Below are 144179 nucleotides of genomic sequence, written 5' to 3'. Positions count from 1 at the left end.
CAAATAGGGGCATTTGCCTAGTATGGCTTCTCAGGAACCCACAAATCCTAAGAAAAGATACATTTAGGTACCTCTCTGACCCTCAACCACATCAGGCCAGAACTCAGTGTGGTCACCTCATGGTTCTACCAGCATTGCATTTCTATTTTAGCCACAGGTTGTAAAATAATCACTAGGAGTCAAACAAGTGCATCTATATAATGATGACTCACCTTCTAGCCATAAGGTCTAGGAGAGATTGAGCACCTCTTGTCTGGCTGTGACCTTTGCAGACCTACAGAATTGGTACTGTCAGAGGGTGGAGCCCCACAGTTTGCCTTGTGTGGACTGCCCTTTGGTGGGCTGCTTGAAAAGCTCATGTCATCTGCATTACAGGGAACTACATTTCCCAGGTTCCCTTACCAACTGGCTTTCAAGTGGGTTTGGCCAATGGGTGGTACTGGTGGAAGACTGGAGGGCAGGATGAACCAGAGTATTTCTCCTCCTTTTTGCTTCCAGTGAGGCTTCCAGCACTGTCTGCTTTAGTTTGCTTGCTTGTTTATGCAGTTTCAGGTCCTGTTGGTCAAGCCCATCCCCTGGGTTCCCAGCTCCTGTGGAGCAGCCCCTGCCACAGTTCTAACTCTCAACCAATGGCTTCAGATTCTGGCTCTGGTAATATGACATCCTCCTTGGGTCCCTACAGCCCTAGGGGTGGTGGTGGCTTTCTGCTCTTGCTAATATCTGGGTTGCCTCACCATCCTTCATTTGGCTTTTTAGCTCTTTCATTACCTATGTAAACAATTCCCTATATTAAGTTGGTTCTGTTTAAAATGCCTTGGGTGGGCTCTCTTTTCCTGATGAGCTTCTCACGGCTACACCTCCTTCAGTCAGTGATATTTTACCTTCACGTTGGACCTAAGTCTCTCATGTGAGGTTTGTCATCTCCCAGGCCATCCACTGGGAAACTGAGCAATAGTTCCTTCAGCCCTCAGGTTTCCCTGAACATATCCTGGGCTCACTTACCTCTGTGGGCTTTTGAACCTACGAGGGAGACAGGGCGCTTGTCATTTCTTAGTGACCTACTTTATATAAATGCTAGTCAAGCTTCCTCAGGTTGTCTTTGGCTTCCCACCCATTGGTTAAACTAATTTCTTTTAGAGTCCAAAACTACTCTTAGTTCATCATCTATTCTCCTCTTTTCTTTGGCTTATGTTATAAACTCTATGTTATCCCCCTAGACTTTGCTGTTGGGAGACAAGCCTCTAAATAAAACAAATAAACACAAACACAAAAACAAGCTAGAGAGCATCGAGGACCCCACAGATCCATTAAAGTGACTGGCAGCTACATCCAGCTTATAGAGGCAGTAGTGGTGCAGGGCTGTCAGCAATGTCCAGTGATAGGGGTGTGGGTCACCTACTGTTATTGGTTGTGGCAGTGGTGTCTTCACCAACCAGGTTCTGTATCATGATTTTGAAGATGATCCCTGAATGTGTAGCTTCTGAGCTAGGTGCCAACTTTCCTAGAGATTTTTGTGAGCTACCCAATATCATTTTTTCCCATAAATCATTAAAAATTAGTTTCTGATGCTTATAACTAAATAATACGTATAGAAATTGGAACCATGCACAGTGTTTTCTGATCCACAAAATCATACCTTCAGGTGTGCCCAGGTGCACTCTAATCTGATATGCTCTCAAAATGGGTCCACAATATCTGAGTTCCATGTAAATATTCACAAAAAGGGCTTATAATACTTAGGTGATCAATAGGATCAGCCATTTGAATGCCAGTAGCTCTTTATCCTCAGCTGTGCCAATGGTGCTCAGTAGGCTCACAAGTTAAGTGACCATGGTGGCAGGAACTGACATACTAGCTCAATTATGTGGACTTCTCTTCACCAAGGCTTTCCCAGCATCACCAACTTGCCAGCTCTAGTGCCCAACCCTAACCTTCCCAACTGATAGCACTCCAAGGAGACCAGTCATTCACACGATGGCAGGTTCATAGCATTTAATTCCTTCCTTTGTGGAGGGAGAAGCAGTATGTCCTTACTAAAATAGACATGATTTAGATTTACTTCTCTTCCCTCAGTGCTTCTGCCAAAGCCATCATCTATAGGTATTCTGAATGTCTTTTTTCACTATCACAGTATCCCACTCAATGTTGCTTCTCAACAAGAAGCTCACACTTTAGGAGAGGAAGACAATGTGCTGATGCCCATGGAAATTCATGGTCTTATTGTAAACTGTGTCCTAGAAGCAGCTGGCTTTAAAAAACAATGAAATGACTGAAGTAAGAATCAGTTATGGTGCCAACTGAAACTCAGCATCTTGAAAGGTTGGAGTGCCATCTTAGAGGTGAGAGTTGTGTCTACCTGTGTTTGATATATAGTGCAGGCCCTTGCAGAAAACGTGGATCCAGGGACCAAGGTGAGAAATGGGAATGCCACTTCTCACAATTACATTTCATATTATACCTATGACTTTGGGTAATGCTTGTATAGGAGCTTTAGTATTGTACTTGGAGAAGAAATGCTTCCACCAGAGGAAACAACAGAGACTGCTACCCTGCCACTCCAGGCTCCTTTTACCACCAGGTAGGGAAAATATAGGCTATAGTTGATCCTGGTTATCAAAGGTTCTGATATGTAGTGTAGTCAGAGAAGAATATGAATAAAATCCAGAGGAACCTCCTAGGTCTTCCCTGCCCAGTCATAAATTAAGGGAAGGCTATAGCAATTGTTTATAACCGGGAACCCCTGAAAGCTCAGATCCCTCTGGAATAAAGTTTTGGGTCACTCCACACTAGGAACACTGGCCATCTGAAGAGGAAGTAAAGGGAACATAGGATGAGTAGTGGAGGTGGAAATAATAAATATTCACTGTGGCCTTCTTACCAGGGAAGTCATGGTTTGAGAGTGGACATGAAAAGAGCAGGAAATATCTGCACTTGCAAGAACATAAAGGAAACCCTCCAAAGGTTGTCTTTTGCAACCAGAATGAAATCCAAAGTTTGTTCTGATTTACAAAAGCCTATGTGAGTTGGCTGCTACCTACCTCTCCCACTCCATTTCATTCCACTCATCCCATTGCCCATCATGTTAAAGCTTATAGGTGAAGCTCATTCTAGCCTCCAGGATTTGTATTAGGTGTTTCCCTAACCTGGAATGCTTTTCCCCTAGATATTCACATGGCTTAACCCCTCACTTCATTTGGACCTCTGCTCAAACACCCTTACCAGTGAAACTTTCCCTGTCTACCTTATGTAAACAGTACTACCCTACTCCGCATTCTCTCTTTCCCTCACCTTAAACATGCTTTAGCTCCCATTATAGAACTAGTAACTATATTGCATAGTAAATATTAGACATATATGTGTTTATCATCTGTCCCTCTCCAATGGAATATAATCTCCATGAGGACAGAGACTTTTTTTGTTTATTATTGTACCCATAGAACCTAGAGTAGTGGAACTCCTCAAATATTTGTTGAATAAGTGTTTTAATTATTCATGTAATGACAAAGATAAGATTTATTAACAGGAAATGGAAAGCCTTAGAAATCAGATGAGATATTTGAACCTCTCAAAGTTCAGACAGCATAATAAGGCATAAAATAGAAGATGTTTTAGAGAGTTTTTGAAATTGCTCAGGGACTTTTGCTATCTTCCAAATTCTTTAGCTGTTCAGAATTGTGCCAATCTCTTATTCCTGAGAATGCTTTTATGTTGATCCCTATTCTTGAGTAACTACCCCCAAATCTCCCTCTGAGTACCCTCGTTTCCTTTTCTAGCAAACTACTGACTTCTATTTTTAAAAAACCTTTTCTTCTCCAAGTGGTATATCTTGATTATTCAGCAGTTGCTTCATAAAGATGGTGGGAAAGGGCCTTATATCATTGTTATGGCCCGGCATCCTGACTAATGTGCCATTTGCTTCTGTGTATAAGTTTTGGAAGATATTCTGAAGCTCTTGCTAGATACTTTCATTATCAGAAAGTACGCGCTGCTACTCAGATGGCTGGCTGTAGTGAAATAGATGTAGTATTGAGTTAGCTCTTTACTGTCCATCAAGGCAGTGAAAGTGGGTTTCTTTTTCCACTTGTTCTGTCCAAAGCATCTGCTACTTCCAGATTTGTCCAGAAACTCCTGCTGCTTTTCCAGGTCTCACTGGTTTTCCCTTTGAGCTCATTTCACATACAGAGTTTCTACCTGACATTTAAGCCCTTAATAATATACTGTTAAACATTCTATTCCAGTGGAGTTTCCAGCTCTTTTCTGCCTCCACATAGTTATTAGCCCACACATTCCAGGCATCGACATATCTCTCCTGTCAGTGATCATCAGTATTGGAGAGTTTCACATGCCCCATTACATTCTATATAAAAACCTCTGCCTATTTCAGTATTTTGACTTACCTTACTCAACCAGCTTGTAACTTCTGTGATCCTTGATTATATCTCATGTTTCTATAGTATTCCCCAAAATAGTAGCTTAACATCTGGGATAGTGTTGGGCACATAATAAGCATAGTTTTCAACAAAAAGAAATTGATTGATAGATTTTTTTTTTTTTTAGAGTTTGTTGATAGATTTACTCCTCCTCTAGTAATGTTCTAAGTATACCCAGGAAGGCCAGATACAACACAAAAACCATAGGTTTAAAGCATTAGTTTGCTGGTGAAACAATGAGGATCAGAGGGTTCAAGAATCTGCAAAGGGTGGCACTGTCGAAGAGAGTGCTGATTGTAGGTAGTTAATTTTACCCTCAAGGACATTTTCATATTCCTGGCTGTGATTGATACATTTTTGACTGATGTCTAACTAAGGGTTTCACTGAAATTTATGTGAGTCATTATGTGTCTATATTTGAATATCTTTACCTCTATTCCAAACCTTTAGTAAAGCTATACTAGTTCTAATCTGTTCTTTGATTGATCCCATGACTATGCAATGTGGATGAGGGCCTTACAGCTTCACAGAAAATCCACTTTTGATTCTGCAACATCAACTCCATTTCAAATATGGCCAAGAGCAGTCACCCTCTCCCCTTCAGGCCTCTTCTAGCCCAACCTCTGGGGAAGGGGAAGTGCCACCAGAGACTGAGTTCAATAATGTGGGCAATCAATCAATCAATCAATCATATCTATGTAACGAAGTTCCAATAAAAACTCTGGACACGGAGGCTGAGTTTCCCAAGTTGGCAATACTCTGTTTGTATTGTCACACATTGATGCTTGGAGGATAATGTGTCCTGAGGACAACAGATGCTTTGCATTTGGAAGCCTCCTAAACTCTGCCCTTCGTGAATTTTTCTTTTGTTGGTTCTAATCCCTTCCCTATAATAAAGCATGACTGTATATATAATAGCTTTCAGTGAGTTCTGTGAATCTTACTAGTGAATGATCAAACTTGGGGTGGTTTTGGGAATCCCCCAAACTAGCAGCTAGTGTCAGAAGTAAGGGCAGTCTGGGAGACTGTGCCCTGAGACTGCAGTTTGGCTAACTCTGGTAATGACAACCCTCATCCCTCCTCTTTCTCCGAGCTTGAAACATGACTGGAATAATAATTTTACATTATTGTAGTTTGGGAGAGATAGGGCTGTACTTTGCTTGTGTTCTGATTTATTTTTCTGCCTACTCTGCTGGCTTCATTTCTACAGCCTTTTCCAGATTCTGGTTCCTCTCTTCATAACGTCCCTCACCTTTTACTCAGACTTGCCCAACTCCAGGGCTTCAGGGAGGTAAGATAGATAAGAAGAGCTGCCTCTCAGCTGGTGCAGCCCACATTAAGGTTCTCTAAAGGTCTCTGGCCTCCTGGGACCCAGCAATGATCCTTGGCCCCTGTTTTTTAAACTTCAAACTTCCCTTGCTCCCCATAATATATGGACTTAATGCCACCACGGCAAGTCATTATGTGCCTGGGGATGCTGCCTTTCCTTTGCATTAAAAACTTTTTCTACCCATTCTCAGCACTTCCTGAAGTTTCTTAGCCAGGTGTTTCATAAACCTGAGTAATCATGAGGATCTCTTGGGGCTCTTGTTAAATGTTCATGTTCTCCACATGTCTCATGGAGATTTTTATTGTAGGTCTGGACTTTGGCTCAGATGTTTGTGTTCTTTTAATATAAATGCTAGGTACCCCAATCATTCTTAGGGCCACCAACCATATCCATGAGCTTGGACTTCTGCTTCATATCTACTTCTAACTTTCAATTACCATCCTAAGTATTTTTCTTGTCCCTACTGATGTTAGGAAACAAACCTGAATCTGTCTATATGCCCTCTGTTCTGGAGGAGTCATGCTCTAGCCCTGGTCCTAGGGCTGGCATTTCTCCAACCTTGCATTTACAGTCTTGCAACCTGGCATTTCTTGGCCTTGTTATGGCTGGCTCTCCTCTCTGGCACTAGCATCTTTCCTGTGCCCTATCCCAGCATCTGTAGTCTTGCCACACATAGATGGATGGATATCTAATATGATGACCAACTCCACAAACAACTTCATTAATTCAATAAACATTTACTGACTTGAGTTATGTCCCAGGCACTGTGCTAGGTCCTGGCGCGATGAAAAAAGGAAAATACTCATAGTTTAAGTGGTGTGACAGACACATAAGGAAACAGCCATAGTATCGTGTGATAAATGCTTTAGCAGAAGCATGTACAAAGTGCTATGGAAACTTATACAGGGGAGTAATTAATTCCTCCTGGGAAGGGTCAGGGAAAGTCACAGAGAAGAGTTTACATTTGGAAGGTGACTGAAAGTTCTCTCAGAGGTCAGGCGGAGCGGAGGGCATTCCAGGCAGAGAGCAAAGCCTATTCAAAGCCAAGGAGAGTGAGAGTGCTCAGTGTACTCAGACAACTTGGACGGGTAGTCTGATGGACCAAGAGAAATGTTTTTTCCAAGTGTGGTTCTCAGGTATCTGCACTGTAATTCCCCTAGGAGCCTATTGAAAATGCACATTTCAAGGCCCCCTACCTTGTACTTAACTGATTTAGAATCTGAAGGGTGGGGGCCTAAGCAATCTTTATTCTTCACCCCCCCCTCCAGATGATTCTTAAACCAATTAAAGCAGTGATTCTCTACATCAGTACACTATAATCACCAGGGGGACTTTAAAAAAATACTGATGCCTCAGTCTCACCCTCAGAGATTCTCATTTAATGGGTCTGGGGTGTGGCCTGGACATCTGAATTTTTAAAGTTCCCTGGTGATTCTAATGTGGAGAACTACTTCACCCAACTTGAGAACCACAGAAACAGAGTGTCAGAAAGTGAAGCAGACACATGGAGAATGGCTACAAGTTATGACGAAGATGTAAGAAATTCATGAAGGGCTTTCCATGCCAGTTTGGGGAGTTTGGTTTTGATTTTGTAGGAGGTGGAGAGAGATTGGGAGAGGTGGCTCATACAAGCTCACACTTCTGGTTAGCTCTTATGAAATAGTGTTTTTAGGAAATGAGAGCCAATCTGGTTTGTACATCCTTTGTGTTCGGGAAGGGATGCTCTCCTGGGAACTTGTCCCCATGAAGTGTCTCAGCTGTGCCCTCAGGAGAACTGTTCTTTCCTGATACTCGGGCACTGAGTATTCCTGTTACTTTTTAAAAAATTAGTTAATTAATTTATTTTGGCTGCTTTGGGTCTTCATTGCTGCACGCGGGCTTTTCTCTAGTTGCGGTGAGCGGGAGCTACTCTTCGTTGCGGTGCACAGGCTTCTCATTGCAGTGGCCTCTCCTGCTGTGGAGCACGGGCTCTAGGCATCCGGGCTTCAGTAGCTGTGGCACGTGGGCTTCAGTAGTTGTGGCTCACGAGCTCTAGAGTGCAGGCTCAGCAGTTGTGGCACACAGGCTTAGTTGCTCTGCGGCACATGGGATCTTCCCCGACCAGGGCTCGAACCCATGTCCCCTGCATTGGCAGGAGGTTTCTTAACCACTGCACCACCAGGGAAGCCCTTTTTTGTTTTTTTCTTTTTTAAAGGTTGCTCTTCTTCATTCAGAGAAGTTGACAACTGCTTCCAGCACAGGGGAACGGGTGGGCAGGGAAGGTGGGAAGGGTCTGGGCAGGGCTGTGAGTCCTCAGAACCCCTGTTACTTTCTTCAGAGATGCATTGAGCCCCTATCCTGTGCCCATGGTTGAAAAATCCCCATCTGTACCCTAGGTGAATTCTGAGCCATGCCAAGTTCAAGGAGGCAAGACTGCAAGAGTGCAGGAAGATTGGTAGTAGAGGTTACACATTCACATAGTTTCCATTAGGCTCAGAGGTTAGAGGTATAAACCTCAACCAAGTCCCTAAGTTTCCTGAATGGAAAGAAAAGTGTTGTATGGGTTATGGTGACTTTGGAGTGCAGAGAAGTTTTGGAATGGATCACAATGGGATAGAAGAGGGAGAGGTGGGAGGGGAGGGAGAAAGTCTAGGAAAACAGCCAGTCATCACCCCAGGCTGAGGTTTGGGGACTTAGTGAGCCAATTTGATCAAGATAGAATCAGAAATTTTGTGAGTACCGGTATGAAGAAAAAGGAAAGGAGGTCAGAAGTCCAGTGCAAGAGCCACCTGAAGGCCCTTTGTAGCAAATGGTCATGCAGACCCTCAATGAAAGTCTCCCCCTCTTATAGTCCTCTCAATTTCCTCTCATTTCCCTCTTGTATTTTCTTCACCCTTTTCCCTCTTGTTTAACCCTCTGCCTCTTCACTACCAACAGTCCTCCTAGGGACAACCAGCAAACCCCACAAAACTCCAAAGTTTTTTTCATCAGCCCATGAGTCACAGCTCTTTTTCTCAGAGCTGAGAAAAATGTGCACAGTTCTTTGGTCCAATCCCTTCAATTTGTAAATGAAGAAACAGAGGCTCAGAGAGGTGGAGTGACTGCCCAGAGAGGCAAAGATCACATAGCTAGTCAGTGGTACGATTACGACAGACCCATGTCCCTGGCTTACTCTCTGAGCCTGTGTCTACTTTACTAAGCTGCTGTCACAATGGTGAATTCTTGTGTTTTGCATGCTTTGAGTGGTGCACATTCATCATGTTTGGTTCCTACAGCCACTTTGTAAGAAGGCTAGAGCAATTACTTCCTCATGTTTGCTAAATCAACTGAAGGAGAATAGAACTTTGCTTAAAGATACAAGCTTCACCAGAAAGGAAGTAGAAGTTTATAAAATAGGGAAGTTCAGGTTCACAGGATGTTAAGCCATATGACCAGAATTTTCATATAATAGACTCCAGAATTATAGCTTACCATTATGATGATTTAGAGTCCCAGAACCACTACTCTGGGACAAGGAGAGACTTTGATAGTTCTGTGGTTGAGTGCAGGAAAGGACATTATATGGTTACATTACTTTGGCACTTTGACCTTTGTCTTGCTTCCTTTTTAAGTCTTCTGACTTTTTCTGCTGGTGCTGTCACGCTAGGTTGTGGGAAATGAGCTCACTGCTTCCCTCACAGAGCAACACAATGCCACCTTTAGCTGTGGCTTTATGGAACCTGAGAGCCCAATGTGGTGTCTGACTCAGTGCCTGGCACATAGCAGGCACTCAAGGGATATTTGTTGACCTGAGTTGAGATGAAGTCAGCAGAGCTGTGCTGAATTACTATCAGGGAAACCTTAGGCAAGTCATTTCCATTTTCTAAGCTCATTCTTTTCTCCTACAAAATTACAGACAAGAACCAGACAGCTCTGATGTTCCTTTCCACTCAGAGATATATTTTGGCATCTCTTTTTCCAAAAATCCCAGAAATCTGGACCTAGGATTGACTCTGAAGGTCAGTTAGCCCAACCCACAGCTTGTTCAAGGCAGAGCCAGACTATTCAAAGAAGTAGAGATTTGGCAGCTTTCTGGTTTGTGTAATAATGAAAGTGAGCCAAGAAGAATAATTCAGATTAAAAATCATTTGAGGGCCAGAATTATTCTCTTTTGCTCAATATCCATCAAGTTAATGAGAAATAGTTAAGTCTCTGCTTTGGTTTTCTTCTTTGTTTTCTACTAATGTATAACTTACACACAGCAAAATGCACATATCTTTTTTTTAAAACATCTTTATTGGAGTATAATTGCTTTACAATGTTCCATTAATTTCTGCTGTACAACAAAATGAATCAGCTATACATATACCTAAGTACCCATATCCCCTCCCTCTTGCACCTCCCTCCCACCCTCCCTATCCCACCACTCTAGGTGGTCACAAAGCACTGATCTGATCTCCCTGAAAATGTGGATATCTTAACTGTACAGTTTAATGAATTTTTTCATTTGTAGCCATCCATGCAATTACCTCCCACATCAAGACATAGAACATTTCAACACCCAGAGAAGGTCCCTCATGGCCTCTTCTAGTCACTATCCTCTCCCAAGGAATAGAGATTTAATTTCTACCACCATAGGTTGGTTTTGCCTAGTTTTGAGCTAGATGTGATTGGAATCACACAGTATATAGCTTATTATGTCTGACTGTTTCACTTAACATTATATCTGAGATTTACCCATGTTGTTTCATATGTCAGTAGATGGTTTTTCTTAATTGCTATCTGTGAATTATATGAATATATCACACTGTATGACTACAACAACTTAAGAATTCACCAGGATCAAGATGGAGGAATAGAAGGATGTGTGCTCACTCCCTCTTGCGAGAGCACTGGAATCACAGCTAACTGCTGAACAATCATTGACAGGAAGACACTGGAACTCACCAAAAAAGATACCCAAGTCCAAAGACAAAGGAGAAGCCACAATGAGACAGTAGGAGGGGCACAATCACAGTAAAATCAAATCCCATAACTGCTGGGTGGGTGAATCACAGACTGGAGAACACTTATACAACAGAAGTCCACCCACTGGAGAGAAGGTTCTGAGCCCCACGTCAGGCTTCCCAACCTGGGGGTCTGGCAATGGGAGGAGGAATTCCTAGAGAATCAGACTTTGAAGGCTAGCAGGATTTGATTGCAGGACTTCAACAGGGCTGGGGGAAACAGAGACTCCACTCTTGGAGGGCACAAACAAAGTAGTGTATGCATTGGGACCCAGGGGAAGGAGCAGCGACCCCATAGGAGACTGAACCAGACCTACCTATTAGTGTTGGAGGGCCTCCTGCAGAGGTGGGGGTGGCTGTGGCTCACCGTGAGGACAGGAACACTGGCAACAAAAGTTCTGGGAAGTATTCCTTGGTGTGAGCCCTCCCAGAGTCCTCCATTAGCCCCACCAAAGAGCCAGGTAGGCTCCAGTGTTGGGTTGCCTCAGGCCAAACAACCAACAGGGAGGGAACCCAGCCCCACCCATCAGCAGACAAGCAGATTAAAGTTTTACTGAGCTCTACCCACCAGAGCAACAGCCAGCTCTACCCACCACCAGTCCCTCCCATCAGGAAACTTGCACAAGCCTCTTAGATAGCCTGATCGACCAGAGGGCAAACGGCAGAAGCAAGAAGAACTACAATCCTGCAGCCTGTGGAACAAAAACCACATTCACAGAGAGATAGACAAGATGAAAAGACAGAGAACTATGCACCAGATGACAGAACAAGATAAAACCCCAGAAAAACAACTAAATGAAGTGGAGATAGGAAACCTTCCAGAAAAAGAATTCAGAATAATGATAGTGAAGATGATCCAGGACCTCAGAAAAAGAATGGAGGCAAAGATTGAGAAGATGCAAGAAATGTTTAAGAAAGACTTAGAAGAATTAAAGAACAAACACGTAGAAGAATTAAAGAACAAACAAACAGAGATGAACAACACAATAACTGAAATGAAAAATACACTAGAAGGAATCAATAGCAGAATAACAGAGGCAGAAGAACAGATAAGTGATCTGGAAGACAGAATGGTGGAATTCACTGCCACAGAGCAGAACAAAGAGAAAAGAATGAAAAGGAATGAAGACAGTATAAGAGACCTTTGGGACAACATTAAATGCAGCAACATTCTCATTATAGGGGTTCCAGAAGGAGAAGACAGAGAGAAAGGACCCGAAAAAATATTTGAAGAGGTTATAGTCGAAAAATTCCCTAACATGGGAAAGGAAATAGCCACCCAAGTCCAGGAAACAAAGAGAGTCCCAGGCAGGATAAACCCAAGGAGAAACATGCCATGACACATAGTAATCAAACTGACAAAAATTAAAGGCAAAGAAAAATTTTTGCAAGCAACAAGGGAAAAAACAACAAATAATATACAAGGGAACTCCCATAAGGTTAACAGCTGATTTCTCAGCAGAAACTCTACAAGCCAGAAGGGAGTAGCATGATATATTTAAAGTGATGAAGGGAAGAACCTACAACCAAGATTACTCTACCCAGCAAGGATCTCATTCAGATTCGATGGAGAAATCAAAAGCTTTACAGACAAGCAAAAGCTAAGAGAATTCAGCATCACCAAACCAGCTCTACAACAAGTGCTAAAGGAACTTCTCTAAGTGGGAAACACAAGAGAAGAAAAGGACCTACAAAAACAAACCCATAACAATTAAGAAAATGGTAATAGGAACACACATATCAATAATTACCTTAAACGTGAATGGATTAAATGCTCCAAGCAAAAGACACAGGCTTGCTGAATGGATGCGAAAACAAGACCCATATATATGCTGTCTACAAGAGATCCACTTCAGACCTAGGAACACATACAGCCTGAAAGTGAGGGTATGGAAAAAGATATTCCATGCAAATGGAAATCAAAAGGAAGCTGGAGTAGCAATACTCATATCAGATAAAACAGACTTTAAAATAAAGAATGTTACAAGAGAAAAGGAAGGACACTACATAAAGATCAAGGGATCAATCCAAGAAGAAGATATAACAATTATAAATATATACGCACCCAACATAGGAGCACCTCAATACATAAAGCAACTGCTAACAGCTATAAAAGAGGAAATCAACAGTAACACAATAATAGTGGGAGACTTTAACACCTCACTTACACCAATGGACAGATCATCCAGACAGAAAATTAATATGGAAACACAAGCTGTAAATGACACAATAGACCACATAGATTTCATTGATATTTATAGGACATTCCATCCAAAAACAGCAGATTACACTTTCTTCTCATGTGCGTATGGAACATTCTCCAGGATAGATCACATCTTGGGTCACAAATCAAACTTCAGTAAAGTTAAGAAAACTAAAATTATATCAAGCATCTTTTCTGACCACAACACTATGAGATTAGAAATGAATTACAGAGAAAAAAACGTAAAAAACACAAACACATGGAGGCTAAACAATACGTTACTAAATAACTGAGATAACAAGAGATCACTGAAGAAATCAAAGAGGAAATCAAAAATTATCTAGAGACAAATTACAATGAAAACACGATGATCCAAAACCTATGGGATGCAGCAAAAGCAGTTCTAAGAGGGAAGTTTATATCAATAGAAGCCTACCTCAAGAAACAAGAAAAATCTCAAATAAACAATCTAACCTTACACCTAAAGGAACTAGAGAAAGAAGAACAAACAAAACCCAAAGTTAGTAGAAGTAGAGAAGTCATAAAGATCAGTTCAGAAATAAATGAAATAGAAACAAAAAAAATAGCAAAGATCAATAAACTAAAAGCTGGTCTTTGAGAAGATAAACAAAATTGATAAACCACTAGCCAGCCTCATCAAGAAAAAGAGGGAGAGGACTCAAATCAATAAAATTAGAAACGAAAAAGGAGAAGTTGCAACAGACAACGCAGAAATACAAAGCATCCTAAGAGACTACTATAAGCAACTCTATGCCAATAAAATGGACAACCTGGAAGAAATGAACAAATTCTTAGAAAGGTATAACCCTCCAAGACTGAACCAGGAAGAAATAGAAAATTTGAACAGACTAATCACAAGTAATGAAATGGAAACTGTGATTAAAAATCTTCCAACAAACAAAAGTCCAGGACCAGATGGCTTCACAGGTGAATTCTATGAAACATTTAGGGAAGAGCTAACACCCATCCTTCTCAAACTCTTCCCAAAAATTGCAGAGGAAGGAACACTCCCAAACTCATTCTATGAGGCCACCATCACCCTGATACCAAAACCAGACAAAGATACTACAAAAAAAGAAAATTACCAATATCACTGATGAATATAGATGTAGAAATCCTCAACAAAATAGTAGCAAACAGAATCCAACAACACATTAAAGGATCATACACCATGATCAAGTGGGATTTATCCCAGGGATGCAAGGATTCTTCAATATATGCAAATCAATCAATGTGATACCCCATATTAAACTGTAGAAAAAACCCATATGATCATCTCAATAGATGCAGAAAAAGCTTTTGACAAAATTCAACACCATTTATGATAAAAATTCTCCAGAAAGTGGGCATAGAGGGAACCTACCTCAACATAATAAAGCCCATATATGACAAACCCACAGCAAACATCATTGTCAATGGTGAAAAACTGAAAGCATCTCCTCAAAGATCAGGAAGAAGACAAGGATGTCCACTCTCACCACTGTAATTCAACATAGTTTTGGAAGTCCTAGCCACAGCAATTAGAGAAGAAAAAGAAATAAGAAGAGTACAGGGGCTTCCCTGGTGGCGCAGTGGTTGAGAGTCCGCCTGCCGGTGCAGGGGACACGGGATCGTGCCCCGGTTCAGGAAGATCCCACATGCCACGCAGCGGCTAGGCCCGTGAGCCATGGCTGCTGAGGCTGTGCATCCGGAGCCTGTGCTCCGCAACGGGAGTGGCCACAACAGTGAGAGGCCCGCGCACCGCAAAAAAAAAAAAAAAAAGAAGAAGAATACAAACTGGAAAAGAAGAAATAAAGCTGTCACTGTTTGCAAATAACATGATACTATACATAGAGAATCCTAAAGATGCCACCAGAAAACTACTAGAGCTAATTAATGAATTTGGTAAAGTTGCAGGTTACAAAATTAATGCACAGAAATCTCTTGCATTCCTATACACTAATGATGAAAAATTTGAAAGAGAAATTAAGGAAACATGCCCATTTACCACTGCAACAAAAAGAATAAAAAACATAGGAATAAACTTACCTAGGGAGACAAAAGACCTGTATGCAGAAAAGTATAAGACACTGTTGAAAGAAATTAAAGATGATACAAACAGATGGAGAGATATACCGTGTTCTTGGATTGAAAGAATCAATATTGTATAAATGGCTGTACTACCCAAAGCAATCTACAGGTTCAATGCAATCTCTATCAAATTACCAATGGCATTTTTTTACAGAACTAGAACAAAAAATCTTAAAATTTTTATAGAGACACAAAAGACCCAGAATAGCCAAAGCAGTCTTGAGGGAAAAAAACGGAGCTGGAGGAATCAAACTCCCTGACTTGAGACTATACTACAAAGCTACAGTAACCAAGACAGTATGGTACTGGCACAAAAACAGAAAGATAGATCAATGAAATAGGATAGAAAGCCCAGAGATAAAGCCACGCACCTATAGTCAACTAATCTGTGACAAAGGAGGCAAGGATATACAATGGAGAAAAGACAGTCTCTTCAATAAGTGGTGCTGGGAAAACTGGACAGCTACATGTAAAAGAATGAAATTAGAACACTCCCTAACACCATACACAAAAATAAACTCAAACTGGATTAGAGACCTAAATGTAAGACCGGACACTATACAACTCTTACAGGAAAACATAGGAAGAACACTGTTTGACATAAATCACAGCAAGATCTTTTTTGATCCACCTCCTGGAGTAATGGAAATAAACACAAAAATAAACAAATGGGTCCTAATGAAACTTCAAAGCTTTTGCACAGCAAAGGAAACCATAAACAAGATGAAAAGACAACCTTCAGAATGGGAGAAAATATTTGCAAACGAATCAATGGACAAAAGGTTAATCTCCAAAATATATAAACAGTTCTTGCAGCTCAATATTAAAAAAAAATCAACCCAATCCAAAAATGGGCAGAAGACTTAAATAGACATTTCTCCAAAGAAGACATACAGATGGCCAAGAAGCACATGAAAAACTGCTCAACATCACTTATTATTAGAGAAAATCAAATCAAAACTACAATGAAGTGTCACCTCACACCGGTTAGAATGGGCATCATCTGAAAATCTACAAACAACGAATGCTGGAGAGGTGTGGAGAAAAGGGAACCCTCTTGCACTGTTGGTGGGAATGTAAATTGATATAGCCACTATGGAGAACAGTATGGTGGTTCCCTAAAAAACTAAAAATAGAATTACCATATGACCCAGCAATCCCACTAATGGGCATACACCCATAGAAAACCATAATTCAGAAAGAGTCATGTACCACAGTGTTCATTGCATCACTATTTACAAACACCAGGTCATGGAAGCAACCTAAATGCCCATCAACAGACGAATGGATAAAGAAGTTGTGGTACATATATCCAATGGAATATTACTCAGCCATAAAAAGGAATGAAATTGGGTTATTTGTAGAGACGTGGATCGATCTAGAGACTGTCATACAGAGTGAAGGAAGTCAGAAAGAGAAAAACAAATATTATATATTAGCACGTATATGTGGAACCTAGAAAAATGGTACAGATGAACTGGTTTCCAGGGCAGAAATATAGACACACATGTAGAGAACAGATGTTTGGACACCATGGGGCAGGGGTGGGGGTGGTGGGATGAATTGGGAGATTGGGATTGACATGTATACACTAATATGTATAAAATGATAACTAATAAGAGCCTGCTGTATAAAAAAATAAATAAAATTTAAAAAAAAAGAATTCACCAACACAGAATATTAGCTACAGCCCAGGAGAAAAAGTGAGAAGACTTTGGTTCTAATCTTATTTTTTGCCACTAAGTAACTATGTGAAAACTTCACTCTGGGACAGTCTTCCTTGTTTGTGGATGAAGAAGTTGGACTAAAGCAATTTTTCTAACTGTAAAGTTCAACAAATAGTGTGCTAATCACAGACTCAATAAGCAATTGGAAGAGAGTAACAATCTTATATGTGACAAAGAACTCATATCAGGAATGTATAAGGGACTCCTATAAATCATTAAGCAAAAAAGATATACACTCAATTAAGAACAGGAAATATGCTTTGTGTGTGTGTGTGTGTGTGTGTGTGTTACCGTTGTTACAATGGAGAAGATATTTGTTTAGTGGGAAATCTTGGGGTGCTATGACTACGTAAAAAATATATTTAGACACTCAACATTTGGTCATCTACATTTTGCAGAGGGTGAGTTTTCAAAAAAAGTATCTTTTTGTATTGTTTTCTATAAAGGAGTCACCATGTTTAATTTTACGAATGCATGAAATGCACATAAAGGCTTCATGAACTGTAAAGCTTTCTGGAAATGAAAGGCATTATTATTATTCCAGATACAATATGAATGCAGCTGACATCAACCCCATTCCTCCCAGTTGCAGGTGTAACGACCAACACGGGTATTTTCCTTTGTTCCTTTGCCATGGCCATGGGAGAATGTCTGAACCCAACACACAAATAACAGCTGCGATTTTAATTGAGACTTTTGAGTGGATAAGCAAGGTGTACACTGAATGCATAGCAACAGATAGATTTTCACTTGGGCAGCCACATTATTATTTCCTCAGACTTTGAAAAGGGAAAGTTTTAACAGACCTCTTGGAAGTGACCCTTGTTTTTCCCCCCAACCTGTTCACAGTTACTGTCACGGAATGCGTCATCTCTCTCCCACGCACACAGTGGGAAAACAACTTTGCCATCCAGAGCAAAGACAGTGTTTTGCTGTGTCAGGGATACAAGAGTCTGCATATGGTTCATTGTCCTTTTCCCAATTAGGCTCCCTCCCTAAGCACTGGAGTTTCCTGCCCAGAGAGCCTGCCGGGGATCCTTATCATTTCAGCAGAAATAAGTCAGCATGAGAGGCCACGGCAAACCAGAATTTTGTCAGAATGCTTGTGGTCTTTGCCTTGCCCTTTTTTAAGATTTTGCAACTCTGGTCTTGCCTTAGCAGGGTGAGAAACTGTCCCAACAACATAATCAACCTAGATTGGTCAACCAAAGGGAATTTGCTTGTTCATTCACATTTGATGCCTGTATCTTCTTGGACCAGGATATCCCCTTGGCTCTGCCACTTGACTTGGGTAACCAACTATTGGTATTCCCTTTCCAGTATTATGCATAAATGTATTTCAGACTTTCAGACTAATATTTCCTCTATGATAGACTTAGCAGCTCTGTAGTAACACACACACACACACACACACACACACACACACACACACACACGAACACCCCTAATCTAAACTAAAAATAGAACTCCCATATGACCCAGCAATCCCACTACTGGGCATATACCCTGAGAAAACCATAATTCAAAAAGAGTCATGTACCACAATGTTCATTGTAGCTCTATTAACAATAGCCAGGACATGGAAGCCACCTAAGTGTCCATCGACAGATGAATGGATAAAGAAGATGTGCACATACATACAATGGAGTATTACTCAGCCATAAAAAGAAATGAAATTGAGTTATCTGTAGTGAGGTGGATGGACTCAGAGTCTGTCCTACAGAGTGAAGTAATTCAGAAAGAGAAAAACAAATACTGTATGCTAACACATATATATGGAATCTAAAAAAAGAACAAAAAGGTTCTGAAGAACCTAGGGGCAGTACAGGAATAAAGATGCAGACGTAGAGAATGGACTTGAGGACATGGAGTGGGGGAAGGGTAAGCTGGGACAAAGTGAGAGAGTGACACGGACATATATACACTACCAAATGTAAAATAGCTAGCTAGTGGGAAGCAGCCACGTAGCACAGGGATCAGCTCCGTGCTTTGTGACCACCTAGAGGGGTGGGATAGGGAGGGTGGGAGGGAGATGCAAGAGGGAGGAGATATGGGGATATATGTCTATGTATGGCTGATTTACTTTGTTATAAAGCAGAAACTAACACACCACTGTAGAGCAATTATACTCCAATAAAGATGTTAATAAAATAAAATAAAATAAAGTAAAATACAATAGTTGTAGAGTGAAAAGGGTTTCAGAGTCCCGAAAACCTGGGTTTGATTCCTGGATTTATCACTATACCTGGATGATAAGCCTCAGCTGCCTTATCTGTGAAATGGGGATAAAAATACCTTCCTTGCTCCCAGGATTCTTGTGAAGTCAAAAGAGGCAATGCATGGACACCTTCCCAGAGAGGTCTTGTCCATAATAATTGCCTCATAAACAGTGGGTGAAATGATTGTTATGTAGTTGGTGCAGCTGAGACATTCACCGAGTGCAGAGAGGTGGCCAGCCCAAGTTTTGCAGTAAATTAATGACAGACTCAGGACAAAAACTAAGGCCCAGAGCTCTTTTCCACTCTGGAGCAAAGGGAGCCATGTCCAAGAATTGCTTCTGCAGGTTTGGGGAGGAGACAAAACAAAACAAAAGAACAAAATGAAATGAAATACAACACTTGTATGAGGTGAACTCTTAAGCTTTGGTGATTTCTATTTTTTTTAATAAATTTATTTATTTTTATTTATTTATTTTTTGCTCCACTGGGTCTTCGTTCTGCGCACAGGCTCTCTCTAGTTGCAGCGAGTGGGAGCCACTCTTCGTTGTGGTGCGCGGGCTTCTCATTGCAGTGGCTTCTCTTGTTGCAGAGCACAGGCTCTAGTTGCATGGGTTCAGTAGTTGTGGCTCGCGGGCTCTAGAGTGCAGGCTCAGTAGTTGTGGCACACAGGCTTAGTTGCTCTGCGGCATGTGGGATCTTCCTGGACCAGGGCTCGAACCCATGTCCCCTGCATGGGCAGTCAGATTCTTAACCACTGCACTGCCAGGGAAGTCCCAAGCTTTGGTGATTTCTTAAACTTAGTGGCCTGTAGTTGACTGGCTTGAAAGAGAGGTTTTTGGTTTTGTTTTTGAAATACTAATCTCTCTTTATGTTTCAGCATTTCTTCCCTGTTCAGCCAGAGGCACCTGTATTGATTTGAGAAGAGTTAGGATTGTTAGATCAGGAAAGCAAAAAGGAAGGAACCAATAAAATAGGTTCTTGCAGCCCACAATAGAATCATGGATTCCAATGCCAGAACTTTTGATTTGGAAGAGCCAGGTTTTGAGAGAGGAGAGGGCTCTTGAGAATCCAAAAGGAAGGTTCTTAAGGAAGCAGGCTACAGAATCTATGACATGAAATTAGGTGACAAAGAGAATAGGGAGGGCTTCCCTGGTGGCTCAGTGGTTAAGAATCCGCCTGCCAATGCAGGGGACACGGGTTCGAGCCCTGGTCCAGGAAGATCCCATATGCCGCGGAGCAACTAAGCCTGTGAGCCACAACTACTGAGCCTGTGCTCTAGAGCCCATGAGCCACAACTGCTGAAGCCCGTGTGCCACAACTACTGAAGCCCGTGCGCCTAGAGCCCATGCTCCACAACAAGAGAAGCCACCACAATGAGAAGCCTGTGCACCACAACAAAGAGTAGCCCCCACTCGTGGCAACTAGAGAAAGCCAGCATGCAGCAACGAAGACCCAATGCAGCCAAAAATAAATAAATAAAATTAATAAATTAAAAAAAAAGAGAATAGGGAAAGAACCAGGTTACTGAGCCCCCTTTCTGGGCTAGCAGGTGGTGGTCATCTCATTAGAAGAGGGAGAGGTGAAGTAGGAGGCTGAGGGTTGGGATGAGCAGGCCAGGCCTGAGGGGACCAGGTGAAAGGGAGCTGATGAACATAGAGGGATGGGGTGCCCTGCAGACTATGCACTGCTATTTAGGGGAGGGCCATGTTGGCTGTTTCTTTCAGCCTTTTCTTTTGAGGACCTTCTGTAAACAGCTGCCTGCATGTTATCCATGGATTGTCATCACAAGTGATACCCCACAATGTCCCAAGATTTTGCTAAACTCCATATGAGCTACCTATTTGGATATTTCTCTTTTTAATGGCCAAGGACACTAGTAAATGCCATTAAAAAAAAGGCACAGTCCCCAGAAGATGGATGGAAAAGTAGAGGGAAAGACCCTAGCACTCATACCGAACCATTTTTGTTACTTAGGTTTAATTTCAATTTTGAGGAATTAATAGAGCATAGTTATTAGGATTGTGGACTCGAGTCAGGCTGCCTGCTTTATATCCTGGTTCTATCCCTTGATTAGCTGGGAAACTGAAGAAGTTTATGAAACTCTTGGCTTTCTCATTTGCCAGAGGGCATAATCACAGTATCTGCCACATAGGTTTTCAGTGAGTAAATGAATTAACACACATGGAAGACTTGGTTAGAACAATGCCCGATACATAGTAGAGTTCAATAATTGTCACTTATGGTTGTTCTTACTGTCCATGTTTAGCTTAGCGTGTGTGTGTTATAGAGCTGAGAAACTCTGACAGTTTTTTACGATAACCAAGAGAGAAGTTACATCTTCACTCTCTCAGCTTTCTGGGGTTGTTCACTTGATTTTTCTATTCATTCACTTGAATATGCTTTCCAAGAAATATTTATTGAGCCCCTTCTATATGCCCATCAGGCACTATGCAACGTACTGGGGATAAAATGACATATCAAACAGACATATCCCCGTCCTCCTGTAGTTTGCCACCCCAGCTGTTCTCTTTCAATAACCCCTTTCCCTTCAACTGATCTGGGGGCCAGGGCCAATCTCCTGAGTGCATTTCCTAGTGCTGGCAATCTGGGGTCCTGCAACAGGCCATAAAATGCATGGTATATGGGTTTAATAATGTCAGGGGAAATTTTCAGTTAATCCCTTAGACTGTGGGTACACTCAGATTCAAAGACCAGACCAAAACGGCACGAAGAGAAACAGAGAACTGGTAATTATCTGGTGAATTTGGGTCATGTGGAAAGCCAAACCAAATTACTCTAGCCAAGGAAAAATGACTTTTTTCTCTTTGCATGGATGAGTGGTTTTGGTAAGATTTTACTGGGGTCTCCCTTCCCCTTTTTGCTTTATTCCATCAGGTAGTTCCTAGAAACCAACACATTGTGAGAAAGCTACAAAGACAAGGATTTTGAGGGAAATGACCACCATCCATTCATGGGAAATAATTTGGGGAGCCCTGGTTTGTTTTTTTAAAAGAAGATGTTGGGGGTATGAGTTTATTAATTAATTTATTTATTTTTGCTGTGTTGGGTCTTTGTTTCTGTGCGAGGGCTTTCCCTAGTTGTGGCAAGCAGGGGCCACTCTTCATCGCGGTGCACGGGCCTCTCACTATCACGGCCTCTCTTGTTGCGGAGCACAGGCTCCAGACGCGCAGGCTCAGTAATTGTGGCTCATGGGCCTAGTTGCTCTGCGGCATGTGGGATCCTCCCAGACCAGGGCTCAAACCCATGTCGCCTGCATTAGCAGGCAGATTCTCAACCACTGCGCCACCAGGGAAGCCCTAGGGAGCCCTGGTTTTATTTCTAGTACACATGTGGAATATAGAAGCAGGGTTCTCGGTCGTACTGAGTTCTAAGTTGGCAGTACTATCATAAATCCAATCAACTCTTAGGTGCTCTAATTTTGAACTAAATCTGACAGCTTCTCTTAATTTTTGAAACAAATGTTTTGAGTTAGATGCTGTCTTATATCTGTATTAGTTCCAAATTATATTGTATTATGAATTTGTATTTCTAAGGCAAAAACAAATAAAGAGTACATGTTTTAATTTTTACGTTTTAAGTCATTTCTTATCCTTTTAAGAGAAGATATCAATGTAATCCCCATCCGGGAAATGGTAATGGAAATTGCCTACTTCAATGTGTAATCTATAAAATCTCATTAAGTAGTGTAAAGAGAATTTGTCACTTTGTCACCTAACTGACCTCTTACAACGCTGAGACCCACAGTGAAGTGATACCCTCCCAACTCGGATGAAATGCCCACATATTTTACTGCATTCTTACCAAGAAAAGCCTTCAGCCAAAATTTTAGCTAGTCCAAGTCAATTTTTAAGCAAAGTGCATAACCAGAAATTGGCACAAACATTTGTGTATCATCCTCTCCATATTCAAAAGCTGTCTGAGACTCATTTGATTAAGCATAAAAATAACTCTGTGAATGTCATTAGAAAGGCTGATGAACATTCCATGTCTGGTCCCTTGAATTTGTATTCTGGAGACATATTATTAAGTCACCGCTAAATAGTTTCTCTTGTAAGAACCTGATCATGCTCTCTAGAGTCTGAAGGAATCATTTTCATATTGAGTTTAGAAGGTTTAATTTTTCTATTTCCATTCAACAGAAAGGAAACAGCTGGTAAATTAAGGAAGGCCGGTACAGTTTATTTGGCTGTGTAGCCTCTACTGGCTTCTTTGGTTAATAGAGTATCTTTATTCCAACCAGGGTCCCCTCCCTGCCAAATCCCCACATTAAACTGACTTGTGATTAGAAAAGAATAAATGACATTTTATTTCATATGTGGCTCCTTCCAAGCTTCGATACTCCTCTTTAAGTTTTCCTCTTACACAACTTTTCCTTGGCCTGGCATTTCTTCTCCCTGGCAGCTCTTCAAAACAGAATGTGCAAAGTTCTTGTCCAGTCTTGTAGACTACTACGAAATGCAACATCGCCTCACCCCCACCTTGGGTTCAATTGTTATCCAGTCATTTATTCCTTCCACAAACATTAATTCTTACACACAATATGGCCTTGTGTACTTTACACTCAAGCAGTCATCTCTGAGGATAATTTATTGGTTCAGAAATGGAAATTCCATTTCACTTCCTCAGATTTATTTCTGAGTAGTTACGTGGTGGCGGGTTCTTCTTTCCAAAGTGAGGAAACACCAAAATACACCTTGCATATGGGAGAGTGTGTTCCAAATGTGGGCTGAGGTGGACTGAAAAGGTACCTCATAAGGAACTTGTTAAAAAGGAGATTTTAGGGTCCTAATTTCCAGAAGTTCTGAACCAGTTTAGGTAGAGCTCTGAGAATTCTCATGTGTAGCTGGCTTTGGCCACACTACTGTGAAGACTAGAGCGATAGCAGTGGTTATGGAGCAAGAGGACACATTGAAGAAGGACGGTCCTGGAAGGCAGAATGGGAGGGCTTGACAGCTACAGGTGGCAAAAGGAATGAAGGAGAGAGCAGAGTCAAAGATAACACCTTTATGTATATTGTTCTCAGTTCTTTTATAAAAACAAAAAGAATACTGCTCATTTAAGTGATGGGGAAGCTTCCAGAACCGTTTTTTTTTAATTTTTGGCTGCATTGGGTCTTCGTTGTCGAGTGCGGGCTTTCTCTAGTTGCGGTGAGCGGGGGCTGCTCTTTGTTGCGGTGCATGGGCTTCTCATTGCGGTGGCTTCTCTTGTTGCGGAGCACGGGCTCTAGGCGTGTGGGCTTCAGTAGTTGTGGCCCGCGGGCTCAGTAGTTGTGGCTCATGGGCTTAGTTGCTCTGCGGCATGTGGGATCTTTCTGCACCAGGGCTTGAACCCATGTCCCCTGCATTGGCAGGCTGATTCTTAACCACTGCGCCACCAGGGAAGTCCCCAGAGCTGCTTTAATGAAGCAACACTAGACAATATTCCCCAAATAATTCTTTGATCTTAAAAAAATACCAGATAGAATGCACACTTTTTGACTGACTGTAAGGAGTTTACTGGTGGTTGAAAGAAAGTAAAATATAATGCTGTATTTAACAAAGACCTTGACCTTTTTCTCTAGTACATGCAACCTATAGCCACAGAGACAAGCGGTCATACTGGCATCGCTATGTATTTATAACCCTCAACCTCAAATAGACATTCTCTGCTAATACATTTCTCTACTGTGTGTCCTTCTATCCACTGGAACAAATAGATATGCCCCAATTACCAACCACAACGAATATATTTTATACCTTTTATTACCCTCTCAAACTTCCACCTACTCTGTCCCTCTCTCCGCATCCCACGCTGCCCTCAGTTTTAATGATGACCTTGAATCCTACTTCATGGGGTATGTAAACATCCTCAAATAGGCACACCCTCCTTTTTTTTTTTTTTTTTGCTACCAAGTTTACAAACCTACCTGCAGCTGCACTTCTATTTTTCTTTTTCCCTCCATTTTTGGGCAAGTACCCTTTCTCTAGTCAAAAACCTTTTTTTTTTTTCCTGTTGGGGTCTGGATCTTCTCATCTTCTCAGGGACTTTGTTCTTCAAGTTTTCCCTTTTCTCTCTTTTTCATTTTCTTTTTTAATAAATAAACAAATAAATTTATTTATTTGTTTATTTATTTATGGCTGCTTTGGGTCTTTGTTGCTGTGGGCGGGCTTTCTCTAGTTGCGGCGAGCAGGGGCTACTCTTTGTTGCGGTGCGCAGGCTTCTCATCGCAGTGGCTTCTCTTGTTGTGGAGCACGAGCTCAGGCACACCGGCTTCAGTAGTTGTGGCACGTGGGCTCAGTGGTTGTGGCTTGCAGGCTCTAGAGCGCAGGCTCAGTAGTTGTGGCACACGGGCTTAGTTGCTCCGCGGCATGTGGGATCTTCCGGGACCAGGGCTCAAACCCATGTCCCCTGCGTTGGCAGGCAGATTCTTAACCACTGAGCCACCGGGGAAGTCCCCTTCTCTGTTTCATTTTTAATCTTTACCTTTTTACTGGGTCATTTCTATTAGCATACATACCTTCTCCAGTATATTTCATTAAAAATAATTCTTGGGCCCACATTCCCCTGTGTCTTTGACATTTTCTTGGTCAAAAGTTTTCTATACCTTTTTCTTCATTTCCTCACTCTTATTCATTCTTTACTTCAGTCTCAGTGTGGTGTCTGCTCTCTCTAATCAGCCAAAACTACTCAAGAAAAACCACTAATATATGCTATGCCACAAAAGTAATTTTACTAAACATTTTATCACCTTTCAATATAGTAAAACATCTCCTTTTAACACTTTGTCATTCTGATTCAGTGGCACCACAGTGTTCTTGCCTTTGTGACTGCAGTATCTCAGAATCCCCTTCTTTTACCCAAACTCTGAGTAATAGAGTCCTTTCAGGTTTAGACCTGGGCCCTCCACTCTTTTCTTTCCACACTCTCCCCTTACATGATATCATCCATTTCCTTGCTCTAAATTATCTTCCTTTTTCCCTCTCTCCCTTCTTCCATCACTTCTTCCTATCTATCTATTATCTATCTATCTATCTGTCTATCTACCGAGTTATCAATCATCTATCTTTAGCTATTGCTATGGTCTAAATGTTTGTGTCTGCCCAAAATTCATATGATGAAATCTTAATGCCCAATGTGATGGTATTGGGAGGTGGGGACTTTAGTAGGTGCTTAGGTCATGAAGCCCTCATGGATGGGATTAGTGCTCTTATAAAAGGGACTCCACAGAACTCCCTACTCCCTTCTGCCACATGAGGACACAATGAGAAGTGTGCAACCTAGAAGAGATCCCTCACCTGACCTTGCTGGCACTCTGATCTCAGACTTCCAGCCTCCATAACCATGAGAAACAAATTTCTGTTGTTTTGGAAGCCACTCAGTCTATGGTATTTTCTTATAGCAGCTCAAATGAACTCGGATATCTATCTGTCTATCTATATGTCTATCTATCTATCATCTATCAATCATTTCCATAGAAAATGTATTGTTTTGCTATTGCATACATGACATTATTACACATACCATTCTAAATCTTGCTTTTTTTGTTTAACATTATAAATCTGATCATATAGTTCATAGAGATCTACCCCATTATTAACTGTTTCATAGTGTTCATTACCATGAATACATTCACTGTTATGTAACTGTTCCCCCTACTGTGGACACTGATGTTATTTACAGGTTTCTGCTCTAACAGACAATACTGCAATGAATATCCTTGTTCCTTCTTTCATGTACATATGTGTGAGCACTTTTCTAGGGCAGAAGCAAAATTGATGGATCACAGGATACAGGCATTTAAAATTTTAATTATTATTTCCCACTTGCCCTCCAATGAGTCAGGGTATACATCCATAAGCAGGATATGAGAATACCTGTTTTCCCACAGACTAGTCAATACTTGGTATTACCAAATTTAAAATTTTGCCAATATTATGAGTAAAAATTCTGTTTCTGCTTAATTTTTTATTTTTCTGATTATAAATGGAATTGAGCACTTTTTTCAAATGACTGTCAGCCATTCATATGTTAATTTCCACGAGTTCTCTGTTCATATCTTTGCCCATTTTTCTATTGGGTTATTTGTATTTTTATATTGAATTGTAAGAATTATATATAAAGCTATTTAACCTTTCTAAGCTCAGTTTACTCAGTAGAAAATTATGATTACCTAATAGAATTGTTTTGAGGATTAATTGGGATAAGATATTTAACACCCTTCATGCAGTGCCTGGCACATAGAAATCCCTCAAGAAATGGTTACTGCTGCTATTGATTATATTTTTATTACCCTGACTTAAAATACTTGGCCCATAAGTCAATCATACTAAATTTTCCTTAGGCTCCAACTCAAGTGTTCATTCATTTATTCATGCATTACATGAATCTTTACTGAGAGCCTTTATGTATCATAGACCATGGTAGGTGCTGGGGATGCATCAGTGAGGCTGATAGACAGTAAGCAAACCAATGCAAAAGTACATGTATAACATTGATTCAGTGGGAAGTGCTTTGAGGCAGGGTAAGGGGATCAAAAGGCTAGGACAGGGTATGCTATTTTAGGTAGGTTGGCCAGGGATGGCCTTTCTTTCTTTTTAGCAGAAACCTGTATGAAGCAAGGGAAATCCATGAGAAGGGCTGGGGGAAGAGCCTTCCAGACAGAAAACAACAAGTGCAGAGGTAATGATGTGGGAATATACTTTTGCCTTTGAGGAACAGTGAGAGTCCAGAGAGACTGGAGCAGAGTGAGTGGACTTAACAGGAGTAGGTCTATGAGGGGCTAGAGACAAGTTCATATCTGACATGGAAGGCCATGGGCAGGACTTTGGATATTATTCTGAGTGTGATGAAAAACCACAGAAGGGAGGATTGTGAGCAGGGAGGGCCTTGATCTGATTTTCAGTCAAATGAACAACTCTGGTCTCTATGTTAAGAATAGACTAAAGAAGATGAAAGGGCAGTATATTAGGGCTGCAATAGCAAATTGCCACAAATTAGGTGGCTTAAAACAACAGAAATTTTATTCTTCCACAGTTCTGGAGGCCAGAAGTCCCAAATCAGTGTACTGACAGGGCCATGCTCCCTCTCATGGTTCTAGGGAAGAATCTTTCCTTGTTTCTTCTAGCTTTGGTGGCTCCTGGCATTTCTTAGTTTGTGGCACCATAACTCCAGTCTCTGCCTCCATCTTCACATGGCCTTTTCTAATCTGTGTCTCTGTGTCCAAATTGCCCTCTCCTTTCTCTTAGAAAGACATCAGTCATTGGATTTAGGGCGCACCCTAGATCCAGAATGATTTCATTGTGGATCCTTAACTAATCGCATCTGCAAAGACTATTTCTAAATAGAGTACCAACATTCATAGCTACTGGTGGTGGGTGGGTTAGGAATCAAACATATATTTTTAAGGGACACAATTCAATCCACTACAGCAGTAAGGAACCAAATTAGAATTTTTAAGTGAGCAATGACAGGGCTTATGATGAGGATACATGTATGCAGATAGTGGGAAGGCAAACTTGGGATATATTTTTAATAGAGAGTTAATGGGGTTTGCTGATGGATTTGATTGGAATGTGGAGAAAGACATCAAGAATGACTCAGGTTTTTTACTTGAGCCCCTGGGTGAATAGTGATATCATTTACTGATTTGGATAGAATAGCAAGTCTTGGGGGACAGGATTATGAAGACTTTTCCCATTCACTCTGATAATATAGCATAGAAGTTAAGAGTAAGGCCTCTGGGGTCAGATAGACCTGGGCTGACTACTGGTGTTGTGCCTTTGGGGCATGTTACTTAATATCGCTGGACCTTGGGATTCCTATCTGCAAAATGGGTATATTAATAATATCTTCCTCATAAGGTTGCTGGGATGATTAAATGTGATTATATATGTGAGATACTTAAGAGTAAGTGGCAAACAGGCAGCACCCCCTCTGTAAATCTTATCTATTCATTTCATTATTTTGAAAAGATTCCACAAGGCTACCCAATATTCCTTCAATTGTACCATTCTTTGATTCTGGTATTGTTGTGTTGGATTAGGAAGACTGATATAGCAGTAGCATTCAGATTAGACTGGAATGGGGAGATATGAAAGCAGAGATCTTACTAAATTGTTCTTTGAGAGATGTCAAGGACAGTGGTATGAGAACAGAAGGGAGGAAGGAAATAGAGATCATGCTACAGAGGAAACTCTACAAGACTTGGCAAATGATGAACACTGAAAAAAAGATAAAGATGTCTGATTTCGTAACTCTGGAAAGTTGGAACAGAATCATTGACAAAGGTAGGAAAGCCAAAATATAGAGTAGCCTTGGGAAGAGAAAAGACACCTTCAGTTTGAATTGAAGTAATAGCAGTCCTAGAAGTTGGGCATCAAGTAGAATCATGCCTGGTATACAGTAAGTGCTCAAAACTTCTGGGTCAGCACTGTCTGATAGAAATATAATGAGAGCCACAAATGTAAGCCATGTGTAATTTAAAATTTTTCTAGCAGTCACATTTAAAAAAGTAAAGAGAAAGAGATGAAACTAATTTTAATTATATATTTTACTTAATGCCAAAATATTATCATGCCAACATGTGGTCAATATAAAAATATCAATTATGTTATATTCTTTTTCTTCATGCTAAGTCTTTGAAATCCAGTACATATTTTACACCTACAGCATATCCCAATTTTGACCAGCTGTCCAGTGGCTGCTGTATTGGACAGTACAATTCTAGGTGGAGGTGATTGTTAGGTGGTGGATTATAATGACTGAATTTCAGAAGAGAGGGATCAGTTTGGCATCATCTTCATGGAGGAGAAAACCAGATGAAAGGATGGAATTTGTAAGAGAGAGAATGCTAGAGGAAGAGCGAACCCAAGGCAGAATGGGGTAATAATTCATTTTATAAGGGTTTGACTTCCCCATTGGACTGCCTGGCCCCAGAAAAGAGATGAATTAATAATAGTGATTCAATTCATGTTTTTTTATGTTGCCCTTTTGTTTCCTCTACTATTTGCAAGTACCTTGTTTATGTATTTGTCTACTGTCCATCTCCCTCTTACTACAATGTAAGTCTGTTTCATTCATTATTATGTTCCCAGAATAGTATCGCTCACACATTAGGGCTCAAAAATACCCGTGGGATAAAAGCCAAGTCTCTGCCTTCAGAGAATTTACAATATGATTGATAAAGTGTTACATAGAGCAAAAAATAAAGTAGTGATAGATTATTAGAGAATCAGATTCCTAGTATTGCTAATGTGGGGTCCAGGAGTTCAAAAGAGGAATATTCAAAGGGTTTGAAGTAGCCTAGAAAAACAGAATTGAAATATGGGCTGTGTCTTAAATGGTGGCTAGTCTTTGGTCATCTAGAAAAAAAGAGCTTTTGCAAAGGTGGGGATGAATATGAACAGTTTAGTTGTAATAGACTCTGGGAAAATGTAAGATATCAAGTTGGAACAGTAGCCACTGAAGTTTTTGAGAAGATGTGCAAAGCAGAATTTTAAGAATGGTATACAAAATGGATCGGAGAGGCGAAAGTTGGTAGGCAGTTATCATAATATCCAGAAGGTGATGAGGTTTGGACTGTGGTGATGCTTTTGGGGATAGGCAGGAGGAGAGATATGAGAGATGTCTGAGTAAAGTCCTCAATGAATTTTGGTTTTGGACTAAATGTGCATTGGATTGTCAAACGTGTTGCTAAGGACAACTCCAAGGTTCTGAACTTGGTTGACTGAGTGATGGTGCCATAAACTGAAAGTTCCAAATGGTAAATTCCTTTCAGGGGTGGGGGCTGAGAGAGGAAAATGGTTGAAGTCAAAATGATGGAAGATATCCAAGTGGAAATTTCCAGTAAGCCTTCAGATGACTAAGGGATTCAGAGAATGTAGGCTCTTTCCAAATCGTCTGTTCTTTTTGCCTATATAGAAAGTGTTTACTTTATGTGTTTCCCTGTGGCTCTGTTGATTACATTCTTATGTGTGGTTTGAAGCTCCTCTGGCTTCAAACCTGTATTTGTTTTGGGCATGGTTGGAGTAGAGTGCTAATGAGCCCAGGGTCATGGGTTTGATCCCCAGAAGGGCCAGTTAGTTTCATGGAGAGGAAAATTGTGTTCCGTGGTTCACAGACTTCACCCTTAATCCTGTCTGCTTGTCTCTAAACTATGTAGCGTTGGTCCCAAGGGGGCCTGGCGAGAAAGTGCGAGTGGTTGTGTGCAATCCATTAAAACTACTGGAAGAATGGCTTCAAGTGGGTTTTTCTGGCTTGTTTCTTCAAGAAGTTTGTCTTCCTTCCCCCCTCAGTTCATGGGACAGAGATCACATTTTCAGAGATAATATCCTGACCAAATGCACATGGGACTGTCCTGTTGATGGCCACCTACATCTGTTTCCCACATTCATTTACTTCTTAGGTAAAAAGCAGTGTGCTGATCCAGGAGTATGTGGTTCTTCGGTGCAAGAGTCTACGTACAAGTTTTGGAGTATTATTTGTTTGACTTTTAGAATTGGCTTATTAATATTGTACACATAAACCCTGGAGAGGATGAACATGCCCCAAAGACTCTAAGCAAACCTTTCACTGACTGATTTTCCTTATCTCATCCGGCTGCTTTTAGCTTGAGGCATACTCTTTCTGGGAAATACAAGTCTACGTTCAGAATTCTTGTGATGGTCACGCAAGGATACAGCATAGAATGTGCTGTGTTTAAAAGAGTGATGGTCTCCATAGAACAGCACTTGGACAAACCCACAGAAGCCACCTTCCACACAAGCGTAGAATTGCCAGCATTTGCTGGGATAGCATCTGAAGAGTGTTTCTGTGGATACTGCGTTTTCAAAAATCAGTCCTAGAGGTTCTCAAATTGCTCTTCCAGTGACCGATACACCCCTGGGTCCTGCAGGAGCAAGCCCAAAGAGAATTTGGAATAATGTAATGCACACATTGAAAGATTAAAAATAAATCCTCACAGCTTAAGAAGGACTTGAAAATAGGTTCACTTTTCTTTCAGGGACATGTTTGCCTCATCAGGGATATTTCTATTATTTGACATTATGGAAAATTTAAAAGGCTGAGGAGTAAGAGACCAGACCATCAAATATCATTTAATAGCAATTGCTAAGAATAACAGTGATGACTTAGAAGAAAATGGTGTGGAACAAATATGACTAAGAGTAAAAGGCGGAATAACTGAAGTTATGTGCTGAGGAAGCCAGTAAAACTGGTTGAAAAATTATTGGTGTTCAGGTTGTGCATAATGACAAGCAACTGACTTATTTGCATTGTTTCCTTGAATTTATTAGAATAATTATTTCATTAGTATATAGGGAGGGCCTGAAAATATCATATAAACAGTTAGAAATCATTATATGGAAAATTTGTAGCTCTGCTGGCTGGGCTGGGCTGAGGTGAAGAAAGAGGAACGATTATAGTGACATAGCAAGAAAATGCTGGACTTGAACTTTTATGTTTGCTTTTGTGGTATAAGGATTTTTAAGGCTCAAACAGTACTTTCCCCCTGATTTTGCTAAGTCAGAGTCATATTAAGGGAAGAGGCGGTCACTTGCTCAGAAAAGTTGGGGCCATGAATCAGAGTGTATGTAGAAAAGAGAAAAGAGTGTACATAGAAAAGAGTGTGACAAAGCCAATGGGGAGAATTTGGCCTTGGATATCTTAGATCCTTAATGAGTACTCTCATTCCTAATAATAACAATAGAAGTAGTGACAACAAAAGTATCATAAACAAGAGCTGAGAAGCAGACCAGTGCTGGACTGTGCCCGTGTTTTCATCTAGCCACAGAGAAACTAAAAAGATGAAAGGGATAAATTAAGACAATGTGATGAGTTTTTCATAAAGCTTAATTTATTAAATTTAAGAAACTGCCCTTTATTCTGAGATTATATCCATGCCATGTTATTAAAATGAATTCCCTTTTAATGACATGATGTTATGATAGGTTTTTTTAAATGTCCTTATTTTAGCCCAATAAAGATTTTGCCACCCTATCTCAATTTCTTGAAAATTCTACTTTTATTTTTAGAAATTTTACAATTTTGAGAAATCTAGAAATTTAGGAACTATTACATGATAATGTTTAATCCTCAAATACCAATATGAGGTAGATATTATTGTTGTTGTGGTTGTTGTTATTGTCATTAATATCATTTTACAAAAGAGGAAGCTGTGCCTCACAGAAGTTGTTTTAATTTGTCTAAAGAACACAGCCAGAAGTCTCAGAGCCACAACACACACCAACATCTGCTTGATTTCAGCACTCATGCTTCTTACCACTATGTCATTCCTGTGGGTAATAGTTAAGGTCCAGAGAGGGCAGCAGAAACTATTCTAGGTATTTTAAACAGAGGGGATTTAGTACAGGTGATGGAAGAGATGAGTAGCCAAATAAGAGATGGGAGTCAACCCAGAGATTAACAACATCAGGAAGTCACTACCATCCCTAGAACTTGAGAGACACAGAGAGGAAGTAGTGTTCCCATCTGAGAAGAACCATCTGGATGGATCTAGGTCCATGGGGTGAACAGGGTGCCGCTTCAAGTTGGGGGGGCAGGAACAGCAATTACTGCTGAAGATGCTGCTTGAAGCAGAGAGAAAAGGCAGGAATACCCTGGCTTCTACTTTCTTCCTGCCCTCCATTTTTGTTAGTGTCTCCTACAGCCAAGCCTACCTGGAAATCAGAAAAAAAAGGGGGGGAGGTGGCTGGAAAATGTAGAATGTTGGGAAATGGATATGAGAGCAAACAGATAAACATCCAGTGCATTCTAGCATAAATGTGTATTAAATTATTTCACTGTATCTTTTACTACTGCAGTGAGGGCTAGAGATACCAGAAGAGACTTTTCAATATTAACTGTCTAAGAGAATTTACTTGGCTATAGGAGGGGAATGGAAATGTTTCCATTCCCAAAGCCCTTTGAAGAAGAGAGAGACAGAAAAAATAGGGAGAGAATATTGGTCTTGGAGTAATCCTATCTTTGAATACTTTAGGTTCTAGAATGGTGGCTGAATTAGAAGATCTGGGCCAAATAAGGTGGAGAGTACAACACTAGTATCATTTCTGCCTCTATTACTGCTGTCTCCTTCTCTCTCTAGGGGAGCACTTTCTCCATCTCTGTCTGTCTCTCTATCACATCTTTTAGACATTTGGGGTTGGGAAAGAGAGTTCCCTGTTTGTGGGGTGAACTGATGGATTCAACCACAGCACTTATATAGAGAAGTTGCCATGAATAGAGACTATGAACCCCCCAAATTTCCATTTGGAGAGACTCTCCCATTGTTCCCTCTGGAGTAGGTTGGAGGCTAAGGTGGAGCCACTGATTTCAATAAACAAAGTATAGTTAGGAAGTTATGGGACAGTTACTTAATCTTTAACTTTCCTGGTAGTAACCATTAAAATGAGAAACCTCCCTTCTAGGCCACATTTCCAACCTTGCTTGAAATCCAAGGTCAAATTTTACTTTTGATGTACTGATGGTATTGTCTCAAATCCAATTTACATCTGTTTCTGTTTTTAGTGATTGCTTTATTCTTTTCAAAATCATCTCATCCCATCACAGGGTGAAGGAAAGAACATTTAGAAACCAGATGTTGTATTAACCGTAACCATTATCCTTTATTGGATCCCAAAGAGGTTTAATCTCTATCCATAAACAGGTGAGGAAGATACAAGCTTTCGGCTCAGCTTTACACTTTAAATGCCTCACTGGGAAGAGGGCAAAGGCTCTGCCATCCATCTGGCATTATTACTCAGGCAGGATCATAATTGTTGTGTTCAGCCCTATCAGACCCAAAGCTCCCCTTTTTATAGCAAACATTTTATGATATACCCTTTAATATCCCAAAGTGAAATTCATAGATAATACACAATTTCAACAAAAATCAAAATGATGCCTGAACTGTAATATAAAGTATAATGAAAACAGTTCATAGTAAAATAACATGCCTTACAAGATAGAAATGCTAAGGCCCAACTCTATTGGAAAGCATAGGGAAGTGGTCAGATAATTTACACCTATGTGGAGAATTATGAATGTGACAGCTACTGATACAGGTGGCGAGTAGACAGATTCAAATAGTACAATTAGCATTGCTATAAGTGATGTTTTTTCTAGAACAGTGGACAATGCTTGGTAAAGTTCCAAATGAAGTAAAGTACCACCTTTATACTGTGGTATATATACCGACTACAGTGGTAGTCAGTACTACCACTGACTGACAGTGGTAGCATTCCTGGAAAATTCAGCTTATGTAAAAATCATTCAAAAATGCTTTGAGTTTATAAACAAATTGGAGTTATATTCTAGGCTTAGGTAATTATAAATAGGTTTATCATCTACATGAAGTGTCTGGAGCTCTAACCTCTGCCCAAGAAATACCTTATAACGCCCCACCGCTCAGTCATTGTGATTGACAACTGCAAATGTCCCTGCATGTTTCCAAAATGCCATCTAGGGTTAGAACTGTACCCATTGGGAATCCCTAGAGTGGGATAACTAAGGCATTTTTGAGGGACAGGGATGTAGGAACATGGACTCTGTGAGTCCATATTTTTGTCCGTGGAAGCCTTGCTTCAACCACATTCCTTGAGACCACAGTGACTTTGACAAACTGTCAGGAGAACAATAGGTGTAGTGTTGCCAGAGCTCTTGGCAAGATTCTTTATGATCAACTTCTAGTTTTACTTGTGCAGAAATGGTTTACTTCTGGACTGTATAAGGGCTCAAGACATACCCTTTCTCACTGAGATTGATTTACCATTGGGTATTACATATATGATACGAAGGACTATCACGAAACGACATTGCGATGTGAACAGTAGAGGAATGGCAGTAGGTAAGGTTAAAAGCCCAGTTAGATATATTGATTATTGAGCAGAAATTCTAATTTATCTTAATAATACCATATTCAAAAACACTTTATCACTCAAAGTTAGCTATATTTCTGCCTCTAGCATGTACAACCAAATTTGAACAAGAAGGTGACTGTCAGTACCTGGAATTGTCCCTGTGTCTGGATTGAGGCATGAATGGTGAAGTAGTGAAAACACAGGTTTGATGTCTTCAAACCCAGATTCAAGGCTACCCTGCCTGGCTGTGACCTTCAGTACATTAAATAATGTCTTTGAGCCTCCATTTCTTCATCTGTATAATAGGGCTCATAGCAGTGCCTGACACATAGGGTTTTCGTAAGGACTAATGAGATAACATAGGTGAACCATTTGGTATAGTGACTGACCCATGGTAAGTTCTCAGCAAATATTAACCATTGTTGGGGTGGTGGTAATTATCACTCACACAGATCTTACAGGAAGGAAAAATACCATTTTCAAAAACAGGCTGTAATTTGGCCTAGATGATCTTAAAGGAAGACAGAATTCCTTAGGGACAGAATTGCTCTTCTGTTTAGGAAAAACAACTTTTGGGCATATGCAATGATAAAAGGTGAGCGGGCCTGCCCCCATCCCCACTACGGGCAAAGCTGTGATGGAGGAAGTAGCAGAATTTTCTTGCGAGTTCTTTCTAAGGGAGAGGATGAAGGGTTGGATAGGAAGTAATTCCTGGGAGAGTTTGTAGAAGAGAGGAAGGGAATCTTACTAAGATGAAAGTGATGATTGAGATCTTTCTGCCCTCTCACTTCAACATCCACAAAACCTTTAGTGAAAAGGCTGTCCCCAGGCTAGCCATGCGCATGCGCACGCGCGAGCACGCCCTGCTGTTAGAAGCTTTTGGCCCCTGGAGGTCCGATGCAGAACACAAACAGAACGAGGAAGTTAGTCCTCTTGTTGGGCCTAGGGAGAACCATGGAGACTTTGAGTGAGTGAAGTTGGGCGTGATGGTGAGTCCCACGTGGGAAAATGATACAGGAAACTTTAGTAATATTATTAGTTCCTTAAAATCAAGTACAAAGCTCATGAGCCTTTTTTACATTTAGGTAGCTTTCCAAATAACTCATGGACGGTTTAAGAAAAGGGAAACAGAATGAGATGCTTTCAAACAACAAGAGGGAAATCACTAATCTTTCCACTTTGTGCTTCCACAAATGCTACTGTGAGTTTGATATTCACAGTATCTATTCAGTAAAGAATTAGAAAGATTTACTGAAACAGAAATTCAGTGTTGAGAGATCTCATTCTTATAACATTTCCCGATATTGGGAGTGTATTAAATGCTACTTGTATATTATGTACCCTACGTGATAAAAAACCTTTTCCCAAATGCTTTGTCATGGATTATAACTCACTGTTGGGTTATGGTACGTGGGGATGGGTTACTTAAACCTGCTTTATTGTTAATGCATCTACTGTACAATTCATACATCTCTTACATAGTTTGTCCAAGTTCTTTGAAGCATTTATTTTTAAATATAATCTGTAAATTCTATAAGATATCTCCATTCTGGTGTATGATTAGTTTTATTTTCTGGGTAAGTTTTCTTGTTTATTTGTTGCAATGACCTTAATTAATTAAAATGCTACATGACAATAGAATTCTTAAGGAATGACACATTACACCAACATTGTCCAAAAGAACTAATTAATCAAACATGATTAATTTTAATGTAATTACTAAAGAAAGATATATCATTTTATTATGACGCTCTAGCCATACATTTTCAAAATATGCTTATTAAACAGTAAATGTCAGATAATGATTCAGTTAGTTACATTTTTAGAAGTCGTTAGGATTGATATTCCTCTGCCATAAATGAATTGAATAATAATTTCAAATACAATCAGAGTTAATTTAATAAAAAATATGCTTTTGAACTAAGACAGATAAAATCAATGACCAATGATTATTTTCTGGTTTCAAAGTAGCAGGGAAGATTAATTCAGTGTCTGTAAGTCTATTTATCACACTTGGCCTAAATGTGATAAAAACAACTGAAGCAAAACACATGATGTAATCCCAGTTTTCACACTTCATTAGCTCTCTCAGCAAAAAAGAGATCTGACATAGTATTTGGGGCCTTTGTATAAACTGAATACAAGCTACATGATGTTTGAAAGTTTTTGATATTTGAATAGACATTTTAATAATACACAGACACAGATAAGAGATGTGAGTAGGTAGCTTGAGGTTTCAGAGTCCCTCCTGCAGTGTGTTTAGCAGCAGGTACAAGATAAATATCCAAACAAAATCAGATTAAGGGATTAACAGTAGTGACTTTGCTGTGGGTGGGTGAGTGGGGCCAGTGGGTGGTTTGGAAGGGATTTTCGAGTTCTTTTTTCATTTTTCCTACTTTTACATCAGTGCATTTTGGGCAAAAGAAAATGAGTAATGTTTAATTTTTAGATACAGTAGGGCTGGACAATTAAAAAAGGAATATTCTAAGGATTGTGAAGGTCATTTCGAAGGTGACAGGTGATTCAGCAGGGGTTAAATAGGAGAAACTATCTCTATCTTAACTTACATTTCAATTGGGCAGTAACATTTGAACTTTTGTGTTCTCTTTTTAAGTTGTTTTTTCTTGAAAGACCTTATCAATGACAGCTGAAGAATGGGGGGAAACGGTGACCGTGTTTAAGATCAATGTGGCATCATAAATTAAGAAGGAACATGTGAAATGTATGCTTTAAAAGAGGCCCCTTTAATTCTAGGGTTTCAGCTTGGTCAGCCCTCTACAAAATTTTGAGGCAGATACTAAATGAATAAGGACTAAGAGGAAAAAAGACAGTTTCAAGAACTCCCTGGGCCTCTGTCTCATCTGTGAGAGGTTTCCTACAAAAGGTGTTGTTCCAGATAGGATTTGGTTATTTAAATTTGTATCTTTATCCTGTACCATACGCACTTAAAGCTCAGACAGTCTTCTCATCTCCTTTTTTTTTTTTTAAATAGAAATCACACAAAAAAGATATCTATGTATCAGTTTCTAATACCTAACAGGAAAGTCTTTTAGAATATTAACATAGCAATAAGCAAATATGTACTATAGGATTAAACACTAGCATCGAAAACAAACAAACAAACCAAAAACAAAGAATCAACAAAATTTTCCTCTTGTTTTTGCCCCTTCAGATTCTGGACTTTATGAGCATTGCAGGAGAGGGGCATAAAGAATCGCGCTTATTTTATTTTAAAATTTCAAAATAAATGATGCCATAATGATGCATAAATCAGATTTATCTTTTGAAAACATTGACGGGAAAGCCCAGGTGATTTGAATGGGAATGCTCTTTCTTATGAAGAGAACCAAATAGGATCTGTCTCTAATAAATTAGTACAATCTTTTAAGATTAAAAATAGCAAAAACGTTTTAAATAGTCTGATTATAGCTTCAACAAGTCAAACATACATTTCTATCTAGCCTATAGTTTTAAAGAGTCTATGTGGGTTTAACTTATCATCCCTCATTCCAATATAAAAAAAGAAGAAAAAAAACAAGTCATTTTTGAACATTAAGATATTCATAAAGACTGTATAAAGTAAAAAACAAAACAAAAACAAAAAAATCTTCACAGATTGTTAGCCATCTCTTTCAACGGTTTCTCATAAATTCTTCTCTTTCCTTATCAGTAGATAACCCCCATCTCAGAAGGAAATACTTGCCAACACTTCCCAATGAGATCAGTGATTGCTTTTTATGAGAGCTACTGCTCTTTGAGATGTTTAGGTGAAGGGAGAATATCTTCTATAAACCAGTAAACTCCAAAGAATTACTCAAGGGGGATGTGGCAGAAGCTATTTTTAGAAGGTGAATCTATGCATTTTTCTTTTTGTTTTTATTTTCGCCACTTGCTGAATATCTGTTTTAGAGCAGAGAGTGCGCGCACACACATGCACACACACGTGCACACATGTGCACACACAATCAATGAGTAACTTAATCATCTTTTCAGTTCTGCCATTTGCCTATAAGGTCTTTTTTTTTTCTTTCCCATTTATACTCCATGCTCTTGAATCAAGGTGTTCATATTGGATAATATATTGCTAATTTTATTGAGTTTGTGAGCCAACAAAATAATGGAGCCTTCTAACTTAAAAAAATTTCCATCTTCTGCCCTTGCACCCCCAAACTCACAATTTGGTGAACAGTACACTACTTGTGAGTGATATAAAGTTGAAAGGTGGTGGTGACTAGACCTAATGCTATTTTCTTAAGCCATCTATCTAAAGAATTGTTTTTTTCATACTTTAAAAAAATATGTCTATGCTTTCTTTTTTTTTCTTTTTTTCTTTTTTTTTTTAGTCAAGTACTTTCTTAAAGAAACAATAGCACCACATTGGCATAGCTGGCCAAACAATAAATGGGAAAGCAAAATGTGCTACATCTTCCATTTTAAGCATTCTCCCAAGTACATAAACTAATAACAGAAACCCTGAAGTCATAGTGCATGAGATGGTTTCATCTACACAAACACTGACATTCCAAGGAGGGGAAGGATTCTCAAGGGAGGCCAGGCTTTTTTTTTTTTTTTTTTTTTTTTTAAAGATTTTTCAAGGAAGTGATTTCTTCTCAGTATTCCATTGGACTCTTAGGATGAGTGTGTGTGTGCACGTGTCTCTGTGTGTGTGTGTGTGTGTGTGTGTGTGTGTGTAGGGTGGGTATTGGGAGAGTTTTTCTTTATCTCTAGAAGAGTGGATTCTGATGGAAAGATGCTTTAACTTTTTCAGTGGAGCTTCCTCATCTTAAGATGTTCGAATAATACAATTATACTATTTGGGGAAGTGGGAATGGAAATTTGACCTAGGTATTCAGTGTTGTCAATTAAACTGGAAATCAACCCATAAATTAAAAGCTCATTCTTACCAGTATTTATAGCTCTTTCATAAACGTCTTGATATTGCCTCATCTCAAAATTCTAAAGCAAAGCTTATAAAGTTTTGAGCTGTAAGATTTTATGTGCTTCCTTCTGTCAGTACCAGGTCATTCTGCTGTAGTATATAGTGATCAGCTGACTTCTGGAGTTGACAGCAATTTGTCTTCTAGTTTTAAATCATTTGAAAATAAGATAGTGGGTTAGTATAATTAGTTAATTTTTAATTAGCTAACTTATGATACAGTTGGAGAGGACTATGTATTAGAAAAAGTTAAGAAGGGTAATATGACTTCGCATATTTAAGCTTTCCTCACTGGGGTATTTTTTGCTGTGAACAGAATTATTAAGTGAATCAAATAAGTCATAGACACTCTTAGAATTACTGTATTCAACTATGTCTGGAAACTTACAGGTCTGCAGAAGGTTGCATGTAAAGTGTTGTTCGTAGTTAGTAATTTTAAAAGGTACACACTAGGAATAAGAAATAAAAGTCAGAGTGCCATTTTGGGAAAATGGGTCCAGCATCTCATTCCATAGAACCCATATGTCTAGAAGACAGATAAAGGGCAAAATTACCTATGGTTTCTTTTACATCTGTCCACAGTGATCAGAACATAGCTCTGCATGCCAAGGGTGCTAAATTCAAATAACACTGTGGACTAAGGTTAAAATACTAGTTGGCTGACCAGAGGTGTCCATTAAATAGGCCTTCTTTTTGCATATGTTCGGAGATCCAGGAAATCTTGTTTTTTTCTGGCCTCTGAACCTTGAGGTGAACCAGTGGGATGTAGACTAAAGATGTTATTTTTGTTTTGCATGTACACTCTCCAAGAATAAAAGGGATATAGTTTTCATGAAATAATCAAGCCTGGTTGCTTTTCACCAAAAAGTTCTAAGGCAGATAAAAAGATCTGAATGATGGATGATTCATTGTTTTAATAAGAAAATCTTGATATGTAGACAGGAAATATTTTCTAGGTCAGCATGGACCTGTCCTCATCATTCGATTTCCTTGACACCAGTTTTCAATTGAATGGATAAGACACATCCACAGAGGACTAGAGGCCACTCTTCTAAGCAGACATGAGGGAAAATTTCTAGCTGTGAAGGAAATGTTTGTCTTTCAACTAGCAACTCTAATCAAGCATTAACCAAAAATATATGTATATATCAGTATCTCCAAGGATAAGAACAAAATTCATTAAAGAAAGTAAATTTGTAACATTTTATTAGTTATTATTTCAATATTTGAAATCTTGGGACTTTTTTAGATTACTTGAAAAACGGAAAGAACTGTTTTTCAAAATGAATAGAGTATCATTTATAATATTAAAAGAAGTATTATTAGGTTATTAGTAACTTCCTGGCAGAGTCAGTAAGTGCTAGCAAATGGAATAATCATCCTTTCGCTGGTAGAAATCTTTGTTTCTCTCCTTTTTTCTTTTCCTCTCTTTTCACTTTGTATTCATAAATCCAAATGCAGAATTCAAAATCAAATTGCAGATCAAATGTTTCTAGGTTATTTTGAAAAGTGTTTTAAAAGAGATTGAGCTGTTAGCTTTTAACAAGTAGTTAGTTGGATAGTTAGTTGGATAGCTTCACTGACAAGAACTGGCATGTCAGGAGCATTCAGCTTATCAGTTTTCTAGCTATGCTGTGAATGAGTTGTTCATAGAATTCCTTGCATCCCAGCAACTCAAGGGCTCTGATCTTGACGCCCTCATAGCAACTCAGGATAAAAATCTGGAGCTTTATCTTTTTAATCCTCATACCACCCCTGTGAGGTAGGTAGATGACATATTGCCCCCATTTTGCAGATGAGGAAACTGAGGCACAGAGAGGTGAAGTGACTTGCCCAAGGTCACAGAGTGGTGAGTCCGTGACAGAGTCGGCAGATGTTTGTTTCTTCAGCGAGAATAAGAAACCAGGACTTAAAATTCCTAGCCTTCTGCTTCTTCTACTCCTCTCTGGACTCGCCAATCAGATTTGCATCAGTGGACTTTGTGTCTTATTTCTTTTGGAAGGCATAATTGGGGAACTTTTCTTTCCCAAATGGTTAAATTTTGAGTACCCTTCCCCTCTGTGTCACCTTTGGCTCCAGGCTTCCTCTTTTATTTTGCTTTCACCTTTTACCGTTTTGGCCAGACTCTTTCATATAACAAACTACAAAATAGCACCATTGTACTAAAAAACAGAGTTTTACATACTGTTTGATACATCCTGTATTATTGACATGCTAAATTTACATAGTGCTTTATATGGAAAAAATAAAAAGAGAGAAGTACTGATTAGGTCGCACACTAACTCATCATTTGAAGGAACCATTCAGAGTTTGAGACTTTCTATGCTTAAAACATATGCCTAAAATGATTGGCCTCAAAGTTGCAACTACTTGCAATTTTTTTAGCAAGATGTGGAAATAATAAAGCTTTGTGTCTAAAATAAATGCATCCAACTTATATTTGGTACAAATGCCACAGATGGAATCTTGTGGGTTAAAAATTGGTGTGCTATTTGACTGCTTGCTGCTGCTATTGAGGAGGCCAAATTTGGCAAATAAAAAGGTGATGAAGGGGGGAGGGGGATAGACGAACAAGATTACCAGACACTGTAAAACAAACAGCCTGTGTTGCGTAGAAAGAAGTGCAAATAAAAAAATTAATAAACCACTTAGATAAGGCTGCTGAATGAATGTCTCTAGCAGCCAAGATTCAGAGACAAATGTAGTGCAACTGGATCTATATAACACCCATGCATTTGTGGCTCTTGAGAGGCAGGGACTAAGATCTATATATATATTTTCTCTATAGAACATTATTGATAAAGGATCAACAGCAATCTACCAACTCCAGGACCATTTTTGCAAGGTGCAAAGCTTTTAACAATCACTCCTAAAGACATTGTTGGAATGTTTACTTGCGTATTTCATTGGGGGGGAATGCCCATCTTTTGAAATGTTATCAAACTTATTTTTTTGGTAGGTCTTCTGGTGTTTAACAGGTAACTCGTGCAGAGCAAAGGATCCTGCCAGTGGCATGTCATTCTTCACTCTTCAGGAAGGTCTTCCTACATTCTGTAGTTCTTGTTTCCTGCACTCCCTCTACTTGTGTTCTTCAAATGTACTTCCTAAAAATAAGGGAGAAAAAGTGACATTACTTTGACGAAGTTTTTTGTATCCTACCTATCTATTTCTAACATTGGGTCTCAACCTTTCATATCTATGCCTCACCACTCAATTTAACAGACAGCTTGGGCCAAGTTTTTCTGAGAAAGACATATAAGTAGATGGGCCTGTAGTTTTTAGTTTAGCCAAACCTCACTCAGGCTTCTATTCATCCTTGATGGCATGGGAACCACAGATTGCTTTATAATTACACAAAAACTGTGTTTTTATTCATCAGCTACTATCACAGATTCCTTGACAGGAAGGAGATCCTTTAAAATTCAGTCTTCTGGACTGTAACATCTTCTCCTAGTGAGGAAAAAGACCACATTTTGGGACCATCCTCTGTTGTTTTATTTCATTTTGTTCTGTTTTAGTTTTTGTAAAAAGGAGCTATTTCTTTTTCATTTTCTCTTTATCTCCTTTGGAGAGAGGCAGAGCTTTAGAAGTAGAAGATTGGGAATTTTTGTAGTTGATTTAGAATCTATAAAATCACAGACATTCTAAGCTGTGCTCAAATCCAGCTCTTCCGTTTTCTAGCTATGTGAACTTGTGCAAGTGACAATCTCTTGTGTCTCAATTTCATCCATAAACTAGGATAATAATAGTTTCTACATTGTAGGATTAAGGATTAAATAATTAGAACATAAAAGCACTTATAATAGGCCTGGCACATGGTAAGCACTATGTAAGTATTACCAATTGTTATTTACTCTTATTATTTCATCTTTACTGGAAGGTAACCATTCTTGGATTAAAAATTCTGGATTCCTTGCTTTGGTGCTACCATTCACCTATCAACAAGCAATTCTGTTATCCAAGGAATATTGAGTTTTGCTTAGAAGCCCTATGATAGTAGGGACTTGTCTCTGTTCACTGTTACAGCCCCATGTCTAGAGCAGTGCCCAGAACATTTCAGGGGCTCAATAAATAGCTATAGAATGAATTGAATGAATGAATGAATATAATGGACCCTCTGATAATGTGAAGACTCAAGTCATTATACTTCTTCTGTAATTATTATTTTATCCTTGAATATACTTAAATAGCAACATTAATTTAGACAAATAAGATGTAAAATAAAATCTGGGAGGAGATAACATTTGCATGCATAAACATCAGGTGCTGCTTCTCTTGATTTCACTTCTAGTCAGGAGGTCCTTAGAGAAGGATGTAATAGATAATTATTGGTACAGAGTGAGGTTCAAGGATTCAGTGTCCTTTTTCCTGGGAACATTTTCCATCAAGACCCAAACCAAGAATTCTCACCATGGTGACTGGAATCTCCAAATTCTTCCTTCTGGCTAAGGAAATGATCAATCACCCAATCATTGTTAGAAGTTTAGAGATCATTGTAAGGGACCTTGGAGATCACTTAGCCCTGAGAACTGGAGAGGGTAAGAAGGTGGGGCAGTATCAACTACCAGTCCCTGGAAGTTGTACCTATTGACTAAGACCCATAGGGATTTGATAATTTTTCTTACACATGTTTTTCAGCTCTACCTGGAACATTAGAGTTATCACCAAGACCTTTATAAAAGCAAGTTAGCACTTTGTAAGTTGATGGTCAAAATATCTTGTACCTACTGAATAGAAGGAAGATCATTGTGTAAAAATGTTTATTAAGATATCTAGCTCAGTGGCCACTGAAAAAAAACTTTGTGGGGATAAATTGGGCATTTGTATAGGATAGCTTGAAATGCTATCATTTAAAATCCTGCCACTTTTCCCCCAAATATCGTACAACTTCTACAAAGTTCACTTAACGCGCATTTGTTGCTCTGCTGTTAAGCTAACAGTAAAGTATCTGCTGTTAAGCCAACAGTAAAGTTTGTATTCCTTCCTAATCTTACCTTTTAATCTGCTTCCTTAAAGGAGTTCTCCAGAAAATGGAAAAAAGACATATGGGGCTACAGAGTAGAGACACTATTGTCCCAAACTCCTTGAAACATTCCTGTTCAGTTCTCAGTAGACCCTGCTGATTGCATATGGCTCATCAAAACCCCACAATCGCTATTATTAAGGACACTATCAGTCTATCAAACTAGTAACCAAATTAACCAACAGGTCTAAAAATACCCTAACTTGGGTTTTACCTCTTTTTCTGTTTAAGAGGCATGCCAGCTTAGAAAAAGAAGATTTTTAAGAATCTGGATAAAGTCCCAACTAGGAAAATGCTCCAGAATGAGATGGTAACAAGTAAAAAGAAAGCACATGAGGTATTTAATCTTCAGTCTTCCTCTCAAGCCAAATTAATCTCAGATTTTCAGAAGAAAAAAATCATGTATCTTCTATGCTTCCCTCTTCAAATTCATGAGGGTTGTAGCAAAAAGGATTGGAGTTAGCTTGGCCAACCATATAGATCTTATTCTTTTCCCCAACAGAGAGATTCTTTTTCCCCAAAGCAGAAGTTTAAAGTGCAAAGTCTGAGTGGAGGGATCTTCTGGCCTATTTCTTCTGGGTCTGTGTCGGCATCGCAGCAAAGTCACGGGCAGAAACTCACTTGATAAAGCTGACACTGCTCCAAGCAGCATGGTTCCCATGCACACAGGCGTACGGTGGAGGCCATTCAAAACCAGCTGGGATGTCGTCTAGTTTGCATTTGGCTCTCTTCCCGGGCTCTCACATGTGACTTCTTTGTTGCAGACAATGACAGTGACAAAACAAAAGCACTCAGGGATTTAGTCTCAATTGCATCTGTTGCTTTGCTCATTGTCTTAATTTAATGACGCGGGCCACCTGACAATGGGTGGCAAGTGGAGGCATGTTAGAAGCAGCCGTCGGAGCTGGCATCCACCTTCAATGCACTTCTTGAAGGGGTTATGAAACTGTCCCACATTCAGCCAAGCAAAAACGTTTCACTTCAACAGCTTGTCCAAGACAAACAAACCAGCTGAAACTGTTTCTAGTATGTAACTAGACAGATTTTTGAAAGGAAAACAGTAGTGAGTAAATACTGTTTCCTATTGACACCAGGGAAGGTAAGATTATTTACAAAAAAAATGCTGGTCCTTTAGCTCACTGGGGTTGGTTGAGGAAATTTACCCTCTGAAGGAAGGGTTAACCAACTCACGAGGAAATAGGTTTGATAGGGGTTAATTTGTGATATACTTTATTACACAGTTTGTACCGTACACAGGTATTTAGGAAGCTGGAAAATGCCCTGCAGGGGTCATTCATATTCCCCTGTTATCTCTTAGCACATCCCAGCTCTTGGTTTTTTCCAAAGGAAAGCTATCCACAAACTTTTGGATTAAGATTGCTGAGAGCTAATGACAATGGCAATACTAGTAATCCTGATTAAAATTTGCACACACTTTACAGTTTACACAGTAGTCTCAGTGAACCCTCCCAACAACCTTGTGAGATGATGTTGTTTGCATCTGTCTCATTCACAATCTGAGGCTCCCTAAGATTTAGTGACTTGCTTGAGGTCACATAGGAACAAATCGAGAGACCTAGAACTAATAGTAAAATAATTTATTATTTTAATAAAAGAATAACAATTCTATCACTTGAACATTTGTATGTTCTGGACACTGTATTATAAGGTGCTAATTGTATACATTCTCTTATTTAATTTTCATAGTTCTCTTGGAGATGGGTACTAGTGCCTTGCCCATTTTACCTTTATGGAATATGAAGCTTATAAAAGCTAAACAACTTTCCTAATTTCTTACAGTGAAGATATGACCACGGCTGGAATTTGTATCAGTCCCTTCTGATTCTGGAGCTCACCAGTTAGCCACTCTGCCATACTGCCTCTCTAAGAGTTAAGACAATATCTGGTGCCTCAAAATCCAAATCTCTTTCCAGTAACAATAACTGATAATGTCACGAGCTGCCCATGATCCCGAATGGTGGTAGATGCTGGTTTGGAGGCTAAGGCAAGACTCTAGGTGGGTGGCCTCCCTTATCACAGTGTGAGCTGAGTCCTGTTTTTATGGTTAGTGATAGAGGTCTAGTAGCACAGCATTCATTTAACAAAAGCTAACCCTGTGGATGTTATAAGCCCTTATTTTCTCCCTGCCTATCTTTATGAGATTTTGCCCAAGAGACAGAATCTAAAAGAAGGATGATAATAGGCCCTTTACATTTTAGGGAGGGAGCAGTGATGTTTTCAATAGACTCTGTTTCCATCTCCACCCACTGCAAACAAGTTAAGTATTGTATGACATAAACTCTAAGAAAAGACTGGCACCCTATAAAAAATGCTAGGCAAATACCGTCCATCATGGAATGTTAGCAGCCTATTGTACAGCATAAAGTTCTAACTGAGCATTGACCTTCTCCTTAACAGGGCAAAATGGAAAAAAGAAAGAGCAGTGGATGATTGAAGAGATGGCCCAGATGTCAGCTCTTTACCTGTTGAAAAGGATGTGCTCTAGATATTTTTCTGGCTTGGCCTGGAGACACATGAAATTGTAGAGGATGATTTAGATGTCTCAACATCAACTTTGATGTCTTGTTATTTTGGGGGATTACAAGTTCAAATTCCAGGAGAGTGAGGTCAGTCTTTCATCTCTGGGAGCCAAGCAGAGTGAGTGTCATGCAATCAACTCAGTGCTTTGGGATGTGACTTTTAAAACCAAAGGACAAAGTGCACTTTTCAAGAGATGTATGCTCCTGGTGGAGTAACTGCCTCTTTAACAAAGTGAGAGATGTATAGTCTGGGCACAGTGTTGGTCTGCTCAGCCTCTTATTTACTTACTTTTTCTGGAAAGACCCCATCCTATCTTTTATGTGGTTATAGTGGGAATGCACATTTTTTTCCAATATGATTGTCTCCTCTGGCCATAGTGGATGGGTCTGGCACGCCCCTCCCATATCTCAATAAGAGTATGGTGGGGAAACCAAGGCAGACCCAATTTCTGGGAAACACAAGATTCTTTTACTGGCCAGCTTTGGCTCAAGGGCTCCTCAGTGGCTTTGCTGAACTTTGCTTAGACTGTTCAGCAGTCTAGGATGCTTCCACCCAACTGTCTCTCTTCCTCTGCTTCATTGGGGTCAGACTTGCATTGCATTCTGATGGCTTGTTCAGGCTTCCCTGATCCTCTCCTATTGCTTTTCACACAGGCATTTCCCCTAATGAAATCCTTGCTCCTTTAACCCAGTCTCATTTATGTTTCTCGGAGGTCCTGGGCTTACATACCTAGCTTGGATGCCAGCTCCCAGCACAGAATTGTGTGACCTTTGACAATCACTACATTCTTCTCTCCTTCTGTTTCCTGTTTTGTAAAATGAAAGGGTGGGGTAAGAGCACCCACCTCCTAATGTTATGATTGCATGTGATCACCCTTACACATTTACCTGGCAGAGTTGTATGCAAGAGAGCCTACTGTTTCAAGGGCCCTTGGTTTAGATCTATTTTGTGAGCTTGATGGCAACACCAGTCTGTTCTGACTTCTGTGCTGTCAGAATACACTCTGGGTCTACCTTTGCTAGAGCATTGATGTGCTGTGGGATAAATTATGTAAGTGTTCACTCCCCCACTAAAAAGTAAACTCCTTGAGGTCAGGTAGCATTGTTCCTGCACCTCTGTCTCCTCCCTGGATGCATGTTGCTTTGAGCAAAGTGGCAAACCAGGAAATGCTTGTTAAATTGATTTAAATTTCCCACAAGAGTGGTGGAATAGAGTTCAGGTCATAGCAAGCCGTGTATGGCTTCCTACTTCCTGCTGTGCACAGAGCCCCCTCCGGTCTCAGAACTTACAACTGGTGGGCTGCAGTACAGTAAATATCAGTGAAGAAATGCAGAAGAGAGAGCACAATGCATGATTAACACGGTAGAGTCTGTCTTGAGTTTGGATTCTGGTCTGACCACTTGTTAGGGCAAGATCTTGGCAAGACATTTAGCTGCCCTTAGCCCAAGTTTTCTAATCTGTGCAACGCGGGTAATTATAGCATTTACCCTACAGGCTAACACTGAAGATTAAATGAGGTGATTCGTGATAGTGCTTACCACAGAGCATATGCCTAATAAATAACAGCTCTTATTATTGCCTTTTAAAAAATAGTTACTGTTGTCAAAGCACACCCCATGCTTGGGTGCTGCCCTTTCTCTGGCTGGTGAAAGAGTAGTTATTTACTGGGTGCCCAGGGCTCCCTTGAGTGCTGGGATAGCAGATGTATAGCTCTTTTTTCTAGTGACTGGTACATCCCTAGGAATCCCCAGGTTTAGGGACTGTATTTATCCCATAATTATTCACAGATTATCCTGTCTTGGCAACTTTCTTACTTTTCAAAGGACACCACCTGACTCTGTTTCAAGTATTTCTGTCTATGATGTAAGAAATCACTACCAAAATGGTTTAAAAGCCTGAAAAAGAAAAAAAGAAAAAAAAAAAAAAAGGGAGGGACTTCCCTGGTGGTGCAGTGGTTAAGAATCTGCCTGCCAATGCAGGGGACATGGGTTTGAGCCCTGGTCCGGGAAGATCCCACATGCCGCAGAGAAACTAAGCCCATGCACCACAACTACCAAGCCTGCACTCTAGAACCCGCGAACTACAACTACTGAGCCCACGTGCCACAACTACAGAAGCCCACACACCTAGTGCCCATGCTCCGCAACAAGAGAAGCCACCGCAATGAGAAGCCCGCACACCGCAACGAAGAGTAGCTCCCTATCACCACAACTAGAGAAAGCCTGCCCGCAGCAACAAAGACCCAATGCAGCCAAAAAAAAAGAAAAAAAAAATTAAACCAAAAAAAAAAAGGAAAGGGAAAAAAAATCTGAAGGGTATTTTCCCTTGCTGGCAATAGTTATTTATGTTGCCTTTAATAGTCTTGAAGGATGTTGTAAAATACTTCAGGGCTGCTTAGACTGTTGATTATATGGGCAGCCTGTTTAGTTAGCTGTTTGTGTTTGTTTTACATTTTTAAATTAAGAAAAAAAACTTTAAGCACAGTATCTTTCCCAGGGGGAGTTGATTTTGGAATTGCTGAAAGGTTCAAATGTTGTGGTATTTAAAAAAGTGGAACACCATATTCTAGCAATTTCACTGATATGTACTAAAGATTCAGCACATTTTTACCTAAAAACTGGATTTGATTATTCTTTTTCTCTTAAGCCTCCAAAATGGCATTGTTTCATCTGACATACAACATATGCTGGAGTACTTAAACTCATGTATGTGGTAATTTATATTATAATATTCTGGGGAGATGGAAGGCTCAGGGTTGTTACCTTTTAGTGTCATTTCAACGCAATAGTGATGAGTTCAGAGGATTAGTAGGAAAGGGTGTTGCCCTCTTCCACTCATTCTTTGTGTGTGTGACAAATCTGGGCAGAACATTCAAATACTGTGTTCTGAATTTTCCTCCTCACTGAATTGAGAGAAATTTTGCAAGTTTGGAAGGCTCTTCTGAACTTTTAGGATGAACAAAATAACACAATGACAAGTTAAAGTGATTTGCATCTGTTTGAGGTTGATGGGAGCCTTCAGCATATAAGAGTAAACATGCATGATGCCAGCCAGTGCTTTTCCAAGACAGAAAATGGCGCAAGAAAAATTCATGCGTGTATACAGTTTTAAAAAAATCAGAATCATTGCATTGTGCCAAAAGTACTTTTACTTCCATACAAGCGTTTTTTGAAGAAGGAAACAAATATCATTATTGACAGAGACAAACCAGAGCCATCCAATCGTGGCCTTGGTCAACCAATACTGACAAAATAATGCTATATATTTATTGGTTCCTTTATACTTTCCATTTTTTCTAGTCCTCCAATGCCTCATGAATGATTCAAGCTTGCCACACTCATACCATGACATAAATACCACATGTTCCCAAGTCTGCAATCGTCAACTGATTAGGAATCTTTACCCAACCCTCAACCTGCCATGGTCTTACTTGTAATCATTTAGAATTTTTGTCTTTCCATAATTGTTACCTACAGCTGTGAAAATAGCACATCATATTTTCATGGATGGCGGAGCTGGTTGGTCTTTGATTACATGACCTCTTGGAGCTGTCCAGACAGAAAGCTCCACGTGAATGTTTATATATTTTACACAGAATTTTGGCACGTGAATCCCAGCATGCACGCACACACACACACACACGCATGCACAGAGAAAAAGCAAAGAAGAGAAAATAATCTCCTTCCCTTCAAAACTATTTGCTGTAGTTAACTACAGATTGTAAATTACCACCAAGGGTATTTAGAATTAAAATTAGTTGGATGGACTTTTAGCATTCTTATTTCTATCAAACCTCTGCTTTTTCAAAAGTTTTAGTTTTCTGACCAATGGGTCTTAAAACTGTAACAACATTAGTGAATAAAATATAGATGGAAATTTTGGAAAATGTTTTCTAGCTCTTGTTACTTATCTAGCAATGGCCCATTGAGCTACGACTGAGTTCCTAGTGCGGTGAGAAGTTTCTGCTCTCTAGAAGTACCAGACATGGACTCATAGACCCTTTGTCCCACATCTCTCATAATTTCCCTGCTCTTCTCAATTTCCATTTCTCTCTACTTGAGTTTAAATGTGAGTATATATTTCTAAACCATCTCTTGTGGTTGCTAGATAAAAATGAGGTAGCACTAAGGCTGTTAAAGGAGTCCCATTAAAGAAAGAGTCCCAAATAGATGGGTATCAGGGAAAGGTACTCAGATTTCAGTTAGGCCTCTGAGGATGGAGAAGCTGATTTTGACCTTGCAGGTCTGGAAGTTTAGTGGCCACTGAAGAACCTTGGCTAACCGTGCCTGTTCCTTCTTTAAAAGTGAACTTATCTTGCCTAGGTCAATATATATTGTCACTGATTTTCAAAGGATTCAGTAGCTGGGCTTTTAATCACTGAGGAATTCTATAGTGGATATTTCAAACCTCATAAACGGCCTTCTGCTTCCTCTAAAATGATTTACCTTTTCCTTGCTACCAAAGGCTTCCACTTTAACTCCAGACTATAACTCCAGACTATCAACTTTGCCCTTGGATTATAAGTCAGCTCGCTGTTTTCTAGTAAATATTGCCAAAAGCCCTATTCCCTTCACATAGGCAAGCAAAGACAATAGACCTCATCCTCCCCCATGGATGCAAGTGGACTTGAGAAATTGCAAAGTTTATTACTTAAGAAAACATTGTTTCCTGTTGGTGATCAGTGGGAGGGAGACAGGAGATGGAGGAGAGAGTAGGGGAGGGGCTCTTCGGGAGCTCATTTCTTTTCCACGCTTGCATCCTAACAGCACGCACATTACAAGCTATATGAGGTTTTGTTTGTTTTCAAGAGATGTTTGAAAAAAGATCAAATGTTTGTGAGAGGCACCGGATCGGCAGCCCTAGAAACTGAAATGTCCCGGAAGCTGTGTGAGCCCGGAAATATCCCAAATTTTTATTTATTTTGGCAATTTTACTTTAAACTAGTAAGAGCTGGAGTTCATGCTACAATTAAATTTTCCTCAGGCACCATGAAATGAAAACACATATTACATTTGATTTTAACTGGTTGAGAAAAATGGTGGTTTTCTGAAAGTTCCTTCCATGACCTCAAAATAAAAGTTAACGGTTCTTCACGTGGTACAGCCAGCTTCCACTGAAGTTGGAATAATTCATAGAACTGGGGTTCTCTGGGTTGGAAGGATTCTTAGGTCATCAAGTTCTCTTTTCCTATCATATGCTCGAAACACATTACCATGTCACTAGAAAGTGTTGGTAAGCTTGAGCTTGAAGTTTTTGTTAACAGGAGCCTCGCTCCTACTTGAGGAGACCTATTTCTTTTTCAGATGGCTCTAATTTTAAGAACTAAGTAAAATAATATCAACTAAAAATTTAATAGTGCTTACTATGTGCCAGGCACCATTTTAAACACTATAATATATATTTGTACGCACACACACACACACACACAATCTCAATAAATCCTCACAACTCTATGAGGTAGATTCAATTATTACTCCCATTTGGCAGATGAGGAAACTGAGGCACAGGTAAATTACATGATTTTCCCAAGGCCATCCAGCTATTGAGTGAAATAGCCAGAATTTGAACCCAGGCAGTCTGATTCTAGATTCTGTACTCTTAACCACTATGTTTTATTGTCTCTCCAATCTTTATAATTCTCCTTCCTGCCTTGTACAGAGGTTTGCACATCATAGGTACTAAATAAAAATATTTTCAACAATTTAAGGATCATGATTCCTTACATATTCCTGTTAGTTTTACACACAATCATCAATTTGCCCTAAAAGAAACATTTGAAACAGTGGACTTTTAAATGGTGATTAATACTCTGCCCACTTCAAGAAAGCATTGAGGGGATGAATAGGAACATAACATTCACTATAAAGTACTCAACCAGTTGCCACCTTTAGCAGTAGGTTCTTGAATGATTTCAATTTTGGCTAGAGTAGGAAATTCCAAATATGCAAGACTTGTGCAAACACAATTCCTCTGCCTTCCCTTTTTTACGCTGCACTTGCCTCACTGTCTTATGCAAGGGCAAAAAGAATTATTTCATCTCAGCAGTGCTACTTACTTTTATGGTCTATGTCTCTAATACTATTCCCCTCCCTATATCACTCACTTGTCCATCCATCCTTTCATCCATCATTATATGCCATGTATCACTAGGTGCTTAGTACTGATTCTAGAAGAGGTAAGATGGAAAGACAACAATAGATTCTTCCTGTTTACTTAATTCATATTATTGAGAAATCACATGTAGGCATTCAATATGACTGCTTTAGAGTTGATAAAACCCACTGCAAAAAGAAGTGGGTTTTAACTAAGAGTCTGGTAGTTAAGCATTCTTTAACTAGAAAGTTCTATTCCTTTTTTTTCTTTTAAAGTCTTTGCCTTACATTTTCTTGAATGAAGTTCATCATTGGGTATAACTATAGTTTATCCAAAGCCCTGTGTTATAACTGACATTGATTCAGTCATCAAGGAAAAAGGGAAGGGATAATCTTCTAAGAAATCTTTCCATAGGACATGAACTGTTAATTCTTCTACCAAACCATGGTCCCTTGAAAAGCCATCGCTGTTTGTGGGGTTACTCTTAGGTGGTAGAAACAGTAGGTATTGGCTTATGCCTGAGGCTGGTTCCAAAGCATGTATGTATCAGCAGGAGAACTGGGCATCTCCTGAATAAGGTGGCTGGCCAGATGGGCTCAGGCAGCAGCCTGGCTTTTGTCTGTTCTAATAAGCCAGGACCTACTTTGCAACTGTAACAGCAGTGTCTTGGCTCCTATGTGGTGCTTTGACATGCTTGTGATCAGACCTTTTCCTCCTTCCTGGCTTGAGCCTTGGGCATATCCATATATTATATATCCTGGGTTTTCAGTGACCCATGGAGTAAGGATGATCCTGAAGTAGAAAGCATGGCTGGGGCATGAAGGACAGGTAGAATGAATGCTCCTTTATACTATGACATCTTCAAAGTAGGCTACTTCGGTGAAATGCTTCACTTCTTGATTGTCATCCTCTTACCCCAAGTGTCATCGTTTGCTTGGCTGAGCACTTCTCTCTTGCACCCTCACTCACCTCTTATAATTCACAATTTGAATGATCTTGAGGCTTTTTGCTTTATTATCTATGAAGGCCCTAACCCTACTGTTTAAATCAAGGAAGGTGAAGGAGAAAATCTCTTAAGACTCAAATTCTGTGATTCTACTTGACTTTTCTTTACCCTCAGGAAAATCTACTGCTCTTACTCTCTTTCACCCCCTTCCTTCTGATGGAAAATATTAAATTAGTGGCAGACTTCATGTGGCCATTTCTGCCCTATCTTTTCTTTTTGGAATTCTTTCTTAGTCCCTGTTGATTGTGTGCTGTTCTCTGTTGGCCAGAGGAGGGTGGCTTAGAACCCAAACCCGTCTTTACCCATTTCTGGATCTCAGCATCCTTATCTTCAAAATGAAGGGATTGCAGCAAATGATTTGCAGCTCTAACGTAACATGGCCCTAGTATTTCCATGGAGCAGAAACTCACAGGACTTCAGGTCTAAAAATCTAGATGTGTGTGTGTGTGTGTGTGTGTGTGTGTGTGTGTGTGTGCATGCATGACAGAAGAGAGAGAGAGAGAGGGAGAGGGAGGGAGGGAGGGAGAGAATTTTATAGGTGATGGAATCACAAGGCAGTAGTCAAACATCATAAGTCTTTGGTTTGGGGCTGAATTGTGTCCCCCACCAAATTCATATGTTGGAGTCCTAACCCCTAGTACCTCAGAATGTGATTGTATTTGGAGATAGGGTCTTTACACAGATATTTAAGTGAAAATAAGGTCATTATGATGGGTCCTACTCCAGTATAACTGGTGTCCTTATGAGAAGAGGAAATCTGGGTACAGAGATTTGTATAGAGGGAAGATGATGTGCAAACACAGGGGAAAGAAGGCCAATTCCAAACCAAGGAAAGAGACTTGAAACAGATCTTTCCCTCCCAGGTCCCTGGAGGAAATGACCCTGCCAACACCTTGATCTTAGACTTCCAGCCTCCAGAAATGTGTGAAAATGTCTGTGGCACTTTTATTATGGCAGCCCTATCACACTAATACATCTTTTATGTCTGATTCCAAAGTGCACACAAAAAAGTTCAGTGACCTCCTCTCATAGGTAAGCTCTCAGGCCTCATGGGCCTTTAGGCAAATACTGGGTGCCCTTTGGCCCCAGCTTGACTAAGAAATGCAGCCTCCAGTGACACTGTAGGAAAGGCAATCTGGGAACTTTTATGACACAATTCAGTCTTGCTGAGAATTTGGGGCTAATATTTAACTCTGGATATATATTGACATGGAAATTCTTGTAAAATTCACACAAAAAAATTTAAAATGCATATAAAAGCCTTGATTTTTATTTTAATTATTTTACTTGTTTTTTTGGCGGGGAGGGGAATTGTTTTCTTTGCCTCTTGCATAATTTTTGTTCTTTTTTCATTCTTGCCACTGTCTTTCTTTGGACTTTCTTGGGCATGACATTTTCCTTTTCCATTTCTCCACGTTTATTAGCTTCTCCACATTTCTCCGTTTCTCCTCCTTCTGTCACATGATTTCTCTAGCTCCAGCGGGCCTACTTTTCTTCATTTCCTCTACAGCATCTCCCACTTTTTTCTCGCTGTCTGCTTCTCTCTCATCCTCCTTGCCTCTGTCTTAGTCCTGCTCTCCTCCGTTTTCCTTTCTGGCCTGTGTTCAGTTTCTAGCTCCAGTCTCCCTCCTCTGCTCTTTCTTCTTGCCTTTCATCTGCTTGCTGACTTGCTTCCGTCCCCTCCTTCTGTTCCCCTCCTGGATGTTTCTTTGGCCCACCTTTCCTTCTCCTCTGAGACTTCGTTTTCTTGTTGGTGGATGGGGGCTGATACTGTAAACATCACAAAAATAATTGCATTGAGAACAGGTGGTTCCCTTGGTGTCCCGGGAGACAGAGCCTTTGAGTCAGCCCAGGATGCCTGGGCTCCATAGATGCAGAAGACATCATTGGTGCTGGAGAGGTGTCTGGACCTCAGTCACTAGACCTGATATTCCAGAACTTTGGGACTCATCTCTGACACCACCCACCCCCTCCCCAACTAGAAATTGAGAGGCACTGTGTCACCTGGAAAGAGAAAGAATTAACCTGCCTTCACCCCCTCAAGCACACCTTCCAGCCACATTCACCTAAAAGTTATTTCTGTGGTGCTTGCTCCCTGACTCATCCTCTGGCTACTGTGTTCTCTGTGAACCAGGTTGTGCCTAGTCCCTTTCCATCACTCAAGGTGGCTCCCTGGGGTCATATCTCTGCTAAGCCCCCTGTTCCAGCCTCAGCTGCAAATTAGGACCAGGAAGCAGCAAAAGTGTTATTATGTACTTCTTGGCCTCTCATCTTGTGCCTTCTGCACGATGCTAGTTTTGACTCCAAAGATTAAAACCTCAAGTTGTTGTTTTCTTTTTTTGTCAAGAGTCCCCAAGGAGACCTGAGAGATTTTTACTTTCCTTATTCATCCTTCCTCATTTTCTTCACCTTCTCTTTAGTTCTCATCCTTTCTACTTAATCACTAAAATGTAGTCACATATTCATTTGTTCACTTGTTCATTCACTCATTCAACAAAAATGTATTAAGTTATCAATGTGCATCAGATGATTTACGTACTTTTGGTGGCATAGATAGTACCTCTAAGGCTTGTTTAAAGTCTAGCTCTTAGTAAGAGACACCTGCAGATTTTGATCATTAGAAATTTTTTGGTGTTCTTAGAGCCAAACAGAAGTTTTTATTTGTTTTTATATTCTTTCTATTTTGTTTTTATTTTCTTTTATGTTTGCCACTGGATGTGAATTTCTATTAGTTCCCATTTTAGAGTGTTTTTTTTTTTCTTTGCACCTTTGCAGAATACCAGGACTTGAAAGGTCACATACTTTATTCATGCAGTTATGACAGAAGTTAACACTTGTCCACCAGTTACTTTGTGCAGGCATGTGAAAAGCATTGCATGCACACAAACGACCTGATGAGGTAGATAGTACCGTTATCCCAACTTTACTGATGAAACTAGGGCTTGAGAGGTTACATTATTTCGCCAAGGGCTCTCCGCTGGTGATTGGCGAACCTAGGATGTCAGTTTTGTCCGATACCAAAGCCCAAGTTTAATCATTCTTCTCCACCGTCTTCTGGTGATCAGATGGTCCAGAGCAGTGGAAGGGAGAGTTTACAAAGTGGAGTGATGTAAGGGATGGACCTCTCAGGTGAGAAGGGAGCTTTTTTGACCTGTGAGCCAGGAGACTACAGGACCTAGTTACTGTTTGGCTCACCCACATGGACAGGATACAGATCTCACAGGGGTGGCCAACCCCCATCCCCCCCCCAGGTTGGCTTACCTTCTGAGCCTTGGGCATGTCGGTGTGGCGCTGGGCACGTACAGAGCGGGCTGACTTGGCAGGCTTGAGAGGCGCGCAGTACATCTCCAGCCTCCTCAGATCACAGCTCCGGAAGCAGCATTCATCCACGATTCCTGTCTGAGGCGCCCTCCGACTGCTCGAGCCATACCCCGTGGGCTTGTCTGTTCCAATCAAACGCAGAGAGGCCGGGCTTTAGAGTGGGATAATAGGTTATCTTCACAGTCCCCCCCAGCCCCTGAAGACTCTCCTCTCCCCACACCTCGTCAACCCACACTTCTGTGAGTCAACCTCTTCTTGAAGCTCCTCCAACAATTCCTGACCCCCTAGATCTTTCTGGACTCCAGAATGTCTCCTGGAGTTGGTGCCACACTCGCTGGCAATACCTCACTCATTGTGCATTTATTTGTGTTAATTCTCCTCAAGTTCTTAGACACCTGTAGTCAAGGATCTTGTCTAGACCCAATCCTCACCTTTCCTTATATGTTGACTTTATTGGGAGGCTGCTAGGAATATTAATTAAAAGAGCATGTTTTATGTTTTCTTAATCTTGTTAGCAAATCTGTATGGTTTTTGTTTGCAGGATGGCTCAGATGTTTGCTCTTTGGCTTAACTGCTTCTGTTATAACATCAGACTGAGAATTAAAGAGGTTTTAAGTCTGGAAAGTTCTCCTCACTTAACTGATGTGGAAACCGAGACTTGGAAACCGAAACTCAGAGTTGGAAATGACTTACTCAGGGTCATTCATGCAGTAAGTGGTGGAGCCAGGATTCAAACTCAGGTCTACTCCTGGCTAAGCCCAAGTGCCTCATAGAGCCTGGGAGACCTGTTGTATGACTCTGGACAAGTCATTTAAGCTTCCTTGGCCTCAGTTTACCCATTTGTAAAGTGGGGTTAATAAGATTTTCCTTGTACTGATTGCTTGAGGATTATATGACATACTGTATGAAAAGTACTTAGCGTATCACCTGACACCTAGTAGGTCCTAAATAAATGTTGGTTTGTTTCCTCAGAACATCGCTTTCCAGGATCATATAGGGTCTGTGAAGAGACAGGCTCTCTATTGACTGCATCCAGAAGCTTTGGAACTTGGAACTGATGACAATACCAATGTGATAGGGCTCCTTCTCCTATCACCCTAGAGAGACCAGAACCATCATTTCTGTTTTCTTATAGAATAACCACTAGACTGAGACAGAATGAACTAAATGTCCATTTTTCATTCTGATTGCCCAGAGGGAACACCAGGAATCAAATTTCTTTTGATATTTTCAAATCAATTAGGCCTCTTTACTTGGCAAGTAGGTTTTAGTGTGATTCTATTTTGTTTTGTTTTGATTTGGACACACTTTTCTTGGCTCTAGAAGTAAAAAGGAGGCAAAACAAGTTTACATGGAACTTAAAATGTACTTGAATTCTTTGTAAACTTTTGGTCATAGTAGAACTTTTGTTACACCAAATCTTGCTTATATACCCATATATAAAACAGACAAAAGTGAAACTGCTGGGGCTTGGGCAAGGGCAGGGGACTGGATCTTGGCTTTCTCTGTCTCCCTTACCTCCCTTGGGAGGTGGAGGGCCTGAGTCTTCTCCACTGATGTCCAAGCTTCATGGAAGAAAATTTGTGAACTATTGAGCCAGAAGGATCCAATTAATCAATGTGACATATGTTCAATTTAAATTCCTGACACAGAAGACAGCATTATATGTTAAATAAAAAGTCTTACGTTCACATAATAATGATACTGTACTTTAGGATGAAGTTTTGAAAGTCAAAATCTCCATGTATATTTTGAACTCTCTAGTTGGGGGAGATCAGACCCATGGTCATGGCCTGCTACCAAACTAGTTTGGCTGCCTTGTGGCTCGAGGGGCCAGCTGTTCATGGCATCCTCTAAGAATCCAAATGTTTTCCTGATGCTTGGCACAGGAACCTGGGGATGCTTCCTCCCTGTAAGGCAGGTTTATTGTCATTCTTAGGGCAGCTAGGGGTAGAAACTTAGCAAGGGTTCAATTGTGGTCTCTTTGGGTGGGGTGTGCTGCTTTCATTCAGGGCGAACCCTGTGGGTTCCTCATGGTTGAGGGATTTGGAAGGGACCAGGCAGCTGGTCCCAGTTGGAGCCTCAGTGGTGTTTTCACTTGCCATTGGAGGATCAACCAGTGCAGAAGACTCTCTGCTTCTGCTCGCCAGCTGGGCCCTGGCAAGCCAGGACTTATCTGGTCCCTTGGGCAATGTAAACAATATTTTTTGTTTTTTTTGTTTTTATAATCTTTTCCTGGAACTATAAATTAGAATAAAGACACAAATAGGCTTACATGGTTCTTTGTAATCCACAAAGGACTTCTGCATACTTTTTGCTAAGTGGCTATTTCAAGAGGCTGAAGGGGTCAGCCAGTGGAGAGTGGCTGATACACTTTGGTTTTCTCTTGGGGTGGGGAGAGAGGGGAAGGTGACTCAGCCTACTTTGAGGTAAGCGTCCCTGTCATCCACCGCAGGTAATGATTGCTCTTTGCCAAAACGATACATTTCTTAATGGGACATGATTGTGATTCATTTGTTGAATTTGGAATAGTAATTTGATGTTTGGAGGTAATGTGGCAGGAGTGGTTCCAGAAACCTTCACACTCGGCTAACTTAGAAACAACTAATTTCATCCTTATGGGTTGAAGATGGAGAGGGATAGGCTCTGTGATTCCAGGACCTATTTAGCACCTCTGTTTCAAGCATGTCTAAAGTAATCTTCCTTCTGAGACTCCATAGGTTCTGGAGCTTCTTGCTTGCCACTGGAGAAAGACACTAACCTTCATCTCAGAACAGCATCAAACATTGTATGTATACATATTCCCTTCTTGGTGACTGTCAACAGCCACGAAACTCACCACAGGACTATTTCCTCTTGAGAGATAGAAAGTAATCATCAGCACAGCAAACAATAATAGCACACACCAGGCATCTGCTTTGTCACCTCTTAGATGAGCTCAGAGTTTGCCATGGTTCAGTCTATAAAATAGCTGTGCTTTTTTAGTCCATAGATCAATGACTTTAGGAACAGAGAAATTTAAGACTCTTCCACAATGCTCTAAAAAGAAAGTTTACCTTATGTCTATATCTGTTTTTTTAATGTTGTCAAAATATTACAGACTTGGATTTTGCCAAAAATGTAACTACCAGTTATTTCTAGCCACCACAATCCTAGAAAGATGTTTTTCTTTGTCTATTCATGATGTCTACAATGGACTGATTGTACTTCATTGAAAATATATGAACATAACAAGTATTTACCTTGCCTTTTAAAGTTTAATTGATCCTTTGAAGTGTCTTATAGACTTGACTTCTGGTTCTACATAAAGATATTTAACAACAAAAAAAAATCATTTCTCACCAATTGAGAGGCCAGAGTTGAAGGTCAAAGTTTTTCCCTTTATCTTCAAATGCCTCATATTTCTTATTTTTCCAGAACCAAAATAAAGATATTTGTTACTATGGGCTAAAACTAGGAGCATGATGCAATGTGGTTTACCAGGAAAACAGTAAAATAATTTGCTACAGTATCAATTTTGAGAAAAATAGGGATTTTTAATGACCTCAGAATTGCAGCTATTGTCATTATGAGTAATTTTTAAATGAGATGGAGTGAACTGTTCCATCCTTGCCTTTGAAAACTCCTCATTAAGCACTAGGTAATTATGCTCCAGTGGGCAGAATCAGAGTTGGTAGGTGAAAAAGAAACAAATGTTGGATTAATATAAGAAAAAATTTCTAACAATTTGAACTTAAGAGTGTTAAAAATGGGACTGACTTCTTTTAAATGTAATGAACTTCCCATTGCTGGAAGCAGTTAAGTAAAGGCTATATGAACACCTGTCAGAGATCCTAAGAGCATATTCCTGTATTGAACACAGTGTCTGACTGCTATGGTCCTTTCTATTCTAAATATTCTGCAATAAGTAAAGAAATGGAGGAGAAAACTCACCTAGGCCAACCAAATATTCACTATGGTTGGAAACCACTTTTACACTGTCTTCAAGAAAGAAAACCAAATATTTTCTAACCTAGAAGGTTAAAATTTGTTTTCTGTTTATCACTTGAGTTCCCCAAGATTCTCAAAACATTTTTTTGTACTCAATTCTATGACAAAAACAGGTGACTGGGATAGTCCTTTCTACAACTAGGTATAGTCCCAGTCCCAGAGTTCTGTCATACCAATTATGAAGTGTCCATATACTCACTCAACTGTTAGGGTGAACAGGCATGTGTAGAATTTCACAGAATTTTCCTTGCTGACAAAGTCTTGACATTGGAAATTTATATATTTGTTTTTCAGTAGGTTTGCTCCAGAGCATGCAAACCAAAGATTGCTTAGCAGACAAGTTGGCTGCCACCTAACCTAGGACTTGAGTTCTCTATGAGCAGACATAAAGTGTCATCACAGCATCTTGAAAGTTGTATGGCTGTATCTTGAAAGTTGGCCAACAGACAGAATTCCAATGATTAAACAGCTGGCTTCTATAATAGTAGCACTTCCCTTTAAATAATGCATGGTCAGTGGAGTAATTCAATAATCTTCAGGGCAAACTTGCTAGTTATAAGGGTTTGGGGCAGAATTTTGGCATCATCAAAACCATGCCAATTAGCTGAGTCTCACATTTTGTCATGGATGCAAGCAACTTGCTTCCCACCATCTCTGAAGGAGAAGGCATAATAATGAGATTTAACTGGGGTCATCACTTCTAGAGCAAAGAGCTCTGGTCATTCATCATTGGTAAATATGTACTACCTTTATTGGTGCTACATAAGCTTGAGTTTCTTTATAGATTTCTGGGAATACAGTCGGGACATTGTACTCAACTTTAATTTCCTTTGAAACTTCCCCTCTTGCTTATTGAGAAAGCTTTCCTTTAATTATTTTCACTCTGTTGTTGGAAGTAGGAGACATTGACTTGAAGAATCAGTATTTAAATAATAAAAAATGCAAACATTTTCCAAATAGGGAAATATCCAGTTCTGAAGATACACACTTGTTACTGTTTGCGTTCCAAGGACTAAAAGTTCTCTAGAAATTGCTAACGGGGGAGGTTCTAAAGTTGATCGTGTTTTGAAAGCAGGGAAAAAGAAGTAAGACAGTTCTAGTTGTATTTCCAGGGCTATTTCTAGAAAATTCACAATTATGTGTCTGGTTGAAAACGCAAATGGATTATCAACTAATAAAAAACGAAGTTGCATTTAACTTTGATTAACTTAAGATTGATCACAGAATCAAATACCATAGTTAATATCTGTAGAAGCCAGTTAGGTTTCCTACACCAACTATCTATCCATAACTTCCAGACCTATTGACAATTTAAAATAACTCAGAATGATTAGTTTCTTAGGCATCAGTGCTCCATGTACCACCTTATCTAATAAAAATTCATTCAGTTGACATAATTTTGCATGGGATACTAGTAGGAAAGTTGGGTAAAATGTGAGTAATCTTAAATTTGTGTCCATTTTAGTGAGAATCACTTCTCACTTTCCTTTTTTATGGCTTTATGTGGAAAACTGGACTCCTTTCATGAGTTCCTAATATAAGGAAAATTGTGATAGGACCATTACCTAGACCCCAAATGTAATACATTGAATGGTTGATATTTCCTGAATTCATAGGATTTGCATTAACTTAAAGCCTTTTGATGAATCGATATTTTACCTTTAAAAAATTCTATGGAAATCAACTTGAATTAAAACAAATATTGAGATATATGTGTTCATGTGCTTAGTAAAGATATGGAAAGATGCCTTCACTACTGTAAGACCATCCACATCACTATGCATTTAGAATAACGAGAGTATGTACACACACATACTCGAACACATATCGGGGAATGAAGTGCTTGACTGTCAGTATCAAAACTATTGTCAAAACATTTTAAAAATAGGATTGTTTGTGAAGAAATTTTTCAAAAATATATACCTATTGCCTGCCTTATATGTTGCTAGTGGACTCTACACATTTCTGCTTTTCTGCAGAAGATCTTTCCAAGTAGGACTGGCCTTTGGCATTTATAAAAGTGAACACAGAAAATGTCCTCTCTTCTGTGAATGGCATGTCATAAACTTTTCTTGAAAACCTATCAAATTCAGTCATCAGTTTCACTTCAGCCTGTGTTAATTTTTAATTTCCAGTGTCTGCTGGTCCCACTACTTCTCAGTTGAACAAGGTCATCTTTTCTAGGAATCGCGGCTCTGTTTGACCTGCCACCACCCCCATCACTCGGCAACTCTTTCTCAGCTTCTAAATCCCCATCACCCAAAGACCAAAGTCTTCCTGTTACCCAATCAAGTCAATGTTTGTGTATCTCTGGGCCTAAAAGGAATGAAGCAGCGCTCTGTGGGGCTGCCCCTTTCTTCAAATCTGCCTTTTTTTTTTGGAAGCCCCAACTCAAGGGCAGGTGTGAAACTAGTGCTATTCAGTCTGCCTCTGTCCCAAAGGCCAGGGAGCTAAAGCGCAAGGCTTATGAGCAAGAAAACTAGAGATTCAGAGGAGAAACATTACCGTTTTAGGGCTCTTTGGAGAAATGGGCCGACAGAGTGGGAAGCAACGTGATGTATTACTTTAGCCTGATACAATGCCCTGGAGGGCGAGCGTCTTGCCAGGTCAGCACAATTTACTAGTTTAGGTTTGATTCCAGGCCTTGGAGGAGATAGATGTAGCCAACAAAATTACACTTTGGCAAGAGAAATGCTTTGCTGGACAGAAATGTTGTCCTGAGGGAATGGTTTGGTTTATCAACGTCTAAGGTAAAAGATAATCAAATGCCAGGAGGTCATTTTTATGTCTGAATTATTTCAGTTGAGCCTGCTATATAAGTTAGCTACCATTTTCCAGTTATATAGTTTCGATTAGTTAGAACATACTGCAGGGTTTGAGTATGTTCTGCCTGTGACATCTGTCATACCAGTGAAGGAGGCAATGTGTGGAGTGGCTAAAAGCACACGTTTTGGAGTCAGACAGGTCTGGATTCTGCCACTTATTCACTAATCACCTTGGGCAAGGCACCAACTCTTCTAAGACTCAGATCCTCTTATGTAAAATGGACATGAGAGTATCTCCCAAGACTGTTGTGAAGGTTAAGTGAGAATGTATGTAAAGTGTTTTGCACAATGTCTGGTATGCAATAAACTCTAAATAAATCTTAACTCTTATAATTGTTATGGAGTTAGTTGGCTGGCAAGGCTGGCTGGGCAGGTCTCCTCCTCTTCCTCTCTTCCTCTTAAAAATGCATCCTTTCCAAAGTTTGGTTGAAAAGATGGCCTTTCTAGATAAAGGAGGACTGTTCTCTATGAAAATGAACGAATATGTGTTCCTTTGAAAGAATATCCAAACTTTATGTTGTATAGACTGTCCTAAATAATTTTAATCTGGAATAGGAACTCTATGAGAACAGATCCTCCAATCAAGTCACACAGTGATATGGGCTTATCTTGAACTCTTGTTACGTTTGATTTCTCCCAAATAATCCACTGGCTAAAATAATTGGCTTTTCGGCATTAGTATCTATTCACTTATTTCAAAACAATGCTGCAAGGCATGGGAGGGGTGTGGGCAAAATACATGGTCAGAGTGGTTCCCCAATCACTTTCCACCAGCATATGTATTTCTCTCCTCTTTCTTTTCTCTTCTTCCTCCATATCTTCTGGTCTCCTGTTATTGACAGCTATTGACATTATTTTTGCTCACTGATGCACTTTAGGGCAAAAGCTCATATTATGCAGAGTTCATGGTAGGCTAAAAATTAGAGTTTAGTTCCCTCTCTGGAATGACTGAAATCTAAGGCTCCCTTTCCTGCCAACCATGCTTTGGAAATAAACAGCCACCAAGTATACAATGTCACCAGGCCCACTAATCACTACTCCATCTTGGACCCACACCTGAATGAGATGAAGACAGACAAAACAAGAGAGAATAAGAAGGGATGTTGAGGAATCGCACATATGGACCTGAGTTATCTCATTTTTTTGAGAAAGGCTGTGACGGAAATTGTAAGATGAGTCCGGCTCCAATGTGGAGATTGTAGCCATGCCACCAGCATTATCTCTTATACTTACACTGTTACTGTCAGTTTACTCTTTCAGATGTGGGAAGAGAGGCCTTGTAGGCAAAACATAAGGCATTCATGAATAGGGGGTAACGCCCCTCTTTCTGGTGCCACAGAAAGATGAATCAGCCAAAGGGGTATTAAAACACATTCTCTTTATTTTTAGTTTCACTCTAAAGTCTATCATTTCTCTTTTCTTTGCAACTTGGCACCTGCCCTGTGTTCTCAGGGGCCCTGCTCCCCATCAGTCTCCTCACTCAGGCCTCTGTGTTTTGCTCAGGGTGCATCTGGAGATTTTCCCAGGGGTGGGTGTGACACGGTCAGGATCCAGGTGAAGGGGTGACAGCTGCCAGGGCCGTCTGGCCTGTCTGAAGGGAGAGTGTCGGGAGGTGTAGGCCCCATAAGGAGAGGCATCCGGGCCTGCATCAGGGAGTGAGGTGTTGGAGGGCAGCCTCCACAGCAGCAGAGACAGCCGTTGGCATTAGTGCAGAGAAGCAACAGCCAGAGTCAGCGACAGGTTGAACACAGGAGAGGAGGGAGGGAGGGAGAAGGGGGTTAGAGTGCTACATGATATAAATAACTGCAGAGTGTTCACGTCCGTGCCAGTTGGGTTGTGTGTGAGGTACCTTTCATGCTGGTGTGTCAACAGCGTTGTTCCTGAATTGAAAGTTCCTGGGGAGTGTTTCTATAGCACCTAGCACAGTGCCATATGCAGAGAGGAAGTAAAAAAGAAGGCAATATGGTATACTGAAAACAACATTGGATTCCAGCCCAGATCCTTTGTGCAAACTCACAAGTCACCCAAACTCTCTGAGATTCAGTTTTCTCACATAGACAAAGTACTGGATAACATCAAGCACTCCTTCTAACAACACGACTCTAAGCATTATCTAAATGGCTATGGGACCCACTTTCTAATCAACAATGCATATATGGCACATCAGTGCTTTTCCCCAATAATAGAGAAAAATACAGTGAAGAGAAGTTTGATGAGAGATCCAGGTCTTTCCTCTTTGTCAGATTTAATTTTATATGAAAACAAGATTGATATATCAGATTGAATTTAAGAAAAGCAGGGATCAGCATTGGGTTTGATGGAGGAAAATTTGTGAGGACTGCAGAAGCCAGATCAAGGCAGGATACAGGTGTGAATTAGAAGGATAAGAAAGATAAGAGAGTCATTTGCTGGAGCTGTTGAAATAGTAGAAAGAACCCAACTTCATTTTGGAAATGGATCCTAAAGGCTTTGAAGAACGAGGAAGTGGCCTCATTTGTGTGGGCACCCAGAAATGAGAATGAGTATGAGAAGAGTCTTTCTAGAAACTCCTGGGCATGGTCTTTCATTTTTATTGGATGCCGCATACATCTCTGCAGCTCTGTTCATTTCTTCTCCATCCTTCTTTATGTTATTTGGATTGCATAATCACTATCACTCTATCTTTAAGTTTGCTGATTCCCTCTTCTTCCAGTTCAAATTTACTAGTGAGCCCCCCTGGTGACTTTTTTTTTAGCATCTATATTGGAGTATAATTGCTTTACAATGATGTGTTAGTTTCTGCTTTAAAACAAAGTGAATCAGCTATACATATACATATATCCCTATATCTTCTCCCTCTTGCATCTCCCTCCCACCCTCCCTATCCCACCCCTCTAGGTGGTCACAAAGCACTATGAGGCTGCTTCCCACTAGCTATCTATTTTATATTTGGTAGTATATATAAGTCCATGCCAGTCTCTCACTTCATCCCAGCTTACCCTTCCCCCTCCCCATGTCCTCAAGTCCATTCTCTACATCTGTGTCTTTATTCCTGTCCTGCCCCTAGGTTCATCAGAAACTTTTTGGTTTTTTTTTTTTTAGATTCCATATATATGTGTTAGCATACGGTATTTGTTTTTCTATTTCTGACTTACTTCACTCTGTATGACAGACTCTAGGTCCATCCACCTCACTACAAATAACTAAATTTCATTTCTTTTTATGGCTGAGTAATATTCCATTGTATATATGTGCCACATCTTTATCCATTCATCTTTTGATGGACACTTAGGTTGCTTCCATGTCCTGGCTATTGTAAATAGAGCTGCAATGAACATTGTGGTACCTGACTCTTTTTGAATTATGGTTTTCTCAGGGTATATGCCCAGTAGTGGGATTGCTGGGTCATATGGTAGTTCTATTTTTAGTTTTGTAAGGAACCTCCATACTGTTCTCCACAGTGGCTGTATCAATTTATATTCCCACCAACACTGTATGAGGGTTCCCTTTTCTCCACACCCTCTCCAGCATTTACTGTTTGTAGATTTTTTTGATGATGGCCATTCTGGGGGCATGGTCTTTTAACATTACTCTTCGCAAAGCCACATCTTCAAAAGATAAGTGACCAGTCCCAGGAGGGTTGTTAACATCGTTGACCAGAATGCTGAATTTCCTAGTATTCAACGTGGGCAACATTTTATTTCACTAGCTTCCTAAGTGTCTGTCAATGGTATCTGAATCCTCTGTGTGATATTCAGTTTCTTCCTGGGGGACTGGTACATAGTTTCCCCAGAAAATTCCATCTACAATTACATGTTATCCCATCTCTGATAACGTGAATGGGCTTCCAGACAGGTCATCATCTCTACCATTGGGACCCAACATCTGCCCAGAGGACAAAATTAGAAGACCATTACATACATGTTTTTTTTTCAAATGCTACACCTTTTTTTTGGTAAGATAAACTAATGTTAAGGTTATTAAAATTTTAAAATCTGTACAAGGAGTTCTCAAGCAAGTGGTAGTATGATTCATCAAAATATTAAGCAGGTATGCAGACTGAGGGTAAATGGTTCACTTAATGAGAGATTATATTATCTCAGGAAATTTCAGCTAAAATCTGGACTTGTCTAACCATCCTTTATCTCTTTTTTTCTATAGAATTTTGCTACTATAATTTTCTCCCCTTCCGCTTAATATTTAATTGCTTAAACATGACCAAGAGACTTTAAGGGCTTTCCTCAAATTATTAAATTTTAGAATTTCATAAGGCTTTGGACCGGAGAGCAAATTCAAGGTCAGCTAAGAAGTCTCTTAGTAATCTGGCAATCACCGAGCCTGTTAGTTTTAGCCACCCCACTCCTCCCACCCCCAAATATTATTTTTCTGAATTGAGCAAGTGAAGTATGAATAAGGAGAGAGAGGTGTGGCTGGGTTGCAGCTTGTCTCCAAGCTAAATCCTGTTCTCATCTTTATTTCATCTGGGACTGATATCATTTCTACATCTCCAAACCTCATTAAATGCTTTTAGCAAATATTATTATCAATCAAGAAAAATCTCTGATTCCCGTATTTATTTTACTAAAGGAAAATGTTTTCAGCTTGTGATGTTGGCTGGAGAAATCAAACTCATTTTTATTTTTATTTTTTGTCACATACTCAAACACACTGTGAATGACCACGTTGCTCTGCTCTAGGACCCCACTCTGAGGCAATGGTTTCTTGGCCTTTCAGCCAATCACTCACTTCTGTGAATTTTCTTTCTGAGAACTGAAGACAGTTGCCCCAGAAGTTATTTTCCAGTTTATCACGAAACCTGCCCATGGTTGCAGAATTAGTTGGCCTCATTAGAAGCAAGCAACGTGAGGCCTGATGTGTCCTATAGCTGCGGAGGCTCCTTCGTGCAGGGACAGTGGGCCAGGATAACTGCTTGTGGGATATTTTATTTCCCTCAACACTTACCTTCTCTCTGCTCTCTTTGGCTCAGATCTGGGTTTGGGAAGCCTGCATGAAGGCACTGCTGATGTTAATACTTAGGCATAATTAGCTCTGTCCTAACTCTAGTAGGAAGTCAGGGCCCAAGTTCAGGGGCTAAATGCTCTCTTCTGATGCATAGTTGCTGAACAGGGAAGCCTCCATTCTCTCTTTCCAGCCTTTCAGCAAGTGCCTGCTTCCTTGTAATCCCACACCTAGCCTGTCACACCTGTGAAAAAGGAGAATATAAAATCCATTGATCTCTTAATGGGTATGGTCTCCATAATCCCCACTATGTCAATTAGATGCATATTTATATAAAAACTGCATGTATAAACCTTTAGGTTGATGAGAGGAAATGATTGTCAAGGTCTTGCAGCAGCTTCTGTATAATAGGTATAGGAGGAGAAGTGAAGCGTTTTGACTCGTAGTAGCAGTTCTGATAAGAGAATGTGGAGAGAGCTACAAACATTCTCACTTCTGAGCTGTCAGTTCAAGTCATTGACGATGACTTTTACAAAGAAGAGTGACAGGGAAAAGGGGGCTGTTGGTTTAGAAATATTTTAATCTACGTCTAACGACTTGCTAATTTATTTATTTTTCTCCTCAAGCAACTTCTTGTCCTCCTCTTCCTCCTCCTTTGCTTCCGGTGCAGGACGATACTCTGGTAAAGGTACTTGTGACATCTTAGTCTTCCCATATCTTCTCATTGAACCAGTGCTCCCACGGTCCACTGAGCTCTGCCCTCAGCAGGCATTTCCTGCAGTCAGACTATGACCCGTCATAAATTCCTTGCATTCTTCAGAACATCTGTGCCTTCTTTGGCCACATCTTTTTTCCTGGTACTCAACAGGCCACAAATCACCCTGGACTTCTCCTTCCAGGCTGTTGATGTCTTAACACTCTCCTTTCAAACCAGACTCTTCTCTTGTCCTTGGCTGTGGCTCTTGGCTTCCCAACTTTCTCACCTCCCCCATCAGGGTTAGTCATCTGTGGCATCACCAACTGTGGCTCTTTCTTCTAGCCTTCTATCTGGCCTGAAATGATGCACTTCTTCAAGTGTCAGAGTTACTATGCAGACCGTACTACCTGGTTTGATGCTTAGTTAAGCTCCCTTACGTTGATTTAAACACAATAGTGCAGACAACACCTTCATGCCTCAAGAACATTTGAGAAGACTCAAACCTAGAGGATATTGATTAGCTAGTGAGAAAGAAGGAACTATAATAAGACCTAAAGGTATAATCAAATGAGGTTTGAAACTTTTCCATTAAACGCAAGTTTCTCTGGAGATTGAAAAGGGGCATTTCATTCTCCAGTTCATTTTATGTTTAAACTAATTTCTTTGACATTTAGAACAAATGCGTGCCTTTGCAGTAATATATTACCAATAGCTTCCCTTTGTTGAGTGCTTTCTATTAAGCTAGTATAGTAAATATTACTTTTCATGTCATCTCATTTACAGCAACTGCATGAAGTAGGCATTATTACTATACCCATTTTACATATGAGGAAACTGAGGTTTAGCAAGGTTAAGTAACTTGACCCAAATCATATAGCTAGTAGGTTGCCAAGTGACTTCACTTCAACTGGGGACACCTTGAAAGTGGGAGAATTCTCAGGTGAGGAAAAATTCTGAAGTTGATACCATTACTGGGATTCTTAAAGGCACATAATGCTAAAATCCATGAAGGATATGGAGGAGGTTATCTAAGTCAGCCCACCAACCCCAGGTTTTGAGCACATGTAGTAGACAGAGTTATAGCCTAGGTATTCCAGAGACTGCCAGAAGGAATGTCATGCATGGCTTTTGTCCTAGAGAGAAAAGTCTGGGCAATCCTGCAGTTTAAGGCATGGCTGGTGTTGGATGTTCACATCTCACCCAGTACACTGTGATTCTTTCCTCTTTCAAAAGGGGCAGTCAGCTCTGTAGTGCAGCCAGACCATCTCGTTTCCAGTCCCTTTGTATTGCACAAAATTATGACAACTTCAGCCGAAACTGAAAAATGAAATTTTACCCATAATCTCGCTATCCCAACACATCATAATCTCATCATTTTTCTATTTTTTTTCTAGTTCTCACCCAGATGCATGCATCATTTTGACACAGGTACAGTCACAGCCTAAATTTCAGGTAGTATTTTTGTGTTTTTTCACTTAACAGTATATTGGGAGCATTTTCTGTATTGCTCCATAATCTTTATAATTATAATTTTAAAGATGAAGAATATTTTATTGAGTAGATTTGCCACCATTTATTTTTTAAACATTTTCCTGTTATTAGACGTTTAGTCTAGTTCCAGCTTTATCATTATTTTAACTAATGCACCAATAAGTGTCTTTGTGCACATAACTTTCTACTTCTAGATCATTTGTAAGAATAAATTCCCAGGAATGGAATTACTGAGTCAAATAATATTATCAGACAATCCTATTTTGCTGAAAGCCTACAATTTTTCATAAGGACCAAAGCAGAGAATTATATCTAGATTTCCTCCCAGGATTAGAAAAGCGAGAGCCAAGGTAGAGCACAAACAGGAATCTTACCTGCATCCCATGAATTAGAGAAAAGAACCAATTTCTGTTTTCAATTACTAGTGCAGTTTCCTCTGAAGGAAACATGGGATGTAACCAAGAATTGGGCTTGGTGTCCAAAAGTTTACTAAGTAGAAGAAAAACCAGGAAAAATGAAATTGATGACAAGAGACCCTAGTTCTCAATTTTCAAAATCACCAAGTACCTACAAGTTTTCTTCTCCAGGGTAGGGAGAAGGGATCCCCAGAGCATGGCTGCCAACAGCATCATACCTCCTGTAGGGAGATGGGGAGTTTGTGTTCTAAATAGCAAAAGCTCTGCTTTCGTGCTCCTTCTGGACTCAGAACCTCCCTGGAATACCTGCCTCCTGCCCAGCCTGGGGTCTCTCAACCTTCTTTCAGGGAGTAATATCCCTGACAACCTACCTCCCCATCTAACCCCAAATTTGGCCACACCTGCCCTTCTTTGACCACGTTATTCCTTTCCTGCTTCTAATCATTCAATCACCAATGTTCATTGAGCACCTACTATACTCTAGATACTGCTCTCAGTACTGAGGATAAGATGTTAACAAAACAGACAAAAATGGGATAACAGGTCACCATGCCCTCCATGCCCCTGGTTCCTATGACAACCTTATAGGAAACTGTAGTGTGGCGATGCTGAAATCAACGTTTCAATGACCATTGCCCAGAGCAATTGGAGTCTGAGTCCAGCAAGGGAGTTTCCTTTAGGCCCCTGTGAGAATTCTTGTCTGAGGATTTCATTCCCACTAACCTCTCTGAAGGTGCAAAATGATTATTTTGTGCATCACAAACTAGCACTTAATCTATATATTAGGCTTTTTTTTTTTCTGTTTTATGAGGACCAATCAATTTCCCCAACTTGATTTGAAGCATTTTTTTTTTTTTTTGAGGTACACAGGCCTCTCACTGTTGTGGCCTCTCCCGTTGCGGAGCACAGGCTCCGGACGCGCAGGCTCAGCTGCCGTGGCTCACAGGCCCAGCCGCTCCGCAGCATGTGGGATCTTCCCGGACCGGGGCACGAACTCGTGTCCCCTGCATCAGCAGGTGGACTCCCAACCACTGTGCCACCAGGGAAGCCCGATTTGAAGCATTTTAAGGGTGGAAATGGTGTCTCATATTTCTGTGTCTAGAAGCACAGCACTGGGCATTTATCAGGCAGTTTATAAATGATCACTGATTAGTGGGTTGATGTCAAGTGCACCAACAGTACACAGAGAGGCACAGTATGAAGAAATTTTTACATTGGAAAGAAGAAACCCCAAATCAGGGCCCATGTCTGTGTCTCTGTTTCCTTTCTTGTTAAAGCGCAATGATGCTAGCAACGGTTACCTAACAGTTCCCTCTGTGGGGTTGTGGTGAGTTAAGGCACATAGAGAGATTGGGACAGTGAGTGACATAGAACAAGCATTCATGAAATGTCACCTCACATCACCGTCCTCAGCATCACCATTAATGAATTAATTGTGAGGCTGTACAGTGAACTAGTGAAAACAAAGTCTCCGGAGCCGATTTGCCTGAGTTCAGACGCTGGCTCCATTTCTAATTTTGTGCCTGTGGGTAAGTTGCTTAACCTCTCGGGTCTCATCCAAAAGGGGGGGTGTGAATAGTATCCACCTCACAGGGTACATGTGACGACGGCACGAGTGAATACTTAGTTCCAAGATTTCAGCAAAGAGTCAGTGAATGGCCACTGTGTACCTGGACTCGGGGTTCAGAATACAGATGAGGACAGAGGACATGCAGTCCCTTCCCCAGCCAGGAGACTGCAGTTCACAATGCGTGTTGGTGTTATTGATCCATAGAGCTAACTCCAGAACTCACTGCAGACGGCGCCTGGCCATTTCCACATCACTTTCACACACATTCTCTCCTTCAGCCATTTCAACAACCCTGTGAGACAGATGGAATTACCCTCATTTTATAGATGAGAAAACTGAGAGCTTAAGTGACTCACAAATCTGGAAGCTCCTTTGATTTCAAATGGTAAAACTTCTCCACCCACATACCTGCCTCCTAACCCCCATGAAAAGACGAACTTCAGGTTCATAAACCTGTGGGAGCTCCTGAAGCAGCCAGTGCCCAAGGTGACTCACACGTCATGCAGTGGGTGGTTACACAATGATAAGTATCAGTGCTTCTCAAACCTGAGCCTGTATCAGTGCCACCCAGAGGGCTGGTTAAAACAACATTGGGTCCCGCCCTCAGTTTCTGTATTCGTAAGCCTGAGATGGTGCCTGGTAACTTGCAATTCCAAGTTCTCAGATGATGCCCATGTCTCTGGCCTCTGTGTGTTACAGACATCCAACATTTGGATATAATATATGGCTAAGTGGTGGAGCACTGGCCAGGAGGAAAGGGCTAATGAGGACAGGCATCCTGGGAAGGACCCCTTACACTTTAAAAACTCCAGAAAGACTTCCTATCTCTTTTGATAATTGCCTAATAAAGGTAACTGTATGTCAGTCTAGTAGCAGAACCAGTTTTATTGCAAAAAGGAAAAAAAATCATAACCCTCCAAAGTAAGAAACTACACTGAAACGAAAAACACATGTTGACCTTTTTCCCTTCCCTGCCTTTTTTATTTGCACAGTCTGTGTCGTTCTGGCTTGCAGCTAGCACCTGAAGACAACAAGCCAGGTCACAGGGAGGGAAATTAGAGCCTTAACAAATTCCCCAGCCAAATGGAACACTAGAAACACAAGGATGTCCTCTGATATTGAAAGCTGCCTTTTCTAAGTACCAGGTGCAATTTATTTTTAGGCTTTCAAAATTGTCAGGTGGGTATTCAAGCCAATCTGCTCAGTTGTAAAACTTAGTTCTAGAAGACCGACTTCCCAAGGACCCAAATCTATCTTTTCTATGCCCTCACCCTTTATAACCTCCCAGGCTAATGCAGAGAAGCCAAACAGGTGGGGTGGGTTTTGGGCACACCCTCAGGACCACATCATCAAAACATCTTTTCACAGAGCATTCAAAACTCATGGCAAAGGAGAGTTAAAGGGAAATATGCCACTGATGATTGCTTATAGAACCAGGTGGTTATATAAACTAGAGGACATTCAATTTTGCAAACAGGAAAATCATAATTTGTTATTTGTCAGTCAGGCCACACATAAGCATCAAAGTTTCTTGAGCAAGTGTCGGGATCAATCCTGCTGAGGAAACAGGGTTAATTAATCCAACGGCTTCCATGCAGAAGTGGCAGGAGGAGGGCAAACGCTGTTCTATTTCTTTGCCGAGCCCTTCCCATGAGAATGTCTGTAAGGCTCCCATAGCTTTAAATCAAATGGTGCCCCGCAGGCAGGAAATCCATATTGGGAGCAGGGGGAGGAAAGCAGGGGTCACTGCTGGCTTGGCAATTATAACCGTCCTCCAGGTCCCTGTTTCCATTTCCCTTTAAAGAAGAAGTTGGATTTTTAATGATTCCCTTTCTAGTCACTTCCTTCCCGTTGCCCCACTAGGTCATTTCAGTGCACGCCTTCTTCACAGATCTATTTCTGGAAAACATCAGAGGGAAAATGACCTCATTCACTAATTGGGAAGCCAATTGGGTATCCCCAGGGTTGGCTGGTACTTCTGTGTTGAGGGGTCTCTCCACCCTCCCTGGCTGTTACTTATTAGCATCCTTTGTGTACTGAGCACTTCACCAAGGCTGAAGGAGCTTGGGAAGAGGTAAAACACTTGGTCTGGTCCCAAGAAACCCATAAGTTAATAAAAAACACGGACCAAGAGATCAACATAACCTGAGAGCAGAAACTTAGTAGAACTTTAGCCCTGAACAGGTCCTTAGAAATCCTGTAGTCCATAGATGAGTTTTGGTAAGAGGCCTGTGAATCCTCTGTGTGGTGTGTAATTATGCGTGTTTGTGGATCAGACGCTCAAAAGATTCCCAAAATGTTCCACGATCTGAGGAAAGTAGAGAAGTCCAGGCCCAGGCTTGCAGAGAAGCCAGTTATGTTCCTATTTTACCTTTCACAAACATCCATCTGGCCTGTACATCATATCCCAAATGCCACATCCAATGTCAAAAGACACCAAAGGATCTAAGATACCTCCTCAGCCCAGTGTTCACCAAAGAGTGTTTCTCAAGAGGTTCCATGCAAAAAACTTAGGAAACAGCTGTACATGTTATCCCATTTTAGAGAGTCCAAAAGTTCACCAGCTTATTCAAGTTTGTGAGAAGTTCTATAGTGAAGAAATCTATCTGATGGTACTGAAATCCACTCTCCCCATATTTAATGGGCCACTGGACTCCTGTTGCCCAGGAATGTCTATTAACTTCCTAAGGAACTAAGGCAACCGTATCCCGAAATTCCTTCTGTTTATCACTTCTTTTGATTAAAGTACATGAAAGAGTCCTTTGGAAATGTCAATAATTTACTAAGGAACAGTGCATTGTCAGCCATCAACATCCCAGTAAAAGTGAAGTCTAGGTCTGGGAGAATAGACTGTAAAGAAGGTTGGTTTGCTAAAGGGGATTGGTTCAGAAGAGCAGACCCCTGCTAAGCTGTAAGGTCTTCAGAGACCCCTCGTTGGGGAGCTTTCTCCACATCTAAGATAGCCACCACCCTGATATCTATCATTCCACTGTTTCTTTGAAAACATTTATCAAGATAGACTCAGTTCCATTTATTTATTGCTTGACTTGTACCTTGTCTCTCTCCTCCCCACCCCATTGGAACTTGAGATCCATGGGATCCTGTTCACTGCTCTAGCCCCAACACCAACCGCAGGTCTGCAAAAGAGTAAGAGCTTAATGAATACCTTTTGTGGTCTACACTGTATGGACGTGCTACTGAATGGATAGAGAAATTGTGATTTGTTCACTGTTGTATCCCCAGTGCCTATCATTAGTGCTCAGAAAGATGCTTGTTGAATAAATGAATGGAGAGGGGTGGTCTGCATTGTTTTTCATGCTCAAACCATGCTTGTGGGTATTGGGAGAAATGAGTGGTATTCAGACTCTTATAGGATTGATATAAATTGAGATTCCTTTCTCAGGGACTGAGGTAATAGACTAGAATGTTTTTCAGATTGCACTAAGGCAGGAAAAGCTCTTCAAGCATTAGGAGGTAGGATTAGAATTTAAAGTGACCTTTAACAGTTTAGAAGGGGGGTGGTCATTAAAAACAGGAAGATGTTTAAAATGGACAGAAATGGGCTCCAACTGGCAGAGACAAGTATTATAGCAAGATAGCTGTGGGCCCTAAGTGAGTGAGAAAGGGCTACAACAAAATTGTAATACGATGCGGCCGTATGTTGAGAATTATGAAATGAAAGCCTGGAGAGTAATCTTTCCACAAAACTTGGCATTGCTGAGGTTTTAATTAGACTGGGAACTCAGATTTCATCCTCCTATTTTAAGACTCATTTGGAGAAGCTGGAATGGATCCAGATAGGACTAAAAAAATGATGAACTGGGTGGAAAATAGAGTGAAGATTTAGCCCAGAAAAGACAAGACTAAGAGGTGACTTAATCTTCGCCGCCAGGTATAATAAGTGTTATTATTACACAGAGTATTCGTTCTCATCTCCACTGAGGACTAGACGAGGGTAAACAGACTTGTGCTACATTGAAAGTGTTTCCACTTAAGCATCAGGAAGAATTTCTTGATTGTAAAGGGGAAACATGCTGACCCAGGGCGCTGTGGGAAGCTGCCCTGGAGATCTTTAAATGTAGGATGACAACCATCTGCCTTGGAAGGCTTAGATAGAGGCAGGGGACTGGACCTAAGGACCTCTTGGCTTTCCTTCCATCTTTGATGCTGTGTTCAGAATCCCGGCTGCTAAGCACCCCATTCTCCACTAATCCTCCGTTCCCGTCACAAGACAGACCCCACACTGTCAAAATCCGAAAGGCTTCCCCTGGGAGGAGCTCGATTGTTCTCTTCTGAATAGGAAGGAAGCTGATAGTGTTGCTTCAGCTGCTTCCCTTCTCCAGCCCCCACAGAGAGAGGCCAGCTCTTGTCCTGATGGGCCTCCCCAAATACTGGGATGGGCCTGCTCTCCATCTTGTGTGGGATTGGAAGATGTGCATCCAGTTGGAGACCGTCGATACCTCCAAGAATCAAGGAACATCAGAGCTGCAAGGCATTTCAGAACTAATCCAGATCAATCCCTTGCTGCTCAAATGAGGAAACTGAGACCTTGAAAGATTCAATGACTGTCTTCAGGTCGTGCAGCCGGTTCTTTCTGCTTGGGACTAAAATCTACGCCTTCTGGCTCCATATTCCGCAGTGTCTCCTCGTTACCTGTGTCTGTACTTTAGTTGGAAGGAACATCTTAAATGCAGATAGAATGTCTCAGACCATACCTTCAGTAGCTAAACTGTAGGTGAAAAGATGTGCAAGGAAGAGCAGAAATTCCTCTGGCAGGTTATGGATACCTGGGAGCATCATTCAACTTAAGTATGTACAGGTCACCTGTACTCTCTAGTAGGTCAGTTTCCCCTATGTGAGTGAGGCATTTGGACCAGGAACATTTTAAGGCTTATTACAACCACAGTGTGTTATGATTCTGTGATTTTAAATTTTTGTTAGAAAAATAATAGTGAACAGAAACTCAGTTGCTGGGCTAAAGGAATGAGATTATTTGGGATGTAATTGGATGGTGCTCCGTTTTTTTTGAGACTCCAAAATGGCAATTTTCTTTTCTTTCTTTTTATTTTAAAATATAACTTAAAGTTTTAATGTTGGAGCTCGGGAGGGTGTTGTACTTCAGCAGTCATCTGTACAAAGAAACTTCCAAACCTATTGCTCTGGACTACCCTCTCCCAGAGCTTTGGACCACCACCATTCATGAGCCATGGGGGTTATCTTCTGAATGCTCTATTATTATTCAGTATCTCTAAAACCAAAGTCAGTTAACTAAAGTCATTAGTTAATTAACTAATGCCATTAACTAAAGTCAACTAAAGTCAAATACTCTTCTGGTCTTGCCCATGTCTGCACCATCATCCTCTTGCTTATCTAGACTTGAAATCTTACAGTAGTCTTTGACTACTTTCTCCTCCTTTTTCCCTTTATCCAGGCAGGCAACATTTTGTATCAAGTCTTCCTTTATCATAGCTGCCAGGTCTCCCTATTCCTGCTCATTCCCGCTGCTCCTGCAAAATTCCAGGCACTCATGACTATACTGCTTCCAGCTTTTTCCTACCCTTATTTATCTCTCAGGTGAGCTGGAGCAAAGGAGGCAGGTGACAGAGGAGAGCAGTTTCAGGAGTCAGGAGTGACAAGTGGGAGTGGGAAATAGTTGGAAAACAGACTACGGAGTGAACTAACTTGGGAGAAGCATGGCACCCCAAATCTTCAGAGTTTTTGGAAAGTACATGGATTTCCCATGGAATGTGGAAAGGGGGTCACAAGACATTTTATATAGATATTGGATAAAACTGTGACCCAAGTGGATTGGAAGACTTGGGGACATCTGGTTTACACATACACTTTATCATTTAATTCTTAAGACAGTTCAATGAGATGGACAATATTATCCCCATCTTACCATTAAAAATATTGAGCATTAGAAAACTTAATTAATTTATCTCAAGATCACTCACCTATTAAGTGGGCAAGCCAGGATTCAGACTCAGGTCTGCCCAAGCACTAAATCATTCTACCACAGTAATTCTCAACCTGAGTAGAAACTTCCTGCCTAGACAGAAGCCAATGGGAAGAGCTTAGTGCATCTTAGAGCGTCTTCAAAGAGGAAGTGAGTATGAAACAATAGAAAGTAAAGCCTAGTGTACCTCTTAATCTGTTTACTTGATATGGCATGGTAGACAGTACCAAAAGAGATCTATTTTTCTTTACCCTTTTCCAGAGTGACTTCTCACGTTAGTTTGCTTGGCCTGATAAATAAAGCGATGTGAAAATGAATGATCTTTGCATTCTGAAAAATTTACTCCCCCCTCCATTATTTTGGGCTTCCTTTTTAAGTTCTGCTGATCCTAATTGTCATATCTTAAGCTGCTGAGAAGTTTGTTAATTGCTTTTGTCTTTGTTTGACATCATCCAACAAAGACAGAAAGGAAAGGGCAACTGAGGATAAAGACATTCTTTTGGGCAGCCATTCATTTGCTCTAATGCAACTGGTTAGTGGAATAGGGTATGAAATTGCTCAAGAAACATGGCCACTGGAAATTTTGTTAATGTTTTTATGCCCAAGTTTGTCTACAGTCAGGAGCAGAGCCAGCCTCATATGCAGGCAGAATGATAAAAATAATAATAAATGTTAGCTGAGCATCTACTATGTGCCAGGCACTATGTTAGGCACTGCTGGTCATCTCACATCATTTTATAGGAACCATAGAGGGAGGCACTATACCTGTTTTTGATAGCATCATACAGCTCATCAAGTAATGCTGCCAGGATTGGCATCTGGATCTGGCTGACACTGGATCAACCTTTGATTTTATAGTGCATAGGTGAGCACCTAAGTGATATGACTTACATTCTGGGATGGTCCTTCTGGCAGGGATTCCTACTCATTGTTCAATATCCATTTTCCTTCTTTCCATAGTAACACTGGCTTTCAGCTGACCATATTTCTCAGCCTCCTTTACAACTATGTGTGACCACTTGCTGAAATTCTAGACAATGGAATACAAGTGCAAGTGTAACATGACAGCTTCTAGGATCCTTCCTTAAAAGACAACCAGCATACTTCCTTTACTTTTTAAAACTCTTCTTGCTGACTGGAATGTTGTTCCTCGATGCTCCAGCACCTATCTTGGGCCATACAGATAAGGGCCAAAATATAAGGATGATGAGGTAGAAAGCTAGAAGATGCCTGGATCCCTGAGGACTTTGTGGAACAGAACTGATGTTCAGCAGCCCTGATCTATGTATCTTGGGGTGTCTACATGAGAGAGAAATAAACTTCCATGTTGTTTAAGCCAATGTAAACCTAGAACTCTGTCACTCGCAGACTATCTTAATGACAACCACTTCTTGAATGAACAAAGTTCATTGAAGTTCAGTGAATGGTTACTGGGGCCTTGAATGTCCCCATTATAGCTTTGTTCCATTGGATTAGGGTATACTTATACAGAGCTTCTGGGAAGGAAGTAACATAACACCCAGGGTGCATGAATGGAGCAGGACGAGGCATAAAGCAGGCAAGCTTAAGGGGCCTATTATTTTGTGCAAGGCCTTGGTAGGTGCTACTGTGGGGGTTTAGGGGCTGCGATGGAACAGGCAGAGCAGAGTTAGCACCTTCCTCGCTCTTGACAATATGGAAGAGGCCCAATTTGTGTTTTGTCTACTTAACAGTTTAGTTCTGGGGCTGTTCTCTTCTAGGAAATTCACCCAGATCTGTGATTACACAGAGCAAAAGTTCAGGTTACATCAATATTGGATAAGCAGTGATGATGACACCATTGTATCAGCAATACTAGACTGAAACAGGAGAGTTATGTTCAGACAGTAAAACATTCTCCCAATACGGCCTCAACTTCACAGGGAAAAAGGGAGAGCACCCTCTGCAAGCAGTTGTTCATTGATGTATTCACTCATAAATTCATGCAACAAACATATTTACTGGCTACTGTGTGGCAGGCATACTTTCTATGGATTACATATAAGGAAGTATTAAGGAAATTTAAATCTATAGTGACAAAATAATTTCTAATCTGAGTAGTCTTCTGCAGAGCAAAGCTGAAATCCAGTTTAAAAACAAATCACTTTAAAAAGCAAACAAAACTATTGATTACCTGTCATATTTAAGGCACTGTCCTAAGTGTTGTGGAGTATGTGAAAATGGTTGGGTAAAGCAAAGCTCTGGCCTTCAAGGAGTTTATGACCCAGCAGGGGGATGAGATAACCCATAAATAACCATAATATAAAGCAGGGTGAGGTCAAGTGCCTTAGCAGGTACAGATACAATGAAGGTTCAGAGAAGGAACTCTGCTGAGTTACCAAGGGGTGACCTCCACTCATGAAAGAGATGACTATCTCATGGACTCGTATAATACCCCATTGCTATGTTCTTCTGCTTGCAGAATAGGGGAGGCACTGGAGTTGTTCTACCACTGATGTCCTTATCGTTTGGGGGCATTTCAGCAGAGGCCTTCTGTCAGGACATTGAAGAAGGGATTGCCTTCTCAGCAGAGAGATTTTAAGAGTTTGAAGGTCTTTTCCAACCCTGTAAGTCCATGGTTCTTCTGCCTCCATTCTTAACAGAAACTCTCCCCTCTGGACTACCTAGGGTTTCTAAGTCTTGTCATATTATATGTACTTGGCAGAGCAAAGCACAAACATGGGTAGGCACAGAGACCTCCAAGGGACCCTACTTCATGGATTCTCCTTTTCATCTCTTCCAGCCGAGTAGATAGAGAGGTGTCCAAAAGAAAATGTTCAACCACGTTGAATGTGAGGTCATGAGATGAAGACTTAAAAAGCATTTTGGTAAAGTGATGGACTCTTCAGAACTGAGAAAATCCATCCAGAGTATATCTGTTTTACAGGCATGGATTTTCACATAGTAGATTCTTTAAAGAGGAAGCACTATTTTCCAGGGATTTTACATTATTCTCCTATCACTCTTTCTTTCCCTCACTAAATTTCATGCTTTCCTTGCCCAGTTCTCTCATTTGCTGCTCAAAGCTAAAAATCTCCTTGTTTTTACACAACTCTAATAGAAATTGCTCCATTACAAAGAGTAAGAGAGGAGCACAAAGAGCTAAGTGAACCATTTTGGCTGTGACAGGAACCTTATTTGCCTTTTGGCCCTGCTTTCTGACTTTCTTTGTGAAGTTTCCCTTGCTCTGATGGCCCCAGCAGCTTTCTGCCATGAACGGAAATACAGCCACCAGGCAATGCTCCATTTGGAGACAAATGGACTCCTGATAGCTCTAGGACTAAATTAGACCTGATAAAACACTGAGTTTTTTGGACTTCTCAATTTATTTTCACCCTTCATTTGAAGGCCAAGGGTATGCACCATCTAATTTGGAGACTATGGCTATTACTCTGTGTTGGCAAATACAGATAAAGGACACATTTGCTTTCTTTTAAACTCATTTGGTGCCCTTAAATTCTCTTGCTATTTTAAATTTCATTTTCTCAAGATCTACCTGCTGTTTGTCAATAGTATATTCTTCTATCTGTGGATCTAATTTTGATTCATTCTTTCCAATGCGAATAAGACTCCAATAATAAATTGGGTAGATTTTCAGGAGAAGGGTCTTGAGTCATTTCTCCTAAACCCCTGTTAATTGCAGGATTTGGGATCTAGGGATACAAAATCACAGCGGTTTAGCCATAAGAGAGGCTTCAGATGATCTCGTTATAGAAAGTTAATCTGCTAGCGTCAGAGGAAAGCAAGGAAAAAGATTTTGGAAAATCAGAAAGGTTACTGGCAAGAAAATAAGCTAATGTCAAAATATACATTCTAATGCCATATCAAGTCACAGTTTCATATCTGGAATTTGATCAGTGGTTCCCCACACATAGTCTAGCTTGTATATTCCCAGAACACTTCCAGGTAGACCAGCTGGCTCCTAGATAGTGGATTGAGTTCATCAACGAAGTTGTATCAAAACCTGTGACTTCCTTATGGATTCGATCTTCAAGGATCAGAGAGAGCATTGCTTTCCCTTCTACAGAGCACTTGTGTATTTCTCAAGCAAGTAATTGGAGAGCTGCCTTTTTTTTTTTTTTTTTTACCATTTTCTATTTTGTTTGTTTACAGAGTGAGTAATAAATTTCTAGGAAGCTGGTGCTTCCAGGAGCTTGAGAGCAAAGTACCAAGATATAGGCCCATAAATATTTTACGGTGTCTTTTTTTTTTAACACCTCAGGAATTGTGGGCCTTCCCAGGACAAGAGACTCCAGTGTACCTGGAATTTCTCAATACGTGTAGGAAAACAGAGAGTACCAATGAGTCTGACTCCAGATGGAAACCAACAAGTCACACAATTCAAGTTGCCTCCCTTGGTTGGCTGGGTTAAGAGGAAAGATTAAGAGCTCACACTGAACCTAATAGTGAGACTTCTTTGCCAGAAGGAGTCTAAAACCAGTGACTATAACGGTGGCTATGCAACAATGCATGCTGTAGAGAGAAATAAGAAGAAGAAAAGGGGGAAAGGAGATGGGAGATTGCTTAGAAAGATATTCCCACAGTTGGGAAGGAAAGAAAACTTGGAGAATGTGCTGTATAGTCTCCTCCCAGACAAGTCCAGGGCACAAGGGTCTCACCAACCCTTGTTCTCTCTTAACACTAGCTGTCTGTAGCTTTCTGGCAAAACACTAAGCACGTAAGGCAGAAGCCCTGTCAGTTTGGTTCAACACTGTATTCCCAGAACCTGCTACAGAGCCTGGTGTGTAATAGGTACTCAGGAAATATATACGCACAGACTGATCACATTTTATTTTAGCACTCGAATTTGCAGAAATATAACGCTCAATCTGTGTAACGGTCTTGCCAATTAGAAAATTGTAGACCATTCCACATGCTTGTTTGACATCCTTCCAGAAGGCAGAGTGCTGTGCTTACTGTTGTTATTGACTATCTGAGTTTCAAGGTAACTAAAGACAAACATTAAAAATATACTTTAAAAAAAACAAAAAAAGAGGTGAGAATTCTCTTCCTATTGGCTAATCTTGCTTATGGGAGAAAGAAATCTTGCAGGCCAGAAAAGAGTTGGGTGAAGGAGGAAGAGCTTGGGCTGGAATCTGCCAGAGCAATTTGGCCCTCAGAGATATCTAAGCAGCAAAGCAATTTAAGGACATGGGCCCTAGAAAGAAAACAGCACCTGCCTTGCTGAACAGTCTAGTCTGGGAATTGCTGGGTTAGCAACACGGTGCACCCTGTGAAAACTTGTGACTTCAATGTGAAAAAAAAAGAGGTTTTAATTAAATTGGGTGTTTTTGAGTCTCCTGCAGGGAGTTGGGATTTGGAGGTCGAGAAGCTCAGAACTTTATTAGGATAGAAGGAGCCTTCTCAGAAATCCTGGAACCCCCAGCCCTTGGTGAGAGACTTCATCCACATGTGGCTGTGTTTTTGCCTTTAGAAGGCCTGTTACCATTAGCCTTTTTTTTTTTGCAGCCAAGCAGGACTGAACCTGGAATGGTGTTCTTGGTCTGTGGCCTGAGATTGTCCATGTTGTGCTTTTCCAAATGGTTTTTTAATGGGTTGTAGGTTTTCAGGAGTGGGAGAGTTCTCTGTGGGTTCTCAGATTTCTTTGGGGTTTTTTTGTTGTTGTTGTTTTGTTTTTGTTTGTTCTGAATTCGGAAAGATGATCTTAAAGAGGTGTGGTGGGATGATTAGGGGACATTCTGTGCCTCAACCAGTGGACTCTGGTATTCAGTTCAATTCAGGCAATGTGAATTGAGCACTTGATACATGCAAAGCACTGTCCCAGGTTCTGAGGCTAAAAAAGGGAATACGATGTCAATTCTGGCCTGAAGAAGTTTGCAAATGAACACATACTGAACTCTAACATAGGTAAGTTTGGAAAAGTTACTGTAGGTAAAATAGAGGAGCCAGGAATAGGGAAAGATAAATTCTTGCTGACAAAGCTAGAAGAGGTCTCACTAAGGAAGGAACATATGAACTTGTCCTCAGAGGTTAGACAGTACTTCCACAGCTAGGGAAGAGGGAATGAGAAAAAAAAGCAAAGAATAAAGGCATGCTGGGGGCAGGAGGCTGTCAGGACAGCCAGGGGCCATGGGCACTGGAAATGGCTGCCTGGGTGAGAACCTCGGTTTTGTCCTACTCGAAAGCTATGTGCCCTTAGGCACTTTATGTACTTCTCTGTGCCTCAGTGGCCTCACTTGTAAAGTGAGGATAATGACAGAACTCACTTCACAGGTTTGTTGTGAGGACTAAAATAGTTAAAACATATCGATGCTTAGAACAGGACTGTGCATGTAATTAGAGCTCAGAAAGTGCTAGCTCTTATCACTCTTCAGTATAAATGTTGCTCTAACATATCTTTTGGGGCTTATCTTGCATGACTCTCCACTAGCCTGTGACCCCCAGCAACTGGCTGGATGGTGTCTGCTCCTGCAAACATACTCTACATTCTGCTGTCTATGTACTTTTCCACTGAGTTGGTTTCTCTTCCTGGAATTTCTCCATCTATCAAAATCCCATCTATTCAAGGTCTATGTTAAACACTAGATATGACTTCCAGACAGATGGGAGTAGCCTCATTACACTTTACAGGCATTGTGGCCAATTTTTGGAAGCTCCCTTTCTGAAACTTGCCATTAACCAAGGCTACTACTGACCCTCTGGAGTGATTCATGGGGTCTAGGGAATGTCAGGGTTTTCCCTCCCTTCTCCCTAGAGGGAATGCATGCACCAGGGGGAAGGACAGGTTCATTCTTCTACTATTCCTAGGTTTCCCTGAAAGGCGACAGCCTCACAGAAGGAACAAGATAAAGCTGGCCACCTGCATGTGCAAGGGTTTCACTTAACCCAATCTGAAGGCCATTGCCACCTTTGTGAATAAGCCAGGACCCAGAGCTCTTCATGAAGCTCCCAAGAACATTCTGGGCCAGCCTATTTTAGAATAGAAAAGAGTCTCACCTCCTCAATTTTGAAAATTGTTCCATAGGTTGAATCCAAGAAATAATCCAACTGGTTAAAAAAGTCCCCATCAAGGGGTCAACTGAGTCAGAGGTCAACATTAGCTATAGAATTGGGCTGTTGGACAGAACCCCAAATATTTGATTGGGAATGCAAGGATACATGGGAAGAAGCCCTTTCTGTTTTCTGTTTACCTATCAGTCTGGGAACAAATTGATGTTCAGGCTCATGTTTCCACATCCCACTGTGTCAGAGTCCAGCACGGTGCAGTGCTCAGCAGAGAGGTTCAGGACTGAGAGATTCTTCCCTATTTAGTTCTCTCAAGCCTGAAGAATCTTGGCTGAGTGGGTGGGGGAAGGGAACGAGAGGAAGGGAGAACATGGCCCCAGCCACCCACCGTGCCATTCCTGAGTTTTGATTAAAGAAGAAATGATTGGCTCTGACATTCTTGATTTGCAGATCCAAATGTATTTTGACTTTTTAGAAGAACCGAGGGCTCAGGTTTCACGGGAATGATCCTGCTCAGAACTTCTGACTTAAAACCTAAAGCCGCTTGGCTTCTCAGTAGTGAACGCACAGCAAGCGCCGTGAGCAAAGTAACATTGCGATGGCTGGGAGTTGCACAACAGCATGATGTCAGCCTTCTGATGGGATCTGGGCTGTTGAGCAACGCCACTTGGAAGAGGGCGGTCACACGCAGAAACCTGTCCAACGGTTCTAAGAATTGTATATCTTTAAAAATATTCAATATATCCCTTTACGTGTTGGGAACCAAGCTTTCAAAATCCCTGATTAGTGTTTTTCCAGAAATCTCCCCCTGAATCTTGGGTCAGGCAGTGAATTTCCAGTTGACAAACTAAGTTCATTTTAAAATATCCCACAGTGAAACCAGAATTGGGCATTTAAAGTAGGGGAGGAATTTCCCAGACCGGTCCCTACTGATTGCATCTGCCCTTTCCTCCCAGTTACCTCTACCTACAGCCTCTTCCTTAATGCTGAGTCTGGGGTGGCTGGAATCAAGACCTTGCATGAGGCAAGGTGGGTGGACTTAGGTGAGATTTGCCATCACCACATCCTAGCAGGCATGAGACACGCATTCTATTGCATTCCATCGCGCCTGGTACAGGACTGAGGCACCCTGCTGCTCCATCCGCAAACCCTCGTCCCAGGATGAACCTAGCAGACAGCTTGGATGGGAAGCTGCCATTTCTCTCCCTGGCCCTGGGAAGAGATGAGTCATGAACATGAGCAGAGGACAAGGAGTTGGCTAACCAGGCCTACAGAGCTGGGATCCCCCTGGATAATGTTCCCTCCAGAATGAAAGGGAAAAGACTGCATATCTGACCACGTGCTCAGTAACCGCAGCCTGTGGGATGTGGCCCTTCGTTTACTGATCTTTTACTTTATCCCTTTGGTCATTACGTTCACTGCTAATATGTTAATTGCTAAAGATCTACATGTACATAGTAATTTGGTGAAGAATCACCTTCATGAAAAGGAGAGCTTTTGTTCTAGGTCATGGTGACCATCTTGGGAGCATATGAGGGGAAAGTTTTGCCCTTTTTGAATTCCTAACACTGATAGTCAATTTTTCCATTTTAAAAAGGTGTGTGTGTGTGTTCTAATCTGGAGGGTAAGGAGAGATCTTGAGGAGCTGGTAAGTATGAACAAATGTACTTCAAAGACTAACAACTAAATGCTAAACTCAGATGAGAAGAGAGTCTTCATTTAGGGAAAATCAGAGAAAATACCACGGGAGGAAGAGATATCAAATTTAACTGTTAGCATGTCATAATATTTTGTCAGGAGTTTTTCCTTTGTTTCTGTTCAACTACTGGCTTTCAGGTAGCATTAATCTTCTAATCAAAAGGGAACAAATCTATTTATAATTGACATAAATGATAGTCCTATTTATAGTTATCTTTCGTGTTCCATGTTTCTCTGCGGGAGACTTTCCCTGAAACAAAAGCCTACTTTTTGAAGCAACTGTGTTCCAGGGACAGCCTTGATCATTTCTGTTGCCCAAGAGATGTATTTAATTAACCTCTTATTCTTACTCACGGGACGGTGGGTTATGGGAAGCACTGACCAATAATACAGCTACTTCTGCTTTTGCCCTTGTAATTCCAGTCCACAGAAAGCATACATGACCCAAAAAGGAATGGCTCTGGAGGAAGATCTCAAGGAAGATGCAGGAATTGAGTACCATCTTGGCTAACCCACTTGCAAGTTCAGAATGTACCCTGCCCTAGCACTCCCTCAATTCAAACAATGCCTCATTCAAATGATCTCTAGAAGTCTGTAGCTGGCCTTGATTCCCTGAGAATTTTGTGATGACTCCCTGGGTATTATCTCACCTGATACTTACAAAAAATCCTTTTGGGAAGCAGGGCAGGGCTGATTGTACCCATTTTACAAGCAAGAGAACTGCCCAAAGGTACCCAGCTTATAATCAACAAAGCCAAGTCTCCTCAGGGTGTTAGGTCTCCTCACCTCATATTCAGAGCTCATTCAGATACCTGACATCTCTTTGGTAACCAAATAAATATTTTTCAAATATCCCCAGGCACTCATAGTTGGATTTCCATTTAATTCAGAAAAATCTCTGTTTTGAGGATTTCTTGTGCTGAAAGAAAAGAAACCAGTGATGCCCATGTTCTTTGCGTCAGATCCTGTCTGGACTGGGAGATACAGAGGATCAGGCAGGAGGGGAGCCATGTAATTCCAGGTAGGATTTACATTGAACTTGAACTGGAATTGTCATTGGATTGTCATTGAACTTCCGTGGGAAAGATTGGCCTGGCAACTTCACAAAAGGAAGGATTCTTTCATGAGCTTTCCATCAACTCAAAATATCTTGTTCATACAGTATTTCTGGCCTCTCTCTGGCAACAGAACCCATCCATACCTCTACCTAGTCAAGGACCCAGGCAGACAGAAGGTACATGAAGGTGACAAATTCCACCTTACTTTTAAACATCAGTGGAAAACCTCACGATATAGTAGATAAGGAGAGGAAAATGAAAATCCCTGGTTTTCATTTGTAAACATGTTTTGAGATCTGCCATGTCCCAGAGGAATAGAAAAAAAGAATGCCATATTTATCTATTATTGTCTATTTTGTTGCTGTCAGATTGCTTTGATGACAATTCCTACACATGCGTAAGTGTTGCATTCTTAACCAGATTGAAGGCAACCTTAAGGCAGGTTTGATATCACACTTTGAGAATGTGGTAGGTGCCCATTAATATTAGCTGTCTCCACTGGCTTTCTTATTTCAGTTTTCTCTTGATTTCTAGCACTATTTCTAACTCTTGATTTCTAGCACCATCCCGGGTACACAGTTGTCCATAAGACATTGCTGAATTAAATTACATTTAAGAAGAGTGGCTTTCTTCTTTTTAGACCACAGTTTACAACTGGTCATTTCGATCAAAATCTAATAAGTTGGATCCATTTCTGAAGTCACTGAGTCTTGGCTTCATAACCTTGTAACTTGTTGACAGATCTTCTGCCAGGGCAAGCAAGAATGAGAGCTCCTTTCTGGGCATTCGGTAACTTTAGACATAGACATTTCTGAAAGCAGTGTGCAGAGCTCTTTCTGTTTCATTTTTTTCTGGGGTATTTGTGCTCTGCCTGGTGCTGGCTCAATTCAGTATTTCAGCTGGGCCCCCAGGAATGGATTGACTCCTGTAATTCTGACACAAGATGAGCATACTAAAGGGTTTGCTGATGCTTCTTGTGAGATGTGCGATAATGATTTAATCTGAAGATCACAGCCAGCTTCCAACAAAAAGGATCATGTTCTGTTTACCTAAATTCCCTCAGTAGTTTCCTTTAGATCCAGCATTTCTCACTCCCTACTTGAAAATGCCTGAAAGTCCACGGGAGCCTTCTGACTCAGCCATGTCTGCATTTCAGATGAGTTACTGCCTTCTTATGGGTACACACAACTAATCTAGGCCTGGAAGGCCAAAGGAAAATGGATAACTTAATTAATTTCATACAAACAGACTGTACCATCTGTGTGCAAGGGAGTGTGTGGGACCTTACAGCCCTCACCTTTGAGGAGCTTCTAGTCAGCCAGATGGTATAAAGCAAGAACACTGAATAAAAAAACACAATATAGGTTAGATGATAAGTGTGGTTAGAGGAATATTATTGCTACTCAGAGGAGAGAGAGTTAACATCTGGTAGAAGATTTTACAGAGGAGGTGACATTTGAGAGAAAAACAGAAGGAAAGGCCAGAGAAATAAAGCATGTGGTAGTAAGACATCTAGATCAGATATTAGAATATGTAGGGGGCATATGAAAACTCGGATGCCTATCAGAGCCAAGCAAGTCATATAAAGGAGTAAAGTGGGCCAGAGTAAGGTAATAGAGAGTGGTGAGGATTTTGGTAAAGCAGAAAGCATGTGCCAATCTAGAGGGAAGAGTCATCTAGTAAATACTGACAAATAATTCAGAGTTTCATGAAAACATTGTATTCACCAAACAAAATACTTCTGAAGATTGGATATCACTTACAGACTGCCAGTTTGTGAGCACTGCTGTAGGGAAACATTAGTTAGACATTGGAAACAAAACATTACAAACAAAAATACAATTGGAAAGTTAGATAGAGGCCTTGTATAAAATGCTTTACTGTCAAATTGGGGAGTTTGGATTCAATTTACTTAGCCACGGATGGTCACTGGAAATTGTTTAGAAGAGGGATAAAGCGATTAGGACTGTGCTTTAGGAAGATTAATCTCATGGGTGGGATGGCTGGTGTCAAGCAATATTGGACACAGAGCCATCATTGAGGAAGCTGTTGCAATAGTTTTGGTGAGTGATGAGGAGGACCTAAATAATGATGGGAATGGAAGGAGGGACACATGTGTAATCTTCCAGTGAATTGGTAACAGCTGTTCTGGATCTTGGTGCAAAACAAACTACAATGCTACAACTTGCTTTGTCTGAAGAGTTGGGTTTGATGGTCTCCACTGTCCTAAACACTCAGAGTGATTGCATAACTTGTCCATTGCTCTGGCTGGGAACCTGGCCTTTCCTGCTTTACAAGGTCAGTGACCAAAAACTTCACTTGCTCTTGAAGAAATGTCTCTTTGAAAATCTCTAAATTATTGAATTCAATTCAGTTTTTCAGATTTGGGCTTTTCCTTTACCAGGAGGACTTGGTTGCCTTTTAAATTCTACCTGAACTGTACTCTTGCTGTGTTTGAGGAGAGCTGTAGAGTTCCTTAAAGATAAGATTTGTGTCTTACTCATGTGCATTGGCAGTGGCTGGCCTAGTGCCTGGGTGATAGTACAAAGGCAATAAATGAGTGTTGAATTGAATAAAAGAGGAGGGTGTATGATTAATATCCAAAGAGATCTTGCATATCTGGGACATGAGTGGCATAGATCAATGTATGCTGAGGCCGTATGGGTACATAAATGAATAAAGGAAGCCTGTAAGTCACTGTGGTGAGCTGGAGGGGCACATAAAAGGCTTTAGGCAATAGCTGCCATTCAGGAATGCCAGCCAGCAATGTTAGATCACCCAATTTTTCAAGAGAAGCTGTTAATCTTTGTCTTGATTTAAAAACCTCTTGATTTTTAAAATTTCAAAATTAAAAAAACTCATTGAGTGGGTCAAACAAAACATGTTTGTTGGCTAGATTCAGGTGGGGTGGGAGTAGGGTCTGGTACCATTTTGTGACATCTGCTCTAGAGTATTAACTCCATGAGGGTAGGGGCTGTGCTTTACTCATTCCTTTCATCATTTGTGTACTGCTAACCAGAAGGCACTCAATTCATGGTGTGGACTGGAATAAAATGGAGCAGAATTATTCCTATCTGAGTCAAGCTTGGGGTTGTCTGATTGATATTTAATGGGTCCTTAATTGCTATTATGAAACCTCTTTAAAGGCGTGGCTACCTCCTCCCTTGGGTATTGCTTAGCACAGAGCACATGACTAGCCGATGATGTTACAATTAAATTGGTTAGTTAGTGCTATAATTTTACTTCCGTATATTTTACTAAAGCACTGAACAAAAGTAATGAAAGAAAAATGCTAGTAAAGAAAAGAAACATACATTAAGCTCCACATCCAGTTAGATTTCTTAAAGGATTTTAGAGATTTCCATGAAACAACAATAAATGTTAGTTCTGGAAAGGTCTTAGAAATTATCTTATCAACATTCTCTCAATGGGTAGAGTGCCAAAGAGTCAGGGATACTGTATTAAAATGCAGTGGATTAAGTCTAAACAAATTCAATATATAGTTGTGAGCTAAGTCCAATACCACCTTATCTTTGAGTTGAATACAATTAAGAGGTGGCAAGTACTTAAAATTTAAGAAAAATGTATGTGAAAAAAATATGAAAACTCTATCTATGACTTATTCTCCTCCCCCGCCCCTGGAAAATTGTGAAAACAGACCCCAATAATCCCATTTCGGAAGTGGAACATCTTAGTTCATCTTAATGTCATTGTTCCAATGGAAACAGGTTTGGAGACCCATGAGAGTAATCACCCAGTTTACCAGGTTATTTAGTGGAAGAGCTCTGAGTAAATCTGAGATTCCCTAACTCCCCAGTTCAAATCCCCCCTTTTTTTCTAGTGTCATTCAAAGAAGAGAAGTTACAAACTGGCCTTCTCTCACTTCTACCTACCCTGCTATGGGATAATGTCTTTCTGAGGAAGCCATGTCTTTCAGATGACCAGACCTTCTTTAATGGGTTCAGCCTGGGGAAATCACCCAGTTCCAGCATGGGGTCTAGTGAAGGCTATCAACTGGGGAACCAGATGTCTCTGAAAAGCAGATTTAAAGTTTACCCTTCACATTCCAGTAGGTGACAGAAACCCACTTTTTCTTAGTTTAAAACCATTTCTCTTAAATCCCAATAGGAGCCCTAATGGAACTAATCAACTCAGAGTTATAAGAAATAATACTAGAACCTGGCTGAGGATGACAAAGGAAGCAATTTGATATGAGTAAAATGCGCATTTCTCCACTCAATGCAATTAGAAATATTTTTTTTAAGGACTCTTGCTTGGCTGTTCTCGAAAAATGTAACTATTGAAAAAGAAACTGGCAAGATCTTAAGGCCTGGATCTCAGTTCCTGGCCCCAGTGATGGGTTTGGAAACTGCAGCCACAGCAATTAGGAGTTCCAATTTCCAGTTCACAGAAGGTCAGGCCATGGGGTTATGCTTGGAGCAGTTCTATACTTCCTCTGAGGAAAAACTCCACCAACTTGAGAGAATCAGGATTTGATACTGTCGAATCAGCATATATATTGTTAATGACCACACGCGGGTTTGGCCCCAACACCATTTTTCAAATCTTTAGTGAAAGTTCAGCTCTGACTGTTTTGCGTTCTCTCTGTTAACAGATGAGAGACACCGAGCAGCAGGTACCTGCTATCTCCTGCGATTCCCTAGACCAGGGCTCCTCAAACCCTCATGTGCATACAAATCCCCTGGGTATCTGTTAAAATGCAGGTTTTCTTTTAATTAGTTGAGAGTAGGGCCCCTGATTCTGCATTTCTAACAAGCTCTCAGCTGGCTTTGAGTAGCAGGGCTCTAGATCCATCTACACTAACCTGGATTTTTACTATGTGACATTGATGGGTGCCCCTTGTAACGTTTGTTAATCAAATACAATTTTCCCATTATTAATAAGAGATTATTTCTTGCCACAAAACACTTTCCTGGCCTTCAGTAAAATCTGGCTTCTTCTAAGAGATAGACTTCTCTGTTCTTTATCATTGCTATTTTTTTTATAGGGGGAACATTGAAATCATTTTTATTGATTGAAACCAATTACCCACTGAATGACCTTGAAGCTAAATGATCAGTGTCTACTTCAGAACCAGCCAGAAGTAAGTCCTTTGGTGTCTATAACTTACATATGATGGTGTTTTTGTGCAATGTTACTGAATCCTCGTCTGATTTCTCTGGTAAGGGAGCTCTCCATAATTGCATGCAAAGCACTTAGTAATCTACAGAAATGCCAGCCAGATTTGTGGCATTAATACCTTTTACAAGTCTTACGATTCTTATGTCTCGGGGCCCACAGGCTGTCTATCTTAAAGTAAACCTGAAACAGTGCCTACTGTAGGTGTATGTCATTGAACTTCTCAGAATCTATCCCCGAATATCTGTTCCATAGTGAGAGGCAAGGATCAGAGAAGAGGGAATCTTTGGAGAGCCAAAAACATCTCCTCTATACCAAATTGAGTGGAATTATAAGGTGAATGCAATTAGCTGGCAGTGGCGTCTATGCCGAAAACATAATCATCCCTTTAATAAGGAACATTTGCTGTGCTTGACAAGCTCAGAGTGAAATGGTTGGATCCATAGGAAGGAACATGCTGAAAATGGTTTCAATATGATCCTGCTTTTTCACTCAATAGCCATTGATTGAGGGTGTCCAGCCAAAAACAATGAGAAAATGAGCCAACAATAGTCTTACCCTTTGACCAAATTTGATATAGTTGCAGCTGAAATTTGTTACATGTTTCAGGAATAACAAAGCATCCATATGGAACAAATATTTGGCAGTATGGCAGCTGATGAAACCAGGAAAAATTAGACAAATTATCAATCGCTCGCTCCCAAATTACCCCAAAAAGAAATTAGATCCATTTTCAGTAGCTTTGCTTTCAAATTTCTTCATTCCATGAGTCACCCCTACCTTCTGCCAAACTAAATATGTCTATGAACGGCTGGAAACTTTAATGGAAAGAAACATAAAACTCAAAATACATAGGAAAATTTAAGCTTCTTCATGGAAGGCCTTCATGGAAGACTAGTAAGTCAGGAATGTTTAGAGACAGAAATAATGCATCGACAATATCTTTTGTTTTGGGTAGCTTCTTGAGTTAACAAGAAATACAAAATGCATCAACCAGTCAACCAGCTGACATGACTTTAAATTAAAATGGCCTCTAAAAGGAATTAGTCCTTTCCTTCTTTGTTTTAAATCTCCAAACCATCAAACTACTAGAGTCTATGAAGATCGATAGTCCTGCAGTCAGGTTGGTCAGATTTGGGATAAAGAGACTTGATGAAATTAACGAATGGGTGATAAAAATTGGAAAAAAAGTTCTTATGAATGGTTAAGGGCTTAAATCTTCAAAGACTATTCCGACGCATGACACCAGAAGAATATGACATAGATGTTCACTTTGAGTTTATGGACTGTGGTTGCTATGCTACCTTCATATGAGTTTATCAAGGTTAAGTTTAAAATGTCCCGCTATGCAAAGAGCCCTAGACAGAGGGTGAGGTGACTGAATTACGGTCCTGGCTTTCCCACCAGCATGCTTTATGACCTCACGCACATCATGTTTTTTTTTCTGGACTTCGCTTCCCTCATCTGGGAAGTGAGAACACTGGACCAGATTGCTCTATATGGTTCTTTCTAGCTCTCCAATTCTTCAGTTTTACTTTGGCAAATAGAAACTACTTGTGTTCTCTGAGGGCTGGTGCTCTGGTTGTTATACCTACCTTGGGGCTTATTTACCAGGGATGTACCATTTGTTATGTACCTTCCCTTGCCTACCACTTTTCCTTTTAGTGTGAATGCCTCAGATGAAATAAGAGAGAGGAATTGAGTGGAGGTTCTGTTCTGAAAACAATGTTCATAGGTGGAATCTATTGCGTGGGCTCCTGTAATGGCTCTTGAAGACTCCCTGTTGACTAGAATTAGCTTATTGTTGATCTAGGATAAGTTTTCACTGGGGCCACAGTGAAGGGGTCCCAAGGGATGACACCTCAAATAGACTTTTTTCTTCTATACCTTCAATCTCAGATCCACAACAGTGGCGGTAGCAAATGGATAGTCATGGGGTATATCCTGGGGACCAGTAGAAGGAAATAGCTTTTGGAATGCCTTTTTTAACATCAAGTCAAGAAGTTTTATTAAGTATCCAACACTGGATGCTGTGGAGGACAGAAACAAACTTTTAAAATTTAGTCTCTGTTTTTCTGAAAGGGCTCAAAAGAGAGAGGATGAAAATTCATGGTGGCAGTAACTGGTATTTGATTGTGGTTTCTATGTCAAGTGTATCTCTGGGAGCCGTTGGATGTGAAGCCTGTGGGGTAGAAGAACCACATGGTCATGGGTCCATATGGTGATGAAACTCACAATTTTGATTTCATCAAGGCCATGCTCAAACAAAAAAATTCAATTCCCCTAAGTCAGGCTGTGATTAAGGAAGCAGTTTAGATGGGCAACCTGAGAGTACAAAGAGACTTCTGATTAGTGAGTACATTCCCTCTGCTGAACACTGCTTTTTTGAGGGTAAGCAAAAATCACCAATAGCTGACTTGGGAGAATGGAAGTCTTTTGCTTATGTGTGATAACCTCAGTGACTATCTCACCGCTGTGTGGAAACTAACTCTTTAAGCAAGCTCATTGTGGTAAAGTGATAGGTCCCATCTATTTTCTGCTTCCTCCAATGAGGACATAAACAGTAATACTGAGTAAGCATTCTGAAGATCCATTAATAGACTCTTGGGTGGTCTAAATGCAAAGTGATAGGTGAATAGAAGATACCAGCATGCTTTTATTTTTAATTAATAAGGTTCAGAAGATACACTGCCAAATTAGCTTTTCTAGATTAAAATTATTGCAGAACCATTGAACTAATGGTTCAATGTCACTAAAAGTTGAAGTCAAACCACTGAACTAATTTGTGGATGGTGATTAGAGGGACAAGGCAGGGTGAGTATTCAATTCAGTCCACTAATAGCAACACATTTGGTTGCCCTTTCAGTTTCCAAGCTCCTCTATAGTTGAGCCTTAACAAACCCTTGAGGTATAATATTTTTATTCCTACTTTACAAATGAGGAATGTAAGACCCAAGGAAATTAAGTGGCTTCTCCAAGGTCATAGAGCTGTTGAGGGAGCTGGGCTAGGCCCAAATGTGGAACTCTGATTTCCAAACTAATACTTCATTGATCTTCTCTTTCTACTTTCTGGTGGGACTGTTTATAGACAATAAAATGACTGTGATGATACTCAGATAGGAAAGACACAAGAAGGGAAAAGAAAAACTGTGTCCCTTTCCTCTGAACCAGGCTTTTTCACTCTGAACTGAGAGCTTATTTATTATATGACCAAGAAGGGAACAGCCGCAAATACTGAGGTCAAAGAGAAGCAGCTTTTTTTTGTTTTTTTTTCATTTGTTCCAGGTGGTCACAATCAAACTTCTAAGCACACAGCTTTGCTCTACATCATTTCTGCCTTCCCTTACTGCTGTTACTAAAATAAATGAGTTCCATAGCTATCAGATGAAAGGGAGGACCCACAAACACCTTTTTTGATGGCCTACAGGAAGAGCTTTTTATTTTCATAGAGGAGCCTTCAAAACCCTAGTAACTCTTCTCATTGCTTTACTCTGGGCACTGGACCATAGACCCCATTAACCAGTGACTGATAATTAGTTTGTGTGTCACCTTCACTCATGGCTTTCCCATCTCTCTAGTTGCTTTTTTTCTGGAGTCCAGTAGTTCTCAATGAAGTGTGATTTTGCACCCCACTCCCCAGGGGAATTTGGCAATGTCTGGAGACGTTTTTGATTGTCACACTTGGAGGAGGGGACTACTGGCTTCTAGAAGGTAGAAGCCAAATATTTTACAATGCACAGGACAGTCCCTCTCCCCCAACAAAAAATTATCTGGCCTAAAATGTCAATAGTGCTGAGGTTGAGAAATCCCAATGCCAATGGCACTGCTGGGGAACATGAGGGGTGAATAGGAGAATAAAGTAGAATTTTAAAACATGCCACTTGGTCTCACAAAAGGGCTGGGGCTGATGGCAGGGAGGAAGGAGGAATGAGGAGGCTGAAATGTACAGTGTCCCCAAATCAGCTGAACCCAGAATTCCCACCCTTGGTGTTCCTTTCCCCAGTGTCATAGATAATCAGGAGCTGGTTGCATGTGGGTTGGCTCAGTACAGACTTTCTTCATCACTTGCCTCTGATGAAAGACCCATTTCATCAAGGTAAATGGCACAGAGGTAGGACCATCTTCCCAGAAATACTCACAGAATTGACTCCATGACTAACAAATTCTCAAAGTTTAAAAGCGCCTTCCAACAGCCTTTCTACTACCTCAAAAAGACCACAGGTGAAAGAGGAAAATCTGAGGAGATTCACAGAGTATTTGCTTGGAAATCTGCAAAAAAATCAGGTGTAAATTTCTTTTGGCTTAGGGCTCTCAGAGAAATCTCCAGTAAAAAAACTGATCCAACGACTCGTCAGGCTGTTTCAGATTTTCCAGGAGCACAGCTTTGCTAAGTCATTCCAAAGCAGTTCTACCCAAGTTGACATTGGAGAGAGTGACCAAAGAGTCAGAATAATATAATATACAATAATAGTCTAAATCATGACCTGAAGTGGACTTGCAATGCCCAAAGCATATTGAAAGGCCTAGTGCATTGTATAGGAAGCGGGCAGGGAATCCCCTTAGGTTGTACAAATTTCTACAGCAGGGGAACAACGGTGTCAGCTTCAGTCTCAGGTGAATTTATCGGAATGAGAGCGCCACCAAGATCTATGTTCATTTGGATGAGCTTGATTGGAGGCCTCTCCTGATCATTTAAATTTACCAGGTAACTTAGACATAGGCATGGTCCATTGAAGCTAAAGGTGGAACACCACATGGACTCAGGAAACAGAATCAAGAATATCTCCTACTTCTGCCACTAATTAGAAGCATGGCCTTGGACATGTCCCTTCTCTCTCAGTTTCACTGTTGATGTTTGACTAGATTATTTTTCAAGGGCTTCCAAGCTTACAACAATTTCAATTTTACTTCCTTTAATAATTTAGGTAGTTTTATTAGAGAGATGTATACTTAATCAAGAATCAGTTTCTTGGGTGTCTTCCCAGGGGCTTCAGCTTGTCCATTTTTGTTGTTGTTGTTGTTGTTATTGTTGCTGTTTGGGGGGCATGGAAACTCTTATCCCTACAGAACACCTGAGCATTTAATGCAAAAGGTTTTCATTTAAAAGACCGTGTGGTCTCTGCTGGTTGCACAACTTCTCTTTGTGTCCATGCTGTTGCTGATCAAATATTGCAAAGCCATTAATTGCCTTAGGACAAATGCAGAGGGCCACGTGCAAAAGTTCTGGCCAATTGCATAAAGCAACATGCCAGATGTAAAGTAAGGGAACGGTTTTTCTTGGTATTTAAGGTTCAGTGAAAAAGTAAGAGGGGCAGCTATGCCAAGAATGAAAAGCCAGAGCTTGCCAAGTGCTTCTTTAAGTGGCTTTAGCCAATGTGAGACTAAACAATGCATTAAATAGGCATACGACTTGCTGCAGTTAAGGAATCGCATGTCAAATAACAGCTCTTTGCTATGTTTTAAACATGATCTCGCATATAGATAAAGACAAGTGAAATGCTCTGTTGTCATCTCCTTAGTCTAACAGCTAATAAGGCCTGGGGATTTGAACTTTCCAGGCAACCAAAAGTAATTCTTTGTGATGTAAGAGCTTGCTGATGTTTCATGGAGAGGTGTAGGATGGAACTCTGCCAGGGCAACAGCTCAGTGCAGAAACAATTTTTTTGCTACTCTGGTTGTCAAAGACTCTGGCTGCATAAAAGAGGAAAGGCTTTGTAGCCCATTATTGAGAACAATGAGAAATCTCCTTGGGAGAGATCTCGCGCCTGTTTGCAGTGTGTCTAATTCTTTGGTATGGGCTGTGAAATCAGAAGAAAGTCTGCTAGAGGGATGAGGTCGGCTCTTTACAGAGGTCCTGAGGAATGCTGGCATGGTACATGATGTCTGGACTAGGATATGGAGGCCCAGAGGGTTTGGAGAACACCAACACTATCTTTTGGATCCAAAATGGAGATATGCACCCGCCAACCACTGAAGATCTGAAAACTTCCAATACTATTGGTCTTCAAGCAACTGGTTGAGGGGCACCTGCACAGATGGGAGCCTCCCATCCAAACCCCTGGCTGCTCCCACAGCTCCTTTCATGGCCAAGTTGGGGAAGACTCTTCCTGCCTGGCTCACTCTCAGGCCTATGGTGCCTTGTGACCACCTCTCCTTTACCACCTCTCTTATAGCACCCAGAGAATGATCCTTGGTCCAATAAACAGCCTTTCTTCAGTAGGTCTTTGAGAAAAACCAGCAGAACTCATAGATGCTAGAAATAAAGCACTTGAGGTGTGCCGGCAGAGAAAGAAGAAAACTTGAAGTTGGCCAGAGGAGAGGGTCCCACAGATCATAAGGCATATCCTCCTGCTCACAGGTGAGCTGCAGTGTTTTGTCTGAGGGCAGTCCAGTTTGTGAAGAGTCTTGAACAGCAGCAGCCTCTAATCAAAGAAGCTTTTCTTGTGCACCCTGAGGAAATTCTATTAGTATTTTCTAAGTTTTTCTAGAAATGTAGGGTCATTACATGGATGTCTCCCTCAAGCCTCCTTTCAAAGAAGTGTTCAGAATTCACACTGAACTGAGGGGTTCCTGCTCTTGACCTGTTAGAGAAGCCTGGGATTTTTGGAAGCATCTCCCTATGCTATAACACTTTGGACCTTTAAACAATGTGAATGGCCAGATGAACATGCTTCTTGATGACAAGAGACCTTGACTTTGGTTCTGGATCCATCCAGTGAGGTAAGTCACAAAATCTCAGTGTCTCACATTTCTCATTTGTCTGATTAAGCAATAATTCTTGCCGTCTAAGACTGGGGTAAAGACAAAGGGAGAGAGCTGATACAGCTGGATTTTGAAAAAGTGAATATACTAGTCAAACATAAGGCATCCTTTGTGTTACTGAACTACTATGTAACTGCTACTACTAGCAACAGGTTTTATCAGCTGCCCCTGTAGAGAGAAATGAGTGTATAATGAATTGGGCTGCCCAGATACCTCTACCTTTGCAATAGACTCTGCAAATGATCCCAGAAGAGAGTAAATAAATATAATTGCTAATGTGTTTATGATGGGTACTATGTGCCAGGCAGAATTCTAATTTAATATGTTCTAATATGTTAACCAGTTTTATGATGTAGGCCCCGTTTTATAGATGAGCAAATTGAGGAAAAAAGAGGTTAAGTTACTTGCTCAGTGCCACCCACCAAGTAAGTTTCAGAGCTGGGATTCAAACCCTGGATTCTTTGCAACAGAGACCATGCTTGGTCTTGAATCCTTCCCTCTCCTGCTTCTTGTAATTATCCATCAGGGAGAACATGGTCTCAAAGAGCATTACAATGTCAGGAAAATGCAAATTATTTTCTGAATTTGCCCAGAAATCATCACTTTCTTAGCAGTCCCTTGGTTGCCCAGACTGGTCCCCTTGGGCATTTTTAAATAGTAGCAAAGCACTTAGGGTCAATAAAAAAAACTCATTGTTTTTCTTTAAGAATATCTGTGGCCTATTAGCTTAGTGGTGCTAATGAGGCCAGGGCCAAGGTCAAATCCCACATGTTCCAGTTAGTTTCAAAGAGAAAAGCTTGACCAGCTGTCATACAAATGCACGGCTGGCTGTCTAAGGGGTGCCAAGCCAAGGAATGCAAATGGTGCAGCTCAAATCCAGCCCCACTGACAGCAATGCTAATGGTGGGTGAGTGTGTCTTTGGGTGTCCCCAGTGGTGCACTCTCCTTTAATGGAAAGGCAGTCTCAATAGGCTGGGAAAAGGCTTTTCGTCAAGGTTTAGAAGCCTATAGATTCTAATTTGCCCCCTCTAATTTAATAAAGGGCAGCTAAAAAATGACCTACTTACCATCCTCACATCCAGGAGAGTGAGAAAATGTAAAGATGAGAACTGTCAGCTCATCCTTCCTAGTAAGGAAAAATGGCAATCTGTTTTCATGAGGTGTGTGCCCCTTTGGCCAGATGACTTGCATGTATTTGGTCATGTCTGAGCTTCTATTTCATCCCCGAGGGGTTGGAACCCAGCTTAAAACAAAATGAAACAAAGAAGCTGGCTCCTCTTTCTTTAAGTAGGTGGGATCTCCTATCTTTGGGGAGGAAAAGAAACTATGTGGAGAAGATAAAGGAGTCTAAATGTTCTTCGGTCACTATTTAAATCCAAGGTTCTCCTTTCTTGAATAGCACCAAATCCTTGTTAATTACAACCTAGACTACGAGTCTGTTAAAGTTAGAAGAGGTCATTTACTTTAACAAAATCCCCTTGTTTTATAGACAAGGACATTTTGGCTCAGGAAGTTTAAATGCCTGCCAAAGTCATACAGCTAATGAATGACAGGTCTGGGAGTAGTTTTCTGAGCACTATATTTCAAATGAAAGAAGCTTGAGTTAATAATAATAACTTCGATCTAGGAAGGTTGTTGCAATCAATAACAATGAAATTCATTGCAAAGTTTTACTTAAACTCTTTATAAAACAGTATGTTCTAACACATGAAGAATGCCATTCATTTATTCAGACCTGTTCTTAATAACTATGCATTAGAGGTATGTTTTACAAAAGCTATAAATCTGGAATAGCCAAAAGGGCATCCAACTTTCCTTTCTAATTGATTTACTTCTCCTTTTTCCCAGACCGCCGAGGTAAAGCATATACAGTTTATTTAAGGGACTGTTTATAGACTCTTAAAACTAAAAAGGACCCCAGAAACTTGCTTTCCTTTGGTTGCTCTTAATTGAAACCATCCAAGGTGGTTCGTTGTCTGTCAATTTTTAAAGTATCTTCAAGGAGAGAAATTCCACAAGCCTCTAAAGCGCATGTTAAAATGGTTAATCACCATGACTGTCAAAAATTATATCTATGGCAAGCTTAGCTTCTCCTATTTCACTTGAAGCTCTTTTCCTCTTGCTTTGTTCCATGCACAGCGAGGTTATAACAAGCTGCTCTCTATGAGGGTTCCATCAATCTGGTAAGATAATAGCTAGCTCTTTCCCAGTGTGCCAGCTCCATTATGCCACCATTTTTCTCCCAAGACTATGAAAGTATGAAACTGGTTGATATGCTCTCTTACTATGATACATAGGGAAGAATCAGTAGTTAGCTCTTCTTTGCAAATTTCATTGCATAAAATGTCTGGGGAAGCTGCATTATTATAGAGGAACTATTTCACTTATGCTGGGAAGATGTTCACAAAGCAAATAATCCAGAAGGTGGCTTCCCCTGTGCTCTAGTGGAACTTGGGCTTGTAGAGAAATAGGAACTCATTTACGACACTGAGTTAATCTATGCAAAATAAGCATTACAAAAAAAAAAATATTCAAAACAGTTCTGTCTCTAATAGGGTTAAAAACTCTCCTTGTTAAATGTTCCAGCCCAATAAAAAAGATAGATATGGAGGCAATTTTCTTTTAGATGTCTGTGTTTCAAACTAAGATCAGAAACCCCCTTCCACTATGAAAAAATCCATACATTCAAAATGGATTTGAAGCGGCTTAAAATGAAACACACAGCCGCAATAAAACTTTGAAAATAAGGGTAAAAAATATAATAAGAGTCGATTGACAGAGGATAGAGGTAGGGAAGACTGCTTTCCTCTAAAAAGTATTTCAAAGGCTGTAAATGCTTAGAGCTGACTTCTCCACACGTAAATCTCAGGGGACAAAAAGGAAACTCAATAAAATTTGTTGACAACAGTTAATGCCTGTAAGAATAATTGGCTCAGACACAAAACAGACCATCAGCGTAGCTTGGGGAGGACCAAAATGCCGCCTCTAAGTCATTGTTAGTATACACTGTATTCAGTTGAGAAAAGTTTTATCAAATAGGTGGGTAAATATGAGGTGAGAATTGTCCAAAGTACCTGAGAAACCTAATTCTTGATGATTCTGAAGACTAAGATCCCAAACAAGTCATGCCATTCCATTCAGCTGGATTCCGTTCAATTCAGTCCTGCCAGTTCAACAATCAAATTAGAGCTGCAGCTATATCAGCCAGGCATTGAGCTAGATACTGGGATTCAATGGTAAATAAATATGGCCTTTGGTATCAAGGAGCCCATTGAGAGGGCTGATCCGGGTTAGGTGATTTCAAAAACTGGGAAAAAGTATTCGGGAAAAGCATAAAGGACTATAATCTATTCTTCCATGATTAGTTTTCTCTGTGACACTTGATAATATTGATACTTTTTTTTTTAATCTCCCAACTAGACTGTGAGTTCCTTGAAGGCAAAGTTAATCTCTCATTCATTTCTAGGTATCTCACTCATGCCTCGTACTGTGTCTTACACATAGCAGATGCTCCATCAATGTTTTGAATTAAAAAATTTAAAGGTGTTAACTTCTCTTGGGCAAAAAGGCTAGTCCAGTTGACCAGAGAGTTAATAAGAATACTTTGGTGCATGAGGGTTTATGTCAGACAAATAATTTACATTAAGTCATGGAGTTCTATAAGGCAGAACTTATGAAACCTAGACTCTCAATAATAATAAAACACAATTTATGAAACCACTTTCTATCCAAAGTCATACTCTAAACATTAAGAGTTGCCATGTAGAACCTTCCCCTTTCAAGTTACTAAAATGGAATTAAAACCCATTTGCTAAACTTTGATCCTTGGAGTAACAGAATGCCTTTCAGTGCGTTGAAATCAGTTTCCACCACAGTTGTCCAATACTCTTAACTATCTGTGTGAACATATATAAGTATCATATGGTTACTTGGGACCAAATTATTTCTTTCCATTCTCATTTTCAATCATTTAATGCAAGCATCACAGTCATAGAAAGATCCGGTTTCCATGCACTGTGCATGGAAATCCTGGAGCATGTCACACTGAACATCACAATTCAACCTGGCACATAACACAAGACACTTGGGGGCTTGGCAATCACTTAGTGAACTGGGTAAAAGGAAATGGCACAAATGGATTATCAAGACAAAAAAATCCTCTTGGGCATAATAAGTGAGAAACACTTATCCATCTTTTAAAATGTGGATCAGTAGTAGCAAAGTAAAGAATAGTGACAACCCATCGTTGGGTGATGTTGATGTGACACATTTGCCTTCCTCAGGATATTCTGAAGGTAAAAGAAGCCTGCTATTTGAAAAGCACTCACCCAATGAAGGCTTTCATCTGCATAGCAACAGAGAATGGGATAGAATCGCTTTATTGCCAGAAAAATAAATGAATTCACTCAAAGCATTGGCTGGAAACAGAAAGTGCGAATTTGCCCATTCAAAGAGTAGAAAGCACTTCTCACTTTCTGTCACTAGTTGTTGAAAAGCTATTTGTCACCAGATCTACAATGAGTACAGACCATCAACACGCCTATCAGCCTCTTCCTTCCCATGCTCCGTACTCATCCCAGACTGCTACACACAGACCCCTCCTTCCAGTCTCTCTCTCACACACACACACACACACACACACACACACACACACACGCACACACCCCTTCCTGGGAAAGAGATGAGAGAGACTTGAAGTTTGTGAGTCATCACAGGAGCTATTCAAAGCCTAGTGGGTAACTGAGGTAAGCTGTCTACACTTAAGCGATATGAACCTCTAAGAATGATTCATGGTCCTGAGGACCTGAGAGTCAGTTTCCTGAAACTCTCTAAACTTCCAAAGAATTATACAGAATGAGCATCTGGCTTTCCATCAGTGTCCTGTAGTATACAATGAGACAGATGCCTCTGAGTTGGTTCTTTAAATGATCTGTTCCCTCAGGTAGCATGGACTCTTGTTTGTGTTTATTATTTATTTGCAAGTGTGGACTTGGCTGTCTACTTTTTATTGACTGTTGACTTTTTAATCACCTGAGACCTACTTATGGGATAAGTGACCTTGCACTTGTCAGAAACCCTTTTCCAGATGGAGACATCACTGGAGAGCCCCAGAGAAGAGCGATGTCAAAGGAAGGCAATAACAAAGACTCAAGGTCAGTTTGAATGGAGGGCAAATTAATTCAGCATTTCAGTTTGCACTGAGTGAGAGCCTGTGTATTTGCAAACGTGCCTTTCAGCAAGGTTCACCTTCTGTGTGCTCCTGGTGATTTCATATCGCATGGAGACGTCTGGGAAGGGCCCCTCCATTCTTTGCCCAAGTCCAACTTCCTAGTTTCCTCCAAATAACCTAGCACGTAAAACAGCCCTACATGTTCACGTCTGTTGCCACGTGCACTCACAGATCTCAAAAACTGAAACCTTAATCCTCCAGGGCCATTTTGTCACACCTTTTCACTGGAAGGAATGGAAGAGTGAGGGTAGAGCAGCATAGTTGCAGGAAAGCTCAGTGGGAAGTCGTTAAAAGACAAACTGCTAAGGAGGAAAATTCCATCTGAAATCTGCAAAACGTGCCACAGCCCCACTGAAACACTAGGCTCGCTTTAAGGTGAGGAATCTCGGAGGCTGAGGACGGCTGCCAGCCGTGGGCAGTCATTCAGTTCTTCACACACTCCCTGCGGTTGTAAATCCACAGAGCAGTGAGAAGGAGGCTACTTACTGAAATAAAAGCCCCTGTCTCCGCACACGAACTGAAGGGCGTCCACCAACTCAGCCCCACAGAGGGTCTCGGGTCCAGCCGTGGCAGAGCTGGTGAAGGTGAGCAAGAACAGGGCCAAGTAGAAGAGATGCGAGGAGGACGTGATGTGCATCTTTACCTGCCGAAGAAGCAGAAGGAGGGTCATGCTTCCTCCTGGGTCCTTGCCAGGAGACGGGGGTGAGGCAGGGGTGCCTTTACCCTCAGCTCTCCATTCCTGTCATTAATCAAAACTACCCGCTCCGAAGTGCAACAAGGTGTGTGCGTGACCGCAGGGCAGCGAGGGCTGAGCAGGTCTTGGCATCAAGCAACCTGAGTTTAATCCTCTTGCTACTGTGGAACCTTGGGGAAGTCCTTCCTGAACCCCTTCTTTATGGGTTCCTATTACAATTCAGTGAGATAAAATACCTAGAAACATTTACTATGTGAACGTGAAAGATGCTATTATTGCAGTGGGATCCCACACCGCTCAGAGATCCTGGTAAACCTTTCGAATCATCAAAGGTTAAATTGTGCTCAGTCCAGATTTGGAGCCAAATATGTTTTATTAATTTAAGTTCTCTCAAGATTGGCCATCCACAGATAGCATGTGCATTCATTATCGACCAGAATATTAAATTAACCAGAACATCATTCCCCAGCTACTGATTAAAGAGAATTTACTGCAGCTGAAAAAGAACTTGTGAAAATACTATATATCATTACAGTTTTTTTTTTTTTCACTTGAGAGAAAGACAGAGACAGAGAGAAACACAGGCAGAGAAAGAGAGACTGAGATTTCTTACCTGGGGAAGATCAGCAGTTAATAACTACAAGTAGAAGTTAAAAATCAGGAATGGGAAAAATGTGAGGATTTAGGAAGGAAATTGGCATATGCTAAGTAGACCCCACGCCTTCTTCATTCTAAAGCCCCTCGTGTAAGCTCAGTATCAGATCAACACACATGTGGACTGTGCCTTCCATGAACAGGGCACTGGGCTCAAAACCTGCAAAAGCCTTTTTTTTTTTTTTTTTTTTTTTAAGTCACAGGAATTCTGACTTCATCTCTTGGAGGGACTTATGTGTCACTGTAACCATTTTATAGCAGGAACCCCTGGTTGGCTTGACTTAGCAAATGATAGACATCCAAATGGCAGCCCTGCCAGAAGCAGGATTCCTGTGGCTCAAGTCTCCATCCTCACTCTCAGCAGTAGAAACAATGCAAAGGTGATCATTAAGTTTTTCCATATTGCTACTTGTGGCACCAAGATGTGGTTTCTTCTAGGAAGCCTCCCAAGGTGAGTAGCTTCACCCCCCTCAGATGCATTCGCTCTCAGCAGCATCAGCAGAGTCAGTGACAGAATGTTAAGCAAGGTACCCTATCAAAAGGTCATGTAGTTAAGCTGGAAGCTATCATTATGAAAAGAGGCTTTTCTGAACCTCCCAGTGGTGGCAGGTCCATTTAACCCCATCACTTTTGGAGAAACAGACTCAGTCATTTATTTTCCAACCACCTTCCTTGCCCTCCATGGACTCTTAACTTAATGGCTCTCTACATCAGTGGCAAAGTTTGCTCCATCATTGTAATTAAGATTTCCATTTTTGTGGCCAGACTTTCAGCTCAGCAATTGAGAAAAAAACCCCTAAACCCCTGACTCTCGTTAACACAATGTAAATATTTAGTTAGTGCTTGTAAAACTGTGGAAGATGAAAAGCCTCCTCTATTTGCAAATCCTCATAAATAATGGACATAAAATAGAAGAGGAGGTGAAAGCTTGATGGAACATTTCTTCCATTTTCTCCATAGGACCTGTTCATAGAAACCCTCCACCCCCATGTAGCCAAAGCCACGGAGACTGCTAGAAACAAGTCATCCAATCCTCATCTTCCTTAGTTATAAAATAATAATTGGTGGGAGTTTTCCCTTTCAATATTTCCAGTGGAAATCTCAGCCAGTCCAACCCAACTGGACTTCCTTGTCCTTTTCAAAAGAGAAAACTCAATTGATCTTACTGAACATACCCCACACTCTGGCAATGGGCCAGTTCTAGAATGTATGTTATTTTGCCAATCCTATTTCTCCATCCCTCCTTCTCTGTTGATTTAATAGTGATGCTTAAGGCCAAGCACCTGCAACTGTAGATGCCTTCAAGTTCTTCAGTTCTCATGAAATCCAGGGGAAAAGGTACTCAGCTTAGAGCCTTAGTGAATTGAGAACTTCATTAGAGGTCAAAATTATATTTTAGTAGTTATTTATTTTATATGACACATTTAAACCCAGCAATACATATAAATCTCTAGCACTTAAGAATTTAAGATTTTTTTTTTTTACAGATTTTTCCTTTCTTTTTCTTTCTTTCTTTTTTTTTCTTTGCTGAGTTATGTTCTAAGATAAATATCAGCACTTATAGTTCTAGGACAAGATAGAACCTCTAGTGCATTCGCCTTTAGTTCAGGGAACAGTCCAGTACACCCACAGAGAGCCAGAGAATTTATCACATTATGTTCCCCGGAAAGAAAACAATAAGGAACTTGCTTAGGAGTTAAAAGTTTGAAACAAGTGGCCCCATGTGTTCATCATTTCCTGGGCCTTTTATTTTTCCAAACACAAAAGAAATGAAGAGAGAGAAAGGAAAGATCTGAGAGAGAGAAAGGAAGGAAGAACGAGAAAGAGAAGAGAAAAAAGAAAAAAATTGCAGAACACTCTTTCTCAAAAATCATTCACAAATCCAAACTTTAAGACCTTTCTTTTTATCTTAAATAAATGGCATATCAATTGATTCCAGATGTTTGGGCTAGGACAGAAATGCCCAGCAAAATTTGAGGGCAATAGTCATAAGAAAATACTCACTGTAGGTGTAACCATTTTTGTTTGTTCCAGATCTTTTACAGCAGGTCAGGGTGGGTATTATGAGACTGATGTGAATAAACTGAGGACTTAAAAGCATGTGCTGCTTTGTGGGTGGGGTTTGTGAAAGCATCTAGTTACATTTGGACACCCAGGCAGGTATGCTATGAGCCTGGGTAAACTGCCTTTTGTCCATTCCGACAATGAACAAATTGCACGGCTGGGATTCGAGTCAATCTCTTCCTCCAGATCAAGCCACCAATTTCCACTGTGTGCCTATAGCAGCCGCCCTGGACAGTGACCCAAGCTTCAGTCCTCTCCTGTGCCCTCTTCCTTCTGATTCAAACACTTGGAAATATCTTGAGACTCAGAGTACAATCAGCTTGCTAGTTCTGCCTGGCAGACACCTTTACTCATTGAATTACGTTTGAAAGACCACGTAGCTCCCTCAAACCACTTCCTGCTCCAAGTACAGGAAAAAGCAACAACTTACGGCTAGCTCTACTTCTGAATAGTGCAGCATACACAACATGGAAAGTTCATTTGGAGTTTTCCAAACTTGTAATTAATACAGAGATAACACTCCACAGCCTCTTTTAAGATCATCTAAGCAGGGAGACAAAGCCCCCAGCTATCAGACCACATAGCATATGTGTATATTGACTTCATTTCTTTTAAAAGCAAGGTAGCCGGCATGCATCTTGGCATTTCAAGTGCAGCAGAATCAGGTGCCTGACAAGGATGTATCCTTAACTCCTAAGCCACTTACTTGACTAAGAAAAGTCCTAGTGGTGGAGTATTTGAAAGCAGCAAATGATTACCGTACTAAGTGGTAGGGACGTTTTATGAATTGAGCCCTCAGGCAATTGCATCGGGGAGCCAGTGACAGCGGCTTAAAAGTGCTTGCAAATTGGAAAAACACAAGTCTTGAGAGATATAATTTTGCTGAGAATGGAAACTTGAACTAGGGCCAGTATTGGAAACGAGAAGTCAGTGCATTGACAACGCCAGCCAAATTTACCTAAAGAGACTTTACAACACCGAGTACAAAATCAGAGTTTTACAACACAAAGCCCCTAGTCCAAACTTCGCCCCTGAGAATCCTCTTCAAAAGAAAAAACTTGGAATAGCAGTTGCTAGAAAGTTTCCGCTTTCCATATACAGTATGCATTTGTTTAAATTATACGAATGTGCAAGGTCAGCAAGAGTTCTTTTTCAGAAGAGCAAAGTAAACTTCACTCTAACTTTGACTCTCTGGGCGTAAGTGCAGAGAGTTCCGGGACCTTCGCTCCAAAGATCACATTTAAAAGCTTTAATATCATTTCAAATGTAACTCTTTATATGTGGCATGCCTGGTAATAAAAGTCCTGACAAGTTACACACACACAGATACATACACACACAGTCCTACATACACACGAACATGATCTTAAAAATAAAACATCTGCACCTGCAAAAAAAAATCCAAAAGTTCATATCCATGCTCGATAGCCCTTAACCATAGACAGGATTTAAAGGAATCTTCTATAATGACACCACTCAAGCCCTGCAGAAGTGGAGGATTTAGCATAAGTACCTTGCAATAGTTTTTACTCATACAGATATCTGTGCAAAGGCATTTATCTCCCGGAGCTGTTTTTTCAGATCCCACAGAATTGCATATTCAGCAATTTATAAATAACTCCCAGTGCCGAAACAATGAAAATTCTAAAGTGAAGAACATCTCTAAGCAGAAGCAAACAGTACACAGTTTAAAGAAAATTCCCCAATGACTTCAAAGAGTAAGAAATATTTACCTTCAAGAAATCACAAAAGCAGCACTTAAATAATTGGGTTGGAAGACTGCTGATTTTTCCCATTGCTTCTGAAGTGCAAAGTCTGGAAATGAATTGGTTAGCAGGAATAAATGAGGCAAAAAGAAATCCAGGGAGATGGGAGATGTTGAGAGCAATGTCACATTTCAATTTTGAGGACTTTATTCCATTGCGCAGGCTCTATCTGCTCTGAATTTAGCAGTGACAGTGAGATTTAGCAAACAGAAGAGGGATTTAGAGAAAATCCTCACATTTATCTACAAAACACAGACACTGTAGACAGGAAACAGCTGGGGGAACGCTTGCCTTCTCTCTCTCTCCCTCTTCTGGCAAAGTTATCGAGTAAGGACTTTTTTGGGCATGGTGACAAATAACATCATACCTTTGCATTTTAAAACTAGAGCACAGAAGCATTTTTTCCCTTAAAAGAATGCGTGTTAGTGACAGGGTGAGCAGACATTAAAATACCAATGCTGTCCTCTGATTAACTTTCTACTGGGCAGGAAGACACACACATCTGCTAATACACCTTACCAGTATGAAAGGAATATACTTGGAGGATGGGCAAGCAATTTTATATTCCAGAACCAACGCAAAATTAAAAAAAAAAAAGAAGAAATGAAAAAAAGACCATCTCAAACATACCCTACAATTTTAACCCTCAAATGACTGGGGTAAACTAGATTGGAAGACAGCGCTGGGATGACCCCTCGTCCTGGTTGCCAAGTGAGGGGAATGATCTCATTTCCTAGAACCTGGAAAGGGGTGGGCAGCTTTGCAGTTGGCTCCCTTTAGGACACTGTCTAATGCTTTCTGCCCACGACAGGGCAAAGATTTTGCTGAGCTGTAAAGCCAACTGAAATAATAAAACAAAATCTTTTTCTTCCTTCCTCTACTCTGCTGCTTACCACCCCCACCCTCACCCCAGGGGAAGGGCACCTGAGGGGAAAATGATTTTCCTGTCGTTCGTATTTTTCTGCATAACTTGAACCTGAGTGTGTGTGTGTGCGTGTGTGTGTGCGCGCGTGTGCGCACGTGAGTGCATTTTATTTCTCCAGTTTTTGTGTATTCTAAATAACACCAGCTGGCTAGCAATACCCTCTCAAGGGTTATGATGTCATTCAGATCTCTCAACTGGATGAGTGGCCGGCAACATGGTCCAAGCCAGCTGTTTTGCTATTTATAATGTATACTTGCCTTTGCCATTGAGAATCAAGTTCTGATCTTTTGTCGATATAGTTTGCACCAATTTCTCTTTGGTTTTGTGAAGTAGGAGATAAGAAAGTAGATTATGAAATAAGGTTGCAAAAGCCCAGGTCGGACATCACACTTTCCCTAGAGGTCTCTCGGGGCATGGTTTCCCAGGGACGGTGGAAATAGTCTGGACCTTGCCTTTCTCTCTCGTGATTCTCAGGAGACCCAGTGATATTGACGCATCGACTCAAAACAGAGGTCTGCTGGAAACCCTTGTCTGGGTCCTTATGTTGTCCTGTGGCCAGGAAGTTGTGTGCAGAGGTGAGTGCCCTCGAAGGAAAACCCGATTGGTTTTGAAAGGGGGTTGAGTTTGCTCAAGGCTTCTCTGTGATTCATAACTTGTGGCAGTGTTTACCTTCGAGAAAGACAAGTTAGACGTTCGGAGTGATGCCATTTTAATGGTGCAGTATATTCAGCATCAGTTAGTGAGTGCCTACTATGTGCCCAATTACATGCATCACAGTCAAGGCCCCACAGGGGCTTTCAGCTAAGTGGCAGAGACAGAGAGGAAAACTGCTGTCATGTGGAGGGTATGTGCTCTTTAAAAATACGAAAAGCACACACTTTCTCTGGAAAGACAGGGAAGTGAAACCCTGTTGAGAATCCAGGATGGGGGAGGAGGGATGTGTCATGAAAGGCTTTGGGGTGCAAAGTTGGGAAGTTTCAGGGGATGCGATTTGACCTAAAGAGTCTACAAATATGCATCATCAAGAGGTGGCCGGGGAGGCATCTGTAGGTGTGTGGGTAATTCCTATACTTCGAGAATAATCCAAGACTTCCTTTAATTATCTCCCCTTCACACATTTAACTTAGGACCTGATTTACAAAAGATCTGTTTTTTTTTCCCCCGCAGCTTTGGCAGATCACATCCTTCATGAAAAAAAAAAAAAAGTCCAACTTCCTCTCATGGACTTTGATAATGTAGATTGTCTCACACGTAGAAAGATCTGCCATTTCCACGTGTGCACAGTCAGGTACCCACTGAGTCTCGGCGCTGGGTGCCTGGGTCCACCGCTGGGCACCTTCACAGGTAAAGGCCGTGACTTTCCCATTGCAGTTTTCCTTTGTTTTAATCGTTCCAAGATGTCCTAGGAGCTCACTGCCCTCTCCAAGGCTGTACCCCAGTTTGATGGGCTCTTTTGGCATGCCGTGTGAACGGATCACCTTCTCCCCAACCATTTCATGTAAAAGGCTGCTTTGGGAGACAGAATGCATACCGTTCCATCCGACAGTGGGTTCCTGCACTATCGACACACTGATTCACAGTCTCTTGGTTTTATAACCCCAATTACCCTTAAAGGATAATTGGGTTTTAATTTATGTCCCAGTTTTTATGTCACAATCAAAGAAAACTGAAATTTCAGTGAGTCGTAATTATCATCAGCTGTGCTGTGGAAACATTCCGATGTGAGCTCTCAGTTTCCAACAGGGAAAGCAATTTCCTGAAGTGATTATTGTATACTTCAATGTGGAGAATGGTCTAGATTTCTGGGTAGGGTGAGCCAGCAACAGAGCAATAATTCCTAGGGAAATGGCCATTTTCTTGGCTAATTCCAGGAGTCAACATGAAAGCCAAAGGGCAATAAATGTGCCACATGATGACTTTTTAATGACTGAATCCTGCACCTGTTTAGGAGAAAAAGAGATGGATGCACCTATTACTAGAGGGTCCAAGGTGGTAGTAAATCTAATCCCTAGGAAAAGTTCAGATCAAGAAGCCCCATTTGAGAGAAACATACAGGGTCATTCTAAAATTACTGAATGATTATGTAGTCTCCTGCCTGGAACAACCTGACAGTTAGATATGGGAATTGTGTGCCACCAAAATAGCAAGGATGTGCTCATCATGAGAACATCCACTCCTGGAAATGCAGAGATTCACAGTTTCACCTTTTGCATGTGTAATGCCTGAGGGATATAAATAACTCTCCCCTAAAGCCTTCTTCTTGAGTAGCATATTTGCATAAAGCTGCAGTCACAGAAGACTTCTGACACCTTTCTTAAAAAAAAAAAAAAGTCGTTCATCTCCTTAAAGAGCAGGCTGATTGAGATTCACAGAAAGGGGTGGGCAAGACCCTGCCCCCCACTCTTTTTGCTCGAGCCACGTTCCCAATCCTCCCCATGTCAACGGCAGAGTTGCTCATTCAAAAGGTCATCTCATATCCATGTGCAGTGGGGCAGACTTACAATTTATTTCATTAATGTCAGTGCTGACTCCTACGAAAAGCTTAGGATGGATATCTGGGGGTAAGAGGACTTTGGAACCAAATAACGGGTGAGGTTTAAGGCTTTGGGGCCACCCACGAGGCAAAGAACTTGGGGTAAAGTACTGGGCCTGTCTCTTGGCTCGCAGTCTGTGAGGAGGGTTGGTCTGGGAGAGTATTCTCCAAGGTCTGAGATCAAGATCTGGTCAATTCAGAATGTAAAACTCAGAGGAAAAGGCTGGGCCTCAAAAATACAACAGGCTGCTTAACAAGGGGACCAATGTCAGCTCCAAAAGATCTGCTCAGAAGCAGCTCTGTTAGCCCTCAGAAAGATCTTTAGCTCAAAGGAACTGCTTTAAATCCTTAGAGGCGCTTTTTCCCCACAGCTAGGGAAAACAGTAATAGGGAGAAGAAATCCTCCCACTAAAGAAATCAATGCTTTCTTTTCAACATCAAACTCGGATCTTATTTCTTCTAAAATGTCAAAAGGGCAAATGCTGAGAACAGTCAGAAGCAAAACTTTTGTGGTTTGGGTAGCAAAAGAATTCTTCGTAATGGCAGATGAGGAGTCACTGCATGGGGCGAGGATGGCTTGGTGGAGTGAGAGAGCCTAAGGGCTCACCACAATTGCCCCAACTTGAAAAGAAAGTGAGGAAAGGAGACACCAATTCCAAATTTCAGGGGCAAGTACCCAAAGAACGCTTTCTTTCGGAATCGAAAAATGTGCGCGCCCTCTAGTGGGCTTCGGGGAAACTGCCACCGCAATCTTCACCGTTGATGTGCGGAATTTGGGAGGCGTGGGGAGTTTTGCAAAGCTCGGGATTCAAATATACTTTAAATTGCACTTATCTTTTGAAACAAATAAGCTAGGTATTTAATTCACTCTAGTTTTAAAAAAAGGAAGAGTACTAAGGGGAGAAAGGAAGATGATAAACTTTACGAGAGCAGGGATGGCGTCTCCACGGCTCTACCCCCAGGGCTTACCTTGGTATGGGTTCCAAACATTTTGTTGGTTGAATCAAAGTCTGGAAAATAAATGATGATAAAGGTAAACTATTTCACATAAAAAAGATAATAAACTCTCTGAGAGTGAGATGACCAACTTCTTCATTTTATAAATAAGAAAAATGAGGGGTGGGGGAGTGGTGGATAGAAAAGTGACTTGCTTTAATGTAACAAATTGAGGTGCTTGCAAACCAAGCTCAAATTCAGTCCCCCTGTCCGTTCTACACTCTTTCTTCCACATCAGTGTTCAAAATGTGGGCTTTAACACTGATGGTCAAAGACATGGCATTAAAGAATCATGTAAGAGTGGAAGGGGTTCCATTTTTAATTCTCTTTAAAGCCAGTAAAGGCTATTCCAGGCAGAGGGAGCAGCATGGACAAAATTATATGGAAATGAAGAGGTTCCCAGTGTTGTGGTGTGGGAGGTAATGCTGCAGCCATGCTCTCAGACTCCTGCACTGTGGAGGTCCTTTAGTCTCTCCTTTCCCCATCAGTAGCCTTCACAGAGCTGTAAGACTGGAGAACAGTCTAATTCCCTTACGATTCTCTTGTAAACAAAGACTTGTATGTAACTGAATCTGTGATTAATTCTGGGAATGGCATAGTGCCTCAAGGTAAATATGCAACAGCAGACCTGGGTTACATTATAACCTAGGCCAATCTGAGTAGTGCTGGGTAAGAACGAAGGTGGAGATTGATCACACAATGATCTTGCCAGAGATTCCATTTTGAAAGATTTAATTGTAGTGTTTATACTTCGTTAAGTAAATTTTAATGGAAAAATGAAATGATTACACTTGATAAAGATTTTCACAATAAGGGTTGAAGCAAAAAGGTCTTATTTCTGGTGAGCCCTGAACTTTCTGGAAAAACTGGTTCATCAGAACGTCCCATGCTTCCTGTGGGTCAACTGAGGCAGTTTTATTGTGCTCTTTGAGAGCAGGGCACATAGCCTCCAGCCTCGATTCTTTACTTGAAGGTGGCTGCTAAGAAACATTTCAGACTGCTTCCTGTGAGGGTTCCCTGCATAAACAGAAGTTTGAGTAATCAACTGAGGAGGAGAAACAGAATCTAGGGGAACCCTTGGGAATGATCCATTTGGGAAGCATATATCCTTGGAGACTGTACCTCATCCTATGCCCAGCATAGTCCCTTGAGGGTGGAATGAAGGTGTGCCATGGAAACACACACTCTGATCCTTTTTACAACACCTTGGTAAAGGCCTCAGCTTTTTTCAGAGCTCAGAATAAATATTTAAACTCAGTTGTATTAGTCAGAGTTCTCCAGAGCAATGGAACAAACAGGATCTATTGCCTATCTGTCTCCTCTCTCTCTTTTTTTAAATTGGATTTTTATTTAAAAATTAAATAAAATTTTAAAATTTATATTGGAGCATAGTTGATTTACAATGTTGTGTTAGTTTCAGGTGTACAGCAAAGTGATTCAGTTATACATATACATATACCCATTCTTTTTCAGATTCTTTTCCCATATAGGTTACTGCAGAATACTGAGTAGAGTTCCCTGTGCTATGCAGTAGGTCCTTGTTGATTATCTGTTTTATATATCGTAGTGGGTATATGTTAATCCCTCTCTTGATCACTATACTTTAAGGAGTTGGCTCATGTACTTGTGGAGGTTTAGCAAGTCCAAAATCTGCGGAGTAGGCCAGTAGGCTGGAGACTCAGGAAAGAACTGCAATTTGAGTCCAAAGATGCTATGCTGGCAGAATTCCCTCTTCTTCCAGGGAGACCAGTCTTTTCCTGTTAAGTGACTCGACTGACTGGATGAGGCCCACCTTCTTTATGGAGAGAGATCTGCTTTACTCAAAGTCTACTGATTTAAATGTTAATCTCATCTAAAAAATACCTTCTCAGAAACATCTAGAAAGTTTGACCACATATCTGGGTACTGTGACGTAGCCAAGTTGACACATATAACCACATTAGTGGTTCTCAAAAGGTGCACTCACTGGTCCTCCCTCCCGAAAAGAAACTCAAGCTAATGGATTACATTTCCCAATTCTAAGTTTTCCTCTCATACATTAAACTTTGGCTCCTGAACTTACTGTTCCTTGGTCGTTGCCAAAAGGAAGTCACAGCACTTGCCTTGACAATATCATTAATATTTTATGAAAATTCTGTTCATTGGTGACAAGCAGGTAAACAGTGCTTCATTTTTTTCCCTTCCACTAAGGAGAACAAGTGCGCATATGACACACACACACACAGCCACACTCATACCACTCAAATGCATGCACACAATCACACATGTAAACATCTGTGCTTAATTTCTCCAGATAATAAGTGTGTTCATTCCCTTATTTTAAAAATTGCAGTTTTGATCAATGGGAAGAAGTTTCAGGCATAAGGTAGTGTTTGGGGTAGGGTGATGTCCTGCCCTTTGGCAAAATGGAGAGGGAGATTTCCCATATGCTTCTGTCCCCAGAGACTGACTCTATGCCTGGATTAATGGGGGTCCTATGACCCTTTGGGCAGCAGGATGACAAGTGATTTTAACTTTCTTCTCAATACTGTTCTGCATTTTCTAGATATTATTATTTACTTTTAGCAGGTATTACTTTTATAGTTAACAGTTGTTAAAAACATCATTGAGGGCTTCCCTGGTGGCGCAGTGGTTGAGAGTCCGCCTGCTGATGCAGGGGACACGGGTTCGTGCCCCGGTCTGGGAAGATCCCACATGCCGCGGAGCGGCTGGGCCCGTGAGCCATGGCCGCTGAGCCTGCGCGTCCAGAGCCTGTGCTCCGCAACGGGAGAGGCCACAACAGTGAGAGGCCCGCATACCGCAAAAAACAAACAAACAAACAAAAAAACCATCATTGAATAGTGTTATCTGTACTCAGTATTGACTGAAAATGTAGCTTATACATATATGTATTTTTATTCTTCAAAGCTTGAGCCTGTATGCTTCCTGTCTCAGTCTTGGCTTGTTTATGTGACATTTATATGCACTCACTCATCAAACCTCACCCTCATTATCACCTCCTTCCTTTATCACGTCTTTGAAGTTCAGCCTCTTCCTCTCAATTTGCTCAGTGTTGTTCTAGATTGGATTGATGAATTCCTGGATTATTGGATGGGCTTCTAACCAGTTTTCCCTCATGGCAATCTAGCCAACTCTGGTAGCTGGAATCATCTTCTTCAAATGCCATGCTCATGTTACACCTCTTGAGAGTTCCTTGGTCACATCTAAGTCCTCTCCTGTCATTCAAAACACTCCCTTCTTCAGCAGTCTTCTCTCTTGCTAATGTCCATCATGGCTTCTTCATAGCCTGTTACTGTTCACCTGTCCATCCCTGGCCCCAGCCTAGTGCTTGGTTTTTAATAGGTTCTCAATAAATATTTGTTAATTAATAATGATAATAACCACTAACATTATTGAGTATATATTATATTCAATTCTTTATTTCATATTATTTTAATTATCTCATTTAATTCTCATATACCTTAATGAAATAGATACTTTACTTCCACTTTTGTTTCAGAGTGCCTGGTGCTGTTTTGGGAACATACCAGATTCTCAAAAATATTTTTTAGATGAATGAAGAGAAAATCGAGCTAGGAAAAGTTAAATGATGTCCGATGGCTAGTAACTTACAGAGCCAGGATTCAAATTCAGGTTGGTCTAATACACACCACTACATGGTTTACGCATCTTTGGTAGATGGATGATCTCTTGCAATATTTTGTTGTACTACCCCTGCATTCCCCACAGTACAATGTTGGACTTTTACTGGTACTCAGTAAAGGGATAATTAATTCTAAACATGAGTTTAGAATAATTGTTAATAGCCATTTCCAAAATAGCCAGGCTGAAAAGTTCAGAGATGAACACTTAGGATGGAGTCTGGTTACAGCCATGTTTGCAGCATTTTAGGGGAAACTAACAATGAGAGATTATGTTTACTGGTCCTCATTCCCACCACTTCTAGCCTTAGCTACTGCCTCAGAATACACAGAGAGGAAATCAAGTCCCTGCAGATTTTTCTCTATATCATGTTGCTTCTAATAAAACAAAACAAGCAACCAAAGCGGCAGAGACAATTACTCTCCAGAAACAAGATGTACAAGCCAGAAGCTCAGGCAAAGCCTGCTTCATACTGAAAGCCACTTATACTCTTCTAATTACAGTAAGAACAGAGGATAGATTTTCTGGGGTGTAGTCCTCCTGGAGCTTTCCATGTGGGCAACTGCAGTAAAGCAACTCACACTGGCAAACATTTGTCAACTGAATCCATTATGGAGAACAGTATGGAGGTTCCTTAAAAAACTAAAAATAGCACTACCATATGATCCTGCAATTCCACTCCTGGGCATGTATCCAGAGGAAACCATAATTCAAAAAGATACATGCACCCCAATGTTCATTGCAGCACTATTTACAATAGCCAAGACATGGAAGCAACCTAAGTGTCCATTGACAGATGAATGGGTAAAGAAGATGTTGCACATATATACAATGGAATATTACTCAGCCATAAAAAAGAATGAAATAATGTCATTTGCAGTAAAATGGATGGACGTAGAGATTATCATACTGAGTGAAGCAAGTCAGACAGAGAAAGACCAATATCATATGATATCGCTTATATGTGGAATCAAAAAAAAATGGTACAAATTAACTTATTTACAAAACAGAAATAGAATCATAGGTGTAGAAAACAAACTTATGGTTACCAGGGGGGAAGGGAAGGATAAATTGGGAGATTGGGATTGACATATACACACTACTATATATAAAATAGATAACTAATAAGGACCTACTGTATAGCACAGGGAACTCTTCTCAGTACTCTGTAATGACCTATATGGGAAAAGGATTTTAAAAAGACTGGATATATGTATATGTATAGCTCATTCACTTTGCTGTACAGCAGAAATTAACACAACATTTTAAGTCAACTATATTCCAATAAAAAATTTTAAAAATAAATAAATAAACTTTGTTCTGTTGAGACATAAAGGCCTTAACATTTCCCACTCAATGACAATTTATGCTGTACTTCTTAGCGTCCTAGAGGCTAGTGCAAACTCAGTCTTTGGTGTCTATACTTCCTTAGATTAGGGAAGAGTCTACAGATTGTTGTGGAATAGACGACATAGCAAATCCCTCTCAACCTGCCTTAGAATTGGTGCAACTTGGGGGTTGTCAGAAAGCTATTGCTTTTCCTGCCTGGCAATTCCCAAATGGAGCTTATGATGGATTAGGGACAGTTCCTAAAATCTTACTGACTTTCCTGCAATTCAAGATAGGATGGCTTGACCAGATTGTATTAACACTGACTAGTATTTTAGCCTTTTGCTCCCAGTTATTCTGTGTGTGTGTGTGTGTGTGTGTGTGTGTGTGTGTACCCACTTCTTTCCCTGGCTATTGAATCTTAGCTGAACTATTTCCTTTTAATCAACTGCTCTGTGGCTTTACATCCCTGATTCTTCACAAGGAAAACAGTGACTTAAAATTTGGATCTTGCTGGGGCTAGAGCACTGTCAATCCAACTGGCAGGCTCCTTCCTAGCTTGGGTTCCCATCAAGGTAGCAATCCCACATCCTGGACTGGCTAGCTTCTCTGCAAGTTTGTTAAACTCACTCCACTGCTTTGGAGAGCAAGAGACACCCAGAGGCAGTTGTAGCATTTGTGAAGTTTGGAGAGAGTTTGGGACTGCTAAGTAAGGACATCTGTTTTTCCCAAGGGGCTATCTAGGTCAAGTCTTCCAATATCTGGACTTTTCTGACCCAGTAACTTTCGTGGATTTTGCAGATAAAGCAAAGGTTTTCAAACTACAGACAATTAACCGGGTGTTGCCCCTATGGACAGCCTCAATGGGACAGGGGACTCTTGTGATCCAAACCCAACCAACTCTCAGGACCCAGACACAAAAGAGACAAGACATAAACCCCGAAACCCTGGGGAATGAAAGGAATCTTTTCAGTGAGAGAGAAGAACCAAGAACAGACAATAAGTGCAGTCAGGAATAACCAGACAATAGCAATCATCAGCAGTTAGCATCAGTGGTGATAAATCTGCATTTTTACGGTTTATAAATAACAATTCCACAGGATCTTCATTGAGCCCTTTTGAAAAATTTCAGCAGCAACCATGTCCTGAGCATGCCAAACCCAGGGCTGTGTTATCCTACACAAAAGGGGTTTTCTTTGTGGAGGGAAACCATTTCCGAAACACATGACCAAAAGATGCAACTCATCAGTTGGGGCAGTCCAAGTACCCACACTAAAGCTGGGGTCACCCCGAACTAGAAAAAACATCATTCTCTTGGAACTACTAAACTATGCTGACTGGAGAGTAAGTTTACACAGCTCAGTGTCAAGCAATTTGGTTAAGTCCAGAAAATGGGCAGGAAATGCCAGGGCTGGGCTGACATGGGTGCCCTGAGCTACAGCATCACTTTGAATGGGACTATTATTTATTTTCTTAAGTAAATATCATGTGGCAAAATCATGCCTTATACAAACCAGCTGAAGTGTGTGATGTAACCATGTTAACACGTTTTTATAGTCCTGGAAGAATGCGATGGGATTGGGTCTATCAGTAATCATGTAAAGAAGCCGAGTATACATTCCAGATGTTCATTATGTCCCAATCATTCTCTGGGAGCAAAGTGGAGGCTTTCTCCTTGCCCAGGAAGCCTGATTTTAGTAATTGAGACAGAGACACACTTGAAATCTGAAACACTTGGAATTATAATGCTAAATCCTACAGTTCCAGTTAGGTAAGTGTATTGTGCAAAACAAAACAAACATGTAAAAACGAGTAGAAAGAAAGAAAGAGAAAAAGAAAAAGAGCAAAAGTCAAGGCAATACTATAGGACCTTCCCCTCTGAGGTCTTTCTTCCCTCGTTTAAACCTCACAGCGCTATGCTCATTTCTACTGTCAAACAACCTTTGCCGGAAAGGTCTAGGGGCACAGAAAGTAAATGCAGCTGTATATCAGCTCGAATGGATCACTGAGTAACTGACCTTTGTAAAATCAGACGGTTCAACGTCCTGCACAATCAGAAAAAGATGCTTTTATTTGTTGAGTTGCTTACATTTCAATATCTCCTCCAAAAGGAATTAGTTCCAAGCAACCTCTACTGAGCCCTCTTAAAAACTGTTTAGGGCTTCCCTGGTGGCGCAGTGGTTGAGAGTCCGCCTGCCGATGCAGGGGACACGGGTTCGTGCCCTGGTCCGGGAAGATCCCACATGTCGTGGAGCAGCTGGGCCCGTGAGCCATGGCCGCTGAGCCTGCGTGTCCGGAGCCTGTGCTCCGCAACGGGAGAGGCCACAACAGTGAGAGGCCCACGTACCGCCAAAAAAAAAAAAAACCAAAACAAAAAAAAAACAAAAAAAAAAAACCTGTTTAGACTTTTAGACTGTAGCTTTCTGCTTCACAGTGTTCTTTATCCTGGAGGGTAGTGTACTGTATCACACCAACTTTTTGGTTGAAGTTATTGTGGAATCAGTACAATTCCCAAGCCCTTTATAATTCAGCTTGAACTGATCTTTTCAAACAAATGTACCTTGTCACATAACTTAATCTGCTCCTCTGGCCAAATTGGGACTACTTACTACACTCTCGACATGCTTTGCCCCGTTTGACCCTTTAGTTCCTGATGAAGTATATTCACTCCCCACCTCAACCCCAGCTCTTTGGGTTGAACATTTCAGCACATTTTCCACCTGCCCTTCCTCAGCCCTCCATTCCTGCACCAGATAGAAGTGATGAGTCATCCCTGTCAACTCGCATATCACTTTGTTCATGCCTTCTCCTCTTGTAGGCACTTATGTACATATGTAGATTTTTATTCATATATTTATTCCTTCATTCATAAAATAGCTGCTGAGCATAATAGGCAACATGCTAAGAACTAGAAATACAACCTATGTTCTTCTACCTGTGTTCTTCTACCCAGTACCTGGATTAATTAATTGTGGCCTTGACCCACTTTGAAAAAAGGCCTCCTAGAAACACAAAGGGTAAGAGTGTTGTGGGTACTAACTGTGGGCTTTAACTAAATAACATGAGCCCTAAGTAATTTTTTTTAATGCAGGTTGACTTGAGAGATGGTAGTCAGTTTAATGTTGAAATAAGACTAGAAATATAAGAATCTAGAGGTCATTCTTTAAAAAAAATTGAGCATGTAAAAATTACCTGATACAGCAATCATGGTTTAAAGAAGCAATAATAAAAACTAAAATCTCAAGTTGCTTCAAACCTCTTAGCTGGCAGAATAAGCTTAGTGTTATAAGCCGAATCAAATCTTCTCCACATTGAAATTGTAGTTTCCATAAATTGAAAGCACAGAGGTAGGAAACAAATATCCAAATGTTCTTGAAAAATGAGGAAGCAAATGGAGTAAGAATAAATCTCAGTTAACTCATCTAAATGCTACAGATAAAGATTTTACTATAGTTGCCTTGGGCCAGATAAGGTTTCACCATGCCTGCCTGGCAACATTATAATAAACACAAGCAAGTCTTCCAAAGCGACCTCTGTGGTCTTAAGTCTACGCAGAGCAGACGACTCTCCAGTGTGGATATTTGTATCTCAGTTGGTGCCCTCCTAGCCTATGACCCGCGCCCCCCGCCCACCCCTCTCGCGCCAAGCCAAAATCTCCAAGTTAAAAAGTCAAGGAGCTCCAAATCAACAGTCCTGAAGCTCATTCACTTTCTGTGTTGGCATCAGACTTGTAAGTTCTACTACACCACGTCAGTTTCTGATTCTACACAGGTAGCAGATCCGGTTCTAACTGAACGCAGTGAGTATTCACGGAACCTCTGCTATGTGTCCGGCTCCCTTGGGAGTCGCTATAAGGACACAGAGAAATACAAGACATGATCTGTGACCTTGAGAAATTCGCTATCTTGCTTTAGAGACACTAAACACACACACACAAAATCAAAGATGATATAGTCATGAAGTGTTAAATTAAACACATGATCAATTTCCAAATTATATGATTATTGTTACATGTGTATTGCTATGGTGGGCAGAGAGCAGAGAATGGGCCCTTGACCTTGCCTGACAATCATACTCCATTTCCCTTGTCTGTTCACTCACCTCCTTTTGTAGATAACTCTTTCAGATCTTCTCTTCTTGCCCCAATTCTCTACCACCTTTACCACCATCCTCACTCTTAGTTGAAGGCCTTACTTCTTGTTTTATCAGTGAGATAGAAACAACCATAAGAGACTTTCTGCAAGCTCTTCCCATAATACTCACCTACTGACTCTTTTTTTTTTTTTTTTTGTCACATACTGTTTTCTTTCCTATTAGTAGACATAAAGGTCCATGCTCCTAGTTGAGGCCAACCACCACTTGCGTCCCCTCTCGCCTATCAAGGACCTCACTCCAGAACTTCTTCCTCCCTCCTGTATGCTCAGCTCTCTCTCTTCTGCATCGTTCTCATCAGCACATAAATATTCTGGCCCTTCTCCCATTCTGGGTACTGGAATTTTGGATGGCAAATACAGAAAACCATGATGATCTTCCCTCTTCACGATCAAACCTTGTTACTTGACATCATAGAAGAAGCTACAGAAATGCAAATCCAACATTTAAAATAATCACTGTGCGTATTTTTGCTGGGGGGGGATGGGGGAGTGCCAACAAAAATACGTATCTTCTACTAGTGCTTAAAGTACCATGTTTCAAGACAAGAATCAGAAGTACAGTATTGATAGACTCATGGAACTTTAGAATTGGAAGGGACGTTAGAGGCCATCTCAGGTCCAACTGCCTATTCATTTGATATCTTATTGAAATGGAGAATGGGAGATCTGATGAGGGATAGTATACAGAATAATGGGTACAGTGATCCCAACTGGGCAAGAGAACAAGAAGGAAAAACTGTGTATTTTTGCTACATATGTTCTCCAATGTGGCACTTTGTAGAAAAGGCAAATGGTAAACAGAATGGCTTCTTGGACACATAGATGGGCACCTGCTTGGGAAAAGCATTTCTTCTAGATTTGTGTGCCTCAGAAAAGAGGGGCAACACTAAAAGAAAGGAAGTTTAGAAACAGATTTTTGGATGGATAGGCCAAGCTTCAAGATGGTCCAGATGGGGAAATAGAAGCATCATGTGAGAAAGAGTAAATAACTGTCCCCAAAGTGTCACAGAAATTGAGACAAGACCTGGGTTTAAATCCCAGGAGTATCACCAAATAGTTCTATGACCTTGGGCAAGTTACTCATTCTCCCTGAATGTCTCTATCTACAATCCTAGAATGTGACAGACTGGAATGGAAATCCCAGCAGCATCACTGACTGTGTGTGACATTGGACAAATTATTCATTCTCTAGGAAACTACTTACCTATAAAATTGGGATATTAATACCTACCTCACAGATTGAGCACACAGAAAGTGCTAATAGAGTAGACGTTATTAGTACAAGGATGTTTGTATATATTTAGTATAAACGTCTGGCCTATAAAGTTCTTCAATTTGGAACCTATTGTGTGTTATCTGCATACAGAGTTGTCTGATGGCCTCTCCTTATTAGAAAAGTTGGGTCAAAATTAAGGTGACCTTTTTCAAACTGATTTTAGGTAGTCCTAAATTTATTTAAGCCTTGAGAAATAATTCAACTAACATGAATGATTGCAAAGCCCTTAGGAAGTTTCACCTACTATGAAATTTATCACCCCTGTCATCAATCCATAGTGGAAACCAAATCTAAAGGTTCAACCCAGAAGAATTTCTGATTTTAAAATTTTATTCAAACTACAAGTGGTCACATTGATCTTCCTGACATATTTACCTGCTGTGATTTCGAGAGACATGACATCAAATATTAGTATTTATCTGATTTTAGTGATTAATGATGGGAAAGGTGCAGCTATAATCTTTGTTCTGCCATATGAACTCTCTAGACAATTAGCTGAGGTGAATGGGGAGCATACATAGAGGTGGGTCAGAGGAGGCAAGGTGTAGGGGCTCAAAACCCCTGTTCTCCATCTGCTAGACTGGAAAACAGCTTCCCTTAAAGATACAAACAGCCCCTGGAGAGGTTCCGGTTTACCCAGAGCTTAATAGGAATTGCTTTGGGGTTCCATATAAGACTAACGGAGGTTCTCATACTTTTTATCAAGGACATGTTGCTTCCCAACACTTCCTAAGTCATCCCTGAAAACTGCTTCAGAGACAAGTCTTAGAAAAGAGGCTACAGTCAGGGCTGGTTACTAACTTTCTTCTTTAAAAAAAAAAAAAAATTATTTATTTATTTTTGGCTGTCTTGGGTCTTCCTTGCTGCGCACAGGCTTTTCTTTAGTTGTGGTGAGTGGGGGCTACTCTTTGTTGCGCTGCATGTGCTTCTCATTGCAGTGGCTTCTCTTGTTGCAGAGCACGGGCTCTAGGCACGTGGGCTTCAGTAGTTGTGGCTCGAGGGCTCTAGAGCGCAGGCTCAGTAGCTGTGGTGCACGGGCTTAGTTGCTCCGAGGCATGTGGGATCTTCCTGGACCATGGCTCGAACCCGTGTCCCCTGCATTGGCAAGCGGATTCTTAACCAGTGCGCCACCAGGGAAGTCCCTAACTTTCTTCTAAAAGACCACATGGACTAACTTCTTTATGCTTTTGATCCCTCTTTACAGGTCACATGTCACCATGGGGACTCTTTTTTTTTTTTTTTTTTTTGTGGTACGTGGGCCTCTCACTCTTGTGGCCTCTCCCGTTGCGAAGCACAGGCTCCGGATGCGCAGGCTCAGCGGCCATGGCTCACGGGCCCAGCCACTCCACGGCATGTGGGATCTTCCCGGACCGGGGCACGAACCCGTGTCCCCTGCATCGGCAGGCGGACTCTCAACCACTGCACCACCAGGGAAGCCCCATGGGGACTCTTTATACTGCTCTGCACATCCCTCAATGTGACTTACTCTCTGTACCCCTTCTGCAAACTTTTCTGCTGTGTCCTCTGGAACTCATGACATGTCATCAGCAAAATCCCCCATTTCTTCATCTTCTTTGCTTCCCCTTTTTGCTCTAACAGAAACTCATCTACCTCTCCAGGACAGTGATTTTTCCCAGCCTTCTCTTGTGACTTTTTTCTTTTTTCTTCTTGTATTTCATGCACAACTGGGTCTGGAGTTGATGGATGGGTGTCCCTATGACTACTTTATTATTTTTGCTCTCTCTTCCCTAAGCTACTGCACTTCCAGCTCCTTTGAAGTACAAGCTATCAGAATATGCCACCTTCTTTCCCACCTTCTTGCTGTTACCCATTGTCTTCCTGATCATTCCCTTTCATTTGCTGAAGGTTTATTGTCTATATTATTGACTTTCTTTCCACCATTGTTCTCGCACCATTCTTGAGGTCAGCATCCATACGGACAGGCTATTTGACAACGTGACCTCTGAACTCCTTGACTTCCTTACATCCAGTCATCTGTTCCTCCACTCCAGCTATCACTCCCCACGTTCATACCTTAGTCACTGTTAACTGAATGTCTTCTATCCTGGATAGCTCACTCCATAGCACATTAGACTTTCAATCTGAGGATCCAGGGTTCAAGTCCTGGTTTGGCAGTCATTTGTGGTTTTTGCCCCTTACTTACTTAGGTTACTAAATATTATCACACGAAAAGCCCAGTGCCTAAGTGTGCTTAAACCTTAAACCAAGTTCAGTTCATTTTCCACTGATTTCAGAATATGCTAGATAAATATCTTCTCAGGGAAGAAAAAAAAGAATTATCTCCAAAATCTTCATTCCACATACCCCACTCCCTGCAAACCATCTTCTATCTTTCCAGCTCACTTATTTTGGTACTTTTACTCTAACCATTCTTTGCCCCATTGGGATCTCCAGTCCTTTGATTCTACCATATTTTCCTGTCTATTGTCTCCTCATGCCTTTGCTTCCCTCTTTACTCAACTTAGATTCCATGACGCACCACTTTAATCCATCTTCTTGTGTTCATATACCTCATCCATCTATCCTCCCATCGTACTTGTCAGACAAACCCCAACTCTGAACCTCTGTCAGCTCCATGCCTGCACCTGGACGGCTGAATGTGGCTGAAGAAAACACATAATCAGGTGAGAGGGCTCACTTAGATTTTTGACCACAAACATAAAGTCAACCTTCAGAGCTGCCTGGAAATCCATGACATTTCCAGAAATAATGTGGAGAATATTGGGGGATGGGACAAGACTACAAACAAGAAGACTGGGTAGAATTTGGATGAGAGATTCAGAAAAGAGATGATTGACTTGTGGGCTAAGGAAGTGGTCACAGGCATGTAGGTCAGAGGATGCTCTCCAGAAACATTTAGGAGGCAGAATTGGCATGATTTGGGGAGTGAAACTGAGCTTGGGCAATTGGATAACCAGCTTTGCCTATATCATGAACCACTGGGTAGAAGCTAGAAACAATGGACAAATGAAGTCATTTTAAATTTAAGAATTTTACTCAGATGCTTCATTGGGGTATTGGAGGGGACTTCTTAAGAAGGTCATTCATACCTTTCTACCTTAACTGTCTTTCCACAAGCTTCCTACCTCAGACTTCTCAAAAATTGTCTTTGTAGCTTCTCTCTACTCCTATTTTTGTGGCTTCTAGCCTACTACCCTTTACTATTTATTATCTCCAATATAAGGGGCTGGAGAGAAGATATTGAACTCTATTGGTTTAAAAATTATTTATTTAAAAAGAAAAATCAATTAAAATAAAACTGAGTAGGAAGTTAAAAATAGGGAATAGGCTAATTTCAGTTTGGGACATTTCAATTTCCCTATTGAGTGACAGGGTCAACAGGCAATTGGACATAACAGTTAAAGATGTAGACCTAGGTATTGTATCTATTGTTTTTGCCTGCCTAGAATATGTTAATCCTTCTGTTAACAACATTCTGATATTCTCTGAGAAGTTACCCCTGTCCTGCCCCAGCAGCCTCATCACTCTTCATGTCTTTTATCTTCCTATGCTTATCTTTGTTTATTGGTTTGTTTTATTTGCTTACTGCCTATATCCACCTCTGGAATATAAACTCCATGAGCCTAGGCACTTTGACTCTGTTGTTCACTGTTGCATTCCGAGAACCAAGAACAGCACTTGGCAAGTAGTAGGTGTTCAATGTATGTTAAACAAATCAGTGTCAATTTGGTTAAGGTTAGCCTGACTTCTCTCTTTAGGGGTGGTGATGTGACTAAAGCTTAATAAAACCATCATATTCTACTTTATTGGTGACAACGATTGGTTTAGAATGGGCACATAAACCGCCATGGCCCTAGAACTGTGAGCATGTACTTTTGGAGCTTCAAGGGGCTTCACAGAAGAAGCTGGACTGGAAACAAAAGAAGCTCAGAGGTTTTGTTTCCAGTCTCAATGCAGTGCTGAGAGACAAAAAGAATGAGACCAAATCCTGATGACATTATTTAAGATCCTGGATCAAGACAATCATGTAACATTGAGCCAATAAATTCTATCTTTTGTTTAATTTTGTTCAACTTCACCTAAGTTGAATTGCATTTTCTGCCATTTATAACCAAAAGTCCTGATGAATACATGTTGTAACTGAAGTGTTGTAAATAGATGACATCACATGGACAGAAGAGATAGTGTGAGAATAGAGCACTAAGAATACCATATTTATGGATGACTGGGAGAAGGAGACTAAAAAGAAACAGCTTAAAATGTAAAAGCAGAACTAGCAATATCAAGTTCACAGAAACCAAATAAAGAAAGAATTTTGAAAAGGAAGAGGAGGTTAGCAGTATTGAGCTCAAACCTCGGCATGTACACGAGAGTCACCTGGAGGGCTTGCTAAAGCACAGATGGCTGAACCCCAACCCAGAGTTTCAATTCAGTAAGTTTGGGTGGAGCCCAAGAGTTTAAGTCTTTAACAAGTTCCCAGGTAATTTTTTTTTTTGGCTGGTCTAGAGACCACCTTTGAGAAACACTGCTATAGAGGTTTTGAATAAGGCAAGATTTGAAGGGGGGAAGGAGAACAGTGTCTGTGTCTGTGTTATGGTGGGCACAAGAAGATGCAGGGAATTAGAAATGATTGGGAGAAGTGGAGGCAGTGAGGTAGATAATATTTTCAAGGCACTAAATTATCAAAGAAATGAGAGAAGGAGCCAGCTAGAGGGAGTGACAGGGGAAGCCTTTTTATTTAAAGATGGGAGACGTTTGGGCATGTTTATTTGCTGAAGACAAAAAGTTGTAATGAAGCCTGGAGAAGCTGAAGATACAGGCAGTAAGCCCTAGAGCAATGAGTTGGAGGGGACCAGAGAAAAGAGTTGAGGTCCTCGGGTGGAGAGGCCAGTAACTGAGAAAAGGAGATGGAAGCAGATGTGGAGAGGTTTGTGGAGGCAGGAGCCCATGTTTGGATTGCCTGCTTTTCCTCTTAAATTAGAAAAGATGTTAATGTGCTTAAAGCAAGGGGAAAAGTAGAAGAACAGGGGTTTTAAAGAGAAAGGAGAAAGTTTGAAAGAGCTGCTGAGAAGAATGGGAAAAAGTTGACCATGGATAAGTACAAGTTTTATTCAGAGCATCAAGGGCCCAGCTGTAGTTGGAGTCCATGATTATAGAATAGAGGGAATTCCCAGCAAAGCTTGGCAGCCCTGGTTTAGGAGCAGACAAGGCAGACTGTGGCATTCATCCAGGATAGGGGTGACTTTCCTCGTTGTTCTTTTAAAAACAATAATACCTCCATTAATTTGTGCTCTGGGAATAAAGCTCTTTACTATGAAAACAGGCAGTCTGAAAAACAAAAACATATCCATAAATCATGAAAGCAGAACATTTGTAGCCTTATGACAAAATTGCTCTGTACATAGCTTCTTTTTGTCCTGGACCAGACCCTCGTCTAGATCAACATGTGAAAGCTCTGAAAAATATCTTCTGTCCTAGGTCCCCTTGACCTAATTCAAGGGTCTGACATCTCCTGTTCTCTTCAACCCCATCCCCTAGCAAACCTGGAAAGGATTTGATCATCACTCTTCCTGTTGCCCAGTACAGTTTGTTGGAAGCTCTCATTTCATGTGTTGCTTTAGTCAAGATTATGCATTTTAAATGCTTTTGCTCCAATTGTGGAAGAATATTGGACCTACATTAAAAAAAAAAAAAAGATGTTTAGGTGTCAATTTAAAGGAGAAGGTGTGCAGGTGATGGAGACGGTATGTCTGCTCTCCAGGGCTCTATCTCTTATCTAAGGGCAGGCCTGACATAGAAAATGCTCAACAAGTATCTACTGAATGAATGAACAGATGAGTAAATGAATGAATAAACCATAAAACTGGTGGTGAGTTGGGGTGGAGATGGAATTGAGGTGGGGACAGAGAACAGAACTGTTGGTGGAAGTGCCAATTATCCCAACTTTTGTGGAGGGTACCTTTCAACTGAGTTTCCTCAGAAGTCACCCCGAGACAAAGATTTGAGGGCAAGTAGTTTGAGATGTGCATCCATGTAGTATATACAGTTGCATGTGCATAGAGTATCACTGGGAGGATACAGAAGAAATTGGAACCAGTGATTCCTCTGGCATGGAAATTGGGAATAAGAGAAAAGGCAGACAAGGTGAAAGGGAAACATACATTTTTTTTCTACCATAATCTGTTGTACTGTCTAATTTTTAAATATGTTCATGTAGAATGTATTTTAAGAAATTAAAATTTAAGTGAATTGTAGTTGTGTTTGTATGTGAGTGTAGATATAGTTAATAAAACAGAATAGAAACTTCTTCTCCTACCTCCATTCCCACCTTCTAATCCCAAGGGAATTGAATCTAAAATGAGTCCAGCAGTTTGCTGGGGCTCTTAGATGCCCTAGTGTTGGGATGATTCCATTCCAAGACAATCAGGAAAGTGAACTACTCCAGGCTTCTTTTTCTGTTGCATTTTCCACAGGTTTCTGCTTTCCTGTGAACCAAAGAAATGGTGGCTGATGAATGTTTTTTAAGACAAACACAAACAAAAAATAAGTTCTGGCACAAACCAGACTAGATGTTCTTGATAATACATTGCCAGCAGAAATGTTGTCATTCTTGGGGAAAGTCTTTCAAGTGGTCATGACACTCTTGGGCAGGGAAGCCACTCTGTAGGGGCACCCAGAATGTCTCAACATTTGGCTGGGTAGTGGCGTGTCACAGAGATGTCTAATTAACATAGGTCTTCATTTTGAGGAACTGGTGCTTTTTCTGGAGTGCTGGGGGATAGAGGAACTAATTTGCCCTTATGAAACTGGTGAACTGCTGATGTTTCTTCTGCTTTCTCAGCTTCTCCATGGAGAAGAGGATTAATCATCTAATTGCTCAATGTAATCAGTACAGACTGCCCAGATTAGATGGTTTAATCTTTGGCAGGCAGTTGGGGGAGAGGTACAGAATTCCCATTTCTCTTAGTTGGTGCCATTGAATAATAATAGGAAAGATCGTAATTTCTTATCAGGATCATTGCAACAGCAAATCCTAAATGTTCTCCATGTCTCCAGTCTTGCAACTTTTAATACCATCTACCAAGATGTGACCATAGTGATCTTTCTAGAATGTGGATATAACCATGATGATGCATTTCTTGAAACCCTTCTGTGTTTCCTATAAGGTAAAATGCATTCCACTAACCAGGGTACTTAGTCTTTCATGGTCCAGGTCTTGCCAGCTTTTCTAGCTATATCACCCATCATTTCTCATCTGTTTGTATTTTTGGCAGTGCCTGTGGATATTTATATGCTGCTCTTGTTCTATATTTTCAAGCTCAAAGACACCTTTCCCAGCCCTTTGGGTTCCCATGGCCCTGTTAGAATTCTTCTCTATTATAGTAATTATTACACTGTACTAATTTCATATTTCCTTATCTATATCCTTTATTAGATGGTAAACGTTTCTAGATAAAGACAGTCCCTTAAATTTATACTTCCGTGCAGTAGGCATTCAGTAAAAGTTGTTTACATAGACTAATTTCTTCTACCCTATTCCCTTCAATTGCCTATACTTAAATGCTTCGAGCTTACCACCTCTGCAGACATCTCATTCTACTCTTACTATTTTAATGATAGTTAAGAATAGTGTTGCAGGTTGGGCTCCCCAAGAAGATTCCAAAATGGAGATTTTTGTGTAAGAAGTTTTGGGGGAGGTCTCTCGGGATCAGCACCTGTGGAGGAAGTGAAAGAAGCGGATGGGGAAAAGAGAGAAGTTGGGCTGTGGTGCAGCAGCAACAGGGCCTTAGATGACCCCAAAGAGAGTTCTGAAGCTGGGGTGGGTTTTTGGAGTTGGCCCAAGTTGGGGTGAGGAGGCTGAGGTTTTATATCCCTGTACCAACCAGATGTTGGATGCAGGCTGCCCCTGGATGGAGTCATGACCTTGGGGAAGATGGCTATTTTCAGCCAAGGCCAATTACTGTAGAAGCCTGAGAGCTGAGAGCTGTTGGTGGGAAACACTCCCAGCATTAGAGTGAATATGCCTATTAGTCCTGAAAGGGGATCTGGGCAGTGCAGCACTCTGTACCAACTGCAAATCCATATTTGTGTTCAAATGTGAGCTCCACCATTTGCTAAGTGTTCCAATTATCTATTGCTATGTGACAAACAACCCCAAACTTAATGGCTTCAAAAGCAGCAATCATTTGTTTATAGCACAAATCTTCAATGTGAGTAAGGTTCAGTGGGGACAGCTCATTTCTGTTCTATATGGCGTTGGCTGGGATGGCTCATCTAAGGTTGGAAGATCCACTTCCAAGATGGCTCACTTACGTGACTGACAATTTCAGCAATGACCTCTCCACCAGTGAGCTTGGACTTCCTTACAGCATGGTGCCTGGATTCCAAGGATAAGCATTTCAAGATAACGAGGCAGACGCCGCCGTATCACCTTTATGACCTAGCCTCAGAAGTCACAGGTCATCACATTTTGATAGAGCATGTCAGTGCTACATTGTAAAAAAAAAAGCATGTGAGATTGGAGCTATTTTTATGGCTATTTTTAGAAAATACAATCTTCCATAATCTACGCTTTGGGCACAGTGATTCATATTCATCCTTTAAGCAAAATATACTCTTACTCCTTTCCGAGAATCCTAGTTTTATCCCATTATGGCATTTGGGTATAGCCATTTGAGTACCATTCTATGGTACTCAAGAAGATTTATGACCAAAGCAAGTTATTTGCTCTCCTCATACCCAATATATAATTTGGGACAGGCATTGAATAACCTCATAGACATTTCTATTCAAAGAGAGAGAAAAACAAGAAACACAAAAGTGTTTGGGGCCATAATAATTCTGGAATCCGGCCAGACACATATTCTTAGTTCCTTGATTATGGTTCACACTCCCTGGAATGGTTTTCCACAGCACTTGGTTCTACCATCTGACTCTTGGTTCTATCTTCCAAATTATCCTTTATCTTCCATAAACTGTAGCCCATGTTTGTAGCTGAGTAATTTTCTTAGTTCATATCCCAGTCCAAAGGTCTCTTTTAAGTTTGTATAGTTGCTGTCCCTTTTAGCCCAAATCAGCAGTGCTTCCACCAGAAAAAAAAGATCATAAATACATTGTGGGTTTTCCATGAATCATATTGATGTTTACCCATTAGACAAAAGTTATACCTACAGACCTATTTTAGACAGGCTCTTAATCTTTGGCCCCCTGTAAGTCTTCTGAAGTACATTGCCCTTAAGGTTCTTGGAAGGCCTATCATTTAATGGGAGGATCTGTGATATACGCCGCTCATATCCTTGGTAGTTCTTTTATCTGAAAGTGTCTCTGAGGTACCACCTTAAATATTTCTGAAGACAAAGGGGTTTATAGTCACACCCTTTATTCAGCTATCTTTGCCTTGAAACCATTTATAGATTTAAAAATCTTGGAAAGGCCAGGAGTGAGAAATGGTTTTATTTTTCAAACTCTGCCAACCCTGGCTCACTTGTATGCAACAGTTTATTCTTTGGCTTGTCTCTCTCCTCCCACATTTTATCATAGGTAGTGAGAAGAAGCAAGGGGACTCTTCCAATATTCTTTCTGGAAATCTCCTTAGCTGAATCATCAGATTCACTAGGTACATTTCCTATGGGCCATGCTAACCCAGGTGACTGACTTGTCAGATTTTCTGCCACTACATAACATGGAAACTCTTTCCTCCAGCTTCAGTACATTTTATTCACTTTTCTTTCTGATGCCTCCTGAGACGCTTTAGGCTTTCACTAACACTCCCTTCAAGACCCTTTAGGTTTCTGCCCACTGTCCAATCCTAAAATCAGTGCCATATATACATAGGACACTGACTTTATATATACGTATATATATGTGTGTGTGTGTATGTATATATATGTATATATACACATGCACACATTTTTTTTCCATTCTCAGTACCAAACTTTCTTGATCTATTGATCCATAACATACCATCACAAACTTATGTCTTAAAGTAAAACCAATCATTTATTTGATTCATGAATCTTCAGCCTGGTCAGTGCTCAGCAGGAACGTTTCATCTCTACTCTTCCCAGTTGGGATGGCTCAAATAGTATTGATGATTCACTTCCAGGATGGCTTATTCACACAACTTGCAATTCAGTGCTGACTGCCAGTTTCTCTCCACGTGGGCCTCTCCACAGGGTGACTTGGGCTTCCTCACAGCATAGTGTCTAGGTTACAAAGACAAGTGTCCCAAGAGAAGCAGGTGGAAGCTGTATCATTTTATTAATTTTTTTTCTCAAAAATCACATAGTGTCACTGTGCCATAGTCAAACTTTTGCCCAGAGTTAAAGTTAGGAGACTTGGCCCCACCTCTTGATGAGAAGAGTGTCAAAGTCTCATTGTACAAAGGGCGAGTATAATGGGAGACACTGTTATGGCCAATTTGAAAAATATAACCTACCTAAGGCGTATTCTGTAACTCCTCTGTGCCTTAGTATTTTCTAAAAGTGTAGTACCTGGAGAAGACACAATACTACAGTTCTGACTAGCACAGAGTGCAAGGAACTTACCTGCTCCTTTTATCTCTTACGTCAGGATGCTGCAAACTACAGCCCAAGGTCGATCTGGCCCACTGCCTGTTTTTGTTGATAAAGTTTTATTGGGCCACAGCCACACTCATCCATTTAGGTATTAACTATGGCTGCTTTCACATTATAAAGGGAGAGTCTAATGCAACAGAGACCACATGGCCTGTAAAGACTAATATATTCACTCTTTGGTCCATTAGAGAAAAAGTTTGCCAATGCCTGCTTTACATCGTACTCAATCATAGAGAGTTGGAACTGAGAGGCACCTTAGAGATGATCTTGGGCGCACTCCATTCTATGGATGAGGATGCTGAGGCTCACAGAGGATTAAGTGACTAATTAGAAGTAATGACCATCTTTTACTATTCACTGTATAACATGTTCCGTGCTTCTAAACATGTTACATTCTCTTCTCTCATCTGACAGGAAGGGTCTATTTTCATTCCCAATTTATGCCCAAGGACAGTGAGAACTCAGGTTAAGGAATCTGTATGATTACATACAGGCAGAGCTGGAATCCCAGTGCAGGTCCTCCTGGCTTCAGACCTGTGCTCTTAACCATGACAGCAACATTTCCCAAAGTGCAGGCTGCATTCCACTTGCCTCAGAACCACACAGTCTGGGACCCATTGCACCACACATATTCTATACTCAAGGTTCTTGACCCTGGCTATACATTAGAATTACCTGAGGAAGTAGTTAAATGTATAGGTACCTGCTAAAAATAAAACACTTGTCTTAGTCTGGTCAGGAAAAGAGAAAACTTGGGGGAGACCTTGGCAGCTTCCATGGGGCTAGGGACAGCTTCTAGCCCAAAACAATGATGTTGAGCCTTTACCTTCACCTTTCTTCTGCCTTCAATATTAGCGCATTTGCAGAGGGTCCAAAAATGGAAAAGAAGTGCTCATTTAAACTTCAGTACTTTGAAGTATTACAACAAACATATCTCCATTTTTACATATGGAAGTTGGGTTTTACTTACAAGAGATGTGATTTCTACATATATCACAGAGGTTTGGTGAGTTGCGCAATTGGCAGGGCAGGAATTTAATCCTTGGCCTTCAGGCAAGAGAGAAGCTTTCTAATGGAGGTTCTCATGTTCATAAATAATTTAAAGCACTGTTACAGCCTAGCAAGTGGCTTTTGAAAAATTATAGATTCTTTGGGTGTGGGAAGAGATGTTTTCTTTCCCATTTTGCTCATTTACCCTGTTACAAAACTTGACAATGTTTTACAAAATTCGACAGCCTCTTGGATTTGTAAAAATGTATTTTGTAACCTGAAGTCAGATGAGGTCTCCAACTCCCATAACTGCACATGTTGCCCTAAGGTGATTAACTACCCTGGTTTGCCCAAGACTGAGGGGTTCCTGGAAAAATGGACCATCACTGCTAAAACTGAGAAAGCCTCAAGCAAACTAGGATGAGTTGGGACAAGTCAGCCTACTGGTTGCCCCAACTTGGGTACAGAACTCAGCTGTTTCACGGACCTCACAGAAAACCATCTACTCACCATTTCATGACCAACATTTCTTGTCTCTTTCCTCTTTCCCCATCCTTCCCTTTCTAAGGAACAAATACAATTCTCTCTTTTTGTGCAGAGGGGTTCTGCCTCCCTTCCTGAAGCCTTGGCACCAACAATTTCATGGCCCCAAAGCCTCAGATTCTAGTCCAAGTAAGCTTTTCATAACATTCCTTGAAACAAACACTGTGTGAGTGGAACGCTGGTGAGCACAGTTTTCATCTTGTCTTGTTACTGTCTTTCATACCCCACCTTATTCCAAATGGATACTTTTGTGGAGGGTCTTTCTAATCTGTGATAATCTTTCCCCATTCATCATATGAACCCCAATCTACTTGCTACACAGGGCCGTATATAAGGACATGACTAGCTCTGCAGCCTAAGCAAGTCACTGGGCTCCCCTGAGCTTGGATGCCTCATCTAGGAAATGAAGTAAAACAAATTGATTTCTAAGATTGCTTTCTGCCCTGATATTCCATTGTACTGAGTTGAATGCAACTGGTCAAGGCAAGTTTTTCCGTGTAGCCTGGAAAACTCAGTACAACATCCTTTACGCATGTACTAATACAGAACATGGAAACCGCACCAAGGCTGGTTCTTAAATTTTTCATAACCACGATATAACAGTGGCCATTTGTGTCTCCATCATTCTCAGAAGTCCCTGCCCTCTGCTCTGTTCCCCTGTGGTAAAGTGCTATTTAAAGAGTTTTTGTTTGAATTAACTGCTTAGAAACAAAAAGATGCATCCCTCCCACACCCCTCTAATTTTGAAAGTATTGTAAGTACCTTACATAGATTGCAGGAAATTTGGAAAATATAGAAACGCACAGAGAATGACAAAAATCACCAATAATCCTTCCATATAGACGTAACCACTGTTAAACTTCTGGTGTATTTAGTAAAAAAAAAAGATAAACGCTGTACTGAGTTGTTTTATAATCAGCTTTATTCACTTAGCAATGGATTACACTTTCTCACTTTATCATGAGATTTCTGATGTCCCAGTTGCATTCTTAGTCATACTTGATTTCATTAAAACTATGATTGGATATTGAGGGTCCCCCCTCAAGTTTTTATCAACAAACATCTAATGAATTACTTTCTCACCAGATATTCTTAAGGATGAATTTCTAATATACAAGTTATATACATTTCTGGGTTTTTCATGGGACTGTCAAATTGTCTTCCAAAAGGTTTTCTCAATTTACACTTCCCCAGGCAGGATATGAGAGGGACTCCTTGCAGCTTTGCCAACAATTAGTGATGATCAGTGATAACACTGGCCAAGGGCTTTGGGTAGTGGCAAAGTCCAGTGCGACAGCAGAACTCTGACATTGCTCTTTGATATTGGTGTGTTTACACAGCATCCGAAAATAGAACAAGAAAGCAAACAGAGACATTGATCATTTGGGGTCAGAGTCATCCACTGAGTATTGAAGCATCTAAACATACATCAGGAATTCTTAACCTGGTGTCTATGAACCTTACCCCAGACTTTTATCCCACTTAATATGTGTCTGCTCCAACCTGAACAAACCAATTTAAACCAGAGGCCATAGCTGCTCCGAGGAAACTTGACAATAAACAAAGCATTTATGAGAAAAGCAGGACTGAAGGGAACTTGCCCATAGTGAATGCACTTGCCCTGTGGATCAAATTATTTCATCCTGAAAGTATGGTGTGGGTGTTTTTTTAGACCCATTTTATCAATGAGAAAACTAAGTGTACAGTAGGAGTAGAATGCATTTGTGCTGAGGGAGTGAGCAAATGACCATTATTTCCTTCTTATCTTTAGTTTCAAGTGTCCTAAGCAATAGCAAAGGGACAGGGAAGGCTTTCTCTTCCGTACAGTTTGGTCCCAGACTTCACCCTTTCATTATGGTCCATATTTTCTTCACTCCAGATTACTTCAAGACAGCTGACAATAGCTTTGTGTGTCATGTCTGGATGGAAGAAGCAAGCCAGGAGGTGTGTGGCTGAGTGACATAAACCTATTTTTGGTAGGTAGCAAACTGGCGATTTCATGTGGTTCAACTTAATAGTTCAGATCTAAAATGCTGACATTTCTTTCCATTTGAAGTGTTTATGTGAACAACAGACCCACCTTCCCTTCCTTTTCAAGGTCTTGGGGATACCCTGCCCTGCTTCCATGGAGGAGGGGCAGACCCATTTTGCTTTTGCTCTTGTTGTAGCAACCTTTAACACAACCCGTCATCTGAGTGTTGGCTGCTTTGGACAAGGTTCGTGGGGAGAGGGATGGGAAAGGCTTTGATGGGAGACACTGTGATATATCCAGAAGTGATCCTGCTCACCAGCTCAGCAGCAGCAGCACGGCCGCAGCATAGGGCCTGGGATGAGGACCAGGACCCTAACTCCTAAGGTGGCAGGAGAGTGGGTAAGAATAAGGCAGACCGGGCTTCCCTGGTGGCTCAGTGGTTGAGAGTCCACCTGCCGATGCAGGGGACACGGGTTCGTGCCCCAGTCCGGGAGGATCCCACATGCCGCGGAGTGGCTGGACCCGTGAGCCATGGCCGCTGAGCCTGCGCATCTGGAGCCTGTGCTCTGCAACGGGAGAGGCCATAACAGTGAGAGGCCCGTGTACCGCAAAAAAAAAAAAAAAAAAAGAATAAGGCAGGCTGAGAAGCAGGGAGAACAAGGCAGAGTCTATGTATGACCTGAGAAATAATATGAATATTTAGGTCCAAGAATAAACCACAACCTTGGGAGTTAGACCTCGGGCCCAAGGCGGAGGCAGGCCTAACATTACAGGAATTTGATGTGAGATCTAAGTGAATCAGGGCTCTTTCAACCTTTCCTAGAGTCTGGGGCCAAGTTGAGCTATAGCGTGTCAAAAGGCTTAGCTGTGATGACCAGGGTAGCAGAGCAGGCAAGGCATATCAAGGATTCAGGCGTTCTGCATTCACAAGCTTTTAATGGTTTACCTTAATTCATTCACCCAATAAATAGTTATTGAGCTCACTTTCTGTTCCAAGCACTGTGCTAGTTGTTGAATAAGATAAGTAAAGTATTTGTCTTCGTGGAGCTTCTACTCTAGTGGAGAACAGGGATAATAAATGAGGGAACAAGTAAACAAAAAAGATAATTACAGATGGTGACAGTGATGTGAAGCAAATACCCAGGTTGATGGAATGGACTGTAACCAGAGGAGGCCCATTTTTAAATAGGGTTGTCCCAGGGCAGTTGATCAGAGAGCTGAAGGGTGAAGATATGCCACCCTTAGGAAGAGCTGTGAAGGAGCAGGCCAGGCAGAAGAAGAAGCAGGTGCAAGGGCCTTGGGTGGGACTGGGCTGCAGGTTCTGGGGTCAGTGGGATGAAAGGAGGCCAGCGTGGAAGGAGGGAAGCTAAGAGATGAGGCTGGAGAGACGGCCATGAGGTGGAATGGGCAGGAACTTGAGGGTCCCTGCTAGGAGTTTGGGCTGTATTTTAAGCACAATGGAAGAACATTGGAGGGTTTTTGGTGGTGGAATGGCATGATCAGAACTTCACTTGAAAAATTTCACCCTGGCTGCTGTCTGGAAATTATAGAGAGGCAACAGAGCATCCAGGTAAGAGACTTCAAAGCTTTTTGGGGAAATCAAAGCCATTCCTCAGCTCCTTGTGAGATATCCCAAAAGAGGCACTTGGCAAAATATCACTGCTCTTTACAAATATCTAAGATTCATATTGGGGTGGAATCATGCACAGAATCTAAAAAGAACTATTTGGGCATTCTTTTATGAAGATGTATATATGGAAAGGAGATGGAGAAACATATGTGTGGAAAAGTGCCCAAAAAGTACATGCATCTTTTGATTAGACTAATTAAGCATTCATTTCATTCACTCATTCTTTCTTTCCTATAACAAATATTTATCAGCTGCCTGTTCTGTGCCAGGAACTATGCTCTGTCCAGGGAGTTCAGTGGAGAAAAAATAGAGAAGATCTCTGCCCTCCTGAGGCTTGTGGTCTGCTCTAGGTAACTTTCATAACTACCAAGTTCTTGAAAAACTGAGGCATGTGGAAACATGGGGACAAGGGATGAAATTTTACATGCAAAGAGACTTGGATTCTCCCAGGAGTGGGAGCTTGATAAATATTTGTTGACAAACAAATGATGTTGAACAAATCATTAAACTTCCTTGGTCCTGTTTCTTCCTTTGAACAGATGAGAAAAGCTGGATAGGGGTCATAAACTCAGAGTGGCTTCATTCAGTGTTGAAATCCTATCACACCGCAGTTGGATGGAAGGGTCGGGTGACATCAGCTGAGCGACCTTAACATCACCAATAGAAGAGCAGTCAGACATTACTGGCCTCATGAATGGCACAATGGGATGTGTGTTACACTCCCCATGAAGCCATCTTGCTAAAAAACTGGACACTGATCTGGTTAAACTTCTCCATCTACTTACCCATTTTCATAATGGAATGGAGGAGCATGTTACATACTCCCCAGGGAACAAGTATACAACCAGTCAAATTGAATGTGGGCAGTTCTACAGGACAAATGACCTGGTTTCTTTAGCTAACAAATGAATGGCACAAAAAAAGTGCTAGGTCTTTTAGCTGCCCAGTAAAAACACAA

The 144179-nt window shown here is 40.8% G+C and overlaps 1 protein-coding gene across 1 annotated transcript; it reads right to left on the bottom strand.

The window, feature by feature from the left end:
- Positions 1-56666: 56666 nt before the first annotated feature.
- On the bottom strand, positions 56667-112702 carry IGF1 (insulin like growth factor 1; the record flags this gene model as incomplete). The annotated part of the gene is given in 7 exon segments (XM_079715473.1): positions 56667-57016; positions 57018-57023; positions 57025-57077; positions 57079-57186; positions 58678-58859; positions 107981-108137; positions 112640-112702. Coding segments are annotated over 7 exon segments (624 nt in total). The 3' UTR covers positions 56667-56961.
- Positions 112703-144179: the final 31477 nt, after the last annotated feature.

Source organism: Hyperoodon ampullatus, assembly GCF_949752795.1.
Source record: "Hyperoodon ampullatus genome assembly, chromosome: 11".
In the NCBI taxonomy this organism is placed as follows: Eukaryota; Metazoa; Chordata; class Mammalia; order Artiodactyla; family Ziphiidae; genus Hyperoodon; species Hyperoodon ampullatus.
The sequence above is the reverse complement of the archived record's forward strand: the minus strand, read 5'-3'. Positions and strand labels throughout refer to the sequence as shown.